Consider the following 144,179-nt stretch of genomic DNA (forward strand, 5'->3'; position numbering starts at 1 on the left):
CGGAAACAGGGTGGTGCCTTTAGGAGCTAATTGTCAGGGCCAGATTCTCCATTAGGCAGAATCGACACCCGTCCTTGGTCTCACAGTTCTTTTAAGGGTGTATGAAAATATTTATATATCCTTTAAAATAAAAATAAAGCAAGATATAATAATAATAATATACAATGGAAACAGTCAGGAATATAGTCATCTTTTTACAAACACAGCCATAAAATATCATTTAGATATAAATTGAAGGGTCCACGAAGACAAAGGGGCCTAGGTCCTACGCAAGTCATAATGCCACTCTGACTATTATAATCCACTGAAAATCAGAGGCTTATAGAAAGGGTGGGGCCATCTGCTTCCAAAAAGATCTCCAGTCTCTCTCAGAAAACCCTAAGTAGAATCACTACGAGTGAAATTCACTAGATGACAGTGGGCCTTTTTTTCTATGTGGGTTATTGGGAACTTGATATTGGGACAGGTATTATGATGAGAGGCCTAAATGAAACTAGATTGAGGTTAGAAAAAAATGCTTGTCAATGTGTGTAGTTGTAGGTACTGAAGGCTGAGGCCTCTTCCACTTCAGAAGGCCGGAAATGTAGGTCATACAAGTAAAAACCATTACCTGCAGCTGACTAGGATGCTCTCAAGTGGATTTCCCTTAATCTTTTGGAAGCAGAATACCACACTGAACTGGTGGGTTCAAATCACTGACATGACATTTTGGTTTCACATCTTTAACCATTGCACCACCAAGGACCCTTCCCTTAACCTAATCTTTTTCTTTTTAATCATTTTATTTTTTTTAATAATTTTATTGGGGCTCGTACAATTCCCATCACAATCCATCCATCCATCCATTGTGTCAAGCACATATGTACATTTGCTGCCATCATCATTCTCAAAACACTTGCCTTCCACCTGAGCCCTTGTTTTATGTGTCTTAATTATGATGGTTCTAATGTGGTTTTGCAGATAACACACACTACTATATTTAAAGTTTATGGAACATTCTAGTGGCAATCAACTGTCCAGTAGTTCAGGAATAAAAAGTGTCTTTGTGTGATACTTTCAACTTGTTACACAGAAGTTTGAAATTTGTTTCCAAAAGCACACTGTTTTCAGAACTATTACCCCGAGATACCCTTTGAACCCAAAGTATGACATGAGGTCATCTTCTAGCTAAATAACAGGCTGGTTCATAAGAATAAACTAAATCAACCATGGGTATTGTGCTCTTGTAAAAAATTACCCAAGTTAGGCCAAACAGACAATTTACTTAAAAACAAAGGCAACGTGGCAAGAGGTCAGAGAAGCTTAAAAACAAATGTAAGATGGCAAGAGGTCACAGAGGCAATGAGGAAGGTGACACAATGGGCTGTGTAAAATATGAACAATGCCACTGAGCAAATCATTTAGAAATGGCTCCGTAGGATTGTAAATTGCTGTGCAGATATTCACTAAAAACACAATAGTAACCTCAGAAAAACACACTGAGATTATCCACCTGCTCAGTTGTTATAACTCAACCATAAGACACTAAATTAGTTTTTAAAACCAACTACTCCTTTGCATATGATATTTTAACTTAAGGATCAAACCCAAAGCAAACCCATTGCTCTGGATTTGATGACAATCCCTAGAAATCCTAGAGGGTTTCCAAAGCAAGACTCTTTGTGGAGGCAGTGTGCCATCTTTTCCACGAGCCCACCGGTGGGTTAAAGCTGTACACCTTTGGGTTAGCAGCCAACCCCTTTGACCACAGCACCACAGGGATCCATTAGCTTCATGATGCTATTCTCTAAATCACATTCATTTCCCCCCTAGTTAATTCACATTTTAACTCTATTTATTATTATATAAAACATTTAGATCGATTGGAAATTAGCTGCCCTATTTTTGAATAGGGAAAAGTAGATATGTGTGATGGGGATAGGTACATGGGCGGGAAAAGGGTGGCTTGAGTTGATTCCAATTCATGTAGACCCCAGGAGTCTCAAAGAATAGCCATGCCCTTAGGGTTTTCAATGGCTGCTTTTTTAGAGTACCAGGACTTTTGGATGAGGTATGTCTGGGTAGACTCAAGCCTCCAACCTTGGGCTTAGCAAGTGAGCATTTCGACCCATTGCATCAGCCAGGGGGTCAAGTAAAGGAGAAGGAACAGGTAAAACAAAGATACCTTACTCAAGAAATAACAATTAGAACATGCTGTATAGAGAGTGTGTTCCCACTAATGATCAGATAATTCTTATCTGTCAATCTGTCATACTGCTGTGGCTTTTGTGTTGCTGTGAGGCTGAAAACTGTCACTGGCATTTTAAATGCCAGCAGGGTCACCGAAAGTGAACAGGTTTCAGCAGAGCGTCCTGACTAAGAACAGAAAACTATGACAGTCTCAGCTGCCACTGCAGAGGAAGTAGCCACTGAAACCCTTATGCGTAGCTTGAAAGCACTGTCTGATACTGAAGACCTTGTGAACAGGAGCAGGGCATTATTGGAGACAGTACCAGAGGACGGGTCCCTTGAATCAGAAGGAACTCGAAATGTGACTGTGGGGGACCTGTCTTCTCAAGGAAGAGCCCACCATGGAATGCGAATGGAGTAGCCTGTGAAAGTGGAGCATTTGGGATATTCATTAGCTGATGGGGCACAAGCAAGGTAAGAACAAAGAGCTGCAAAAATCTGCTAACAACGGGAACTTGGAATATACAAAGTATGAATCTTGTGAAACCAGATGTCAGAAATGAAATGGAATACATACATATTGATAGCCTATGCATCTCTGAACTGAAATGGATGAGTTTGGGCCATTTGGAACCAGAAAATTATATAGTTTACTATGCCAGGAATGCCAAATCAATAGGAATGGTGCTACACTCTTGATCAGAAAGGTCATTTCAAAATCTGTCTTGGAGGAAGCACAATGCTGTTTATAATAGGATGATATCTACCCACCTTCACGGAAATCCCATCAATACAACTATTATTCAAATGTGTGCATCAAAGGTAGTGAAGAACAATTTAAAGAATGCTATCATCTTCTTCAAACTGAAACATGCAACCAGGATGCATTGATCATTATTGGCAATTCGATTGAAAAGAAACAAAGAGGAAGGAACAGGAAACAGTAGTTGGAAAATACGGTCTTGGTGATGGAAAGGAAGATGCTGTAGGCAACTGGACACCTCCTTACAGAAGGGTCTTGGGAAGGAGAGGAGCCAGTCAGGGTGCATTGTAGCAACTATGAAATATACAACTTTCCTCTAGTTCCTACATGCTTCCACCCACCCCCAATATCATGATCCCAAGTCTACCTTACAAATCCAGCTAGACCGGAGAATATACACTGGTACAGATAGGAGCTGGAAACACAGGGAATCCAGGACAGATGATCCCTTCAGGACCAGTGGTGAGAGTGGCGATACCAGGAGGGTGGAGGGAAGGTGGGGTTTGAGAACATCTCAAAATCAGATTTGATGTACTGTACACCAATGACAGAAGACCCGATGAGCTGTGGGATGACAACAAGGACATCATTCATGAAGAAAGCAAAAGGTTATTTAAAAGACAGGAACAAAAGAAAAGATCGAAGTGGATGTTGAAGAGACTCTGAAACTTGCTCTTATTTGTAGGGTATTTACTGCAAATGGAAGAAATGACTAAGTCAAAGAGCAGAATAAAAAAAAAAATTCAAAGGGAAGCTCAAGAAGACCAAGGCAAATATTATAATAAAATGTGCAAAGATTTATAGTTGGAACAAAAAAAAAGAAGATCTATTCTGTATATCTTAAAAAGAAATGATACAAGAAAAAAATCAAGGCTCAAGTTGAAACATTGAAAGATTCTGTGAGAAAAAAATATTGAATGATGTAGGAAGCATCAAATGAAGATGGAAAGAGTATACAGAGAAGCTATACCAAAAAGAATTATTGGCATTCCACCATTTCAGGAGATAGCATATGAGCCAGAGCCAATGGAGCTGACGGAAGAACTTCAATCTGAACTGAAATCATTAGCCAAAAGCAAGGCTCCAGGAATTGATGGAATAATCTTTTCAATCTTTCAACAGGCTGCTGAAACACAGGAAGGAAGCACTTATTAATCTCTGCCAGAAAATTGGGAAGACAACCTCTTTGCCAATTAAGTAGAAGATATTTATATTTGTGCTCATTCCAAAGAAAGGTGACTTAATAGAATGCTCAAATTATCTCATATCTCATTGATTTTGTATACAAGCAAATTCTTGCTGAAGAGTTTCCAACAATGGTTGAAGCATTACATAGACAAGAAGTCAGAGGTTCAGACTGGATTCAAAAGAGTACTTGGAACCAGGGATATCATTGCTGATGTCAGATGGATCTTGACTCAAGCCAGAACATATCATAATGATGTTTACTTGTGTTTTATTGTCTATGCCAAGGCATTCGACTGTGTGCATCATAAACTATGAGTAGCCTTGAGAAGATGGGGAATTCCAGAGCACTTCCCGTGCTCAAGGGGAACCTGTCCAACGATCAAGAGGCAGGGTGTGAACAGAACAAGGGAATACTGCATGGTTTAAAAACTAGGAAAAGGGTGCACCAGGGTTGTATCCTCCCACCATACTTACTCCATCTGTATGCTGACCACATGCATAGAGAAGCGGGCTAATACGAGAAGCATATGGCATCAGGATTAGAGGAAGGCTTATTAACAACCCAGGGTGTACAAATGGCACAATCTTGGTTGCTGAAAGTAAGGAGGACTTGAAGCACTTGCTGGTGAAGATCAAGGATTGCAGCCTTCAGCATGGATTAGGACCCAATATATACAAGACCAAAATTCCCACAACTAGACCACCAGGTAAGATCACGATAAATGGAGAAAAGAATGAAATTGTCAAGGATTTTATCTTGCTGGGATTCAGAATCAGCGGTCAAGACACGAATGCATGAATTGCATTGGTAAAATATCTTGCACAAGACCCCTTTAAAATATTGAAACGAGCATGTTTCTTTGAGGACTGAGGTATGACAGGCCCAAGCATGGTATTTTCAGTTCCCTCATATGCATACGGCAGTGGACTTCGAAGGAAGCCCAAAGGAGAACCAATGAGCTTGAATTGTGGTGTTAGTGAAAAATATTGAAAATACCGTGGAATGCCCAAGGACAAACAAATCTGTCTTGGGAGAAGTATGGCCTTACTGTTCCTTAGAGGCAGGGATGGTTGTGTATTGTATATGTTGTCAAGAGAGACCTGTCTCAGGAGAAGCACATCAGGCTCAATGTACCAGAGGCGGCGTGAAAAAAGAGCATGGCCCTCGAAGGACCGACCCAGCAGCTGCAACAATGCGCTCACGCGGAGCTGCGAACCAGTGCGAGGACAGCACGGGAGCGGGCAGTGCTGCCCTCCGTTGGCAGAGGGTTGCTATGCGTCAGAACTGACTCAGAGACCTCCACCACAGCAGCATCAATAAAGCTACAATTAAAGGTATGTAGGTAAATTACATATCTTAATATCCATACAATTAATACACTGATATAATTAATATCAAATTAATAAATTCAAGAACAGCCAGGGGCCAACTTAAATTTTGCACAGGAACCATGGAACAGTCCAATTCAGTTGCCCAAAGGATGCTTTAAATGTTTTTCTCTTGGGTAAGCATCTTAACCTGTGTGTCCAGCTAGTTTCCAAGTTCACTCTATTATGAAAGAAGGCTATCTTGAAAAAGTGTTTTTGAAAGGCCTTAGTTACTTTTACTATTCAGCTGCATAATAACCACATAACACTGTTAGCTCCGACGATTGTAGTTATTTTTTTAAAGTCAATTTTTTAGTATAAAGAAAATTTGTTTGTCTCAACTTTTTTCCCCTAATCTGTACATTTGCAATAGTGTCTAAAAACAAGTAAACTAGTGTATGCAGTTGATCCCATGTAATATAAATTTTAATTAACCTTGTAGTGCAATCATATCAGACAATTTCTGATCCCCAATGTAATAATCTGCCTCTATCTGTAAGTCTTGTAAATGTATTCTCTTATGTTGGTTTATTCTTCACACTAATCAAAGTGCTGCACAGTCTCAGCGAGCATGCATGCTTGTTTGCTTTCAGTCACCACAGATTGGCTCTCAAAGACTTTTTGGGGTGCTGGTAAGAAGGAAGTTGGTTTCAGTACTATAATAATTCTACATGGTGAGTGAATTTGTAGGGCAGTCATGCAGGAGCAAGCCCAATCTAATCTTTAGTGACAAATTCACTTGACAACCCACCCAAGTGGGCATTGTTTGGATTCAGAAGTAATTTTCAAAAATTACTTGTCAAAATACAATTATATAAATCCTTGAAAGCAGCTAATAAAACCACTAACAATGACAGCTAATGTGAACAGAGCATTTCAAAAGAAATATCATTCTACTATTAAAACGGTCCCTCTTGCTGGTATAATGAAATGCTTGGAATGTTAAGTAAATCATCCTTAAGACTCCGTAACAATTTTGTACAGATGGAGGGCCAAGTGGGTGAATATCTTGAATGCATGGGGACGAGATCCAGATGACGAGAGTGAAGCAAAGGCCATTTGAAACAAGTTAGAGGAGAACATTGAAAACATCAAACACACTGATCGCAAGCAATGGAAATATATGTCCTGCACTTTAAAACAGGGCAAGGATATAGAGATGTCAGAACCCAAGCTATGCTTGCTTAGTCCTCTCTGGACTAAAATTATTTTATTTTTTGTATATAAGAGATTCACTTATATGGTACATACGGGTATACTCACATACATATTAATAATTAAATGTTTTATATGAGAAGAGTGTCAAAAATTAATGGAAAAATTCCATTACATTTCTATCCAGTTTTCCATGGAGTTTTGAAGTGCACACACACACACACACACACACACACACACACACACAAGAAATTTCATAGAAAAAGAAACGGAAAGGAATGTATGTAAAGAGGATGAGTCAAAAGATGAAAACAAAAAGGATTACCATTTTTGAAACAGACGGGAAAACACCACCATATGGGGAAGTCCCATCCGACTGAGGCTTTGTCTGCACCCATTTCCTTGTTGACTCTACTCTTCCTTAACAAGCTGACCACGTCTGCCTTGCTTATTGAACATCAATATATATTGGTAACATATGTGTCCATACAAGGGTAAAATGCTGTGCCCAAACTACCACTGGACATGTGAAATTATTTTCTATGCATCATACTTTTGTATTAGTTGCCTTATCTTCACTACTGTTAAGCTATGCTCCCCATGACATATAATATGAAAGTATTTAGTATGGACTCTTCATGATACCGTGGAACATGTGTACACATAAATAATTTAAAATAGATATGTTCCTCACTTATTTCCATAAACTAGGATTCGGGGTTTTTTTTCTTGAAATTATAAATTTTAATTTTTAACTGTCATTGGTTTTAAGGATGCCTGGTGGCTCTGCTAGTTAGATGTTGGGCTGCTGAAAGCAAGATTGGGGATTTAAATCCACTGGTCATGGGGCAGGAGACTGTCTGCTCCTGCCAAGTTTTATAGCCTCAGAAACCCAATCTATGTGGCAACTCTGAGTCAGAATCCACTAGATGTGGTGGGTGGGCTATTTGTTTCAGAAAGGTCACTTTTCCTCTTTGACAATGTTAACCTGTATCATGTAAAACGGTGAGGCTTTAAGAAGCTCCTTAGAGAGTTGTGATCATGCTGTTGTTGGCTGTCACTGAGTGGACTGGGACTTGCAGAAGAACTGCCCTATAGGATTGTCTAAATGGAATCTTCACAAAAATAGATCACCAGGTCTTTTCTCCCACAGAGGGAGCTACTGGGTGGGTTCAACTCCTCCCCTTTTCATTAGCAGCCAAACACTTGGCCACACTCACTGTTGATCCAACGGGGCTCCTTGTAGTCACTCTTGATTTCTATTTAGATCTTCCATACCTCATGAGTAACGTCCAAGCCCAGGCAGCCTCTGCACATTTCATGCATGCATTACACGCATGCATAGATTGCACTGGCATTGAGTCAATTCTCACTCACAGGGATGGTTTTTAGGGTTTCTGAGGGATTAAATCTTTGCGGGAGTTGAAACTCTCGTTTTTATCCCAGAAAGCAGCTGGTGAGTGTGAATCACTAAACTTGTAGTTAGCAGTTCGACACATAACCCGCTCTGCCACAAGGTTCCTTACATATATATATACACAGTTTTAAAAGGGTAAAAAAATGCAATCAGATGTCAGAGAAGAAGTGCCGAAGCCTGCATAGAGGCACAGAGGCTAGTGGAAGGTTAGGAGAGAAAGCAGTAATTAGAAATTAAAAGAAAAAACGGTGACCTCTGCAGTCACATGAACTAGAGTTGAACAGCACAAAATATTGTTATGTTGAACCAAATTCCCTGGCTGTTTGGTCCTGAGGTTCCTGATAATGTTAAATGGAGGCAGTAATTTATGTTTGATAACATTGTTACATGTAAGGATATTTGTGAATTTGTTAAATACCTAAAACATAGATGATACTGGTATCTCATTGTTGTTGTCACTTCAATTAATGAACCCTAGTGACTGAGGCTTAGACATTGGTTGCTAAATGCAAGGTTGGTTCTTTCAAATCACTAGCCATTCTCTAGTTGACAGATCAGTAAATCTGCTTCATTAAATATTCATATTCTCAGAAACTCTATGCAGCAGTTCTAGTCTTTTCTATAGGATTGATATGAGTCTGGAGTTGGGGGCATTACTGAAATTAATATTCTCCTTCAAATCAGCATATGTTTAGCTCATTCAAAATTGTCTTGAATTTTGGAAAATCATGTAATACTATTAGAAGTTATATTTATAGAAATAACTCTTGTGCCCGAGTAATTAAATCAATTATCTATGGAGTTTTAAAAAGTACATATGTTTCCTTAAAGTAACTTTAAAAAACAATTCCTTCATTGATCCAATAAATAATATTAAAGGGAGAGAATTCTTGTGTGGAGTCCCACATTGACGTATGCATCACAGATACTCCGCAGATGTTAGCTCCTGTTGTCAGCCCTCTTCTCATCGTCACCTCATACGTGATGGAACTGGGCCATGATGGCCCAGAGTTTCCATTGGCTGACTGGACGGAAGCAGATTGCCAGCCCTTCTTCATAGTCTGTTCTAGTTTTGGTGCTTCCCTGAAACCTATTTAACATCCTAGCCACAGGTAAGCCTCCACCAACAGATGATAGTGACTCCAAATGGAGGGCACTGATTGTGTGTGTTCTTCCTAGCAGGCAATGATTCTACTATTGGATCATTACTACCCCCAATCTAAATATAATCATCAATATTATGTTTATATCTCCACAGGGAAAGAGGGACCAGACTTCAACCCAGTGCACCTAGATGTGAATGCAAGAAGCCGGCATGGAGTAGGGAACCAGTGGAGAGGTCTGAGGGGCTGGCCCCAATCCCAACTATGTGGACACCTCCCTCTTCCCCCTGAAGAATTTATTTCAAAGGATGGCATTTAATCTGCAGCTCTGGGAGAGGGACATATCTGATCGGAGCACACGGGAGCAGATGAAGGGGGAAGAAGAGAGAGTGGAGCACATCCTGGACCACCAGGCCTTGAGGATGATGTTCCTGCTTAGAGCATCCAGGCCATAGAGAGGACCACATGGCCGGACCCACTATGACACACTACGTCCCTCACTGACCCATAGCCCTACAGGGAACAACACTGGAGACACAGTATGGGAATTGTGCCTGATCTGATCCCGCCACACCAAGGCAAAACACTAAAGGGGTGCAACAGAACAGCAAGGGAATGGAGTGGCGAGGTCCCCAGGGAATGCCAAAGGTGGACTTTGGGGCCAGGGCTTGATGCCCCAACAGACTGGACTGGAAAACTCTCCTAAAGGCCAACAAACAGTCCTTGAACTAACTACAAGCTTTTCTTTCTTGTTTTTTTTTGCTTTGTTTGGTTTTTTGTCATTAGTTTGTTGTTTTTTTGTATATTGTTGCTTGGTTTTGCTCTGTCTTGGTTTTGTGCATGTTATTATCTCTGTAGATCTGTCTAAATAAGATAGGCTGAATGAACAATCTGGAGGAGAAAACAATGGGACCGACAGTTCAGCGGGGACATGGGAGAGGGGGAAGTGGGGGAGAAAGGTAGTGGTGTTAACAAACCCAGGGACAAGGGAACAACAAGTGATCCAAATCGGCTTTGAGGAGTGTGTAGGAGGCCTGGTAGGACATGATCAAGGGTAATGTAACCAAGAGGAATTATGAAACCCAAATGAAGACTGAGCATGATAGTGGAGCAAGAGGAAAGTCAAAGGAAAGAGAGGAAAGAGCTAGGAGGCAAAGGGCATTTATAGAGGTCTAAATAAAGGCATGTACATATGCAAATATAATTATATATGAGGATGGGGAGATAAATCTATGTGCATCTGTGTTTAGTATTAAGGTAGCAGAAGGACATTGGCCTCCACTCAAGTACTCCCTCAATGCAAGAATACTTCTATTAAATTGGCATTCTATGATGCTCACCTTCCCGACACAACCACTGAAGACAAAGCGGGCAAATAGGAAAATATGGTGAAGAAAGTTGATGGTGCCCAGCTATCAAAAGATATAACATCTGGAGTCTTAAAGGCTTGAAGATAAACAAGCGACCATCTAGCTCAGAAGCCACAAAGCCCACATGGAAGAAGCACACCAGCCTGTGCATTCACGAGGGATCAGGAATCAGGCATCATCAGAACAAAAAATCATATCATAATGAATGAGGTGGGGAGTGCGGAGTGGAGACCCAAAGTCCATTTGTAGGCCACTGGACATCCCCTTACTGAAGAGTCTCAGGGAAGAGACGAGCCAGTCAGGGTGTGATGTAGCAACAATGAAACATACAACTTTCCTCTAGTTCCTAAATGCTTCCTCCCCCACCCACTATCATGATGCCAATTCTACCTTTCAAATATGACTAGACCAGAGGATGTACACTGGTATAGATAGGAACTAGAAACACAGGGAATCCAGGGCAGATGATCCCTTCAGGACCAGTGATGTGAGTGGAGATACTGGGAGGGTGGGTTGGGAAGGGGGAACTGATTGCAAGGATCTACATGTGACCTCCTACCTGGGGGACAGACAACAGAAAAGTGGGTGAAGGGAGATGTCGGACAGGGAAAGATATGAAAAAATAATAATTTATAAATTATCAAGGGCTCATGAGGGAGGGGGGAGTGGGGAGGGAGGAGAAAAATGAGGAACTGATGCCAGGGGCTTAGGTGGAGAGCAAATATTTTGAGAATGATGAGGGCAATGAATGTACAAATGTGCTTTACACAATTGATGTATGTATAGATTGTGATGAGTTGTATGAACCCCTAATAAAATGATTAAAAAAATAACTTGTAATAAATATTACTGATTTTATATTTAGAGAGAGACTATTGAAAGTTATGGATGACTGGGTGTGGCAAATTAATACTCTTATATGCAAACTAAAAGGTTGGAAGTTCAAATCTACCAAAAGGTGCCGTAGAAGAAAAGCCTGGTGGTCTATTCCTAAAAAATCAGCCATTTAAAGTTCTAAAGAGCACAATTCTACTCTGACATACACACGTGGATTTACCATGAGTCAGAATAGATTTAATGACAACCCCAGTGGCACAAAGTTATACAACACAATAATAAAAATCTGCAAGTTAAATTAGAGGAAATCTATTGCTCTGAGGGTTATTCTTAATGCAACACACACACACACACACACACAGTCTGCTGCACAAAACCTCTTTAGAGAATTAAAAAGCAAGGATCTTACTTTGAGGACTAAGCTGCACCTGAGCCAACCATGGTGTTTTCAATTACATCATATGCATGTGAAAGTTGGACATTGAATAAGGAAGACCAAAGAAGAATCAATGCATTTGAATTGTGGTGCTGGGGACGAATATTGAAAGCATTATGAATTGCTTAAAGGAGTATCTGTCTGGGAAGAACCACATCCAGAGTGCTTCTTAGAAACATGGACAGTAAGGCTTCATCTTACATGCTTTGGACATGTTGTCAGGTCTGGCAGTTATATAATCTCTTGTCAACTTGAGCAAAAGGTGGAGTCTAGCCTGTGAATCAGATTACAGCCGGATTGATCCCTCCTTGTGGATCTCATGGGGATCCTGGGAGTTTTCCTCTCTTCCTCCCTGAAGGTGGAACACACTCTCTCTGCTTCACATTCCTGTTGACAAGCCACATGGAGCTACACTAATGACAGCCAAAGTCCCTGGAGCTGGAGGAGCCATGTGGAGACACACACCAAGACTGAGATGCTTCCACCACCACTGGACCCACCACTGGCCTGTGATCTTCCTGCATTCGGCCACATAGCATGTGTTCAGTGAGTCTGAAGAGGAATTTATAGTCTGGTATCAGACATATGGGCTAACATCAGATTTATGAACTTGATCTGGACTGGCTTGGGATGTTTTCTCAATATACAATTGCTCTTTGATATAAAGCTCTCTCATATATATATATTTATTTATATATATATATGGGATGTTTTCTCAATATACAATTGCTCTTTGATATAAAGCTTATATATATATATATATATATATATATATATAAAATCTGGATTTATTTCTCTATATAGATAGATAGATAGATAGATAGATAGATAGATAGATAGATATCTGGATTTATTTTTCTAGTCAACCCGGCCTAAGACAGCAGAAAGAAACAGTCCCTGGAGACAGCCATCATGCTTGGTAAAGTGGAGGAGCAACAAAAGAGAGGAAGGCCCTTAAAAAGATGGATTGACACAGCGGCTGCCACAATGAACTCAAGCAGAAGAACAGTTGTGAGGATGGTGCAGGACAGGGCAGGGTTTTCTTCTATTGTTCCTGGGGTCGCTTTGGGTCAGAATCGGCTCTGTGGCACCTGATAGAAATTGCCCTGATGTCAGTAACTGTCCCTATTTCAATGGCTTTCTTTCGCATCGATTGCACCACACCCCAAGATATCACCTGCCATCAAAGTCTTACTAATTTGTGAAATGTTATTTCATTATATTCTTTAAAAATATTACATTTTATTAATCAAATTAATATGGCTATCACTTTAGAACATTTATGGAGTGCACAATGTGTAGTCCCTAAATCAATATATGACTGCAAACAAGCAATATATAGTGCCTATTTTCAGCCTTATAGGATCTTTGGTGGCTCTGTGGTTAAGTGCGTGAAAGTCAGCCATTTCAAGTATTCAGCCATGCCGCAGGAAAAAGTCCTGGTGATCTTTGCCATAAAGAATACATCCCTCCTGGGACCCCCATGGATGAGGCAGTTCTCTGATATCCTGTATGGTTATTATGAGTCAGAATTGACTCAGTGGCAGACAACGACAAATCCTAATCCCATTATTGGATGAATATAAGAATTTTACCAAGATGAGAAACACTTAAGATGATAAAAAAGTATTAATTTTTCTACGTATATCTACTAAGATATTCTATGCATATCTAAAAAGATCTTGAATTTGTAGGAAGAATAATTCTATGCATAATTTATATATCTTGACCAAGATGTCCAAAAGGAAAAAAAAGCTGATTAAATATTACTGGGGGTAGAATGTTGAACATATGGTGTTCAGTATCTGACAAGCTATTTTGCAGAGGCTGAAATAAACCACATCATTAAATTACATGTGAAACTATGTATTTTTGCTTGGCTACATCTGTAAGCAAAAATGTAAACATTTGAGACATAAAGGTGACATTCTTGAGAGAGAAAACATATTTTTCTGAAAACAGAAATATTCTAAAGTTAACACTGAGATGTCTTTGATTGCTACCAGACCACGGTGAATGAGAAAGGTTGTTAAGCCAAGTCTTTTTTTGTTTACAGAACATAATATAATTACCTATAGATCTGGGTGGGAAAACCCAACCGCGTCCAACTTGACATCCTTGTGCTTTCAATGTTTCAGACACTAGTCTGTGATGAGTCTTACAGTCACATGACCAGAAACGTCTTTGCCTATGTGCACAGAAACCAAGCTCCCATTCCTACTCGAATATATACAGAATTAAAATTCCCTACTTCCTATTTGGTTCATTAACACACAGTTATTACGTAGGTGAGCCTCTGCATACAAGTGCAGTCTTGGCACCAGGAAAATCTCTCAGTGCCAATGTGGAGATTAAGTACACCATACTTACTTTATATATCAATTCCAGCATTTAATAAAGTTCCTGTCTACTTTCAGAATGTTTTTGTAGGGAGCCAGGAGACTAACTTAACATCATGAAGTGCCATTATCAGGGAAAACACTAAAGGCATGGCTCTAAGGTTCAACATTTGTTTGGAGTTTCCAACAATATTGTTTTCATTATGGCAAGCTTAAATAAGCATTAGCAGCCTTTCTATCAAAGAAATTAGTTCTTATGTGAATGGCCTATAAATAAATTGTTATACAGTGGAATAATAGAAGCATATAATGAAACTTGATTTCCAGCCAAACAAACATATGGACATTAGGAATAAGAAAGGAAAATGTGCACTGTATGGGCCGCAAGGGAATGGACTGAAGTCATCCACTGGCATGTGTGTCTGGATTATATCCATTTAGGAGCACAAGATTCTCTCAGGCAGGGGATGGCCCTCACTCTCTAGGGGTACGGGATGTGAGAAGATGTGGCTTCCTGTTAAAGGGGAGAAAAGGGTGAGGAGAAGTTTTCAGCAGTTACCACGTTTGTTCAACACATCTTATTGGGTAGTGTGATACTAAGCTTCATGACATAGGTAGTATTGGTAATTACAACATTTACTATTATCACAGAGCAAATCATAAAGTCTCCATTTTGTATGAAGTGCTATGATACAAATGTCTGCATGGATTCAATTGTCTGCACCAGGCCTCATGTTGACTTCATTTATATTATCAGGCATTCATATCCCCAAACATTTATTAACTATCAGTAAGCTATTTGTCTAATGAGCAAAACAAAGAGTAGCACTTTATCGACCCACCAAAACAATGCATGTAATCACAGAAACTTAGAAATAATATTTCTCATATACCTCGCTGCTTCCTTTGTCTTCTGTGATAGTGAGAAGTGTATAAAATTATAAACTGAATTATTAGCTGAATAACTAACTTGATTTTTTATGATTTTAAAATCAATAGAAAAATGATTGAATATATGAATATGTGTTTATTGAATATAAATTGAATATAAATATGTATTTATTATAAATAAACTATAAGATAAATCACTTTTAAGTTTTTGAAAATTGTATGGATTTTCCTTAGAAAATGCTCAGTAGAACGTAAGCCTTTTAAATGGAAAAACTCTTTTAATAGTAGAAAATTAATCATTTAAAGCAACGTAAAATGCCAGGCAAGCAAAAAATGAATTTGCACACTTACTGGAAATTCTTTACTATGTATTTGAGGTGAAAAGTGACCAATTGAGACACTACTAAGTGAGTTGATGGGTGATTAATTTTGCTAAATAAATATCAGAGAAATAAAATATAAGTTAATATAAGCTTGCATTTTGCTTTTTAAAACATTTTATACTTTATTTTCAATACAAGATGAAACTATATTTTTCCCAAGTATCACCATTTGAGAGATTATATTAAACAATCTATAACTCTTAGCAAAGGCTCAGACCTCATTCATGGTATGAAATAATAGAAGGGGGAAATTTTAAGATTTGTTGTGTTTGTGTAAATGTGAATTTTTGGAATATGATACTGAGTTTAACAATGTAGGCAATATTAATCATTGCAACCTGACATTTTCTCAGAACAAGTACTCAGGTCTGAATTTTTATAAATTGTTATCTTAATTACCTTGTTGCTGGGTTTAATTTGATTTTGAAATTTTCAGAACTCTCATCTTTATCTTTTTGTCCCCTTTCACCTTTTTTATTATTAGTGTTTTTTCAGATCTCACCTTGGGCAGTCCTTGCTCTAGAAGGTTTCTGGGCCATTCAAGATAAGGTTAGTGTCTCCTGCATTTTCTCATACTGCCCTGCAATTTTTCGCTTTATCATACTATTTTGCATTCCGTATTGAGTATGTTTTCCACCACCACAGCGTCCTCCAGCCTAATGTAATACTCCCTTAAACCATATTACCATTGAGTTTATCCGATTTATAGCAGCTCGATCCCATTGACCATTTGATTTCAGTTCAATCCTTAGCACATGAAGTTGACAAAAATATATTTACTGAATGAAATGATGAGTGAAAGATAATGTATGCATAAGTAAAGCAACTGGGAATCTATAGATCTTTCTTCTAGATGCTGCATTGAATGTTGGTATATCTTTTGACAAGTCTCATATCACATCTCTCTGCCTTAGTTTTCTCACATGAAAAATAAATGATGTGGATAATATGGTTTTAAAATCTTTAGAGTATAGTTTTGTGAAGAGCTCTTCAGAATAATTCTTCTTTCAGTGTGAGATTTCTTTTGTCTGGGAAATATTTTTGGGGGGACTTCATATGCCATGCTAAGTGAGAATTGTTTCCAGAAGCAAAGCAGTAGCTAATAATCCAGATGTAAAGTATTTGCTTAACTTATGAGTTCAGGGCTTAAGTACTAAAGTTTTTGTATATACTATCTGCTCTACGATGTTGAAGCAATCACAGAAAAACAAATGATAGATAATAAACTGAAAACAACAGCAACCCCCAAACCAAATCCACTGCCTTAGACTCCGACTCTGCGCTCATATTGACAAAGAAAAATAACAATGCATGTAACTCATCTCCTCCATCATTAGCTGTTTTAAAAATAAGCTTAATGCAAAAGAAGATATGTATTATTATTATTAATTAAAGATTTTTAAAAATATTGTTCATGTGACTTCAAGCTAAAATTAAGTGGAGAAAAGAAGATAGTTTTAAAGAGAATAATATAGTAATTGGCACTTGGAGAAAAACTAAATAAAGTTCAAAGGTGTCTATATAATGCACTGAGGGTGCGTGTCCTATGAACATTGCACCTTAGGAACATTGTTTTAATTACACTTTTACTTGTCTGCTGTAACCTCCTTTATTGACTCTGCCTGAGCCATGGAGATTGTCAGATCATTCTAGCTAGCATTTATTTAGAGTTGGCATTGTGTCAGACACTGTCATGTTGAGTGGGCCACTGTGCCAGGAACTGTATCGTTATTTCAATTTCCAGATTAGGAAATTCTAAAATAAATGGGAGAATTACTGTGCATGCTACCTCTGCCTCCTGCTTGATCTTAATTGTATTCCCAGCATCCAGCGCTGCTCCTGGTATGGAGCAGGTGTACATTTTATGTTTGTAGAATTGATGAGTACGTTGATGAGGAGGTAGTTGAGAAATCAAGTTTCAGAAGAAGATGGGGAAAAAAACAACAACAAAAAATCAAACTCACTGCCATCAAATTAATGCCAACTCATAGGGTCCTATAGGACAGGGTAGAACTGCCCCTGTGGGTTTCCAAGACTGTAACTGCTTATGGGAGGACACCAAAAATATAAAGACAGATTCGAGTATAGGTAACTGTACTTGATGGCAGTGTACTTCCCTTATAATAGGAGGACTATCCTGGGGTATATAGAAAACAAATCATATAAAGGTGTATATGACTTGTACTCTGTGTGTGTGTGCATGTGTGTGCATATTTTCAAATTACCAAAGAAAGCAAACCCCCACCATCTCCTGGATCCCAACTGATAGTGACCCTATCAGGCAGAGCAGAACAATACTTGGATTCCAAGGCTGTAAATCTTTATGTAAGCAGAGTACATGTTGCTTCTGCAAACAAACTGGTAGGTTTAAATCACCAACCTTGGCTAGCCATCAAGCATATTCACTACGATGACACTGGTGTTCCCTGTTCCCCTGTTAGCACCTATGAGACTAAAACTGATCAGGTCCAAACTTAAAAGTGACATGTAGCACCGTGTTACAATTCATAGCCAAACTAAAAGTGACAGAATATAAACCCTTGACACAGAAGCATTGTAATGGAAGTCTTGGCAGGTCCTCTAGTGTGCTGTTAGAATACATCACAATCACATCTCCACTCTTTCCATATTTAGGCATAGACTAGAGTTAAATGATAGCATTTGCCCTTCAGGTCTTTAATTCAATAGTTACATGCTAATTTTTGCATCCAAGTGATTCTTGCATTTTTCTTTACTCATCAAACAGGAATCAATGGATTTGTAAAAGAGCCATTATGATAAAATATTTTACTTGAGATAAAAACCTGGGAAGATGGCACCGGGATAGTGTACCCTGCCTAAAATCCCCCTTGCATGGCACAGAGATGACAAATGAGGAGGCCAATTCTGGGAATTTAGATGAGGGATCTGGATTCTCAGCACTGCAGGAATATTTTAGACCCCCCTCTCTGATTTTTACCCCAGAGAGTGCATGGGAGCTTGCTGTGGTCTCACCCCTTCCCTGGGTCAGTTAGATCAGCTGGGAGGTAAGTGCCAACCTCCTCCCTTCTCCTCTAGCTCTGAAACACACCAAGCAGGGGAATATCCCATGCCAGACACCCCCATGCCCCCACAAGTGGACTCTAGGCCCCATGCCCTCATGGACCACTGGGAGACCTGGAGGCTAGAGCTCACAGTGGTCTGCAGAATAGTACCTGATATGCTCTGTTCCTCCTCCTTGCAAGAGCTCAGCGCTAATGGCCACCAGACAGAAACTCACAGCTAACTCAACCAGGAAGCCCGTCCCACAGTAAGCCAGGAATACAACTTGAACTCTTTGTGGACTTCAAGAGGATCCTGGATTTTTTTCATATTTTCTTTGAAGAAATAGAACCAGAAAACTCTTTTTCCTGGCAGAGGAATCAGAACTCGGTATTCCAGTGTTTCTTGGTGTTTTCCCCTCCCTTACTACCTAGGCCTCTGTTTGACACTAGGACTTACCGTCCTTTGCAGGACCTCCTCCTGATTGGAAGTCCCCTCTCATCTCCACCAATAGTGGGTCTCCACTCCAATAGCCTGTTTCCACCCTGTGAAGGGCAGACAGTACTAAGCGGTGGAGAAACAAAATGCTGCTCCACAAAAAAAGCCCAGTAAGCGTTCAATGGGAAGCAGATGCCACCTTCAATAAATGGTGCTGGAAAACCTGAATATGCATCTGCAGAAGAACGAAACAAGACCCATCTCTCACCCCATGCACAAAATCTCAAGATGGATCAAAGACCTGAATAGAAAACTGAAGGAAATCAGGATCAGAAATGAGAAACAAATCTAAGGCCCTTAGTGCAGGAAACACATGGGCACCAGATATGCTGAAGGAAGCACTCTCTGTGGAAGACGAAATAGATGAGTGGGACATATAAAAAATAAAACACGTGTGTACATTGAAAGATTTCATCAAAAGAGTGGAAAGAGAGTCCACAGATTGGGAAAAGATATTTAGTAACTGTGGGGGACCAGCATCCACATCTGAATGAGCCCTCGGGGGCAATTGTGTAAATTTAATGAACAACAGACAAGACATACACGTGCTCTCCTCTCGCATGGTGACTGGAACCAGAGTAAAGGACAAATGTATTCTGTCACAAACTGATGTAATCTCAGGCATGCAAACCATATCCACACATACGTAACAGGGAGGGGTTATATTAGAGGCATACATGTAACAGGAAGGGGACAAGCTAAGGATATACACATAATAGGAAGGGGAGCAACTAGAGGCATCCATGTGACAGGAAGGCACATACATAACAAGATGGGTGGGTTCTAGAGTTAAGACAGCAGCCTAACCTTGGTTGTCTCTGGACTGGATTGACCTTAAGTGTCCCTTAGCTTTAATCCTGCAGAACAATCTATGATCCTTATTAGAAGGGAGTGAGTGGGTCATACTTAGGTGGGGATAGACAATAGGGTCTGCTTGCACTCAGACAACCTTCTGCTTGGCAGACAACCTTCAGGCAGATAGCCTTCAAGAAGTTAAACTTCAAGAGTATATAGTAGCAACCATGTACTTGCAAGCAGCACCTTAAGAATGGCATTCTTACGGGGCACATTGTGGGAAACAACTTTACTTAGGAGAATGTGTCTGGGATGCATCTCCAACCCATGAGCATGAAGGCCTCCCTCCACAAGATGCTCAGCCTCCCAGACTCCTTAAAATATGAGTATCGAGCAATTGTCTGCATGAACTCTCTTCCCAGTTCTCAGTTTCCCACAACTTAACAGTATAATGGAAAAAGATTTAATTGTTAAAATGTACAGTATACCACAAGCCTACAAACAACAACAACAACAACAACAACAAATAACCATCTAAGAAGGTGAGCAAAGGACCTGAAGAGATGATTCACAAAGGAGGACATCCAAATGGCTAATAAGCACATGAGGAAATGCTCTTGCTCACCAGCCATCTGGGAGTTGCAAGTCAAAAGAACCACGCGATATCATCTAAAACCCATAATCATAGCTACATATTTTTAGCCAATTTTTAGAAATTGCGAACAACAAATGCTAGAGAAGAAGTTAAACCACTGTGAAAAATGATATGGTGATTCCTAAAACAGATGGCAATTAAAATACCATATGACCTAACAAGCCCATGTTGGGCTTATACCCCAAAGAAATAAGAATATATTGTGAACAGGCATATGCTCCCCCATGCTCATTGCAGCACAGTTTACAATAACAAGAAGTTGAAAACAGCCTAAATTCTCATCAGTAGAAGACTGGATAAAATAACTCTGGCATCTACACACAATGGAATACTACACATCCCTTAAAAACAGCGATGGAACTTGAACCAGCTCAGGACATGAAGGAATCTGGAAGACATGCTGAGTGAAGTCAGTCAATCACAAAAGGACAAACACTGTGTGAGTCCACTGCTGTAGGAATGAGCAACAAGATGAGCACAAGCTACGGCTTTTAGGGCATCCAGTTTGCTGGCTAGGGTGGCCAGACCGCCTGGTAGAGGGCCTGACTGGTGCCAGTGAACCATCCAAGGTCCACTCTTGGTAAATACCTTGCAGGTTACTTTGCCGGAGGGAGCCTCACATCAGCTGGAATTAAATAGTTCAGAGGATCTGGACTACTGAGTAGCTGCCATGCAAACCTGTGACGAGGTCCCCCAGACAGGTCAAGAGCTCTATCCGAGGGATGAGGGATACTGATGGGAAAGTCATGCCCGGAGGGGACAGGAAGCAAACACATCTGGGAAAGTACAAATGCATGATTGTTGGTAGGGGAAACAGGAGACTGGCCTCCGGGTTAGGGGAAGAATGATGGAAAATTCTTTTGGGAACTCTAGGGGGGTAGTGTCTTTGGTGGAATATGCCAAATGGGCCACATTGGCTAGGGCTTCTGGGCATATCATGGACCCAGGTCAGGTGCCGTGGAATGCGGGGGCATTGAATCCTGGATCTTCAGGGTGCACAGAGGCTTGACCAGTAAGATCCAATGTGGAAAATCCCCCGGGGAAACTGGACTCTACCTAAGACACTGGCAACCTGAGGCTTAAGACTAAAAATGCATTGTGTCTGGGGAAGTGAGGACAGTTGTACTGGGATTGTTGAACTATTGGTAAGAAGACAATTATGGTCTTGCTACCTCAATGCCCTATATTCTGTATTAAGATACATATTAATGGCAACATGTACAAATGTACATGATACAATTGATGTATGGATTGTTATAAGAGCTATAAGAACTGTAAGAGCCTCCAATAAAATCATTTTTAAAAGTTATGCATTATTTCAGCAACCTGCGACTGATATTCTCAGTAAATATTATTATAAATTTTCCTTGAAAACCAGCTCCCATTTTTTATGTAAATAGCATCCAGCCAGGAAAGGATTGGTTCTGTACAAGTGAATAATTTAAGTGTTGTGATATGTAGTTAGACTACATTTGCCCAATAATCCTCTCTCAATAGGGCTTAAAAAAAGAGCATAGTACCAGGGCTAATCAAAGATAACATTAACAGATGATCATCATATCCCAGGTGGATGATCAATAAGACTCTCTACCATAAATTAACATGGGAGTTTTGAAAGGGAGCCAAAGGCAGATTAAAATAAACAAACATAGATCCTGGAATGGGGTTGGAGCTCTCACTAAATCCTAGCTCCAACTTCAGAACAATTAGTTCTTACATCATGGCCCTGTTTCACACTCATCCTCAGGAAGGGAATACAGAAGATATGGATGCTATAGCAAAATGTGATGAAGAAAAAAATCTTACCATAATGAATGATGGGGGGAGTGCGGGGTGGAGACCCAAATCCCATTTGTAGGCCACTGGAGATCCCCTTGCAGAGGGGTCTCAGGGAGGAGATGAGCCAGTCAGGGTGCGATGTAACAACGATGAAAAATACAACTTTCCTCTGGTTCCTAAATGCTTCCTCCCCGCCCCCACTATCATGATCCGAATTCTACCTTACAAGTCTGGCTAGACCAGAGGATGTACATTGGTACAGATAGGAACTGGAAACACAGGGAATCCAGGGCAGATGACCCCTTCAGGACCAGTGGTGTGAATGGCAATACTGGGAGGGGAGGATGGGTTGGAAAGAGGGAACTGATTACAAGGATCTATATGTGACCTCCTCCCTGGGGGACGAACAACAGAAAAGTGGGTGGAGGGAGACATCGGACAGGGCAAGATATGACAAAATAATCATTTATAAATTATCAAGGGCTCATGAGGGAGGGGGGAGTGGGGAAGGAGGGGAAAAATGAGGACCTAATGCCAGGGGCTTAAGTGGAGAGCAAAAGTTTTGAGAATGACGAGGGCAATGAATGTACAAATGTGCTTTACACAATTGATGTATGTATGGGTTGTGATAAGAGTTGTATGAGCCCCTAATAAAATGATTTAAAAAAAATAAATTAGATGGTGCCACGCTATCAGATAGCATAGCATCTTAGGTCTTTAAATATTGTTTCCAAAACAGCCATCATCTAAGAGAGATGTCAACTAAGTTCACACGGAAGAAGCACACCAACATCAGTCATTAAGGATTGTAAATCATATCATCCAAAGTCAAAGGAGAGCGTAGTATCATACACTAAATGGTGAGAATCTGGTTTTCAGGAGGTTATGAATGACAGTGGGAGCCCAAGATGTTAGGTCTGATGTGGTTTTCAACATGTTCTGTGTTTTTCTTTGGTTTTGTTTGTTCATATTGGCATTTATCTCAGATGTGTTTTGTCATTGGGGTTGACCCTCTTGCATTTCTGTTACATGTTTTTCTGTTTTTCAGTATATGAAACCCAGGATTGATCAACGTGTAAGGAAATCCAGTAGAATGTGGGATTCTGGGTGGTACAGTGCTGTATGGGGGTGTAGGGAAGTAAAAAGGAGCTGATGTCAAGGAGTTTAAGAAGGGAAAGAATATTCTGAAACTGATTGTGGTGGCAATTTGATAGTACTGCTTGATGTGACTGAACTATGGAATTATATGGTATCTGTATTAACTGTCAATCAATGATTTAGATAAGTAAATAAATGAGATAGGGATAGTTGTTTGATTCTCCTGAAAAAGGCTGAAAAAATATTTTTATGGGGGCAAACAAGAATGGCTGGCTCCAATATGAGACACGACGTCCCTCACTGACCCATAGCCCTACAGGGGACAACACTAGAGACACAGTGTGGGAATTGCGCCCGATCCGATCCTGCCACACCGAGGCAAAACACTAAGGGGATGCAACAGCAAGGGAACGGAGTGGCGCGTTTCCCAGGGAATGTAGAAGGCGGACTTTGGGGCCAAGGCTTGGTGCCCCAATAGACTGGACTAGAAAACTCTGCTGAAGGCCAACAAACAGTCCTTGAACTAACGACAAGCTTTTCTTTCTTGTTGTGTTTTGTTCTGTTTTTTGTCATTGGTTTGTTATTTTTTTGTTGTATATTGTTGCTTGGTTTTGCTCTGTCTTGTTTTTGTGCATGTTATTATCACCACAGGTCTGTCTAAATAAGATAGGCTGGATGAACAATCTGGAGGAGAAAACAACAGGACCAACAGTTCACAGGGGACATGGGAGAGGGGAAGGTGGGGAGAAAGGTAGTGATGCTAACAAACCCAGGGACAAGGGAACAACAAGTGACCCAAATCTGTGGTGAGGAGGGTGTAGGAGGCCTGGTAGGGCAAGAGAAAGGGTAACAAAACCAAGAGGAATTATGAAACCAAATGAAGACTGAGCAAGATAGTGGGACAAGAGGAAAGTCAAAGGAAAGAGAGCAAAGAGCTAGGAGGCAAAGGGCATTTATAGAGGTCTAAATAAAGGCATTTACACATGTAAATATATTTATATATGAGGATGGGGAAATAGATGTATGTGCATATATTTATAGGTTTAGTATTAAGGTAGCAGAAGGACAATGGGCCTCCACTGAAGTACTCCCTCAATGCAAGAATACTTTCTTCTATTAAATTGGAATTCTATGGTGCTCACCTTCCCGACACAACCGCTGAAGACAAAGCGGGCGAATAGGAAAATATGGTGAAGAAAGCTGATGGTGCCCAGCTATCAAAAGATATAACATCTGGGGTCTTAAAGGCTTGAAGGCAAATAAGCGGCCATCTAGCTCAGAAGCCACAAAGTCCACATGGAAGAAGCATACCAGCCTGTGTGTTCACGAGGTGTCGAAGGGATCAGGAATCAGGCATCATCAGAACAAAAAAATCATATCATAGTGAATGAGTGGAGGAGTGTGGAGTGGAGATCCAAAGCCCATTTGTAGGCCACTGGACATCCCCTTACAGAAGGGTCTCAGGGAGGATATGAGCCAGTCAGGGTGTGATGTAGCAATGATAAAAGATACAACTTTCCTCTGGTTCCTAAATGCTTCCTCCTCTCCCACTATCATGATCCCAGTTCTACCTTACAAATATGGCTAGACCAGAGGATGTACACTGGAACAGATAGGAACTGGAAACACAGGGCATCCAGGGCAGATGATCCCTTCAGGACCAGTGGTGTGAGCGGTGGTGTTGGGATGGTGGAGGGAGGGTGAATTGGAAAGGGGTAACTGATTACAATGATCTACATGTGACCTCCTCCCTGGGGGACGGACAACAGAAAAATGGGTGAAGGGAGATGCCAGACAGGGCATGATATAACAAAATAATGATTTAGAAATTATCAAGGGTATATGAGGGAGAGGGGTGCCGGTAGGGAGGGGGAAAATGAGGAACTGATGCCAGGAGCTTAGACGGAGAGCAAATGTTTTAAGAATGATGAGGGCAATGAATGTACAAATGTGCTTTACTCAATTGATGTTTGTATGGATTGTGATAAGAGTTGTATGAGCCCCTAATAAAATGATTCAAAAAAAGAATTTCACATAGGAAAAGACAAAATAATTCCGTCTCAAGATTTGAAGACCTAGTTTTAAGCTATCTGGAGGAATGTAGCCTTGATTTCAAAGGACACTACAAAACAGTCGTGCTTCTTAGTGTGTTGGAAGCAAATATGCTCCTGGAAGACTTTATTAAAACTGCTGCAAGACCTTGACAACACTAGTTCTGTGTGCATCTTTCTAGATGATGGGAGTCAATGAGAGGCTTTCAGCATAGAAAAAGCCTAGAGAAATAATCGCACATGTTTAAAACACACCGTTTAACTAAGAATGGGAAAAACGTTAGATTGATGAAGGTTTGGACTCTTTAATGAAGCTGTCCCTGACATAAGGAGAAGTCTAGGATTTTATGCAATGTTAAAATGTTTTCTGTAAAATGTAATGGAGTAAAATTCTATAGGGGTACAACCATATCCCAATGCCCACCATCAGACCCTGGCAGACTCAGAGTTATTTGCATATAGACGGATTATCTCTTTCCACTTTGTATTATTTGAAATATCATTAAAATGTAAGCAGAACAAGAATGTTAAAAGAAAAATTAAATAAAACATTTTCCTCCCTGTGCTTTTAAATTCTGAAAGTTAAATACCCCAAACTGAGTATTTTAGAAAGAAATTGTGTGCACACTGGTTAAGCAATAGCTGTCAGCTGAAAGGTTGATGGGTCACCGACTGCAGCCACTTTGCAGGAGAATGATGTGGCAGTCTGCTTTCTTAAAGGTTTACACCGGGGCCCTTCTATTCTGTCTTACCGAGTCATTTTGAATACACTTGACATCTGTGAATTTTGGTTTGGAACTTCCTGTAAGTTTCATTGTTTTTCAATGAAATGGTTTACAATTAGCTCGAGTAATATTGCCAGTTACATAAAAGGATGAACTGACCTAAAACAATGTACGCAGGATATGGGATCGTTTTTTGTGGTGGTTCTGTTGCTAACCTAAAGATTGGCTCTTTGAGTCCACAGGCAGGGGGAGCAAGATGAGACTGTCGGCTCCTGTTATGATTTACAGTCTCAAAAGTGCTATATAGGGTTACAATGCATTAGAATCCACTCGATGGCAGTGGATTTGATTTGATTTGGGTTTGTGGTAGTGGCTGCCTAAATTTATGTAATTCTGTATCTTTTTGTGTATACAGGAAGACTCTATGCTAATCTCTTCAAGGAAATGAGGGGAAAACATTCTGCACATTTCTAGTTGCAGTCCTTAAAATCCCATGAAATCTTGCATAATCTTCCCCCTACCACTGATTGAAGCTTATGTGTGGCACGGAGTCCCCTGTGAGAAAGATTGGGCATCTCACATTCATCACAAGGAGAATGGCCAAGGCAAAGCCGCCCGACTTATAGAAACATTTAAGATAAGTGGTAGTGGATATTTTTATTAAATAAGCCATTGAGATTTGGGGGGGTGATTTGTTAAGAGTACTTTGTTTTAATAACTAAACCATATACAAGCAAACTTGTGTTAAGTGAGGTTGACGGTGAAACAAAATCTTAAATTATATGGCATTGACCTATCCATTGCGCATGAGTTTTGTGGACGTTCAAGAGGCTAGATACCAACGACTAAAAAATGGTACTTCAGAGCCATCCTGGCTCAGTAAAACATCTTCATTTAATACATTGAATGAGTGCTGTCAAAGGAAGAATTCACCACTCAGAAGTAAAACAAAAGAGACCGAATGTATTGCTTATTAGGAAAGGGAGAAGAGTGATTGTGAAATACTTTGTGAGAAAAGGAGAGAAGTTACTTTATATAGGGCTTTGGGGGAAACATGAAATTCAAAAAGTGGTAGATTTTCAGAAACGGATGTTGAAAATTGATTTTTAGCTTTAAAATAAGTAAAGCTGTGTTGACTGGCCGGCTTTCAGAAGACTATTCTGTGAAGTGAAAGAAATGTCAATTGCCGGTGTGCCTTTCAAAGCATAGCTTCAAATTTCATATTACCTTTCAATAAGATGGATATAAAATGAGTTCAATTTTTTCTTCTTGCTATCATCAGAAAACTATCCATCCTCCCATAGGGGACTAAAGACTATTTTCAGGTCGAAAACTTAATTACAGCTATAGTTATCCCACACAAGGGTTCCAGGTTGCTCTAAAACTTCCTTTATTAAGAAAAGCATGGGAGTGAAACACATGCCAAGACAAGATCTGAGGAAACCCTAAACATTCAACTTTGCGTGGTCTCCAGGCCCAAAGTCGGTCTGGCTAAGTGTTCATGAGGTGCCCCAGAGCACAGCTTATCTGTAAACAGCAAGAGGCATTGTTTTTATTAGTTAGTCTCCTTTCCATTGTTTCTTTTGTTGACTTGTTCTCTTTTCAACTCTTGAAATTGATAAAAATAATTGTCAGAAAAATGGCCAAATACAGAACAGAGGAGAAAAGACTTCAATGAAACTACCAACCAAGTTACCCAGTCTTCGCAAAAATAGTCTGGATACCATCTAAATCAGTGGACTACTACAGTTTTAAAACATAAATAACCTGGATAACATTACCCGGAGTGAATCTGGTCAATCACACAGGGACAAATATGGTATGAAACACCACTATAAGAAGAAAGAAAGAAACAAGTAAAAAACCAAGACAAACACTTGCATATCATGATCACAACAATGTATTCTAGAATTCTCTCTTACTCTCAAGGGGATATTATTATGGTCCACACAGTCAAATTACTCTGCATAGTCAATGAAACACAAATACCCAGCCTTCTGGCAGCCTCTGCTTTGAGCCATTATCAGCAATTGAACACTTTTTAAGAAAAATATCAAAATGTGAAGCTATTGTCCCTCCATATATCCTCTGCTTAGGTCTCTACATCTCTGAAACCTTTCCCTGATAAATTATATGCTTGTCAGTTATTGTGCTCAGGATCAAGAAGCAGCTGTGAGAAGAGAGCAAGGGAATGCCCTATGATTTAAAATCAGGAACGGTGTGCATCATGGTGGAATCCTCTTACCATCCGTGTTCAGTCTGTACACTGAGAAAGTGATCAGAGAAGTTAGAGTACATGAAGATGAATGTGGCATCAGGACTGGAGGAAGGCTTGTTAACAACCTGTGATGTGAAGATGGCACCGCCCTGCTTGCTGAAAGTGAGGCCTTGAAGCCCTGGCTGATGAAGACCAGGGTCTGTAGCCTTCAGCATGGGTTACAATTCAGTGTAAGGATGACCAAAATCATCACAACTGGATCAATAGGCAGCTTCAAGATAAATGGAGAAAAGTTGAAGTTGTCAAGGATTCTGTCTTGCTTGGATCCACAATGCTTATGGAAGCAGTAATCAAGAGATCAAAAGACTGATGCATAAGCAAATGTGGTGAAGAAAATAGATAGTGCCTGACTATCAAAAGATTTAGCATCTGGGGTCTTAAAGACTTGAAGTTAAGCAAGCAGCCATCTAGCAGGGAAGCAAATAGCCCACATGGAAGAAGCCCATCAGCCTGTGTGATTATGAGGTGTCAATAGATCAGGTTTCAAAAGATCCAAAACAAACAATTATATCAATGTGAAAGAGGGCTTTGTAGTGGAGACCCAAAGCTCATCTGTAAACTATTGAACATTCCCTCACAGAAGGGTTATAAGGAAGGCATGATTCAACCAGGGTGCAGTATAGCACCAACAAAACACACATCATTCTTCTAGCTCCTGAATGGCCCCCCAACCCCCACTACCATGACCCAGTTCTACATTAAAATTCTGGCTAGTCCAGAGTACACACATTGGTACAGATAAGAGCTCTCGACACATGGAATTCAGGACAGATAAAACCCTCAGGAACAGTAGTGGGAGTAGTGATGCCATGAGGGTAGGGGCATAGTGGTGGGAGGGGGGGATGGGGAGAAAGAGGAAACCCATCACAAAGTTGGATCTTTAGCCCACCACAGGGGGTTGAATAACAGAAATGTGGGTGAAGGGAAACAACAGAGAGTGTAAGGCACAAAATAGCAATAATAATATATAATTGATCAAGGATTCACAAGGGTGGGGGACAGGGAGGGAAGGGAACAGAGAACAGCTGATAACCAGGGCTCAAGTAGAAAGATGTTTTTGAAATGTTGATGGCAATATATGTACAAGTAAGCTTGATACAATTGAATGGTGGATTGTTATAAGATTTGTAAGAGCCCCAAATAAAATGATTAACTTTAAAAAGAGAGAGACCAAAAGACATGCTGCACTGGGTAAATCTGCTGCACAAGACCTCTTTAGAGTATTGAAGAGCAAGGATGCTACTTTGGGAACTAAGATTCGCTTTCCAAGCCATGGTGTTTTTCTTGTCTCATACGCATGTGAAGATTGGACACTAATTAAGAAAGAGCCTATAAGGATCGATGCTTTTGAACTGTGATGCTGAAGAAAAGTTTTGAAAGTACCATGGACTGCTAAAAAGACAAACTAATGTCTTGGAAGAAGTAAAGCAAGAGTGCTCCTTAGAGGCAAGGATGGTAAGTTTCATCTGACATATTTTGGATATATTGCCAAGAAAGACCAGTCTCTGGTGAAGGATATCATGCTTGTTAAAGTGGAGGGGCAGTGGAGGATGGAAAATCTTCAATGAGATGAATGGACGCAATGGCTACATCAATGGGTTCAGGCATAGGAGCATTGTGAGGATAGCACAGGACAGGGCAGTGTTTTGCTCAATTGTGCATAGGCTTGCTGTGGGTCAGAGCTGAATTGATGACACAGCAATAACATGATTGTGTAGCAGTCCTTTTTACTCACTCCTCATGTTTGAAGGAATAATAGCTGTAAACTTCCCAAATTTGGTTTTAAAATTAATCTATATGTACAGAATGCTCAACAAATTCTAAGTAGTATAAACTCAAAGAGATTTATATTGATACATCTTATAATCAATTTCTCAAAAACCAAAAATAGAGAATGTTTGAGCACAAGAGGGAAGTCAATCATTATATACAAGAGATCCCCAATGAGATTAAGTGCTGATTTATCCTCAGAAATCTAGGAGGCCAGAAATCAGGACGTTATATATTAAAGTGCCAACTGTTAATAAATACTGTCAAGCAAGAATTCTGTTCTGTATCCAGAAAAACTGCCTTTCAAAATTGAGGCTGAAATTAAGGCATCCCAGATAAACGAATGCACGCTGAGGTAATCTGTGACCACCAGAGCCGCTCTACTAGACATGCCCCAAATTGTCCTTAAGGTTGAGGTCCAATGGCACTAGAGAGTAACTTAAAGCTGTATGAAGAAAGATAGATAATTCATGGAGAAGTGTAAAAGCCAATTTTAGTATATTGTGGCTAATAATACTGTACAGTACACATCCTAGACAATGTTAGAGAAAAATCCATGAACATAATTATAAATCTATGCTATTGAGCATGCAGTGTATAAAGATATAACTTGTGACAGTACTATGAATTGGGTGGAGCTGTTTAGGAATGGAATCTGTTTGGGATACAAAGCATTTCATTATGGTTATTGACCAGTTCCATGGATATGGAAACAAATAGGTCAGAGTCTACCAAGTTTTTAAAGGAATTACATCCCCCCAGAAACCATGAACCTTGAATAAACAACTATACCAAGCACAGGCTTTTGATTTTACAAGACTAGGAGACTGGCTTTGAGGCTGGTTTACTCCCTAGCATCTACCTTTAGCGGGTCCAAGGAGAGAAACAGGCAAAGAAGAACCTACTTGAGCAGAGCCAGATGCATAGAAGATAATGGATGAGGTAGTCCTTCCCAAAGGGCAGAATCAAAACCCATTCAGAGAACTTTTACTTTCTCACAGTAGGGACCACATCAGGGCCTGCCTTACTGGATTTAAGCACTGCTATGTGGCAAAAGAGCAAACTGGGTATATAGTAGTTAAGCATTGGGCTGTGATCCACAAGGTTAGCATTTCCAAACTACCCACCACTCTGAGGAAGACAGGTGGGGCTGTCTACTCACATGAGTAATTATATTCTAGGAAACTTACAGGAGAAGCTGACCTATAGCATCACAATGAGGAGGCATGGACTCAATGGCAGTGAGTTTGGGTTTTGTTTTTATGTGGCGCAGTAAGAAGGCCTGGTGACTCTTTAGATAACCTTTTGATTGCTAATCACATGGTTGTCAGTTCAAACCCACAAGTCACTTTGAGGATGTTGACTCCCATGACAATTTACAGCATTGGGAGCATTATAGATGGTCAGTATGATTCAGATTAAACCAAACAGCACTATTTTCTTTTGGAGGAAAGTTATGTGGCATGCTAGGTTATGTGATTGGTGGATAATGACAAAGCCGGTGGTTGAAATCCATCCACTGCTCCATGGGAGAAAGACAAGACTGTGCTTCCGTCGAGTTTCACAGGGTCAGAAACCCTATGGAGCAGGTCTTCTATATCCTATAAGGGCGCTTTGAGGTGGACCTTAAAGGCTGTCGGCTTTATGGGCCAGGAACGGTATGTGTTTTCCCTTTATTCTGTTTTATAGGATATCTTATGTACAGATATCCTGTCCCTCTTTCATCACTATATATGGTTTGAGAGCATGTATTACACACAAAATTGACAACGAGTTCCTCTATGGGAATTATAAATGTACTCCAGAAAACGATTATCCCAGAAGAACAAGGACCCCAAATAAATGTCAAGAAAATAAACTATCAAAACAAGCATAGTTCTAAAAATAAATCAATATAACTCCAGGACTACAATCACAGATTATCTTCACAAGATGTTTAGCAGTAGGTAAGTTGTAGTAAAAATTAAGCTAGAGTTTGGCAGGGTACCTTTTTACTGGAGGGGTGCATTTTCTCAGTCTGGTCTGCAAATTGGTACTTTGAACTATAGAACATTTAAGTCCTCTGTGGAATAAGAAGCAAGAGAGTGTGTCTGACTAAGCATCTGCAGGCTGTACTACATCAACTTTCTCATATTTTAATCTTTATAACTAGTCAGGGAATCCTGGTGATGCAATAGTTAAAGCACGTGAATGTTAACCAAAAATGTCATTAGTTTGAAATACACCAGCCACTCTGAAAGAAAAGGTGTGACAGTCCGCTTCCACAAAGATTTAGACTCTAGGTTATCTAGTGGAATAGTTCTATTCTGCCCTGTACAGTCAATATGGTTGGATAGCACTGGTTTTGTTTTTGTTGCTTGTTTTGTATAAGTGCAGTAATGGACGAGAGAGAGAATGAGGGATGTTAAACGCTTAGTTTCATATATATGTGTATGTATATATTTGTTTGTTTGTTTATAGACAAGTTAAAATAAATGCAAATCCTATTTTTAGAACCAAATTAGAAAAACAGTACAATTAAATGTTAGCAAACTCAAAGGCAAAGAAGAAAATTATAAGGCCTCTATCTGATATACTATTTGTATGACTCAATTTTGACCAGAAAATAAAAGTTTCAAGTGGTTTAACATCTTCATTATTCTCAGAAGGAAGCAAAATGAAAACAAGTAAATGGAGGTTTTATGTCAAACTGACTGTGCCAGTGTTTTTATAGTTTGGCCATAATACACCGGGATGTGGTCTAACACAATGAAATCAACTCCATGATGGGATCTAACCTAATGTAATCAGCACATTGCAGCTAGCAGTTGCCATTGAGTATAGCCCCACTGATCAGGTCACAGACTGGATATAATTGGAAGAAAGAATCCTTGGGTGTCTCACCTGTTCCTTTTTAAGTCAATGCTGCGAGAAAGCTTTTCAGTTTTGGTGAGTCTGTATCCTGCATCAGAAGCTCATAGGCCTCCAGCCACATTACCTGCGAATACCAGCAGACACCCAACTTGGATTGCTTTGACTTTTCATCCACCAGGCTGTGTTCTCCCTGGTTTATCTCCCTATTTTCTGGTTCATCAGCCCCTACAGTTACATGAGCCAGGAGAAGCCTCTAGCTTACCATCTGATCCACAGGGTTGAACCAAATGGAATTTACCCCTTCTACAACCCTGCGAGTCATTTCTTGGTATAAATGTCTTTACACACACAAGTGCCTCTGGTTTTGCTTCTCCAGAGAGTCCAGTGTAACACAGAAGGCAAGTTGATGAAGCTAAAGAAAAAAAAGTTACCTAGAAGAAATGTTCAAATATAGAGATGTTAGGCAGAATAAACAGATAGGGTGGGGAAAATTAACTCAGAAAATAAATTAAGTTTTGGAAAGAGAAAAGAGATACATTCCAGGTTTAGACAGTAGCATCTTTTGAGGGATGCAGAGTACATTCCTTGACACTTTCTGAGGGGGTGACATGACATTGACATTTCAACCTGTGGTAGCACAAAGAATGGCAGATGGACTGTTAGCACAGGGTGAAGCCATTATATAGTACAGTCATGCATCACCCAGGACAGTGCCTACTACCCTTCTACCACCACCACCTCTACCACTATCACCGTTCACCGTCACCCCTCCCATCACCCGGTGCTGCCACTTATCATCCTCCATCCTCATCCTCTGTCAGTAGAGGGTAGGCCAGCAGCCTTGATACCTGCCATTGGCTGCTTGCTCCTCTCATGGCAGGGGTGACACCATGGGTAAACACACTGGGTGACAATAGTGGTGTTATTGAGTTTATCTTTTAAAAAAAATGAAATGGGGAGAAAAGAAAAGTTTTTGTTTGTTTTGCTTTTGCTTTCTAATTAATAACAAATAAAAAATAATTGTGTTTTATTAGTAACAAATCAGCAAGTTCTCAGAGAGCAGACTAAAACTCATCTTTCCAGAAGGGCATCTCTATGGATTCTTTAAAAGTCATTGGTAAAGTCCATAAACACAATTGAAAAACCAACCCTTGAAAATCGCAGCTTATTAGGAGACCTATATTGTGACATAAGTTTTGTAGACAATCTTCAAAACTCACTGTGATCTAGTCGACTGACGCATAGAGACCATATCGGACAGTCTATCTGCTTCTGTGTGCTTCACAGACTGCACACGGATACAATTGTTGACTCTGGCTAGGAGGAACATGGCCAATAAGAATGAAAAGGAAGGTACCAAGAAATTGAAAATACTAATAAACATCAGTCAGAGAAGTGGCTGACAAGTCTCGATTAGATAGTGGTCCAATGGAAAGACTCCTCATCTGAAGAATTACTCAACCTCTGCTCTTGAAAAAGGAAGTGTTATAAAAGACATGGAATGTTCCAAAATGGAGGAGGAATTTTAGTTTGGGCACCCAACACCAAATAGGTGTTTGCGTCCTATTTCTAATAGGAAGATACACAACTCTGAACCTTCAGCAAATATTTCAGTGAGGAGTTGTAGAAGAGAGAGGAGTTCCTAGCTAGTACACATGTGAAGACTTAAGAGTGGGGTTTAATGGTTCTTAAATTCCCCTACTAGAGACCAAGACTACAACCATACTATAGGTTGGAAGAGGCATATTTGTCATGGATTTTTTTTCAGTTTAATAAGTCTCTGACCTCACAGTCAATATCTGCTTCATGGCAATCCCATGCACAATGGAGTAAATGGCTGCCCAGTCAGGAATCACACTTGAATCATCTACATGGAAAGGTGAGAATTCTACCACTGAACCAACAATGCCTCCTATTACAACTCTAGAAAGAGCTCAGCATCTTCAGTAGCACATTGGCATTTCAGAAATATAGAGCAAGGGGCGAAATAATGTTATAAGTTAGAAGCAACTGAATGCAATGGTAAGAAAAATAAACCACCTCTGCTTAATGTCTGGAGTCCTAAAGGAATGTCGTTCATTCCCAACTACAGTTAATGAAGAAATTTCAACACCTTTTAGGCATTGGGTTGGGATTGAAAAATCAGTGCATGAGTTGAACTGTGACCTCAAAGTATTATGATCATGTCCTAACTTCCAACACCTGTGAATGTGACCTTGTTTGGAAAGGAGGTCTTTGTAGATGCAATCAAGTTAAGGTGAGTTTGAGCCCTAAATACAATGCCTGGTGTCTTTATCAGAGAAAAGAGAGGGAACTGTGTACATATAAGCAGAAAGAAGGTCGTGTGAACACAGACCGAAATTGGAGTTGTGAAGCGACCAACCAAGGGCTGTCAAGGATTACTAGGGTGTCCAGAAGCTAGAAAGAGACAAAGGAAGATTCTTCTCTAGAGCCTGCAAGAGGAGGTTGGCCCTCCAAATCATTGCTTGTAGACTTTTTGCCTGCAGTGCTCTGACAGCATAAATTCCTGTTATTTTGAGCCATCAAAGTTGTCATGTCTTGTTATGAGTAATTGTGATCTTATGATTTCTTGGATTCTAACTTCTAAAGGAACCCTGGTGCTGCAGTAGTTAAACCCAAGAGTCTGGGGATCTTCGTGTTAATGATTTCCTTCCAAATATTACTACTAATAAATGTTAGTCCTTTTTAATCCAGTCTTTGTTAAAAAATACTTACTAGAATCCAAAATAAAAATAGGTTTGTTTTATATTTAAATAAGAGTATAGTCCAGAACTGAGCTGTTTAGCTATATTTATCAAACTGCTAACCACAAATTCAGCAGTCAAAACCGCCAGCTGTTCTGTGAGAAAAAGATGAAAGTTTCTACCCTCAGATATCTTTATAGCCCCAGAATCCCACAGGGGCAGTTCTACTCTGTCATAGAGGGTCACAATTCACCATTCAAATTGAGTCAATGTCAGTGAGTTTTATAAGGATAACTATAAAACTCTGATGAAATTAATAAAAGAAAATTTAACTAAAGGGGTATGTTCTATGTTCATAATAGGATGTGTTAAGACATTAGCTCTCCCCAACTTAGTACAGATTCAATGAAATCTCAATCAAAATCCGAGCAAGTTATTTGGCGGGTATGAAAACGTTGTCCTAAAGTAGCTATGGAAAGTCAAAAGCCTAAAATCGTTAACACAAAACTAAAAAAGAACAAAGTACCCAAATTTAAGACTTACTATAAAATGACAGTGATTGAAACAGTGTGGTTTGGGGACGAGAACAGACACATGGTGGGACAGAACAAAGGGCCTAGAACTACAGCGAGACATCAAAAGGTCACTGGAGAATGGAAGAGAAGAGAATGGTATTTTTTCCATGAACTTTTTGAAGTTCCCTTTTCGGACCACAGATATATTATCAACTCATCTTTGCCAAAATAACACAGACAATCCAATGATAAGGATACCTGCTGCCAATAAATCAATTCCAATTCATATGACCCTTTATAGGGCTTACGAGAGTGTAAAATGTATGGGAGCAAACAGCTTTGTCTTTGTCCCTTGGAGCTGCTGTGAATTTGAACCTACAACCTTTTGATTAACGTTCCAATGTGTAATGCATAGCGCCACCAAGGTTCCTTACGGTATCAATAGTCTTTTCAATAAATGTTGCTAGAACAATTGAATGTCCCCATGCTAAACAAACAAGCAAACAACACAAAACGCACTAAATCCTGCAGAGAATGAGTTTATACTGATCACGAAAATTAGCTCAAAATGGATTGTAAGCCTACAAATAAAACTCAAAATTATATTTCTAGGAGATAAGATAGAAAATGTAGGTATCAAGAATGAGATTTTGCTACAATACCAGAAAACACAGCTCTTCTAAGAAAACATTGGTTAAGATAGAATTCATTAAAATGAAAACTTATTCTCCACAAAATATAGTAATTAGAGACTGAACCAATTACAAGGATCTATATATAACCTCCTCCCTTGGGATGGAAAAGAGAAAGTGGGTAAAGGAAAACAGCGGACAGTGTAAGATATGGCAAAATATTAATAATTTATAAATTATCAAGGCTTCATGAGGCAGGGGGGAGTGGGGAGGGAGGGGGAAATGAGGAGCTGATACCACAGGCTCAAGTAGAAAGCAAATGTTTTGAGAACAATGAGAACAACAAATGTATAAATGTGCTTGACACATGGATGGATGGATTGTGAGAAGAATTTTATGAGCCACCGATAAAATGATTTAAATAAATAAATAAAGAGACTGAAAAGAAAAGGCACAAATAGGGAAGAAAATATATTGCGAAACATATAGCTCATAAAGGGCTTATATCAAAAATAGAAAAAGAACTCTTAAAACCCAATAAGGAGAAAACCCAATTACAAAATGACAAAATATCTCAACTACTAATTGACCAAAGGAAGCACATAGATGGCTGGCTAATAAGTTTATGACATGTTTGGTGAAACATCATCACTGTATACACTTTAGGCTAAAAATATCTAAACCATTGACAGCATCAAATGCAGATAAGAATGTGTAGCAAGTCAAATTATCATTGCTAGTGGAAGTGCAAAGTGGTACAACCATTTGGGAAGACAGCCTGGTGGCTCTTACCAACTATTGCAGCCTCAGTATACCATGAAGCCATCATGCTCCAGCAAACCATGCGTGTGCTCATGGCTAAAGGAGTTGAAAACATTTATCCACATAGAAACCTGTAAATGGAGAGTTACACTGGCTTTATTAATAATTGCCCAAAAAAGAAAAAAAATTTCAAGTAACCAAGCTGTTTTTCATCAATGAGATAGACAAACTATAATATGTCCATATGATAATTATTCAATGAAACAATTAATGAGCTATAAAGTCACAGAAGACTCATGGAGGTATCTTGAGGGTATGTTTCTAAGTGAAAGAGGCCAGTCAGAAAGGCTATATAGAGGATAATCCCAAATATATGACTTTCTAGAAATACAAAGACAGTAAAAGATGAAAATAAAAGCAGCCATTGCCAGAAATCCAAGGGGCAGGGAAAAGGGGTAGAATGGTATAGCTTTTTCTGTCAGACCTGAAATGGTAGGTGCATGACATGGTGCATTATCAAAGCCGAATGAATTTTAGTAATGATAATCTGGAACCCTGGTGGTGCCCTGGGTGAAGCACTGAGCCACTAACCCAAAGTCAATGATTACAACAACTTCCCTGAAGATTTATTGCCTCAGAACCCCTGTGGGGGCAAGTCTACTCAGCTTTACAGCATCACTGATTCACCAGGCAACAATGAGCTTAATAATAATTATGTATCAATATCAGTTCATGAATTTTTAAAATGGAATATTATAATAGTGCAAGATATTAGTAACAGAAGAAACTGTATGCAAAGAGAAGAGCTAATATATATGGGAATTTACTGTATTTCCTGCACTTTTTTTCCTTCTAAACCTAAAGGTGCTCTAAAAATAAAATAATGTCTATTTTAAGATATGTGGGGCAAAATTTTAGAAAGAAAGATCAGTTGAGTGGAATCCATAAGTCTTTACTCGTGAAAGTGTGAGCTTGTGCTGCACTATTTATGGTGTAGATGTAAGATCACGGGTGGGCCAGCTGTTCCTCCCGTGGACCAGGAGTCCTGGGCCTTGCACGTGTCTTAAACTCAAAAGCCATCGCTCTTTCTCCTCTGATCCAGTTCAAGAGGTAATTAGAGGTAGCTGAAACAAAAGTCAAATATGGCCACAAACCAGAACAATGCTTTTCTTTCCCCCGTTTCCATGCTTTCTGTGGTTTATAATGTGATTTGGTACCTAGAAAAACTCATTATAACCAACTCATTGTGTCTCCGTTGAAATATATACAAAGGCAGAAACATTGGCACTCACCTCATATTAAGGGAGGCACCATGTTTATTTAAGAATATGGCATGATAGTAATGCAACTACTGGCAAGTAATTTCTTTCTTAAGCCACCCCCCCAAAACATAACATATCAGAGGTCTTTAATTGAAGCTCCATGAATGTGCTGCTTATTTGACATTTCCAAGAAATCAAGGAGAAATACAGGTACGTAAAATAGGGAAAAGGAGGTAGTTAAACACAAATGAAAACTCATGTGAATAAGTAATCAACTTGAAGATTATTAGTATTAGCTTTAATCCTGTAAAGGACCAAATGATAGTCTCTCTATAAAGAAAACTATACAATTTCTCAGAGTATTTCTTAATGTACATCTAAAGTTTCATTGTTAAAGAGTCAAATTTTCCAAATCAGAGAAAAGTATTACTTCATGGTTCCCTAGTTTCCAATCACTTACCATGTGAAACTCTGAAGTTCAGAGTCAAAGTCTCCAAGGGAAAGGCGTCTGTTTGATGTCCAGGCGGTCTCGGACACATTCCCTTTCAGGGCTAAAGGACTCTTTGTGCCGCTCTTTGAAAATATATTGCTTTAGAATAAATCTTTAGGCTCTGACACACTCGGTGATGAGGTTTGCTTTATAGACTGATGCAAGAGGGTATGTTTGCCACACCTGGCTCACTGGGAGATGAGAGTGGCAGATTTTTAAATCTAAATGCACATCGATCTCAAGTTTAGCAGCTGAGCAAGCTGCCGTGGTTTTCTTCACAGTCAGGAATTCTCAGAAGAATAAACTCTCCTTTCTTCTCTGCTTCTGGAGAAGATGGCACATTATCAAGCAGGCAAGAAAGCAAAGCTGTTAAAATACAAATTATGAAGGCTGCTAAGGTGGGAGTAGCATTCGTGGATGGGAGATACAATTATTTCAGCCATTGGGGTAGCTGGTTGATTTGCATAGAGAATGCATTCAGGATACAATGATCAGTTTTGTAGTTGTTTCAGGGCATGAAGACTATATAGTGAAAATAAAAGTATAAAAAAAGAGGACAACATGAGGTCTTCCTATTTTGAGAGTGAATTAGATGCTTAGATATAACACACTTCTTTAAGAAGCGTGTTTTTGCATTATCGGTTCACTCAAGAACCTTTGGGATCCTAGTGTCTTAATGGGTTACTCATTAAGATGCCAAGCTCAATGTTAATGGTATGAATCCACCAGCCCCTTGGTGGGAGAAAGATGAAGCTTTCTGCTCCCATAAAGATTTACAGCCTTAGAAATCCAAAGAGGCAGCTTGGCTCTGTCCTACAGAGCTGGGATGAGTCAGAATCCACTAGATAGCAGTGAGCAATTGAACTTATAGGGGACCCTGGTGGCTCAGAGCTTAAGAGCTTGGCTACTAACCAGAAAGTTGGTGATTCAAACCCACCACCTGCTGGACTGGAGAAAGACAAGGCAGCCTGCTTCCTCAAAACATTCATAGCCTTGGGAACTTTATGGGTAGTTGTACTCTGTCCTCTAAAGCGTGATTCAGAATAGATGGCAGTGAGTTTTATAGACACCCTGCCTAGCACAGATATGTACTATGGAAACAAATACCCCCACATAGAGATCACCATGGGAACCCAGGGGAAGGCTTGCCTTTCATGCAGGAGCCCTAGGATTGAGTCCTGGGCAGCTATTTGTTCTGCGGGGGGCTAACTCAGCAGCATCTAAGAACAGGGATCGCCCTCTTAGGGCACATTACTTCTTTTGCTCATACAAATGCACACACATGAAGGTTTGCACATGTCTTTAAAAATATATTAACATAAATTCCCTCAGGCTTCTCAACTACTTTATCCTCTTTCCTACTTATTTAGGGAAATGAGTATCCCCGGGCTTCTGTCTACAATTTGCCTCCTTTATTAAAATAGGTTTTCACACGCTCCATGGAATATTTTCCTTGGTATTTGGACTTAATTAAAAGGAATGTCCCACCTACAAACCAGAGACCTGCTCCAGGGAGCCGAGCACCCACCGGTAGAATCTGAGGAGCCAGAGGACACTCACTGGAGCCTAAGTTGATACAGTCCTAGGGTGGAAACACACTCTGTAGAAGTTAAATCAAAAGAGATGTATTGAAAATGCAAAGAAAACCTACACTCGGAATATGACCAAGTCACGGAGGGAAGAAGGTAGCTCCACAATAAAGAAGCAAGTATTCGTATACAGGAGAAGGAAGTAGGAGGCAGGAAAGCTCAGAAATCACAGTAGGCTGAAAGACAATAAAGGAAGTTGAAGGCTGGCTGGTGGGTGGTATATAAGACGGATTCCCTGATTGGTTAAAGGTTGCAGTGTATATGCTTTTCAGTTAATTGCTGAATGGTCACAGAACAATGGCAGGGCCGACTTTTCTGGGATGATACTTTTGAAATTGCTTTCTCAAGCATGCCTTTTCTTAGGGATCCAATGTGAAGTCCACTTATAGATAATATTGGCTGTAAGACCCTTGGGGATAAGTTATCACAGGCTTCATCTATCTGACCAGATGCCATAGAGGAAAGACTCACTGGTGGTAACGTCTTGAATCTACTCCATCACAAAGAAGACATATTTCATTAGGGTATATAGTTGAGTCAGCACAACACAGGATTAACGACAAACCACTGCTTAGAAAGGGCAGCTTCAAAATTCAACAGCAAAACAAATTTTTTAATTGACGGTTGTTACAACCTCCACTTAACTTCTGGCAGTGGGAGGAGAATCAGCATCAGCAGCGCAAGGCGAATTCCTATGTGATACAACATACAAATATCCTCCATATTCTCCAACTTCTGAACATGTGTCCTTCCATGCCTTGTTCTGTCCTGATTAACTAGATCGTTCCTTGTAACAGCCACACAGTACTCACCAACGATACCACAATATGAGGTCATCAGGACCCTTGGTGTTGTAGTGGTTACCCTTTAGGCTGTGATCCACAGGGAGGGCAGTTTGAAACCACCAGCAGCTCCGCAGGAGAAAGACTGGGCTTTCTACTCCTGTAAACCGTTACAGCCCCAGAAACCCGCAGGAAGTCGCTGTGAGTCACCTTGGCACGATAGCAGTGAGAATTAGTGAGATGGCATTCATTAGAGAAGTTATCAGGTTACAGTTTATGGCCAGGAATGACTCAGGATATACTTCTTTAACCAGTACAGCCTCCTTTCAGTAAAGCTTTCTGGCCGTGGCCCCTCAGTTCCTCAGTGCCTCGGTTTGGGCTCTCCCTTGCTCAGACACGTGTTACACAGTCCTTTAACAAGTGCCCAGAGGAGCAGTACCTTCCAGTAAACCTGGGCCTTAAGGCATTCAGGACACTCTACCTGGTCAGCAAGCCTACCTCCTAGCTCCTTCCAGGGAATGTCCAGAGGCACCCCCCTCCTCCACTGAGCCTCCTTCTGGAAGGCAGTCTTGCTCAGTAGGTCAGCACTCCCACTGTAACTGCCTTGTTCCATGGACCAGAGCCCATTGAGTCATCTTGTGCCATTGGCCTGGTTCCGCTGCTGCCCTGTTTCTGCCTCTGCTCCTCACCATCTTGCATCACTGCTTGTGTAACCACTCCCTCTCCACATCCCGGTTCTAGCAGGTCCAAAGAATGTATTCTCCAATTTCAGTCCCTAGGTGCCCAGAGTACCTTGATTTTTTAATCCCAGCCAATCATTGGGTGGGAGTCACAGGACCATGACTGAAAAGCCACATAACATCCATCCATTACATCAAAGAGATCACCTAGTTTATGATCTTTTTTAGCTACTCAATATTATTTATATTTTTAATATTCATATTGTCGAGTCTAGTTCACGCTGAAGTCAATTCTACGGTGCTAAAATGTCCACTCTGCACTAAATGGGCACTGGAGTTGTTGGAGAATATGTTTTCATGTTTTGTTCCCTTGAGCTACTGACATGAGTGGTGTTGTGCATACCACCTGACGCATACCAGAATATGCAGCATTAAAAATGAAAATGCTGGGTAAAAGAATGTGCAAATATTTTGCTATTTCAAAAGGGAGCTTTACTAATTTTCACTACTACCTGAATTACATGAAAGTATCATTTGCTCCATATCGTTATTTTTATTTCTTTAACTTTTAATTATGAATTAGGTTAAGGTTTACAGAACAGGTGAGAGTTTTATATGCAAACATTCATACATATTGTGATTATCCATTGCAATCACCTCAATGCACTATGCTTATTCTACTTCATCGCTGTTTCCTTCTTGTCATCCTTCTTTTCTAGCCCTTTGAATTCTGTACTCAAGTAAATGCTGCCAGGTTTTCTTAAATGGTTTATTATGCTTATGCAGAAAAAGAGTTCAGGCGCACAACTGAACAGTGAGGGCAATAGTCTTGTATGTCCCATCAGTCTGTATACAACCAGCAAGCCTCATCTCTTGTATGCTTTTGAGTTCTGTCCCATATTTTTCTTCCACGCTGTCTGGGACTTAGTAATGTGATCTTTTCAAAACAATTGGTAGTGGGAGGTTACACCATCTAATTTCTTTGATCTCAGCGTGGTAGAGATTAACGTTTTGTGGTGTCTTAGTTCATTGGACTCACAGTTTCCATGTAGCTTTGATTTTCATCATTCTTCTTTCCTCCGACTCTGAAAGACCAACAGGTGCACCTTAGATGGCTACCCACGAGCTATTTAAGGTCCCAAGCTGCTCACCAAAGTGGTAGGTAAAACAGTGGCTTTGTGTACTACCTTATGCCAATTGTACTTAAAGTCCCCCAACAATAAGGCCTTCCTTCCCCAGACACGGAGACTCAGTCCCTCAAGGCAACCGGATATATCTAAGATGTCTTCATAGTGTTGTCCTTGCATTCTCCGCCACACTCATGCATAAATATCCTCTTTCAAAGATCTCTATATCTATTTTTGTGTGTCTATATGTACATATAGAGATACACTTCTAATCTCCCCCTTCATTTATTTAGCTTGTTTGTTTATCCAATCATCTACCCACAAAGTCCCAGTGCAGTAGGAGCGTCTCTATGACTACATTTGTCTCTGTTACCTCTAAATCTCGCACAGGTCTCAGTGTCTTTCCCTTGACACCATCACGTGTTCTTAACCTCCTTCTTTCTGTGTGCTGCCTCTCTTTCGCTTACATGATCACGTTGGAGCTTCATATTTTCTAAGTTTTTCTTTGCCTTGTGCTTTTGAGGGTGTGGCATTGTGCATTTCCATGAAGGCTAGTGATGTTGAGGACCTCCCCATCTGTTTTTCAGAAACTAGCATACATCCTTTTGCGAAGTGCCTGCTCATGTTTTTTTTCCATTTTGTCGCCGACCTTTTTCTTTCACTCATTAATGATAGGCATTTTTACAAAGGAAGAACATATTCTGAGTTTGTTTTTGAATAAACCGGTGCCAAATATGTTTTCCTATTATAGCTCCTGAATTTTCACTTTCATGTTGTTGTCTTCTTATAAACATCAATCTCATCCATTGTGCTAGTTTGAACTTTGAGAGAAACAGCATTTGGCTTTGTTGATCTTTTATTGATCCTTCTAATTACACATGCATTTTCTGTTTAATTAAAATTAAAATTAAAATTTAATTAAAATTAAAAATATATATATTTTAAAAATATATATATTCAGTTATTGATTTTAGCTATTAGCTATTCTTTTTTGCAATGCATATGTTTCGGGTTATATAATTTCCTCAATGTGTAGCATGGGCTGCATTCTATAAGTTATGATATGTTATATTTTAAATAACATTTCATTCAAATTATGCTGTAATTTATATCTGTACTTTATTACTTTGCATTTCCAAATATCCAATTATAGAGATACAACATGCTTTCATTATCCCTCATGGGGTGGTGGATGTTTGATTTGTTTCTACTTTTTGGTCTTGGTTCATAAGGCTGATATAAACATTCATGTCCAAATTTTCATATGTACAGAAATTTTTATCTATATTAAGTATATATCGAGGAGGAGGGGTAATAACTAGCTCATATGGTTAGCATCATAGGGTACCCTAGTGGTGCAATGATTAAGTGCTAGTTATTAACTGCCAGATTGACAATTAGAATGCACCAATGGCTCTATGATCGAGATGTGATATTCAGCTTTTGTTAATATAGCAGACTAGGAAACTCAATCTGTGGGAAATGAACATGCTAGCATTTCTGAAGCTGAAGAACTGAACATTCAATCTGGATGTTGTTGTTGCTGTTGTTAGGTGCCAACAAGTGGGCTCCGACCCGTAGGGCCCCGATGGACAAAAGAGTGAAAAACTGGGCAGTGCCTGCCATCCTCACAATTGACCCTGTGCTGGAACCCAGAGATGAAACCACTGGGTTCATCTATTTTGTTGAGAGTCTCCCCCTCCCTTTTTGCCCCTCCACTTTACAACCATGATGTCCTCTCTAGGGACTGGTCTCTCCTGACAATATATCCAAGGTATGTAAGAAGAAGTCTTGCCATCCTTGCCTTCTTATAATACAGGTCGAGCAGTTTGTCCTTTTATCAGTCCACGGTGCTATCAATATTCTTCTCTAGTATCACAAAGTGCTTCTATCGTCTTCCTTATTCAGTGTCCAACTTTCAGATGCATATGATGCAATGGAGAGTACCATGGCTTGAGTTAGGTGCACCTTGTCCTCAAAGTAACATCCTTGCTCTTCAATACTCTAAAGAAATCTTGTGCAGTGGATTTGTCAATGCAGCTCATCTTTTGCTCTCTTGATCTCTTGACTACTGATTCACTAGCACTGATTGTGCATTCAGTCAAGATAGCATCCTTAACAACCTCCTTTATTTGATGTTAACTATTGGTCCATTTGTGAGGAATTTGGCCTTTTAATTAAGCTGTAATCCTTACTAAATGATACAAACCTTGATCCTCATCACCAACTGCTTCAAGTCCTCCTCACTTTCAGCAAGTAAGGTTATGTCATCTGCAGACCCCAGGTTGTTAATATGCCTTCTTCCAATTCTAATGCCACATTCTTCTTCATATAATCCAGCATCTTCAGTGATTTGGTCAGCATATAGATTGAACAAGTATGATGAGAGGACACAACCTTGATGCACATCTTTCTTGATATTAAACCATGCAGCATTCCCTTAGTCTGTTCCCACAACTGCCTCTTGATCTATGTACACGTTCCTCATGAGCACAATGAAGTGTTCTGGAATTCCCATTCTTCTCAAGGTTATCCATGTTTATTATAGTCGACACAGTCAAATGCCTTTGCAGTCAATAAAACCCATGTAAAAATATTTTTGGTATTCTATGCTTTGAGCCAAGATCCATCCGACATAAGCAATGATATTTCTTGATCCACATCCTCTTCTGAACGTGCCTTGAACTTCTGGTGGTTCATTTCAATGTGCTGCTACAACCATTGTTAAAAGATCTTAAGCAACCATTGTGTGAGCTATCAATGACATTGTTCTATAATTGGAGTATTCTGTTTGGTCACCTTTCTTTGGAATGGGCACATCTATGAGTCTCTTACACTCAGTTGGAAAAGCAGCTGTCTTTCAAATTTCCAGCAATTGTCTGTCCGTTTGTTGTCCTGTGGTAGCTGTTATGCTGGAGGCTTTGTCACTGGTATTTTAAATGTCAGACAAGGTGAACAGATTTCAGCAGAGCTTCTACACCAGTGGTTCTCAGCCTTCCTAATGCCAAGACCCTTTAATGCAGTTCCTCATGTGTGGTGACCCCCAACCATAAAATTATTTTCATTGCTACTTCATAAATATAATTTTGCTACTGTTATGAATTGTAATGTAAATATCTGTCATGCAGGATGTGTTTGCATTGCTACAAATTGAAGATAATTAAAGCATAATGATTAATCACAAAAACAATGATATGTAGCTCTATATTGTGAAATATTTATTTCTAATTACAAATCAATGAAATTTTGTCTTGAAGCATGGTGCAGCGTGGGTAACAGTCTTCACTCCGGGCACTCATATCTGCATGTGGGCGGACCTGCCTGGAGATGGATAGAGGAGCAGTGTCTCGGTGTCCCAACCACTGGAAACATGTGTTTTCTGGTGGTCTTCAGTGACCCCTGTGAAAGGGTCATTCGACTCCCAAAGGACTCTTGACCCACAGGTTGAGAACCACTGTTCTAGACTAAAAACAGACAGTGAAGAAGTACTTGGCTCCCCACTTTGGAGTACCTATTGAAAATCTTGTGCATAGGTTTGGCACACTTTGAAATACTGAAAGCCTAAACAAAGGAAGCCAAACATTGTTGGAGACTCTACTGGTTGTTGGGCCTCTCAGGTCAGACTGCACTCAAAATGTAACTGAAGAGAAGATGATTTCTTGAAGGGGAGTCAACCACGGTGACATAAGTCTGATAAAGTTTGTGGGAGAGGAGATTTCAGGATCTTCACTTGTCGATGGGGCATGACTCAAAAAAAAAGAAACAGCTGCAAAGATGTTCTAATCAATCTGTACACCGAGCAAATGATCCAGGAATCTGGACTGTGAAGAGCAGTGAAGTGTCAGAATTGGAGGAAGTCCCATTAATAACCTATGATATGCAAAGAGCTCAAACTTGCTTGTGGATAGCTCAGATTTGATATACTTACTGATGACGGTCAAAGACTACAGCCTTCAGTATAAGCTATACCCCAACATAAAACAGAAATCTCAAACTAGAGCAATAAGCAGCATCACAACAAACAGACAATGATTGAAGTTGCCAAGGATTTCATTTTACTAGAAAGAGTTATGAAATGACAAAATCAAATAGTTAACCAATCACAAAAGGACAAACATTGTATGAGACATATGATAAAAGAACAATCAAGATGAAGGTTTTTCATACCCAAACAAACAGATTTTGCTGGTTATCAGAAGTAGAAGGAAAATAGCTGGAGGGGAAGGTATAGGCTAGAGGGTATGAACTAGGTATAGACAGGCGTTAACTGGGATAAAGGAGAAAATAGTATTCTGTAAGAGAAAATGTCAGGGGAAGGGGGTCAGATCATGCTATTAGTAGATGTGATATATTGTTTAAATTACTGAATAAAAAAAAAGATGATCTGAAATGTAAACTGCCCCCTTAATACACAAGGGGAGTTTTTTTTTAAGTGCATATAGTTTGAGAAAGCAAACCAACCAATAAATCAAATGAGATTGCATTGGGAAAAAGAGCTGCTACAAAATGCACGGCCATAGAGTCATGCCGACTCATGGCAACACTACAGGACAGAGTAGAACTGCCCATGTGGGTTTCTGAGAATATAACTCTTAAAGGAATAAAAAAATCTCATCTTTCTCCCACACAGCTGGTGATGGTTCTGAACTGCAGACCTTGCAGCTACCCGCCCAATTTGTAACCACCAATGAGCCCATCTGCCACAAAGACCTTTTTCAAATGTTGGGAAGCAAGTGTCACTTTGATGACTCTGGGGCACCTGCTCCAATCCATGGTATTGTCAATCACCAGGTTGCATATGAACAGTAGACAATTAATAAGGAAGACTGAAGAAGAACTGATGAACTTGAAATATAGTGTCGGTGAAGAATATTGCCTATCCCGTGGCTGCCAGAAGGAAAAACAAATCTGAAGGATTACTGTTTGGTGCCTACTGTGTCTTTCCAATTCTGAATGCACAATAAGACTACTAGTGTTGTTTTTAGAGACCCTCAAATTGGTTCCAACTTCTACTGTCCCCGGGCACACCTGAACAAAACATTGCCCGGCCCTGTGGCACCCTCACAACCATTTCTATGATTGATCCCACTGTTGAATCCACTGTATAGAACCCTCTAGTCGGGGCCTTCCTTCTTTTTCACAACTCGATTATTTATCCCTTCCTGTTGGCATGTCTGTGGTGAAGTGATATTGCCCATCAAATGGCTGGGTATGAGATACAAATAGGGTCAATGGGACTAACACACACAAATAAAATTTGGCTTGAGGTAAGTTAAAAATTACTTCAACAGTACATCTATAGGGAAATGCCAGAAATCCAAGTTGGATTTAGAAGAGGACCTGCAAGGATGTTAGATGCCAGATGGATTCTTGATTGAAAGCCAGAAAGATGTTTACATGTGCTTTACTGACCATGCAAAAAGGCATTCAACTGTGTGGATGATAGCAAATTATAGATAGCGGTATGAGAAATGGAAATTCCAGAACACGGAATTGTGCTCATGCAGAACTGGTGCAGAAGCCAAGACATAGGCTACAGAGCAGTGAATTATTTAATATGACTCTTGTAGCTATGGTCTTTGTAGCTCCCACCAAGTGACTGGGTAGAAACAGGCAAACAAGTTGTATGGAGACCTAGTGAGGGGGCTTCTCAGTTTACCATCCCATTTTAAATGAGCTGACGCAGAAGCAACAACTGGGGTAATTCACTAACATCAGGAAAGAAGATCCAGAAGTCGATCTGTTTTGGGGACCCCAAGATCCCTGGGTTGAGCTCCTCTATCAAGGAGACAGAAGGCTGTTAAGCAGTACAAAGAGCAAAAGACAGAGCAGCAGGGTTTTCGGCCTGAAAAAGTCAAGGTCCTTCCGAGAGGAGGGTCCCTGACGTAGTGAAGTTTCTGCACATCATTGAAGAAGAGCTAAGTTTGCTGGTCCAGAGAGCTAGAGGGCCTTCAGGTTGTGGTTTATGGCTGAGTGATGTCCTTTCAGTATTTGTCAGCTAAAAGAGCTTCCTAACACTTTCCAGAGCAGCGTAGAAACCACGGGGGTCACATGAATGAGGGGCAGGGGACAGAAAGACGCATGCCTGTAAGCATGGCTGAGGAGAGGTGCCTGTCTAGAGAATGGCTATAGCCCAAGGATTTCTGAGCCTGAATTGGAACTTATTAACTTCCTTAATAAACCTCATATTTGTGAGCCTTGTCTGTGAGCAGCTATTGCAATGGAATACAAATTCATCAGAGATATGGAGAATGTCTTAGGAGGGATGGCTGCTGTTAGAATTAGTATAAAAGGATGAAAAACAGAGGCACAGCTAACCTCCACTTCATAGCCTTCAGCTGCGGTGGCACTAGATTCTCCTTTCTGCTGCTGAAGTCACAGGAAGTGAGACACTGCCCTCATGCCCCACTGCAGTCTTTAGAACAGACCAGGAGATACTGCACACCATAAAAGGTGTGTGCCAGGGCTGTGTCCTGTCACCATACTCATTCAATCTGTCTGCTGTGCAAATAGCCCAGGAAGATGGATTATATAAAAAAAGAACACCGCATTCATTACCTGTAATATGCAGACAGCGTGACTCTCCTTGCTGAAAGTGAGGAGGACAAGAAGCCCTGGCTGATGAAGAAAACAGGAAAGTGCTAACATACGATGCTCGCAGGAGAAGAGGGAGTGGGACAGCCACCAGAAACCTATTTCTGAGCTTTGCATAAGAGGGAGCTTTAAAGTTTTTATACTCTTTACAAGCTGTAAGCACTTAATTTATCAGTCATATTTATGCCATTCTCTTTAGATTTCCTATATTCCATTTGTAAAGTGAAAAGTAGCATTGATGTCTGAGGTAATTAGTTTATTGTGCCAACGTGGCCAATAAACACACGTGGGTGTAATTGAAGGGCGGAGGGATAAATGGCTCAGTGAACCTCGCCTTTCGAGTTCTAGGGTCTCTTGCTTTCTAATGGTTAGACCAGGGTGCAGCTGCCTTAGTCAGTTCCCTGCTTTAGCTTGCAAGGCTCATTTCCTGCAAGACATCCCTGAGGAGAAGCCACATGGACCTACCTCGATGAAGCCCTGGGTGCGCTGAGATATTTACACACTTCACTGATTTCGCTTTCCTCCTGCAGTCAGCATCATTGTGTCTGTTTTGTGAGCTGGAGGAGGACTTCGTGGAATGGTGTTGGATATACGGGTTAATGGGTTAATGTTGGACTTGTGGGCTTGGGCAGCACTGGGTTGGGATGTTTTCCTGATGCACACTTAACCTTTATATAAAACTCTCCCTTATACATGAGTTTCTGTGGATTTGTTTCTCTAAAGTATATCCAGACTAACACAATGTCTATCTGCTGCTTTATTACAATGAGTTCAATCTCCCTCTCACCTTTCTTTTCTTTTAATTACATGTATACGTATCTCCAAGAGAAGAGTTTACCAAGAGCAAGTTTGTATCACATGGAATCTATAAAATAGCTGTAGTTTTATTGTTGACAAGAGCATCAGAGAGAGAAAACAAGAGGATTTTGAGACCACCGCATTCACTCACTGGAATGCGTCAGTGCTGATTCACAGTGACAGATCGCACAGAGTAGTAAGGAATCCTGTGGGTAGCCGAGGCTGTAAATCTTCACAGGAGTGGAGAGCCTCCTTCTCCCATGGAGGAGCTGGTGGGTTCAAACTGCCAAACGTGCGGTGAGCAGCCCATGTATAACCCACGATGCCACTCACTAGTATTCCTGAACGACTAGTTATGGATATATAAAGCGCAAACTCAAGCCTGCTATATAAACCACAGACACTTTATAGAGTAGAACTGAGCTCCATTGGGCTATAACTTTTTCAGAAGCAGACCTTCAGGCCTGTCCTGCGCTGTGCTGCAGAAGGAGTTTGAGCTGCAAATCTTTCCCTGAATAATTGAGTGCAAACTGCAGCACCAGCAACATCGATGAATATCAGGATGCAGATACATCATTGCCTCGCTTTGGGCATATCTGGCAGTTTCCAAACAGTGGAAAGTACTTTTTCCTCCCTGGTAAAAATCATTTATGAACAGTTAGAAAGGGTTTGTGTTAATTAGCCCATTTACCAAATGTAGATTTGCACTATACAAGCCAAATATTAGTATGTCTCCTAAATTGGGTCAAGCAACTCCACAGACACTCTGAAGTAGACTTCATCTTCACCTGATGGTTTTAATTCCATAATCCAGACTGATCTCATTGTTTTGGGGTTTCCCTATGACTTGAGGAGACAAATGTCTTGGTAGATAGTGGGCAATGTGGTGGGCAGGTGGGATCCTGGACTAGCCCAAGCTGTTAGTTGCTCTTTCCTCTTGTTTGGTTTTTAAAAGGTCAGTGTGTGAGCCACTTCAATGACTCCCACTGTTTTCCTTTGCTTTTTATAATGCCTTCATGAGCCCTGGGAGGGAGCATATTTATTGTGCGTGCCATTCAATTTAGATTCTACTAGAGCAAATGATTACAACAACTCAGAGGGAAAAATGTGGAAAATAAGTCCCTGGGGTAAAACTGGTCACAGGGCCAAAACAGTAGTGCCAATTATTATTTCAGTACCTTATACATACTTCTTTGGCAACAGCTTTTTACAAAACGCATAATATCAATTATTGGTTTATGGAGGCATATTATAGATTTTTTTTTCTTGAAGGCAATTGTCTTTGTATTTAAAGCCATATTGAAAGTTTTGATTCACTGTTGCTAAGTTTGCTTTTTGTTATTCTTAAAGGAGGATTATTAATGGCAGTAAGCAGAGTGGAGGAGAAAAGATACCAGAAAGGCAAGCTTAGCATGGGTGTGGCCCTGAGGTATATATAGCACTTTCTATAGTTTCCCAGCTAATGTTCCTTTGCTTGGCTACAGGGATTAAAAGTGGCATGTTGTTATATCTGGCAAACCAGTCACTCAAACAATAAAGATTTATTACATTCTTCTTATATTGAAGTCAGGACTCCAGGTTTCATGAAAGCCATAATGAAATAAAGAGTGCACTATCTGCTCCTATAGCGAGCAATTTTGGAAAAGATACATTATAAACAATAAATGTTAGATCATGATACAAGAGATCTACAATGGTCCAGCATACACTGGCAAACATTTTGCAAAGCAGTTTTTGATTGTCCTATAAACATCATGCACAAGTATTAAAGTGTAATTGAATGATCTTCAAAGACAAATAATTGTGTATGGATGGTCCCTGTTAGTGACTGCACAAGAGTTGTATCCAAGTTAATTCATAGATTAATTAATTGGTGCTTCAAAACTTCTCACAACTGGATGAATAGATAACACCATGATAAGTGGAGAAAAGACTGGTGTTGTCAAGCATTTCATTGCACGTGGACCCACAATCATGGCTCATGGGAACTGCAGGCAAGATCCAATGAGGCAGTGCCCTGAGTCAATCTGCTGCACAGGGCTCTGTTAAGTTCTGAAGAGCAGGGATGTTGCTTTGAGGACTCAGGTGTGCCTACCACATGCCATAGTATTTTCTCCTTTCTTTTTTCAAACCCATTTTATAGGGAGCTAATCCAGATATCTTATTATTCAATCACATCAAGTATTGAACAATTGCTTCCAAAATCAGTTTCAAACCATTCTTTTTCTTCCTGAACTCTTGACATCAGCACCCTTTACCCCTGCCCCCCCCCACCACTATTGTTCCCCCCAGAATCCCTTGTTCTACTTGCTTTCCCTACAGGTTCATCCATCCTGTGTTTCATACCCTGAAAAATAGAAAAAAATGTAACAAAAGTTCAAGAGGGTGACTCCTAATGACAGAACACATTGGAGATAAACACCAATATGAACAAACAAAAAACATCAGAAAATGTTGAAAAGCAGATCAGGCCTTACATGCATCAGCAGGGCAAGGTTTTAACTATTCTAGTCAAGTTTATCCTTTTGATCTTGTGTAGCAATCTCTTCAGTTCACTCTGCTTAGTAACCACTTTCTTCCTAGCCCTCTAGTACAGATAGAGCCATAGTATTTTCCATCATTTCATATGCTTGGGAAAGTTGGATATCGAATAAGTAAGACCGAAGAAGAACTGATGCATTTAGATTATGGCGTTGGCAAAGAATCTTGCAAGTACCACGGACTTCCAAAGAATAAGCAAATTTGTCTTGGAAGTAATATGGGCAGATGCGTCTTAGAAGTAATGGTGGTGAGGCTTTGGCTCCTGTACTTTGAGCATGTCATCCAGAGAGACTGGTCCCTGGACAAGGACATTGTGCGTGGTAAACTAGAAGGGGAGCCAAAGAGAGAAATGCCCTTGATGATATGAGTTGACACAGCGCCTGAACCAATGGGCGCAAACAGGGAGGTTTTGTTTGGCTATACAGAGGGCAGCTAGGAGTGGGTACCTACTAGACAACACCAAATAACCACATCACATAAATTTGAAACATTTTCCCAAAGAGCGAAAGATATGTAAATACTGGCCAAAGTCACTAACAACAACAAATAATCTGCCAGCCTCGGCCTACCCCTCTCTACTCCAAGCAGAATTAAACAGTTCACAACTGGCTGAAACTCCAGTAGACTGAGTCTCAGCCAAATAAAGAGAGCAATGGAAATGGGCTATACCTGTGCTTCTTGGTTCAATACAACCATGACTAGTAAAAACAAGGAAATTAGCATTTCTGAAATGGGTTCTAGGTTCCAGGGCCTGTGAGAGCTCATTTATGCAATATCACTTTAAGGCCCTCGGATCCATTTATCCATTCACTCTTATAGATAAGGAAAAAAGGTTTTCAAACCAAAATATTAATGCTCGCCGTGGAGCCCATTGTGACTCGTAGGGGCCCATAGAGGCCAGAGTAGAACTGCCCCCGTGGGTTCCCAAGCTTGCAAATATTTTTTTAGATTAATTAATTAATTTATTCATTTTTAATCATATCATTAGGGGCTCATATGACTCTTATCACAATCCATACATACATCAGTTGTGTAAAGCACATTTATACATTCATTGCCCTCATCATTCTGAAAACATTTGCTCTCCACTTAAGCCCCTGGAATCATGCCCTCATTTCCCCCTACAATCCCCGTTGCCCCCTCTCCCATGAGAATTTATAAATTGTTTAGCTTGTAAATCCTAAGACAGTAGAAAGCCTTATCTTCCTCCCTTCGTGTGGCTGCTGGTTTCAATGCTCCTAGCAGCCCGGCAAGTAACCATCATGTCCCCTTCAATATTTGTTCTCATTTAACTGAGAAGGAAACAGGTTCTTCGGTGATAAGTAGTTTGCCCAAATTCAAAAGAGCAGTGAGAAAACAGCTTGGTGAGGCCCCTGCCTGACGCCCTCAGCAGGTGCTCCTGAGACAAGCAGGGAGGGCAATCCAACTTCACATATGCCAACGAACAAGTCCTGCAAGGCGGAAATCAGACATGCTTCCGCCCTTCATACTTCTTTATCCTATTCTGACACGAAATGTCCCTCCCAAAACACTCTTTCCCTGCTGGGTGGAATAATTTGTTGCACAGCTGCGCAGAACCCATAGACAGTCCTCACAATTTGGGAAGTTTATTGAGAAAGTGAACCAGTTACCTTAGATCATTATAAAGACACAGTCCTTTGGTCCTTAGCAGGGACTCTTAACCATGCCCAACAGACACATATCTCTTTGGAAGCCGACCCTAGACTACTGGTTCAGGATATTCTGGTGTGACAGAATGCTGAAGCCCAGGAATCCTTGTTAACATGGGTTCTGTGTGATTTTGATGTGTAGCCAGGTTTGGGAACAACTAAACACACCATGCTAGTTTTCCATCTCCTAACACAGGAACGAGGCCAAAGCACTTATTCAACAAATAATTATTCATTTCACAAATATTTATCAAGCAATTACTATATGCCAAGCACTGTTATAGACAAGGCAATGAATCAAACAAACAAAAACCCCTGCCTCATGGAGCTTGCATTCTACTGTGGAGGTGGAAGTCGATGATCATCCTGATGGGCAAAAATATAAGTTATACATTATTCTTAGAGGTGATACGTGCTAAGGGAGTAATTAAAGAAAGGGCAGGGGATCAGGAAGGTCTTTGTGAGAGGAGGATTTAAGGGATGTCAGATTAATCTTCCCTGGAGAATGTGACATTTGAAACAAGCCATGTGTGTATCTGGGCAAAAGTAACCAGGGAGATGGGACGACTAGTGAAGAGTCCCTGAAGCACAGATATGCTGGGGACATCCAAAGAAGCAGGCGTGGGTTGAGGAAGTGAGCAAAAACAAGAATGAGCATGAGATAAAGAGAAGATTAAAATCTAGTTAGAAAAATAAGAAGCGTTTCATGAACTTATGTGGGGTATTGTAGGCTATTGTAGGCATTTTTGCTATTGCTTTGAGTAAAATGAAAAACAAACGTTAGATTTTGAGTTGAAAAAAAAGATATAGAGTTTGATTTTTTTTCCACATGGACTAGAAAGACTAGAGTCCAGAATCCCCATGTATGTAAAGGTTAGCTGTGTTTCTACATCATTCTAGGAGGGCTTCTGTAATTTCACATGAAATAATGCGTCACTATTCTTGCACCATCTATCGATTTAATTCCATTGTTCATGAACCAAATATTTATAACCCCGCAGACTATTCTGTATTAGACTGTATGCTAACTGCAAAGGTTCTAATAGGACTTATGTCTTGGATCCCCAAGTACTCATGGGCCTCAGTAGCAATTATGTGGCCCACGTCCACAACAGAGACATTGCTTATTTCCCACCTAATTACGTCCATTGGGATTAAACTCCATTTGGGGGAGGGGTGTTGGTAGTCAAACGGATGACAGTTTATCAAGGTGTCTATTTGCCCCAGATCTGTGACACACTACAGCTTAGGGTTCTATTCTGAAGTTTCGTCGGGCGGAATAAAAAGTGTCGTATACATCACCAACTTATCTGAATGGAGAGAGTCAAAGGCTATTGGCAGAGAGGATAAGACATTGAAAAATCAGAATCATCAAAAGCTGAGAAATCCTTGTTTTTCCGAGAGGTGGTGAAGGAAAGGGGAAAAGTGCTGTCTAGAAATTTGAGGGTGTAGAAGGAGGCTACAAGAGTCAAAGCTGTTTGCTTTTAGTATGTAATCATTCTTTTCTCACTTATTTTTATTGTCATTTAATAGGAAAATGCATTAGAGCAATAGCAAAACATGCAATGGTGATGTGCCAAAAGAAAAATCCTAACATAGTGACTAATTTGTTTTAAATGATTCTGTGGGCAGACTTCACAAGTAGTGGAAATAGTGTGGTAATGCACCACACAGCCGAATCACGCTCCCCAGTTTTCTTATTCAGGAAGTCAATAGGCAGGGAACTAAAATAGGATTGATATCTTAACTATGCTTTAATGCAAAGATATTTTAGTGACTATGTTTAAAAGATTGTTCATAGTGTCCTTTCTCCAGGCTTCATTATGGGGACAAGAAGGAAAATATACACTCAATAGAAAATATTGAAAGATTGCTTCTTCTCTCCTGTGGTTGCAGTCTTTGCTGGGTTGAGTAGAATATTAGAGACTAGCTACAGAGAGCCTACAAATGAGACAGTTGTGGAAGAAATTGATCAATGTTCCACATATATCTGGCTGTCTGGAAGTCTACTTGATCACAGAGTGAAGGCCCAAGGGGACAAAATCCCCAGTAATTCAGCAACAACAACAAATTTCAGGAGGAAAAATAAAATAGAAAACAATAATAAAAGTTGCTAAAAGCATATTATCTTAAATATCTACTTTTCCATAAAATTTATGAGACATACCAAAAAAAAGACAAGTAATGAGATTTATATTCCAGAGTTAAAGAAAACAGTCCATTCAACTAGCTTCTGAGAGGTCCAATAATTTGGACTTAAAAGATGAAGATTTCAAAGCATGTATTATTCAAATGTGTATGTTCCATGAACATATTCAAGAACCAACAGGGAATATGATAAGAATTATTCAACAAATAGAGAGTAGTAATAAAGAAACCAAATTTACTCAGAAGTACCAAATGGAAATTCTAGAAAATTAAAAAACAGTAATAAAACATAGTAACCAAAATTTTAAAAACCACTAGATGTGCTCAATGACAGGTGTGAGATAGAAGAAGAAAGAATCAGTGAAGTTGTAAATGGACCAATAGAATTTATCTGATTTAAAAATTGGAGAAACCCAAAACTGAAGACAAATGAACAAAGCTTCAGAGGCTTCAGGAGCACTAATGAGTATACCGACCTATAATATGTAGTTGGGAGTGCCAAGCAGGGCGGAGGGTAAAAGGAATGGACAAAATAGATATTTGAAGAAAGAATAGTTGTAAACTTCTGAAACCTTATGAGACACATTTATAGCATTGATACCGTATAGGTTAAATGAATCCTGAATAGTATAAACACACAGGGACACATTCAGACATATATAACTAATAGTCAATACTGAGATCCAAAGAGTAAGAGAACACCTTGAAAATAGCAAGAGGAAAGGTACTCTGGTGTCAGTTTAGTTGGGTACCTAGAAGATTCGCCATTGGTCAAGGAGGCTGCAATGAATCTTGTTACAGAAATGTGTTTTGTACTAGGCTTTGCACTAAATGTAAATGAAGACTTGTCATCACTTAATTCATCTTGAGGCTTTAATGCACATCACTGAGTAAAAGGTTGTGAAATCTACGAGATCAAATGCACTATAAAAGGGACAAGATGGGAAAACCCCAACTTTATCACTAACTGCATGACAAGGATCACCATGAATCTCATTCCCAGCTGGCAATGAACCCGGAACTTAATTCTCGTTCTGGCTTTAACAATTCAGAATTAGATCAGATCTCATTTCTACCTCTCCTAAGTCAATTCAAAATACTTTTGGTCACCTGAGGCCAGCTCACCAGGAAAAGCCATAGGCTCAGGTATCTGCACAACTCCCCACAGTTCAGAGCTGACTTCTGTCTCTGTCTCTTTGTATCAATCCCCTGGGACTGGGCCATACATTATAAGGATGCTATTCTTCATCAACTGTCCACGGAAATTTTCTCTCTCACTCAGTCACTCAGGTGTCTACACAAATTGACTGAACTACTGAATACCATTATCCCTATGAGTTTGCTAATGCTCTAGAATGAATGACTCAGAAAACTCACCGAAACAATTAGTATACTTACAGTGATCCATTTATGCTAAACAAAAGTATACAAGCAAATAGACACCAGGCAAAATCTGAGAGAGGTTTGAATTGGCTCTATGGCCGTGGGTTCAAGATTTGGTTAAGCAGTGAGAACAGTGCAGCCATTTTTCCCACTTTGCTAGAGTTTACTGAGTCTACCTTTTGGACATTTGCACTTAGTAAGTTAGAAGTATACAGTTGGTTGCAAATAAAAAGAGGAGATTTTGCAATGAACAAAATACTTAAAGCCAGATCTGTACCTACCCATTCAATATTAACAACAACAAAACAGCCTGCTGATGTTTAATACCATGTGTTCAGATTACTTACTATATTTTGCTCTCCACATGAGATCACTTTGGGGATAATTGAAAAGTTAAGTAATTGCCTGGAAAGGTAAATAATTTTTAAAGTCCTTAAGAGGAGGCTTAACGTACTTGATATAACTGCAATAAAATAGTAGCTTGCATCAACATACAATCCTTCTTATATCTATCATATGATGTCATGTGGAACTGGCAACACACATTTTTTGAGGTACTTAAACACCATTCATAATCAGTACCCTTCATGAGTCACTCGCTCCCCCTCAAATCCTTCAAAAATTAAGCAAAAGTGTGTTGACTTTGATATATCTGTGTTTCCTGAGGCACTGATGACAACATCTTGGGAAGATGTGATTTTGACTGTGGAGTTGGGGCATTTTCAATTCTAACCTCTCTCTTCTGCTTCTGCTTCTTCTTCTTCTTCCTCTTCCCTTTTCAGTTCTGGTACTCCTTTTTCCATGTGATTTTTCATATGACCCTGACACAGCCACCTTCAAGAATCTTGCATGGTCTCCTGCCAGCCTTGCACACTTTCCAAAGATGGTGTGTACTACCTGAGACTGTATTACCGGAAACTTCCCTTTCCTTCATAAAAGTTTCTTGGATTATAAAAATAACAAATAAAAAGCTAGTGATTCATAAATTGAAGAATTCTGCTAATTATTTAAGTTAGAAATTGATCAAATATGAAATCAAGATGCATTCATAGTTATTGGTGAATGGAAAACAAAAGTTGGAAACAATGAGAAAAGAACAATAGTTGGAAAATATGGATTTGTTCATAGAAATAATCCTAGAGATCACATGATAACATTTTGCAAAACCAATGACTTGTTCATAACAAATATCTTTTTCCAACAACACAAAAGAAAACTACACACATGGACTTCCCCATATGGAATACACAGAAATCAAATTAACTATGTCTGTGGGATGACACAATGGAGAAACTCAATATCAGCAGCTAAAATCAGATCATGGGTTGTCTGTGGAATAGATCATCAATTACTCATTTGTAGATTCAGGATAAAACTAAAGAAAATTAAAACAAGTCCACAGGAGCCAAAATATAACCTGGATTTTGTTCCACTTGAAATCAAGAATATCTCAAGAACAGATTTGATGCACTGAACACTAATGACAGAAGAACTTGTGAGCTGTGGAAGGACACCTAGATCATCATTGATGAAGAAAGGCAGGAAAGAAAGAAAAGATCATTGTATAGTAGCTAAAGCAAGTGGAAGAAAGAATGAAACCAAGGAGCTAAATAGAAAATGTCAAAGGGAAGCTCAATAAGACAAAACCAAATGTTAGAACAAAACATAGTGGTGTACATATGTAAATACACTAATCCACAAAAATAGAGGTATTGGCTCATGTACATACATTTATATAGCAATACACTGAGGTAGGGGATGGACTTTGGGTCTCTGCTCATACCCTCCCTCAATACAAGAACACTTTGTTCTAACCAATCGGCAGTCTGAGATGTTCACCCTCCCGACACAATCGCTGAAGAGGTGAAGAGGGTGGATGGTGCCCAGCTATTAAAAGATATAGCATCTGGGGTCTTAAAGGCTTGACGTTACACAAGCCACCATTCAGCAGCAAAGCAACAAGTCCACATGGAAGAAGCACACTGCTGGTGCAATCATGAGGAATCATAGGGACCAGGTATCAGGAGACACATAGCAAACAAAAACATATTGTCTAGAACAAGTGGATCAGAGATCCAAAGCCCATCTGTAGATAGTGGAACAATCTCCCCATAATAAACTGTTGATAACCTTGAGAAGTATGGTAATTCCAGAACACTTCATTGTGATCATGAGGAACTTATACATGGATCAAGAGGGCCCACAGGGAGACGATGAGTCAACAGGGTGCAGTAAAGCATTGATGAAACACATTATATTCCTCTGGTTCTTTGAGGATTCCTCACCCCCAAATACCATGACCCCAGTGCTGCTTCCCAGTTCAGACTAGACCAGAACATGTACACAGGTATAGAAAGGGATGGGAGCTCACAACACACAGAATCCAGGAGTGGGAATGGTGATGCCAGAGGGTAGGGGGAAGAGGGGGAGAAGAAGGGAGAAAGGGGGAACCGATCACAATGATTGACACATAACCATACACCCCTCTACAGGGGGGAAAATAACAGAAAACATGGGGGAAGGGAGACAGCGGTCGGTGTGAGAGATGCAAATAATAACAATGTACAATCTATCAGGGGGCTACGGAGGGTAGGGAGTGGGGAGGGAAAAAAAGAGCTGGTACCGATGTCTAGAAGAGAATGAGGGCAACATATGTACAAACATGCCTGATTCAATTGATGTATGGATTGTGATAAGAGTTGTACCAGCCCCCTATAAAATGATTTAAAAATATAAAAACTTTTAAAAAAATTTTAAAAAGAACTAGAAAAAAAACTGAAAGGGAAGAACACTCAGCACATCTGACACTGAAAGAACTCAAGAAAAAATCAAGCTTCAGGTTATAATTTTGAAAGATTCTATAGGGAAAATATTGAATAATGAAAACAGCATCCCAAGAAGATGGATAGAATACACAAAGACACTGTATCAAAAAGAACAAGTTGACGGCCCATCATTTCAGGAGGTAACATATGAGCAAGAACTAATGGTGCAGAAGAAGTTCAAGCTACTCTGGATGCATTAGCCCAAAACAAGGTGACAGGAATTGATGAAATATCCATTGAAATATTTCATAAAGCTGAAGAACCACTGGAAACACTTACTCACCTATGCCAGGATATTTGGAAGAGAGTTACTTGGAATTGACAATTGATGGAAGAGATCTATTTGTGCTCATTCCAAAGAAAAGTGACCCAACAGAATTCTCAAAGTATACACTGATTATCATTGATGTTGTACACAAGGACAATTTTACTTAAGATCAACCAACAACAATTACAAACGCACATTGACAGGGAACTTCCAGAAGTTCAGGGCAGATTCATAAGAGGATGGGGAACAAGGAATATCATTGCTGATGTCAGAGCTTGGCTGAAAGCAGAGAATATAATACAGATGTTTACTGTCTTTTTATTGTTTTATATCTCTCACTTCCACTCAGCAAGTAGATACAGGTGGTCACGTAGCAAGCACTTCAGCTTGCCCACAGCGTCCCTTTAACAGTTCAGTCCTAGAAAGGAGAGTTTCTTCAGGGCTCCAGATTTTTTCCAGCTTCTGACAAAAACCACTAGCTCAAGATTCAAAAAACCAAAAAGTTATCAACAGCCCTGTAGGCAAGTCTCTTGGAATACAAATGTCCTGAGTACTCCAAAACACTGGGTGGGGCTTATCTTTTCAGAGCCTTCTTTGCAGACCTGTCCTAAACCCATTTAAAGATCAAATTTTAATGACTAGGCAAGTGGCCTTACAAGCTCTCTATTTCATACTTCCCTATAGTCATTTCTGTCAATCATTATATCAACAATAATAAGCAGAAGAAATCAATATAAACAAAGTAGAATCAGATTCTTAGAACAGTCAAGTTCAATCTTTATTTAGCTTATCTAAATCCTTATCTAAACTATCCTGTTGATACAAAATATGGCCTTTGGCCTCTGACAGCATAAATCCAGAGCCAGGCTTTCTGTCAGCTGTTTTGACCTTCTGTGAGCCATTTTGACTAAGCAGCTCTGAGAAATTCAAGGGTGATTTCTATCCTTGAGCTCAAAATATATATCAATAACATTCATTTTCACCATTTCAAACAGAAATAATCAAATACTACAACCAATGAAACTAACGAAAACTTTAACTTCCCATATTCTTTCCAGAAAACAAACCAGTAAACTGCATGGACATATCTGACCTCTGGTTAGCCAAAGAAGAAAGACGATCATGATACAGAAGTCAAATAAACATCCACTCTCCACCTTTATGATTTGTGTCCCCAGTACCCCACTCCCTAGGTACCATATTTGGAAACACTTCTTTTTGTTTCTGGATCCAGTGTTGCAAGCTCAATAAATACTACATTTCCTCTGTCATTTCTGTTTTTCTTTCAATATTATAAAAATCTTTACATAAACCTAAAGCAAAATAATTATATTTTCAAAGGTGGTTTTCAGCATATTCTTTATTCTTCTCTCCTTTTCTTCTATACAGGTGGGCCTCAAACACTCTTCCTTCTTTTATTTTGGAAAATTTCTTAACAATTGCATGACTTTCGTGACTAATCTTACCCCAAACCAAGCTTTGCTTCATTTAGAATATCCTCTATTCCAAAGTAACTCACCACGCTGTCTTCTGCTTTCATCATGAGCTCTCTGGTACTCATTCTCCCACCACTTACGAGACATCCCTCCAGCCATCCCATAAGTAAGGACTGTGTCCTTTACCCCTTCCTTACGCATATACAATGTAATATTTGTATGGGTTAGACATATTGATTGAGGAGATGTCAAACAAGGGAAAATATTGAGAATTTTCCACAGATTCAGACATATGGACGATATTGTATTGACACTAATCTTTTTTCTCATCAAATTTTAAGGAGATTTTCCATTATGACCAAATGGAAACATTTCCTGCAGTTCAGTGAACGTTTTCTTCTAAAAGCAAAGTGAAGATGTATCATAAGTCTTAAGGAGATTTGCACAGAGTAGGTAAAAACTATGTTGGTAGTTAAGGTGAGCTGTTCATGGGGATGCCGTGGGGCTGGGCAGCATTTTATTGTGTTGGGCACAGTGTCAATGAGTTGGGAATCAACTTGATGGCAGCTAACAATAGGGAAGATAAACTCGTGGGGATTTTTCTTCCATTTTTTTTAATAGATTGGCTTTACAGCTCAGCATTCTTGGCTCTAACATTACTCTTTGCCCTCAAGGAGGCAAACCAACTTTAGCTGAGCAGATTGTTGTACCCTTGAACCTCATCTCTCGAAGGCTAGTTCTCGCTAGTTTTGAAAAACTAACACAATATATAAATATCTTCTTCCAGAGATTTGGAGAGAGCAAAATCAAAGATACTGTCTCTGATCTTTCACCTAGACTAGCAGAAGGGGGTAATTATAACACTGAAACATTTATGATACGGAAGGTATACAATAGTTTTTACAGCACCTCTCCCATCCCCCACCACCAAGCTGTTAGCCTCTCGCTCAGTCCGTTTGTCTTTCAGCTGAGCCCTCTTGAAGAAACAAAACATTACTTGGACTTGTTGTTTTATCTTGGACACTTTAGGTGACAATTTTCTATGATGGGGGAAAAGGAATTGCTAATTCATTATTTTAGGAAATGAAAGCCTATTAGCCTCACGTCTGGTAAATTACGGCCTTCCTGCTCCTGGGACAGCAACAGTACACACAGCATTGTTTGGAATTAAGAAAAAGCAGGGGAAGAAATCAATTTTTACATTTACAGTGGACTCTGAAGAAAAAAAAATTACAAGCCAAGAACATTTTTGTTATAAAAGCATCCATTGTCCAAGACAGAATCAAGTCTGTCAGAGGATAAATTGAGCAAAAACCTTTCCAGTATCTTAATGGAAACTCTGAGAGGTCACTGTACTGTTAGATCATGTGGCATATATTATTGTCCCTTGGGGGTAGGTCTATGTGTAAATTACCATACTTGTGAAAATGTAATGATACAGGCTTTAGGCTTTTGGGGGAAATGACATATAAAGATATATTTTACTTTGAGTGGGGATAATGTTGCCTATAAAATAGCAAATTCATTTCAACTACACTTTGGCATGACACCTTTGCAAAAAAAGAGTAAAAAGTGAAGATTTAGGGGGAGAAATTCCCCCAAAGGGCACATACGGGAGATGACAGCCTTCATTGAGATACTGACAATAGTTCAACTATTAAAACTGATTCCCAACTTATTACTGTCCACGTTAATGTGCTTGGTGGTAAATGGCTATTATCAAAATCAATATGAGTACCAAGTTGCACTATAGATATGGGAAGTCTGAATGATGATCATTCTGAATGGTGATCAATTCCAACCCTATTTATGAAGTATGTTGACCAAAGGGGCACACTGGAAGAACACAGTGGTGGAAGGTGTAGTGAAAATAAACTCAGCATCGGAGAAGGTCCTTGGAGGTAAGGGATCTTTCCCTGCTGGCACAGCAGTGACCATGGCAGTCACAGCGTAGGACTCACTCTCACCTAACACTCTGTAGTCCCTCATTGGGACATGCCAGGGGTCATGCTCCCTGTCTCTGGCATTTCTATGGAGAGTTTTATGATGTGTATATATGTCCATTGTGATGCATTTTGATGGCTCCTTTCACTGGAACAGAGGAAATTCATTGATTTTGGTCAGGGATTTCCGTGTTGTAAATGGAGTGTAACTGAAGTGCTTATTTGATGAAAGGTCACAGAAAACAGCATGTGTTTAGGAAAAGAGAGATAGGCTGTGGATTTGGAACTTGTCTGCTTGCCTAAACCTAGACCTTGCTCAGTGCAGATGACACAGAATTAAGGTTAGGACCCTAGTAAGTCCCAGTTCCTTTGTCAAGTTAAGATCAGCAAATTCCAGTGAGAACTAGGAGGTGCAGGATTTTAGGGTCAGAGGTTGAAAAACAAAAGGCAGTTACAGAATGAGGACCTTAACACCCTTGTTATGTCAGAAACCATCTCTTAGTCTGGTCTACATACCAAAATGATCTTTTTCCAGATGTCTGCTCTCCTGAAGATACTTAACAAATTTATTTAAATAATTGACATATTTTATCTAACCTCTCCCATGTCTTACAACCAGAAAATGATCCATGTGAATTTTAAATAATATCTTAACAAGAGGCTAAAAGTTAATTTAATGCCCAGGAACCAATGCAAGGACTTCAAATAAGCTATACTTTTCTCATTACAGTTTTCAAGGATGTGGATATATGCATATATTTCAATAGAATTTATGTTATATATTTCATAAACTCATGGAAAAATATCATTACCATTTTCCATGAAATTTTTGAAACCCCTTAAAATGTATGTGTGTACATGTGGGGGCTTCAAAAATTCATGAAAAATTAATTAAATGATATTGGAATTCTTACACATTTTGAAGTCCTCTTATATATGTTCAAGTTTTGGCAACAATGTGTAAAATACAACATAAATTTCAATCATGAAAGTTCAAATCAGTGATACTATTTTGAATTGTTTTCAATTTATTATTTCATTTTAATTTCTCAGAGAACTTATATTTTGCATATCAGATCATCTGAGATGTGTGATCCAACTAACTAAGGCATCTTTCAAAGTCAGAACTAGAATGCAACACTGCAATATTTTCTTTAAACTGCATTACCACCATGTCTCCCTTTTGTGTGTGTGTTGGGGGGTGGGGAGGAGGGTAAGAGCTCTAGGTATCTTAAGGAAGAAAGAGGAAAGAGAAAGAACTTAAACACTGCTTACTTGTACCAGACCAGAGTCTCTGCATGGTACAGTGCTTGATAGTGGTCTAAGGTTTCAGTTTATTTAGAGGTGCCTCCAAAGAAAGGTCTTGTCATCCACTTCCTCAAAACCATCCACTGTAAACTCCATGGAGCACAGTAAGACTCTGACATGCAGAGGTCTGTCATGAGTTAGAGATGGCTCAACTGCAACTGATTGATGGGCTAAACATGCTCAGATCACCTTATATGTAACAATTGATTTCATCATCACAGCAAGCTTCTAATGTAAGCATTATTGTAGTCTCATTTTACAGATGAGATGATGATGCCCAAAGAGGCATCTTACTCAAGTTTCATTGCTCCTGACCGAGCTAGGCCTTGAAGTGGGGAAGTTTGACTCCCGGGTTAGTGCTCTTACCTACCACATGACATTCTTTTTCTAAATCCAGTGAGATTCCTTTGTGTCTCCCTTGATATTGAGCACAATATTGGACAAATAAAAGCACTTAACAATTATCTTATGAACCAAGAAAGAAGAGATGATGCCTTGTTCAATTGGTTTCCTTGCTGCTAGGCCAGGGCAGTTTTTCAGCAATAGTGACAGCATTGACCTTTTGGACAGGAGAGTTCTATGTTATATGGACTTCTCAGCGCCTTCTAAAATATTAAGTGCCTTATGAGATACCCCTGGCCTCTCTGTATTAGATGCTGTAGTGACTATAACAGGAGTGACAACCAAAAATATCTCCCAATTTTGGCAAATATCGTCTGGAAGTGGGGAAACAAAGTCATCACAAATCTTGTTGAGAATTCCTAGTGTATAATAAGAAGAGAGGGTACAATTACAAGGGGGCATAGCTGGTACTGCCTTCCCAAGAATCCATTGTCAAGAATTCTCCCATCTGACTGTATTTTTCCATAAACAAGATGGAGTGACAGCTGCGTATCTTTGTCTCACCTCTTGGTAGCTTTGAGATGGTACTTGTTGGGATGACTCCATAACATTTAGATATTTGGCTCTTGTGAGTCTAATCCACTTGTCGTCTATCAAGTTTTGGAGGTTTGAAATTTTGGAGAAGGGAGAGTGTGAGGTGTGAGCTTCATGAGTAGGAGAAGATTGCTTCCAAGGCACTGAAGGTCCCAGAAAACTTTATGTTTTATGGCCTCACATTTGGCACATTCCTGAAGAGGAAAGAAAGGGGTGAGGCTCAACAGATAAAAGGTAAGAAAGGCAATTCCCCCTAGTCAGTGGACCTCGAGAGGAGGTTGCCTTGATATGTAGCTGCAAGGGATACTAGATGGAGAAAATCCAGAACCTGTTTATCTTTCAGCCTGGGACACTTGTGCGTTTTCTGAGTCATCTGACACACAGGGTGTAGGACTTTTCTGATGGATTAAGGAAACCTAATGTACTTCTTTATTATAACAATGAGGTCATTCGCAAACTCATAAAACTCAAGTTTGCTATCCAAGTTAAGATCTAGTTTACTATTCAGATAATGGTTCCAAGCACTTTTAACTAGCCAGTTTTAACAAGTTGAATTTCTTTATAGGATGTTTGTTTAATTGTAACACAGCCATCTTATCATAACAGTATTTTCAACTGAGTAGAGAAAACTAGAGTCAAAGGGATTTTTCCCAGTGAGCTTCATACTTAATTCAAATCATGGCTTTATGAGTCAGATTTTCAACAGTGATATAAGAAAAGACTCTAAAATTTCCATTTGAATCACTTTTTTGTTTAATAAGTGGTGGTAGTGCAGGGAGAAATTACCTATAGATTTGGTCTATTAAGAGGACTCAAGCTACGAAAGATCTAATTACAAATATAACAGATTTAACGTATTTCTTTGAAGTGAATTGGCAGAATCAAGACAGATGAATCCCATGAGAAATCACAAACAATTTCATCACACCTTTTTTCATCTTGGAGTTTGTGACCTTTAAAGTCATCAAGACTCCAGTCCAAATCCTTTCTCAGTCTTCACTGAGCCTCATAACTTCCCTAAGCCCCATTTCTACCTATAAACATGCAGATACCGTATATTGCATTAGATCTTTTGTTTGTAAGAATATAATATTTTCAACATTTAACATAAAAAATAGAGCTGGGCAAAAAATGTATGATTTCCGTGAACGATACCATTAGTTAAGCATGTGACTGTTGAAAGACAAGAGGTTAAATCCCACCCAAATATCTCCTTGATGGAGATCACCGTACTGGGGTCACATGTTCATAAACAATGCCCTGAGTGTCTCAGGAAAGGCCCTGGATCAATATTATAAGTTCCTCTCTAAAGCAAGTGCCCCAATCATGGCCTAATGCCACCCTGGGAATACCATCATTAACTATGTTATATTAGTCTGCTGCCAACCATGTTTATGTGACAGTCTTTTTTTGATTCCTATGTCCTTTCCAAAGCTATGTGTCTATCCCAGCAAACCATGGACAGACACCATTATGACCTTAGACTAATGATCTTCTTCATCTGGATGCTATATCTCTGTAGTTGTCTTGCACTTGTCCCATTTAAGACAATAAATATTCTCTTTATTATTAAAGAAGAAGATGATGAAGAAGAAAGAAAACAAAATTAAATGAATACATCCAGAAGTACCTCTGGAGAAAGGCCTGACATGATCACAATATTGAAAACTTCATGGATCACAGCTCTGCTCTACACAGGGGGCCACCATACAGTGGAATCAGTTCAACAGTAACAAGCATTATTGTACTATTATTAGCCCTGCTATCTTTATGACCGCTCATTTAGTAGATAAATGAATGCCTACAGTTCTAGGACTTGTAGCCCCATTTTATTCTTTATGTTTAACTGCAACTTGGCCTATTTTACAAAGATGAACATCGATGGAACAAAGAGGAAAGATGAAGGGAAGATGATATTTTCACAGTTGCTGTACTCATATAAGCAAGTCGTACTCTAAAAAGCAAGCTGCTTATTACTGTATTAAGAATTTTGAACAATGCACATGTGTACTCTAGGAAATCAACATGAGTTGATTTCCATACTCATCAAGCCATAAATAATTACTGAACATACTCTCTCAAATACACAATCTTTTGCCAACTTAAAAACAAAATACAAAAAAAATCCCCATTATTCCAGGAAGATTGGCACTAGATAGAGTCCCCTGCCTTGACCTCCCTTGTGTGACCCAGAGATTGACAAATGAGGAGTCCAATTCTGGGAATTAAGACACAGAACCTGATTCTCAGCACTCCCGGAATATTTTAGAACCCCCTTTCTGATGTTCATGCTTAGAGAATGCAGCTGAGCTCACTGCAGTAACCTCTACCCCCTAGATCAGTGGGTCAGCAGGGCAGTGAGTACCAGCATTCTCCCTTCTCCTCTAATTCTGTGACCCACCAGAGTAGGGGAATATCCCAAGCCACACCTACCCCCAAGTTGAGACCCCAGCCCCATGCCCTTGCAAACCACTAGGATCCCTGGAGGCTGGAGCTCACAGAGACCAGTGGAATAGAAGCTTCAGAGTTTCACTACCATGATGGGAATCCCTTCTCCCACACTCCTTACAAAGGTACAACTTTAATGGCCACCAGATCAATACTCCCAACTAACTGGAATGGGATCCTGCACTGGTAAGACAAGAACACAACTTAAACTTTTGGGGGGCTTCAAGAGAATATTAGATTTTTCCCCTCTATTTTTGTTACAGGAAGAAAACCACAAAACTCTTTTTTCCTGCCAGAGGAACCTTAATCCAGCATTACAGCGGTTCTTGGTGGCTCCCCCTGCCCTATCTAGACTTCTGTCTGACACCAAGACTTACTGCCCTTAGCAGCATCTCCTCCTGATTGGAAGCCCCCCCTCACCCACCTTGGGCCCCCACTTCTATAACCTATGTCCCTTCTATAACCTTGGGCCCCCACTTCTATAACCTATGTCCCGCCTGGGATCATGTCTAAAGGACAGATAGTACTGAGTGGTGTAGAAACCCAATACTGACCCACAAGACAATTTGGTACTTTCCTTCCTTGAGAACAGGGAAACAGTGTGCTGCCTAAATAAGGGCTATTCTGCTATGAACACAATAACAGATGAGCTGTACTCTCCCTATATAATAAACAGAGTCAACAAGTAACTCTGGTACATTTCTTAATATACCTTTCACACCAACCACCATTACCTCAAGATTCCACATCCTCTACCCCAATAACCCACATTCTCTCATAATCTACCAAGTAACAACACATCTCTTACCATCCTATTGTCTAACTCATCAAAACTTACTATATTTAACTGGAAGGCTTCCTATGATTAATACCACCACTTAAAACCTACTCTCAAGCACCGATCTCTCATTCCTCCCACCCACTCAACAATCACTTCCTCCTCCTTTCCACACAATACCATTCCCAGCTCCTATCTGATCCTCCTCTAATTGAAAGAGCCAACCCCTCCCTGCCTACACAACCTAGAAGTCTGTGCATCATGTACAGCTGGACCACCATGCAACACAAATAGTCATCGGCAGCTACCACAAAAAAATCAAGAAAAACAAAAATCAACAACTGAATAGTACCCAAACCCAGTGGAATACACAGAAGAAGAAGCCCTTGAATGTCTAGAAAGGGATTACAAGAGAATGGTCTTGAGGGCAATGGAAGAGATTTGGGGATCAATCCATAAAAAAAGAAGAAAAAGAAGAAATAGAGATACTGAAAACCTCACACCCAAAGGAACTTCAGAAACTAAGTAACAATGTAGCAGAAATAAAAAACAAAATACAACATCTGTCCAATTGAATGGATGAAATGGAAAATCAAATCAGTTAACTCAAAGATAACCAAGTGGACTTCAGCAAAATCAAAATAATCTGAAAAAAGGCTGATGATGAGGTCGTATACCATAAAATGAAATAATCTTCAAATTTTTGGTGTCTCTGTGCATTAAGAAACAAATAAATTCACAGTTAATATATAAAGGGATTTCTTGGAAGAAATTTTCCCTTTACCAATGGAGATGACAAGCTAGTCAGGGTGCAGTGCATTGTAGCAACGATGAAACATACAATTTTCTTCTAGTTCCCAAATGCTTCCTTCCCACCCCACTATCATGATCCCAATTCTACCTTAAAAATCTGGCTAGACCAGAGGATGGACACTGGTACAGATAGGAACTGGAAACACAGGGAATCCGGGATGGATGATCCCTTTAGGACCAATGGTGAGAGAAGTGATACCAGAAGTGTGGAGGGACAGTGGGGTAGAAAGGGGAACCAACCCCAGGGATCTACATATAACCTCCTCCCTTGGGGACAGACAACAGAAAAGTGGGTGAAGGGAGACATCAGACAGTGTAAGATATGACAAAATAATAATTTATAAATTGTCAAGAGTTCAAGAGGGAGAGCGAGCAGGGAGGGAGGGGGATGCCAGTGGCATAAGTGGAGAGGGGCATAAGCTGATGCCAGGGGCCTAAGTGGAGAGCAAATGTTTTGAGAATGATGAGGGTAACGAAAGTACAAATATGCTTTACACAATTGATGTATGTATGGATTGTGATAAGATTTGTATGAGCCCCCAATAAAATGATTTTAAAAAAAGAAAGAAAATTTCCCCAATATCACAAAGGAGGAGACAATAACCACCCAGGAAGCTGAGAACACCAAATAATCAAAAGCAAAAAAATACGCATTCTTCTTCAACACACAGGGCTTGTATTCTAGAATAGACCACATGCTGGGACATATAGCAAGCCTAAGAAAATTCAAACACATAAAGATCATTCAAACCACCTTTTCTGACCACAGTGCCATACACTGGAAATCAATAGTAGTAAGTATTAAAAAACAAACACACATACTTGAAGACTCAACCACACACTACTCAAAAAATATTGGGTACTAACTCAAATAAGAGATGATATTAGGAAGTTCCTAGAAATGATAATGAGAACACAATATATCAAAACCTATGAGATGCAGCAAAAGCAATTATTAGAGGTCACTAGAAAAAAATAGAGAATTGTGTTCAACACCTTAACACAACACCTCCAACAACTGGAAGAGAGTCAACAGCACAAACCTTCCAACAGCAAAAGAAAGCATAAAACTTAGAACAGAAATAAATGAGTTGGAAAAAAGTCAATAAAGCAAAAATGTGGTTTTTTGAAAGGATAGACAAACAGCTAGCAAACTTAAAGGAAAAGAAAGAGCAGAGAACAATATTATCTAGCATTAGGGATGAAACAGGTGGGGTCACAACAGATCTAAATGAAATAAAGAGATTAATAATGCAGTATTATGAAAGACTGTATTACAAAATATTAGACAATCTGGATGACATAGACAAATACCTAAAAATACACTCTCCTCCCCATAACAAAATAAATAGATAAGTTCATCAAGAAACTCCCAACTTAAAAAAAAAGCCCAGGTCCAGATTGCTTTGCAGGAAAACTCTACAAATATTTAGAGAAGAGCTGACACCAATCCTCCATAATCCCTTCCAGAATATAAAAAGTAACAGCAATTTCCCAAATTCCTCTTATGAAGCCAGCATAACCCCGATACCCAAAGCAGGCAAAGACCCCATAACGATAGAAAACTAGGCTGACATAGCTCATGAATATAGATGCAAAAATTCTCAACAAACATTTTGGCAAATAGAATGCAGCAACATATCAAATAGATGTATATCAATCATGACCTAGTGGGATTCATACCAGGGATGCAGGGATGGTTCGACCAATTAACGTAATCCACCACATTAACAAGAAAAAGGATAAGAATCATATGATCATATCAATTGATGCCAAAAAAAAGCTTTGACATCTCCAACACCCATCCTAATAAAAACTCTCAAGAAAAAAAGATTAGAAGGGAAAACCCTCAACACAATAATGACGGTATATGAAAAATTAGCAGCCAAATTTGAACTCAATGGAGAAAAGTTGAAAACATTCCCGCTGAATACAGGAACCCAACAGCGATGCCCCTTATCTCCGTTCTTATTCAACATTGCGCTGGAAATCCTAGCCAGTACCATAAGACGACAACATTTCAAGGGCTTCCAAGAGAACATAGAAAAAGCGAAACTTTTGCTGTTTTCAGATGGTATAATTGTATATTTTGAGAACCCTAAGGTGTCCACAATAGGATTATTGCAAACAATTGAGGAGTTTAGTAGAGTAGCAGGATACAAGAGTAACAAGCAGAAATCAATCGGATTCCTATATACCAGTGACAAGAATACTGAAAAGACACCAAGAAAACAATATCATGCACAATAGCCATAGTAAAGCTGAAAAACCTAGGAGTAAACCTAGTGCACACACACACACACACACACACACACATACACACACACAAAGACGTGTACAAAGTAAACTGTAGAACATTATTACAGGAAACCAAAAGGAACCTACACAAATGGAAGAATACTCAGTGTTCAAGGATTAGAAAACTCAATTTTGTGAAAAAGTCAATACTACATAAAGTGATCTATAAATTCAATGCCATCCCAATCTAAATTCCAACATCAATCTTTAAAGAAATGGGAAAAGTAATTACCAACTTTATATGGAGAAGGAAGAAACCCAGAAAGGCAAAGAACACTTTAAAAAGACGAACAAACTAGATAGTCTTGCACCATCTGACCTCAAAATCTACTATGTTAGTCTGGATTGACTAGAGAAACAAATTCAGAGACACACATACGTGTATAAGAAATAGGTTTACGTAAAACAGCAATTTTATATTAAGAATACATCCCAGCCCAGTCCTGATCAAGTCCATAAATTCGATACTAGCCCATATGTCCAACACCAGTCTATAAATTCCTCTGCAGAATCATGCAACACATGAATAATACCAAATGCAGGAAGGTCATAGGCCAGTGGGTGGAAAACCTTGCGGATCCTGTGGCAGTGGAAGCATCTCAGCACTAGCTTGGATCTCCACTTAGCTTCTCCAACTCCAGGGCTCTAGTCTAGCTCCATCAGCATAGCTCCATGTACCTTGTCAGTAGGAAGACAAAGCAGAGAGAGAGTTGGTCTGGTCTCCAGGGAGCCATTTATCTCCTTAGCACCTCCAAATGAGGTCATCAAGCTGTGACCTGATGGACACGCCAAACTTCAGCCCTTCATTCTTAATATTCTCAAGTTGACACCAGATTATGTAACACCACAGTTTTCAAAACAGCCTGGTACTGGTACAGTACCAATGGACCAAGACAGAAAACCCGAAAATATAAACAAGGAATACACGGGCTACCAGAGTTAGCAAAGGAAGCACGCTCCTTGGAAGACAAAATAGAGGACTGGAACCTATTAAAAGTAAAACACTTGTGTACATTGAAAGAGTTAACTTTAAAAAGTAAAAGGAGAGTCCACAGTCTGGGAAAAGATATTTAGCAACAACATAACAAAGGACTAATTACTAAAATCTACAATATTTGACAAGGCTACAACAAGGAAAAAAAACTAACAATCCTCTGAGAAGGTGGGAAAAGGACCTGAACAGACCATTTACAAAGGATGACAACCAAACGGCTAATAAACACATGAGGAAATACTCTTCTTCATTAGACACCCGGAAAATGCAAGTCAAAGTAACCGTGAGATACAATCTAACACCCATAACCATAGCCCAATTAAAAAGAAAATTGAGGACAACAAATGCTGGAGAGGGTGTGGAAAGATTGAAACTCTTATTCACTCCTGATGGGCTTGTAAATATGTACAGCCACTGTGAAAAGTGATATAGCAATTCCTAAAACAGATGGCAATCGAAATATCAAATGACCCAGCAATAAATACCTTTCCTTTTCGGAGTACATACTCCAAAGAAATAAGAAACAGATCACAAACCGACATATGCTTCCCCATGTTCGTTTCAGCACAGTTTACAACATCAAGAAGTTGCGAACAGCCTAAATTCCCATCAGTAGAAAACTGGATTAAAAAAATCTGGTATATACACAGATTCAATAGTTGCAGCCCTAAAAAACAGCAATAAAACCGTGAAACACCTCAAGACATGGAGGTCTCTGGAAGACATTATACCGAGTGGAATTGGTCAAGCACAAAAGAACAAATGCTGCCTGAGTCCACGACTGTAGGAACAAGCTGCAGGATGAACAGCTGCGGCTTGTAGGGCATCCAGTCTGCTGGCCAGGGGGACCGACAGCCTGGTAGAGAGCCTGACTGGCACCAAGGAACCACACACTCTCCTCTCTGGGTGTATACTTTGAAGGTCACTTTGCAGGAGGGTGTGTCTTATCAGTTTGAATCAAATGGCTGAAGGAGGGGAAGGGGATGTCTCCTGAGTGGCTGACATGCAAAGCTATGATGAGATTCCCCCAGACAGGTGAATAACCCTATCAGAGGGATGAAGGATACTTATGGGAAAATCTAGTTAGGAGAGGGGAAAGGGATTAAACACATCTGGGCAAACACATGCATGACTGTTGGTTGGAAAAGCGTGAGGGCCAACCTCCAGTTGGCAGGGGTTGGAGTGAGCGGGAGGGAATTGACTAAACATGCTTTGCGGGACCCTAGGGAAAAGAGTGTTCCTGGTGGTATACACTGAATAGGCCATAATGTCCCAGGCTTGTGAGTGCATCGTGGGGACCCAGGCTGGGTGCTATGGAACGCTGGGGCACTGAGTCCTGGATACTCAAAGCACAAGGTGTGCACCAGGGCCTGCATAGGTGAGACCCGATGCAGAAAATCCACAGGGTGCCCTGGACTTTACCTGTCACACTTGTAAACTGAGGACTTAAGATGGAAAATTCATGGTGTCTGGGGACACGGAAGGCAGCTTTACCAGGATTGTTGAACTATTGGTAAGCAGACAAACGTGGTCTTGCTACATCATTGCCGGTATGCTGTATTAAGATATGTATTATTCCGGCAAACCTGTGACTGATGTGTAAATTGTATCCGGCCCAAAAGGTATGATTCTGTTCAAGAGAATAATTAAGGTATTGCAATATGGAGTTAGAAGCATTAACCAATATCCCTCTCTCAATAGGGCTTTAAAAACATTGTACCAGAGGCTAATCTATGACAAGATTAATGGATGTCGTTATGCCCGGGGTGACGCTCTATAAGACTCTCTACCATAAATTAACCAACAAATTTTGAGAGGGAACCAAAGGCAATTAATAACAAATCAAAACAAAGATCCAACAATGGGTTTTGGACTTTCACAAAATCCTCATTGCAACTTGAGAACAATTAGTTCTTACACCATGGCCCTGCTCTATACTTGTCCTCAGGGAGCAAACATAGAAGACATGGTTGCTATAGAAAAATGTGGTAAAGAAATTACGGCTATCAGATAAAATAATATCTGGGGTCTTAAATGTTTGTTTCCAAGCAAGCCGTCATCTAAGTGAGATGTCAACTAAGTCCACATGGAAGAAGCACACCAACATCAGTGACCAAAGGATTGTGAATCATATCATCTGAAGCTGAAGGTGGACATAGTATCAGAGCCTAAATTGTAAGAATCCTCTTGGCAGAAGGCTATGAATGATAGTGGGAGGCCAAGCTATATTTGTGGGAACTACATAGGAAATAAGTCTCCAGTGATCTCCCTCCATCCATCATTGAGGATGGGAGGAAGTGGTGACTCAACACAGTGCATTGCACAGATGATTATAGAAGATGAAAAGGATAAACCTGATTTGAACAGGTCAAACCTTGTTAGTTGACCCCACCTCTCATGCACATTAGGCTGGATCTGGTTTTCCACATTTTTTGTATTTTTCTGTTTGTTCATATTGGGGTTTATCTCAGATGTGTTATGTTATTGAAGGTCACCATATTGAATTTTTGTTATGTGTTTTTCTGTTTTTCAGTATGTGAAACACAGGATTGATGAACCCATAGGGAAAGCACATAGAATAAGGGTTTCTGGGTGGCAAGTGGGGGGGAGGGGTACATTGGTGGTGGTAATAGGGGGGAGGGGGATAAAGTAGAGATAGTGTCAAGGAGTTAAGGAAGGAAAAGAATGTTTTGAATCTGTGGTAGTAATTGTACAATACAGCTTGACATGATTGAATTATGGAATGACATGGCATTTGTAATAACTGGTTTTTAAAAAGAAAATGCAAATAGTGAAGCATTGAATGAGACCTCAGTGTTTCCTTTCAGAGAACTCTTAAGGGTACATATTGTCTTAGGCTGAGTTCTCTCAAGGACCAATATCCAGGAAGCATATACATAAATGTAAGAAGGGGCTTAAATATATAGTAAATTCCATTGGGTTTTTATTCAATTTGTCCACAAACATTTTGAAGTCTCCTCATATATGAGAGAAATTTACTTTTAAAAATTGGCTTATGCGATTGTATAAATGGCGAGCCAAATCTGTACATTAGATAGCAGACTGGCATCTGCAGGCTTCTCCCAACTCATGTGGTTACAGAGGCTGATTGTGTTAGTGTGTTAGACAAGGTTCTCTAGAGAAACAAAACCGGAATGCTAATAATTTTATATATATTTATATAGATAGATAACATAAGAAATAAACAATTAATTAAATTATAAAACAGTACAAATGGCTCAGCGCAACTCACTCCCGTGAGACAGTAGTGAGACACTAGCAGCCCTTCAAGTCTTGAGGGCTGCCGGGTAGTCTTCTGTAGAGCAATTCAGGCTATCCAGGCACAGGCAGCAAACAGCAAGGCAGGTCACCAACAGTCAGCCAGCTGACAGGGTCCGACAGTCCCCATCTCAAGGGATGTAAATTCCAATGGTGTGGCAAAGCAGGTCTTGAAGGAACCTCAAATTACAGCAACACAGTTCATGGAATAGGTGTCCCACAGGTAGTGTAGCTTGCAAATTGAGGCACAGAACAAGCAAGGCAGCCACACACAGGTCAGATGATAAAAGAGCAAGAGACAGGAAAGGTGAGGCTCACCAAGCCATTTATCTCTCTGCCCTTCAGTTATTTCCCCATGTGTTTATCAGCCAGGTTGACACAATAAACTAACTACCTCAATCCACCCCTTGTCAACTTGGCACCTTACACAATTCTTTAGTCATATATAATTTCTGGACATTAATGAAATCACACTTATACTTATTATCAAACATCTATCATACATATAAATGAAAATACATTGAGTCCAAATGTATCCGATATATCATACATGAACAAAGGAAAGAGATTCAATAAGCACATATAAAGAAAATAAACTGACAATCACAAACCTCGCTTTTGCAATTGATCACATGGCCTAATTGATAGGTAGAACTACCTTCTAATACCCATTCTGTATTACCTTTGTCTTTGGTAAACAGCTCAACTGGCTGTGGGTTTTTTGCCTGGTCAGGTGACCAAGACCGTCACTCCTGAGAGGTCTGGGTCATTAGATGTCCTGTCGGGATTAGGTTGCTGTAACTCACCATTTACTTTAATCATAGGGCATGGTAACAATAAAAGTCTGCCTATGGGATTTCCTGGATTCCAGGCATATTCTTCTTTACCTTCATTATGTGCCACCAGTCCAATTTCTCCTTGGTAATCAGGATCAATCACACTACTCAGTACAGTGACACCCTTCCTGACCTGTTGATCCAAAGGCAAGGGAAGCCCAAAAGGCCAGGGGGCATTCTCAGCTGCCAGTTCAGTGGAATCTGTGCTGTTTCCAGGTGGGAGAGTTCCTTCTTTTGGGACCAGGACCTCCAGGCCTGAAGCACATAGGGTTGCTGCTACAGGAAGCAAAAATGCTGCAAGTGGATCACTAGAAGTAATAGTGAGTGGTGTCACTCCAGCTTATTGAGGTAGTTAGTTTATTGTGCCAACCTGGCTGATAAACACATGTGGGGTTAATTGAAGGGTGGAATATAAATGGCTCAGCAAACTGAGCCTTTCTAGTTCTCGGGTCTCTGGCTTTGTGTTGGTCGGACCAGGGTACAACTGCCTTACCCAGTTCCCTGCTTCAGCTGGCAAGGCTCACTTCATGCAAGACATTCCTGAGGAGAAGCCACATGGACCTACCCTGGTGCAGCCCTGGGTGCTGGAGCAGCCATGTGGAGACCCCTACCAGCGCTGAGATGCTTACACATTCACTGATTCGTCTTTCCTGCTGCAGATGGCATCATAGTGTGTGTTCTGTGAGATGGAGGAGGACTTTGTGGATTGGTGTTGAACATATGGGTTGATGTTGGACTTGTGGGCTTGGGCAGCACTGGGGTGGGAGGTTTTCTTGATGTGCACTTAACCTTTGTATAAAACTCTCTCTTATACATATGAGTTTCTCTGGATTTGTTTCTCTAAAGTACCCAGAAACTCAGATGTATATAAGAAAGGCTTTTTTATAAAGAGTAACTGTAGATTAAGAAAACATCCCAGCCCAGTCCAGATCAAGTCCATGAGTCTGATATTAGCCCATATGTCCAATAACAGTCTATAATTTCCACTTCAAACTCACGTAACACGTGAAATGATGCCAAATGCTGGAAGATCACAGGCCAGTGGCTGGGAAGGTCTTGTGGATCCAGTGGAGATGGAAGTATCTCAGCACTGATATGGGATTCCATGTGTCTCCTCCAGCTCCAGGTCTCTGGTTCCATCAGTGTGTCTCCTTGTGACTTGTCTCCCAGGGAGAGTGTTCCACCTCCAGTGAGCTATTTATGTTCTAAGTGCCTCCAAATGAGGTCATCAAGCTGTGACCTGATTGATAGGCTAAACTCCACCCATTCACTCTTAATAGTCTCAAGTTGACAACAGATTATGTAACCACCGCACTGATGAAACTAAAATCTTCATTCAGACCAGGTGGCAGGCTTCTGGTTAAAGTCCCACAGTCTTGAAGTCAGAAAATGAAGAGATAGATGCAGTATTAAGAGAAAATGAGCTTGGCAAGACATCAATATATGTGGTGTGTGTGTGTGTGTGTGTGTGTGTGTGTGTGTGTGTGTATACAACAGATATATGATGCAGACCTTCACCCCAGTGTAACTCTCCTTTCACCTGTGCACATAATTCTGTAATTTGAGCAGGGCTTGGTAGTGTTGACTGGGACAGTTAAGCTGGGTTCTAAGTGTACCCAGCATCTTCCTTCAGGCATCTTGTGTATGAGCTGACATGACTAAATAGCTGGAGCTTCTCACTCCATGTAGTTTTTCATCTTGTGTCCTCGGGCTTCAATCGGGTAGACAGACGGCTTATTTAATGTCTTTGGATTCACCGAGGAGGAAAAGTAAAATCTACCAAGCCTTCTTAAGGCACAGAGAGAATTGGGAGTATCACCTTTGCTGTGTTGTGTTGGTCAAAACCCAACACTCTATCAAGAAATTGAGTTCCAACGTGACTTCTGAAAAAAAGTTTTACTTTAACACCCAGCCAACTTTTAGTTCCAGGAAAGCAGCTAATAGTCTCTTGCTCCATAAAGCTTTGCCTAACCTTATCTGTGTGATGACAGCGCTGGGTAGATTCTCGTGACCCATCACTTCTGTCTTTTCACATCTTTCTATAGTAGTTTTCTTCCCTTTAGCGTCATTTGCCTTATTTCTTTTTTATTGAATAAATTTGTAATAGAATTGAGGGTGAGGGATGATGAGGGATTAGGACAGACAAAGAGAAAAAACACACTCTCATCTTTCCAGCTGAATAGCAAATGTACTAACAATAACATTTACTGTATATATTTGGTAGGGTGGGTTAGTTTATCATTTTGGTCTTAAGATACAAATTTTGGTTTTCTTAACACAGTATCTGTATAAAGGTGATATTAGTCTCATTTTTTTGTTCCCCTGAGACTATAATGTTCCTCTCTTTCTTGTGAATGCAGGAACAGAGATTAGGAAGAATCTCAAGAACTTGCTTTCCCAAACCACAGTGTCCTATATGTAAATACATTAACAGTATATTTAAAAGAAACCTAGCTCATTCATTTTGTTATTTTCAGAATTATTTCCATTTCTACCTTGTGTTATCCATGACATAGAGATTTAAGAATCTATTTCCATCCCCCTTAAATAGGTTTTAAAAATCATATTCACTGCAGTAGACTTGAAGAATTAAATCAGTGTCTGCCTCTAAAAGAATGAGTCTGCCTTAAATATCACTAAACATTCTTTGAATTAAATAATTTTGCTTGAATTTGGTGAGAAAAGGTTAACATCTTAAAGAATCTAAATGATAAGCTTAGGTTGTTTTCCTTCTAGGAAGGAAGTAGTGACATGTGTTATCTCTTGGTTTTCTTTGGCTGCTGAAGCCATCTTTTAAGACCTCAGGGTGTGTAACTGAGATGTATTCCTGAGGGTACAAGGTTAGTGAGAAGAAGGAGGTAGCAAAGAAAAGTTTGATAAGTATCAACAGCACATGTTCAATGTTGAAACCTGATCATTACTTAGTCTTTCCCCAGCCCAATCGAGGTGATCTGAGAATGAAGAAAGTCCTTTAGAGGCCACAAAGATCACATGAAGCAATGCAAATGAAATTATTTTGTAAATTATAAAATGCCATCTAGCTTATTTGTATGCTCATCCAAAATGCAGCACTCTGGAGAATCTTTATTAGATACTATGGGAAGAGAGAATTCCCAGCGTGGTGCAATTCTTGATACACTTGGCTGCTAACCAAAAAGTTGAAAGTGCAGACCCACCCAGAAACACCGCCTAAGAAAGGTCTGGTGATATACTTCCAAACCTAACCATTAAAAACCCAAAAAAGCATAGTTATACTCTGCCCTGCATGGGTCATCCTGAGTTGAACTGACTTGATAGCAACTGGTAAATTGGTATGGAAATAGAATGTAACATTAAGAATTTGTTGCCCTGTATTTAAGTATTTTATAGATCAGGAGTTGCAGTGGAGTTACATTGCTTAGTATGGCTCATCTATAATATAGTCTGTATATATAAGGTGTAGGAAACTCTAACTCCGGGATTGGCCAATTTTGCCATGCTGCTGAGTATAATTGTCAATCATCTCAGAAGCAGAGGTAGAGAACTCCAACAATCATGAAGAGTGAAGAGCCACTCATAGAGCACATGATTCAAGCGACAGAAGTAAGAGGGGCAACTTGGGCCACCACACTGAGACCATGAGACAGAGCATAGGAGTCATTCAGAGTCGACAAGGCAAAATGAATGGGCTTCCTTGCCCACAGAACAATAAAAGCTAGTTGCTTTGGGGCACAAGGCTGACTAGCCGAGTGGGAAGCCCTTTAAACATTCTACAGAATTAAAGAACATTTGACCAAGAAGGGTAGAGGCAAGGGACCACGTTAATGAGAGGCCTAGGACCAGGGAGACATGTCTGTTAGAGAAGAGATGCTCTAAACAAAGTAATTATATCCTTAGCATTTTATACACTGTTAGCTTCCCTAGTAAACTCCATAAGTATGAGTATTGTGAGTTCTTCCAATACTAGATGATAGAGAGAAAACAAGCAAGTTATTTTGATACTCTGCTAAGACTCATTTGAATGCTCAGCTGTGGTGTCTTGGTTCTCATGCTACAAGAAATAAAGTAGCATAGGGGACATTTTTGTGACTCTAATGTGCACTGAACTTATAGATATACTGTATTTTGATTTTCTTCTAAAATGAGTATATACTTTTGAAGGCCTAAAACTTACCTGTGACCCTTACTTTGCTACCCAGTCTATTGTATTCCCCATTAGGAGCAGGAAGGAATTGCTAGTTCCTGCCCAGAGGTAGTTAGGAAAAACAAAACTCCAACGCTTTCTGTGTCCACTCAACTCATTTTATTTTATTTTATTTGGGGGACATTGGGACAACCATTGCCACCTGGTGGAACTGAAAGTGGGTTTATAGTTCTATAACCCCTTACAGTTATACAATCAAGCCTGTCTTCTGTAGCACCTCAACTCTTCTAGCTGCTTCTTATTTCTAATTGCAGTTAAGTCAACTTCAAACTCCCCACAACTTTACATATTTCAGAACAGAACCTTGCCCAATCTTGCACTATCTTCACAACCATAGAAATGCTTGAGTCCATGATTGTAGCCAGTGGATCAATCGATCACATTGAGGGTTCCTCTCGCCTTTGCTCACCCTCCACCTTACCAATCATGTGTCCTTCTCCAATCACCAGCCCTTCCTAATAACAGGCCCAAATTGAGTCTAAGACACAGAAAATATTCTGGTGATCTCTATGGTTTTCATTGGTTGACTTTTGAGAGTAGGTTACTAGTATGTTTGCTTTTTCTAGTATGTTTTCATATGGAGGTTCTATTGAGGCCTCTTCACCAAGGGCAATACTACTGGGATTGGAATGCCTGTGGCATTGCATCTATCATAACAGCAACAGCTATAGAGCTTAAATTGTGAACACCAGGTTTCTGGAAGGCTATCGTTTATAGTTGGAGCCTTAAATCCATTTTTAAATCTCCAAATAGATTTCGCCTCCAACTGAGTTCCTCTGGAGACCATTGACCAGCACTGTGAAAGGTTTTGGTCCTCAGATAGAGTGTGTTTGAAAGTGGATTATTACCATCACCAAACCAGTCCAGGGAGGGATAGCCTTGCCCTCAGGCGCTTGTCTAGGTAGGCCCTTGATGGAAATTGGAGTTCTAGGGTCACCTAACTATGTGCTGATGCCTTGATCGGAAACAATATTACAACCTTTCTTATCTGCAATAGTGTATGCATCCAATCACGATCCCTTTCCTGGTTTTGTAGTCACTTCCTCAAATGTGCTAAATCGACCTGTTGCTAGTTGTGATTTTCACCATAGTTTCCTTTGTACTCAGTGTTAACTAAGAATTGGTTCTCATGGCCTATCTTAATTGGCCGTGCTTTCAAAAATCCTTGGATACCACTATGATCTCATGCTGGTGGTCTCCCTCATCCAAATGATTTGTCTTTTTTAGTCTTTGTCTTGCTAAAGAATTAGGAAATGTGTCTCTACAAGCTATATTTCAATTTGGAGACTCCTTTCCCCTCGAGCATGCATAAGCTACAGCAGTGCTGATGGGTGACTGAGTTGCACGTAACTAACTTCAAAACTGCTTCCAAAACTGCTTCCATCTTTAGGATATCATTCAACACTTCAGAAATAGGGTCTACCAGAATTCAAGCTCACTAGATGCTCTATGGGAAAAAGATGAGGCTGTCTGCTTTATAAAGGTTTACAAGCTTGGAAACCCTGCATAGGATTGTTATAAGTCAGAATCAACTTGATGAGAGTGAGTTCAATTATATATTTGGGATGGCTACAACACTGAAGAAAGGCTATCTAGCCTCTCTGCCTAACATACTTGGGGGAGGATGGAGACCACATAGGGAAGTTACAAAAACTAAGTGATTTGTAGCTAGTGTGTTGATAGAGGCGCTCTGGTGGTGTAGTAGTTATAAGTTGGTCTGTGATCTGCAAGGTCAGCAGTTCAAAACCACCAGCCTCTCTGAGGGAGAAAGGCAGTGCTTTCCAGTCCCATAAAGAATTGCAGTTACAGTAACACAGTGGCAGTACTACCTTGTCCTAAAGGGGTGCCATCAGTTAGTATCAATGGCAGTAAGTGGTGAGGTGAGTTGAGGTGAGGCGTTGAGAGAGAGGCAGGGCTCATGTGCATCTATAGAAGGACTATTTATTCAGCATGGCAGGTGCAGGTTCAGGGAAGGCTGCCTGGAATAGGAGATTCCCAATGTCCTTGTTAATATTATCAGTGAACTCTGACTCCACCCCTAAGACCTAGAGTATAAATGCCCTACTTATCTCCTAATGGGTCTGGAGACTTCTAGAAAGCTTTGCCATGTTGAAATTGTGATTCCAAATTCATTTCTATATGATGGATGTCGTGAACTTGAAAGTGTAAGTCTTTTGCTTCTGGCATTGGTCATTCTCAGATTACGAAATAATTCTCTTAGCTTCCATCTGGGCAAAGCAGGTCACAGGAGACAAGCTCCTTGAGGGGATCCTGAATTTTCTTCCGGCAGAGCAGCTGGAAATGGGAACAGCCATTCTCCACAGAGCTTGACATTCTTGGGTCCAGCAAACTGTACAAAGGCTAAAAGAGAAAAGAGAGAGAGCAGATGGGAGAACAAGACAATCAAATGAAAAGAGCTGTAGAACAATTTTTCCAAACAATGGGTTGCTTGTTAGATTGGAAAAGAATGGAATAAAGAACCTTGTTGCCCAAACTCACAGTTGTAATTACTGTACCTCTGGCTCAGAGTTGCAAGTATAGTTCCTCTTGCCTCGACATTCTTCCCTCCCCCAATTTGGCATTTTAGTGAAATCATATCATTGGAGTCATTGTTTTTCCCATCTGTGACATTTTATGTTATTTATTTAAATGTGGAATCAGGAAGTTCACATTGAAATAAAAATTCTTGTTTCCTGTGACTGAAAGTCAGGGAGAATTTTTCTTTGGAAGTCTGATTACAAAACAGTGTTTTTTGTATAATGTCTTTCCTGCTTGATTTCACCACGTGATTAGGAACTGGTTATGATGGAGCCACCAAAAATGTGCAGATACAGAAACAAATAACATAGGGATGCTGGTACAAAATATGTCCGGACTAAAATGAATATCTATTGAAGCAACTTGAACTTCAAATATGGGGTCTGAGGTTAATAAGAAGCAAAAACTTAAAGGAGAAGGAAGATGCCCTGGGATTTGGGGGTGAAACTTGCTTTCCTTTTCAGGAGCAGGATTTTTCTCTCTGTTCCCAAGCCCAGTTCATCTACATATAGCCTACCTAGCATAGAGCTATGCTCTCTCTCTGGTACTGATTTCTGGGAAAATGTCCAAGTGCTTATCAGAATACGAGTTCAAATATTGCCTCATATTGTTACCTCTTAAGGCCATCACTGAAATGGTCAAATTTAGACAACCTCTTAGGAAAGAGCAGTTTTGAGGAACCAATTGTTAGGACAGAGATAATCTCAAACTAAACAATTTATATCTATATAAACTCAACTAATAAGTTGTCCCAAAGAAGGTAAATAGGCAACATTTCCCTGGAATAGCACCTGCCTTTCTCCCTTTTGTCTGATGAGAAACGTTCTAGTCTCAATGATTGCCAATTTTCCCTGATAGGAGTCCTGATGGTTCTGTGGTTACATGTTGGGCTGTAATCTGAAACATCAGCAGTTCGAAACCGCCAGCCCTCAGAAGGAGAAAGATAGGGCTTTCTACTTTCATAAATATTTACAGTATCTGAAACACAGACAGTCCTACCCTGTCCTATAGGGTTTCTATGAATCAGTGTTGGCTTGAGGCAGTATTATTATTGTTGTTGTTGTTTCCCTTATTTAGTTAATCAAGACTGAGGTTTTTGTTTTTTTTTTAAATGATTGTTTATCATGATTGTACTTAGGGATGGTCTAGCCAATAGGGACCCCATGTCCAACAAAACAAAACTCTGCCCAGTCCTGCACCGCCCTCACAACTATTGCTGCGTTTGAGTCCAAAATTGTACCCACTGTATCAGTTTATCTCTCTGAGGGTCACTGGTCTCCCTTGATAAACTGTCCAAAACACCTTAGACCAAGTCTTACCATGCTTACTTTCTGGGAACGTTGAACATTCTTCTTCCAAGATAGATGGCAGCCTACTGTCAGTTCCTGATATATTCAACATTTGTTGTCAGCACCATAATTCAAATGCATCAAATTTTCTTCAGTATTTCATATTCATTGTCCAGTTTTTGCATGCATATGAAGTGACTGAAATGGCTTGGGGTGAGGCACACTTCAATTCTTCAAATGATATCTTGACTTTTTCATTCTTTAAAAGAGTGATCTTTTGCAGTAGATTTTCCAAGTAAAATGCATTGCTAGATTTCTTGTCTGTTGCTTCCACAGGGTGTTGATTGTGAATGTCAGTAAAATGAAATCCATAGAAACTTTAGTATTTTCACCATGTATTATAATGTGGCTTCTTGGTATAATTGTGTGGATTTTTGCTTTCTTTATATTGATTTGTAATCCATACTAAAGGCTACAGTCCTTGATCTTCAACACCAAGTGCTTTGCATTCTCTTCCCTTTAGGTAAATTAGATTGTGAAATCTGTATATTACAGGCTTTTCATGAGTCTTCCTCCAATAGCAATGCTATAGTCTTGATGTAGTCTAGCTTCTCAGATTACTTGCTCAGCATACAGATTGAATACGGGTGCCACCCCCTCAGGCACACTTCTGATTTTAAAACACCTAGTATCACTTCTTCTGATCAATCAATTTGCATCTTGGTTTATGTATAAACTCCACATATGCACAATTAAATGCTCAAGAACTTATATTCTTTGCAATGTTATCCATAGTTTGCTATGATCCTCATAGTCAAATGCTTTGTATAATGAATAAAACATATTTTTGGCATTCTCATCTTTTATTCATGATCAGAAATCATTAATGGTATCCCTGTTTCAGATCTGTTTTTGAATATGACTTGAATCTGGCAATTACCTGTTGATGTACTGCTGGATCTATTTTTGAATTATTCTCAGCAAAACTTTACTTGCATGTGATTTTAGTAATGTTGTTCAATTAATTTTGTACTCTGCTGGATCACCTTTCTTCGGAATGGGCACAACTATGGATATATGTCAGTTGGTTGACTGGGAGCTACTTTCCAAGTTTCCTGGTCTAGGTGAGGAAGCTCTTCCACCATTGCGTCAGTTGATTAAAACATCCAATTGGTATTTCATAAATTCTGGGAGCCTTGTTTATTTTGCCAGTGCTTTTAGTACAATTTGGACTTCTTCCTCTAATGCCATTAGTTCTTGATTATATGCTACCTTTTGAAATGCCTGAAAGTCAATATTTTTTGTTTTGTTTTGTTTCTACTGTTACTGCGTCTTATGGTGTATTCTTTTCCTTTTATTTTGATTCTTGCTATGTTGTTCAATACTTTCCCATAAAATCATTTAATTTAAAACTCGAAGCTTGAAGTTATTTTCAATTCTTTTATCTTGAGAAATGGCAATCATGTTCTTCATTTTTGATTTCCTAATTTCAGATGTTTTCATATGTCATTATAATACTTTATTTTCTTGATCTTCCCTTGGGAATCTTCTGTTTGACTATTGCATGTCATTATCTATTTCATTTGCTTTAGCTATTCTACATTCAAGAATAACTTCTAGAGTCTCTTCTAAATTCCATTTTGAGCTGGTCTTTCTTTCTTGTCTTTTCAATGGCCTTTTGCTTACTCATGTATGATGTCCTTGATGGCATTTCACAGATCACCTGCTCTGCAGCCATTAACGCTCAGTTTGTCACATTTACCCTTGAGGTAGTATCTAAATGTAGATGGGCTATAGTCAAAGTCATAATTTTGCTCTCATAAATTGTTTAAATGTTCTTCAGCTTCAACTTAAGTTTGCATAATAGCAATCGATGATCAGTTCCTCAATCAGCTCCTGGTCTTATTCAAACAGATGACATTGAGCTTCTTCAGCATCACTTTCTACAGATGCAATCAATTTAATTCCTGTGCATTCCATCAGTCATGGAGCCTATGTGTGACCACAGCTTACGTTGCTGCATGAAAACATTCTCAATGAATAAGTCATTTTTCTTGAAAAATTCTATCAAACAACCACTGGTATCCTTATTATCACCAACGCCATATATTCCAACTATTTATCCTTCTTTATTTCCAATTTTCTCATGCAAGTCATTAGTAATTATCAAAATACCTTGATTGTACGCTCAATCAGTTTCAAACAGTAGAAGTTGGTAAAAATATTCAACTTATTCATCGTTGGCATTAGTTGTTGAATACATTTGAATAGTCACATTAATTGTTCCTCTTTATATGTATATGTATATTATCCTATCACTTTATGATATATTTTGAAATGTTTTTCTTTTTACCTTCCTCTTCAATTGGTCATTTCTGGCATAGTCCAGTTTAAAATGACCCAAACAGGTAGTGCATAGGTTATCCATCTTTACAAATATAATGAAATACTTGTAAATTCAATTTTTATGTGTACAGTTTAGTGGTAACTCATCCTGTTGTGTTTTTAATATTTTCCCCTTCACTTCTCTTTGTTTTTCCCCCTTACCTTTTTTTTCTTTATCCCTGAAGATTATGTGAAATCATTCTTGCAAAACAGGGCTCAAAGCAAAGAGTTAAAGAAAGCTAGCATTACAATACATATCACCGCAACTAGGATCTCTAACTGTCTTCTGGTGCCTTGAATTGTCATTTTAAATTTTTACTTATGGCTCACCTCACAATTGTTCACCACACATCACTGTTGTCAACCATTAAAGTAATCTTTAATTCATATAATGGCTGAGTTTTCATCTTTCCTCCATACATACACACAAAGCTTTCATCACTCTCACGGTTCTTGATTTGACATGATCCGAATTTAGCTTTGAAGTCATGCATCAATGAAGAAAGATACAAAGCAAATCCTCCTGCCATAGTGACAAGCCCAGCATTTAAAGGACATCGACAGCCCAGCTCTGATATGTTGCAGTGTCAGTAGCATTCACTTCTAGAAGATGTGTCTCTTCTAATAGAGTTCTATCAAGACATAGTGCTGTTATATTTCCTTTATGTTCCCTAAAATGTCCCTTTCTCTTAAACTCCATGACCACTGTCTAACTCAAGGCCTTTGGATTGGCACCGTCTTCCCCTTGACTTCCTGGCCATCATATGTACCTCACTCTAGTTACCCTCTAAACTGTTGCCAATGTTATTTCACATCACAAATCTGATCATGCACTTCCTTTGTCATTTTTTGCTTTGCTGGTGATTTCAGTTCAATTCAATGTGACCCTGTAGGACAAGGTTAAGTTGCCTTATAGGGTTTCCAAGGTTTAACCGTGGCAGGTCTTTCTTGGTGTAGTTAGTGGGTTCAAACCACCAGTTTTTCTGTTAGCACCAATGCTCTTAACCACTGCGTTACTATGGCTCCTTCATGAGCACATGTTATTGCTAAGTGCTCTTAAATCATTTTGAACTCAGAGGAAATCTATGTACAACAAAACAAAATACTATGTGGTCCCAAGCCATCCTCAAAATTGTTATGTTAGAGCCCATTGCTGAAGCTATTATACATCTAATTGAGGGTCTTCATCTTTGTACTCACCCCCTATTGTACCAAGCACAACATTCTTCTCCAGGAACTGTTCCTTCCTGATAACACATCCAAAGTACATGACATGAAGTCTCACCATCCTTGCTTCTAAGATACAATCTGGCTGACTTCTTCAAGACAGATTCATTTGTTCTTCCGGTGGTCTGGGACATATTCAATATTTCTCAACAACACCATAATTTAAATGCATCAATTGTTCTTGGTTCTTCTTTACTTATTGTCTAGGATTCCCATGCATATGAGGAAATAAGAAAATACCATGTCTTTAGTCAGACACACTTTAGTTCTCAAAGTGACATCTTTGCTTTTTAACTTTTTAAAGAGGTTTATTTTCTTATTTTTTGCAGCAGATTTACACAATGCAATAACTATATTTGATTTGATAGTTTGACTGCTGCCATCATGAGTGTTCATTATGGGTCCAGGTAAAATGAAACCCTAGTAATTTCAATTTTTTCCCTCTGTTTACCATCATATAATTTTTGGTTTGGTTGCAAGGATTTTTGTTTTCTTTACATTGAGGTGCACTCCATATTGAACACCCTAGTTTTTGATCTTCATAAGTAAGTGCTTCAATAGCTCTTGTTTTCAGAAAGCACATAGCCAAACAAACAAACTTACTGTCATTGAGTGAATGCGAATTCATAGCAATCCAATATGGAGTTTCTGAGGCTTTATTGATCTTTATGGGAGCAGACAGACTCATCTTTATCCCTCAGAGCAGTTAGTGGGTTTGAACCATTGACCCTGTGGTTACTAGTCCAATGCTTACTCGGCAGTAACTCCAGGGCTTCTTTCAGAAAGCTCATACAACTAAAGGAACAATAAAAAATGAGCTCATTACCATCCACTTGATTCCAAATCACTACAACTTGTAAATCTTTATGGGAATAGAAAGCCAATGATTCAACACATAACTTCCTATGCCATCAGATCTCCTAGAAAGTATATACTGTCATTGGATTGATTCCAACGCAATGTTAGTGTTAAATCAATATCTGATAGATAAATAAATAAATAGAAAAAAATACAAGGTTGTTTATATTCTAAGTTCTAACGTGCCTCTGTGTCCATGGAATAAATATAAGAAAGTCAGCATGTGAAAATATATGAATAAATAGACAAAGAACTTGTACAGAAATAATAGCTGCTGAAAACACAGCCCATACAAACAGCTGTTTCCAGATGGACTAAATTTTTGCAGGCTGGACCAGGAAGATGCTATTTATAGTTAGGCCATATGCTAGCTTCTGGTGTTTGTCGAAGGCAAGCCTCTGTGCAGAATCTCTGATCTCTATAGCAGGGGAGATAGCTCCCTCTTTAATCCTAGTGAAGTTGGGCATTCAGTCGGCATTTATATGTAAGGCAAAGAGTGAGGCAGGTGAATTGCTTGGTGTATAGTGTTTACATTCTTTTTAAATTTAACCAAAGGGGGTGTTTAGGTTCTTTGAGGCACCTGAGAGGAGATTATCCATCAAGCAAGCACTTAAATGGAGTGGGCAAGCTCATGAAAGAAAAATCTCCTTCTGAGGATTGGTAGTGTGAGGGAAAACGAGAGAAGCAAACCAAACACCCTTCCTTTATGAATCACTTTTTTAAGGTCTTGCTTAAATTTTTTTTTTTTAATTATGATTTAAAGGTTCAAATAGCCTAGGGTAGTAAATCCATGCATACTTCCAACATTAGTTAAGATTTACTAAGAATCATAGGTTACAACAAATTAAACATTTTGGCTCTCTTGCTGAGCTTTTCTGGCCAACCATGTTAGTGGTTGTTCCTACAGATAGTTTATAACTCTTTTTCTTTTTCTTTTTTTGTTTACCCCTTTAGAGCAAATAAAGAGAAAACAATAGGGAGACTCTGGGTTTGTGTGATTCTTAAGCCTGTGTCTTTGGAAAATGGATTTGAGGTTGGGGAGTGAATCAGTGTGAACAGGCAGACACTAGACGTGGCCACTAAAAACTGGGAAAAATGAGTTAGATTTCTCCTTGTTTGAGATGGAATTCCTTCTTATAAACCTGGGCACCCTCAGAGAAAAATGTTGTATCGTCCAAAGTGATGTTTATTTTGGACCCAATTTCTCTTTAAGCTTTCAGTTTGACCTTAGGAATGAGCTCACAATTGGAAGCAAATCTGTCTTCTGTTTCTACTGTTAAAGAATTACCTACCCAGTGAAAACCACATAGGATTAACAATGGCATTGTCCCAAATGCACACTTCTTGGATTGGTATGAATAATGTACATGATACTAGCAGATTTTGTTCAACTGCTGAACAGTTTCAATAAGAAGATTGAGCCCTTTGTGAACAGAATGCTTCCACTGCTCAGTTTTGCTTTATGGAATGCCCAAAGTTTGGTGGGCTTGATCTATCACACAAATCTGAGCTGGGAGAAGAGGCAGACTGTTTGATTTTGCTGATATTTTGTTGACAGTGTCTCAGGTTGAGAACTTGTGAGTAAGAAATGGTTAGCAGATATTACTCTGAGACCCCTCGGGAAACAGGCAAGTCTTCCGACTGATTGCTCCTAGTAAACCTGCTGCCATCAGGCTCTTCTGACTCAAAGCCACCTCATGGCATATGGCTCCTCTAAGCTCCACAAAAGCTAGGTCAAATCATGGGCTGTGTCACTAGAGCAGGAACCTCGGTGGCACAGTAGTTAAAGAACTCTGCTGCAAACTGAAAAGATAAACCTACCAGCAGCCCCATGGGGGAGGAAGAAGAGACCTTCTGCTTCCATGAAGATTTGCACACTTGGAAACCCTAAGGGGGAGTTTCTACTCTGTTCAGTAGGGTTGCTATGAGTCAGAATTGACTTTACTGCTGTTGGTTTTGCTGTTCTTTTTGTTGTCTATTTGGTTTTGTGGACTTAATAGAATTAATTCAAAATTACTTGGCAAATTCCATTAGAAATTTAGTTATGTAGATGTATCTGTCAGAATCTGACCCAGCCATGAGTTGTACTAATTAGATGCTTTGGATATGCTTCATCATCTCTAATGTTACATTTAAAAAAATTCAGAATCACTGAAAACAGGGATAGCACTTTTTTACTTAATTGATGGGATCTTTAAACAGAATCCATTCACATAAGAATTGACAAGCTCTTAATTCTCTAAATGGAATAAAGGGACTAGACAGAATTAACATTTATTTACTCATTTGATTTTATCAGTCAATGTTAATTGGTACTAGCCAAAACACTGAGTGGAGAGATTCACACCTAACATCTACTTGGTACTTCCTAATACGTTTATGAAAATATCACTATCCAACCCATTTTGTAGATAGGAAAACTGAGGCTTAGAGGGATTAAGTGACTTGGAAATGAAGAAGCTGGAGATATTCAATTCTATATTCAATAGATTTCGCACCTTCTATGAAAACAATGAAACTCATACACAGTATCAACAGTCAGTGGAGGCTTATGTACTACTCTGATGCTAAACTGTCTTCAGCAGCACTTTCAGACTAAGATAGACTAGGAAGAAAGACCTGGTGATCTACTTCCAAATATAAGCCTATGAAAATTCTATGATTCCCAATGTTCCAACCTGAAACTGATCAGAAGCATGGTTTAGGATTGGGTGGCATTTCTTTTCTCTGTGTGTGCTATCACTATGAGTCTGGCCAATTCAAAGGCAGCTAAGAGCAATAACAATAAAGTGAAGGAACTGTCAAATAGAGACCAGATCAGAAGTTTAAGTCTAGGTAAGTCTTATAATTACAAATAGCTAAGACTTTTCCATTAAACATGCTCCCTCGTGAAAACACAAACCCAGTTAAAGGAGAAGTGCAAGGTGTGATTTGGGAGCAATCAACCTCCCTAGTCATTAAGGGAATGAGAATATATTGCTGTATTATGAAAAACACCTTTCTGCTCTTAGTCTCATTGAAGAACCTTTCTCTCTCGAGTATTTTCTCTTGCCCTTCTTTTGTCCACCCCACTAGAAGTGTCACAAACTCCCACAGCAGGCATATTGGGGAGCATCATTCTGAAATTTCTTTTTAAGCCTGCCTCTGTTCTGCTTTAAATAACCTACCAACATTTCAAAAGAGGGGACTGAAAGGGAGTTTTCAAAAGAATCAGACCTGGAGTTCCACAGAGGCAGTAAAGACATCTTTGAGGTAATCTTTTGTGTGTGTGTTTTTTTTTTTTCTATACTGATGTATTCTCTCCCGAGTGATAATAATCTTTTTTGAAATGCAGGTCTAAGACGGAAGGAATTTTTATCTGGAAGAGTAATATAAATGAGCTTTGACTGCCAGTTCCCACTGATTATTACTTTCCAGGCGGAATTCCTACAAATTCTTGAGGCATGACCTCTAATGAAAAAATAAAACCCCTTTAAAAACTTGTTGAGAAATTCCAGATAACTTTCACAAGAGATTTAATTTTAGAGCATTAACACAATCTTGGTTGGGAAGATAAAACTACAATGTAGTTATTTGGTAAAAGTCATGACTTCCCAGTGAAGTCATTGCAGATTATTTTACTGTGCTTATCTGTCTCTCCTCCCCCTGTTTTGACTTTTTTTTTCTTTTAAGCTTGATTCTTTTCCCCCAAAACTAATTTTATTATGCATTACTCACTGCACTCTAGATTCACCCTTATAAAAAGGATAAAGTGTTTCGACAGATAGCCAATTGGAGGCAGCCAACTTGAGAATCAACCTAGCAGAGTGAGCAAATGCTGTAATAGATTATTATATCTTAGAGATATGCACTGTGCATTATCATGCCCATTTGGTTTTGAAGACCAGCATAAGGTAGGAAAATAAAGGCACCATGTGAATAAATAATAGACTCCAGGAGATTTCTGTGGACTTTTGAAAGAGAATTAGGTGTGAGAAAGTGAGGCCATGCATTCTAGTATTTGTTTTCATTGTTCCTAGCTGTCTTCAAGTGGATTCTGGCTCATGATAACCCATGTACATCAGAGTAAAGGTATGCTACATAGGGTTTTCAAGGATGTAACCTTTTGGAAGCACATCTCCAGGCCAACTAGCACCGACTGAGGGCCTGATGGAACTCACCCAGCAGTGCTACAAAAGAAAGTCCTGGTGATATGCATCCACAGTGATTACTGCCATGGAACCCCACTGAAGCAGAGGTCTACTCTGACACACACGGTATTGCCATGAGTTAAAACCAACATGATGGCAGCCAGCATGTTTTTGGTTTGTTTGCTTTGTTTTGTTTTGAATAATAAGGAGTGGGGTGATCTTATTTCCAATGGCCAGATGGGACTACTGGGAATCAGAAAGATGAAGTGATTTGTCCAAGGACTCATGACTTCTAAATAATGAAGCAGAAGCTATTCAAATCCAGGAATGTCTGACTGTGAAGTTGATTCTCTTCCCACTGCAGAGTGCTGCCCTTTCTCGGGCTGGCTGAATCTTAAATGGGAAAACATGAAGACTGTGGCCACATGTGCAAAACATAGCAATAGTTCAGCGTGGTTAAAGGGAAAAATTCATCACTACCCACTTTTTTTCCTCTGAAATTTTCACTTGAAGTGGACAATTAGTATTATTATTTTATCCAAAGCTGATTTTTTCTTTATTGCAACTATTTTTCCATAACCATAAGTAAGAATGGGGCTGAATGATTCTTATAGTTTGGGGCATTTATATGAAAGAATATAGCTATCACGTGAATTTGTTGTCTTTGATGTAAAATTTCCCTTTTGTATAAAAAAATAAAATTATTACTTATCTTATGAACAAGGAGGACAGAGATTTTTAAAGAGAAGAGAGAAGGGGGTTTTGTGAACCTATGAGAATTTCCATTCTAAATTTTTCAGTTTTTCCTGAATGCCTGGAATAAGCCAGTGGTGGAAATTATCTTTTAGACATTTAAATATTTTTCCCTTTCCAACCATATTTATATTTTACTATCAGCCATTGAGTTGATTCCAACTCATAACTAACTGCTCTATAGAGAAAAATAGAGTTTTGTGACAGTATATCTTTATGGGAGCCTAGAGCTTTATCTTTCTCCTCTGCAGGGGTTGGTGGCTTGGAACCATCAACCCTAGCCCACTGCACCACCAGAAGTTCTTAAATGGGTTATTTTCCAAGAATAATTCAACAATCCATCACATTATAAATATGTATTTATATTAAGCTCATTGATGGAGCACCTTCTTTGTGTCAGGTACTGTTCAAGGCACTAGTGCTATAACAATTAAATAAGACCTCTGTTCCAAGGCATCGAACATAGTCCAGAAGAACCGCTACATGCCAAGGAAGGGTAGTAGGACATAATGCGCTCAAGGATAAGCAGTCACATTTAAATATGTATTTATTAATTCAGTAAATATTTAATAAGCACCTATGCAGGTCACGAAAGAGAAAGCTCAGGCTTTCACTCCCGTAAAGAATGACAGTTGTGGATGTAACCGCCACGGCGACAGGTTTACTCTCTTCCATAGGGTCCTTATCGGTTGGCATGAACTCAATAGCAGTGAGTTTGGTTTTTCTACTTTTAGTGGCAAGCCAGTCACTAGCATTGGCACTAGAAATGGAAGAAGTTGGGGTGGTTCAACTCAAGAGAAGCTCTTTTCTCACAGACCTGCTACACGCGCACACACGAAAAGCCCCAGGTAATGCAGTTTGAAATTTGGTTTGTGTGTGTGTTTTTTCTTTGAAGAAACATTTCAAAAACTAATACTTGGGAATGACAAGGTATTCTGCATTCCCACATTCTCAGAAATGAGAATTATATTGAATAGTAATTGTCTAACAGAGTATAGGGAAAGTGTGACTGGAGAATGTGAGGATTGCTATAAGTTCCTTTTAAATTCATTCTAACCAAGTACCTTTCTGTAAAATATCTGTCAATAAATCTTTCTTCCAAAAAAATCTAAGGCAATTTTACATGCAGTATGCTATTAAATCTTATATAGTTACAGATGTGGGAAGAGAGTATTATGATTTCTAATTTAGAGATGAAGGTCTAGTATAGCTTCAGTTACTCTCTAATGGTGATCACATACCCAGTCTAGTAAAATCTCTTAAGGAAAATTTCTTTGGTACATCTATCTTTCTTTTAAGAAAAAGAAAAGAAATTAAGTTTCTTATTTTTAATATTTTCCATCTTTTGTTTCAGTCTACATTTTATCGATTACAAAAAGAGGTCAGTAACTAATTTTCTTTCTTCTTAATTTCAAAGTCGAAACCCCAAACCAAACTCACTCCTATGGAATCAATACTGACTCTTAGCAATTGCCTGTGGTTTTCTGAAACTAATTATTTGAGAGTAGAAAGCCCAGTCTTTCTCCTGAGGAGAGCTCATCACAGCGTCGTGTATTTTGGAAAGAAAAAAAAAACACCTGCAAAATATCCATAAGTAAAAGAAAAGACAAGGACCCACAGAGAGAGAAGAGTGGCAATCAGCAAAAGCCACCACAGGAATGAACAGAGGAGAATGGCCATAAGTAGGGCTAAAATGTCGAATTTTTAGATACATCTTGCTTTCCCTCTGCAAGGAAGATCCAAGAAACTAAGTGAGACGGACAGAAATGATTATCCTGGAATGTTGTACTTAAAACAAAAGGTTAAAGGTGTAAGTCAAACACCGATTGAAAGAAGAAACTGAACAAAAGCAATAAATAAAAAGAAATAGGAAGTGGGGTATATTCCCAGCCAACCCAGCCTAGCATAACTATTTTGAGTGATGGAAAGAAAATGCAGTTAAATCCCAAAAAATACAGAGACCCTGCATCACTTTTTCCATCTTGCTTTCTTTTTTATTTTTGCTTCTCTTTTCCTCACACCCCATTTTTGACACTATCTGATTAAAGATAGTGATTGCATCCACAATATCTAGTCACACCTGCTAGATCTGCTACCCAATCGCTGAATGAGTGCCACCACTCACTCTACCACCATTGGATTGATGACAACCCACACCCATCCATCATTCCCTCAGTTACTTTACATGATCGGCAGATGGAGACCCACATCCACTCTCCCACCAGCTACCAAACACACTTGGATACAGGGGGTGAGTGTCCCAGCCCTGTCAAACTAATGGCCAGAGTAGCACACCACCCATTCACAGAAATATATCAAAACAAAACAAAACAAGCATATAATCATATTTTAGTTTGCCTAGAGAAGCAGAATTAGATAGATTAAACAAATGTTCAAAATACAGGATCCCAAACGATAATGAAGAAGAAGTAGTCATGGAAGCACCAGATAAGAATTTCAAAGAATTCTATTTATGACCCAACAATAGATTAAAGAAGAGAACAAGAAAGCATAGACAAAATCAATAAAGAGTCAGAAAAGAATTCCAAAGTAATTTAAAAGACTAATACAATAAAAATGAACAAATTAAATGATTACAAGCTATATGTGATGACAGGTACATATATTTATAGGTTTAGTTTTAAGGTACATATATTTATAGGTTTAGTTTTAAGGTAGCAGATGGACTTTGGACCTCTACTCAAGTACTCCCTCAATACAAGAACACTTTGTTCCATTAATCTGGCATTCCATGATTGCTGAAGACAAAGCAGGTGCATAAGCAAATGTGTTGAAGAAAGCTGATGGTGCTCGGCTAACAAAAGATATAGCATCTGGGGTCTTAAAGGCTTGCAGATAAACAAGAGGTCCTCTAGCTGAGAGGCAATAAAGCCCACATGGAAGAAGCACACCAGCCTGTGTTATCATGAGTGTCAAAGAGATTAGGTATCAGGCATCAAAAACCCAGAACAAAAAATCATGTCAACCTGAATGGGGGAAAGAGGTGGGGGGCATAGAGTGGAGATCCAAAGCCCATCTGTAAACAATTGGACATTCCCTCAAAGAAGGTTAACAAGGAAGAGACGAGTCAGTTAGAGTGCAGTATAGCACCGATGAAACATACTAGTTCTTTAATGCTTCCTCCTCGCCATTATCATGACCCCAATTCTAACTTACAAGTCTGGATAGACCAGACCATGTACACAGGTAAAGATAAGAGCTGGAAACACAGGTAATCCAGGACAGATAAACCCCTCAGGAGCAATTTTGAGAATAGCCATACCAGGAGCATAAAGGGAAAGTTGGGGGAGTAAGGGGGGACCAATCACAATCAAGGGTTCATGAGGGAAGGAGGATGGGAGAAGGAGGGGAAAAAGTGAGAAGCTGATACCAAGGGCTCAAGTAGAAAGAAAATGTTTTGCAAATGATGATGGCAACAAACGTACAAAGTGTTTGACACGCTGGATGGATGGATGGATTGTGATAACAGCTGTTCAAGCACCCAATAACATGATTTTTAAAAAGTGAATAGAAATTCAGAAGATTATCAGGACATTTTTAGAAATAAATAGCACATTAGAGAGAAAAAAAGAGAAGAATTTAACATATAGAAAATAAAATCAGAGAAATTAAAGACAAATCATTTAATACTAAATTTTTAGAGATATAATCAGAAAAAATAATCAAGATGAATGAAGAACGTATAAGCATTTTGTGGAACAACATTAGGAAGAATTAAAAATGAAACATAAAAAGGGCAAAGAGAAAATGGTATCTGTTGGTAGAAAATATCCCTAATATCATAAAAGATGAGATGTCACATATTCAAATTGCTAAACAAAATCAAAATATGATAAGCCACAAAAGAATATCACCAAGAAATATTGTAATCAAACTTTCCAAAACCAGACAAAGAAAGAATTCTGATAGCAGCTATAGAAAAACAAAACTTATCTACAAAGGAAACCTAGAAACCTAATTAAACAAAGCTGTTTTCTCAGAAGAAGTTATAGAGGCAAGAGACAATGGGAATGACACACACAAAACTTGAAAAGAAAGAAAAAATAAAAATTTATATAACCAGCAAAATTATCCTTCCTATGTTAGTGAAATTAGTTCATTTCCAGATAAATCAAAATTAAATGAACTTGTAAGAGCTAGAACAACCTTAAAGGAAATGCTCAAGAGAGTGCTTTACACATTAATACACATGACAATAAAAGCTGAAAACCAGTCCAGATAAATAATTTTCAAAAATAGGCCCATGGGTCTAAATATAGGCAGCTACAGATGTCAATTTTTAAATGACAGCAATTATAAATAGAAAAGGAAAAGATGTTATACGTCTAGAAATTTCAGATGGAGAAAAAAAATGAAGATGATATAAAGATAGTACATATTTTAAAACTTAAAAATGTAATTTTAAAATTACAGGGCACAAAGAGAGTTAGTGAGATCCCTAGCATAAAAAGAGAAAAGAACCTTAAAAGACTCATTAAGTAAAAAATCAACAGAAACAAAAACATTAAAATAAAATCTGTAAACAAAATGAACTGACACAGGAAAATATATAGGACAAAGCAATCATTGGCAACAGACACACACACACACACACACACACACACACACACACACACACACACACCGCTCAACAAAACATGACCCAATATGCTATCTACAAAGGACACACAAAAGAAAACCAGTTAAAAATCAAAGTGTAGAACAAAAGATATCAAGCAAATGGCAACCAAAAAAGGAGCAGTCATAGCAATATTTTTTGAATAAAATAAACTTTAAGGCAAAAACTAGCATAAGGGATAAGAAAGGACGTTATCTAATGATTAAAGGATCAATCCAACAAAAAGACACAACAATAACAAATATCTACGAACAACATAATGTGCACAAAATATATGAATCAAATTCGAGCAGAAGTGGCAAAAGAAACAGCCCTCCATCAGAAGAGTTGTTGCTGCTGTTGTTAGGTGCCACTGAGACAGTTTGGGCTCAGAGCAACCCTGTGTTTTATGAGAAAAGTGAATCACTTTATATGGAAAGGAAGGAGTCATGGGATAAGCGAAGCACTCCTAAAGAACAAAGGGGAAGCCTCACACTTCCTGATCTCAAAACTTCCTGTACACAAGGATGGCTGAGTGGGGAAGGGGTGGAGGGGGAAAAAGAGGAGCTCTAATACCAAGGGCTCCAGTAGAAACACATTGTTTTGGAAATGTTGATGGGAACATATGTACAAGTGTGCTTTAAAATTATTAACTGGTGGATTGTTATAAGATTTGTAAGAGTCCCCCAATAAAATGATTAATATAAACAAAACAAAACACTTCCTATACAAACGCAGCCACTGCTGTAAAAAAAAAAAAAGTCAGGTATGGGTACCATGATAGAACAACAGAACAGATGGACCAGAATTCAGAACCCAGAAACAAACTCATCCGTTTCTGAAGAGCTGATCTTTGATAAAGAATTAAGTCATCAAATGGGGGAGAGATAGCCTCTTTAATAACAGGGCTCATAAAACTGAGTGTCTCATTGCAGGACAATGAAACAATCTATTCCTCACCTGATATAGAAAAATTAACTCATCATAAACTAAAATTAAGATGTATGAAAACCTAAATGTAAGAAAAAATAGGGGCAAACTCAGGAGATGTATTAACATCATTAATAGACTTTCAATTCTAACAAAAATGTACAAACAGTAGACGATATGCTAGACAAGGGGTTACACACTGTGCCAAGTGAACCATATGTGGCTCCTTCAGAACATACATGTAGCTCTTTTTTTTTTAACATTTACTATAATACAATATGACTCCTTTATTTAGTGTTAATCTCTTGCATACATTAAAATTAATGAGTTACATTTCTGCATGCCTTGATCATTTTAGACCTTGCTTTGCATTTCATTTTTTTAAAAAAATTATTTTATTGAGGGCTCATTCAATTCTTATCACAGTCCATCCATCCATCCATTGCGTCAAGCACATACATACATGTAACTCTTAAGTAAAACTGAAAGTTAAAATGAAACTATCGTAGTTCCATTTTCCAATATGGTGGTTTCATTTGTTTGTAAAAGTATATTTATGGCTCTAGAATAATTTTTAAATTGTTGTGAAGGATAGGGTTGGCTCTTCGGTCTCATAAGTGTGCTGAACCTTGTGCTAGATCATCGAAACTGCCAAAAATTGAAGCATGCCTGTGCCTTGAAAGACTTTCCCCAAAACACAACAAGACTGAGAAAACATATTTTCAACAGGATATCTGACCATGGACAAAACTCTAAAATTTCAAGACCTCAACAAAAAAGGAAACAATTTAATTTAAAAATGAGCAAAAGACATGAGCAGATATTTTACCTATGTAGACATAAAGGGTTCCAAAAGCACATAAGGAAAGTTGGCAACCATTAACCACTAAATAACCAGACTCACTACCATGGAGTCAATTCTTGGCAGAGTAGAGTACCCCTTCGGGTTTCTGAGACTTTAAATATGTACATGAGCAGAAGCCTCATCTGTCTCCTGAGGAGCGGCTGGTGAATTCAAACCCCTCAACGTGTAACCCAATATGCTACCAGGGCTCCTTTCCAAAGGGCCTGCCATTAAGTTGAGTCTGCCTCATAGCAACTCTATAGGGCAGGATAGAACTACCCCTGTGGGTTTCCAAGACTATAAATCTTTACAGGAGTAGAAAGCCTCATTTTTTCCCCTGTGGAATGACGGATGGTTTCAAACTGCTGACCTTATGGTTAGCAGCCCTGAACATACCCACTATGCCACTAGGGATACTTTGCTTCCTCCCCGCCCCCATTATCATGATATGAATTCTACCTTGTAAGTCTGGCTAGACCAGAGGATGTACACTGGTACAGATAGGAACTGGAAACACAGAATCCAGGGCGGATGAGCCCTACAGGACCAGTGGTATGAGTGGCGATACTGGGAGGGTAGAGGGAGAGTGGGTTGGAAAGAGGGAACAGATTACAAGGAACTATATGTGACCTCCTCCCTGGGGGACGGACAACAGAAAAGTGGGTGAAGGGAGATATCGGACAAGGCAAGATATGACAAAATAATAATTTATAAATTATCAAGGGCTCACGAGGGAGGGGGGAGCAGGGAGAGAGGGGAAAAATGAGGACCTAATGCCTGGGGCTTAAGTGGAGAGGAAATGCTTTGAGAATGATGAGGGCAATGAATATATAAATGCACTTTACACAATGGATGGATGTATGGATTGTGATAAGAGTTGTATGAGCCCCTAATAAAATGATTAAAAAATAATAATTAAAAAAAGATTACTCCCCCCCAAATAAATAAATAATCTGTGTTGAAGCACCGCATAACACTTTTGGTAGTCAGTAACTCTGGTGCCATCCTCTCTGGCATTCTCATCATATGCGTTCCATCCTGTGCCACTGTTCCAGGGCTGGAAATAAAAAATGAGATGTGATCTTACCCCAGCAGTAATAGTGAAATTTGAACCCAAAACAAACCCAAAAAATCCCCCAGAAAATAACAAATGCTAGTTAGGTTGTAGAGACATTGAAACACTCTTATACTAATAGTGGAACGTTAAAATAACACTAGATGTGAACAATTGAGTTCTTGCTTAAAAAACTGGAAATAGAAATATGATCCAATAATCTTAGCGACAGAGAGGTGATAGACCTTAGAGAAATGGAAGTAATGGCATGAATAGATGTACGCATACCCATGTTCTCCCACCATTACTCACAAGACAAACTTCATCATGGAATGAGTGAACACACTGTGGTATATACACCCGGTGGAGTATTGTGCACCATTAAAGAATAGTGAATAATCCATGAACACCTCACTGGATGGACAGATCTTATGCTGAATGAAATAAGTCAATTACATAAGGACATTTTCTATGAAACCATTATAATAAAAAGTCAGGAAAAGATTTACATATGAAAAGAAAAAAGTCTTCAAAGATTTTCCATGGTGGGAGGGAAGGGCTGTGGTTAGGTGCCATGGCATAGGTTCTGTCACATGGAAACTACAGAAGCGCACCCTGCCTGATGCTCTACCATCCTCACAACTGTTCATAGGTGAGAGCCCATGGTTGCATTCAATGTGCCAAAAGATCCTGTTGAAAGTCTTCCTCTTTTTCACGAACTTCTACTTTCCCAAGCACGATGTTCTTTTCCAGGGACTGGTCTCTCTTGACAACATGTGCAAAGTTCAACAGATGAAGTCTGACCGTCCTCATTCCCAAGGAGGACCGGCTGTCCTTCTTCCAAGACTGACTTGCTTGTTTTTTCTAGAATTTCAGATTGCTTTCAATAGCCTTCACCAGCAATAATCCCAATACTCCATTCTTTCACATGTGTATGATGCACTCTGGTCAGGTGAGCCTTAGGTAATGTACAATAAAGGAGAGTTCAGCACAGTACGATCAAAGCAAGAAGACACTGAGAGGTACACAAGAGTGAAAGACAACAAAGATAACTGTTATTACATACCCAATCCAGCAGCAATAGTAATTAGATCTCTGAGTAGATACATGTACATAGGTAGACATGTAAGCTTTTAAACACATATGGCAAGATGAATGGGCATATACTCCCATGCCCATATAGATTTGGCAGACTGTGCATCTACACATGGGAAGAAAAATGGGGTTTTCTACTTCTTTGAAGATTGACAGTCTAGAAATCCACCTGGACATGTCTACTCATGTCAACTTAACAGTAGTGAATTTCTTTGTTTGTTTGTTTTAACCTCTACATATGTGTTTGTGCAAGTAGGCTTCGAAATGGCCATGGAAAAATGACAATGAAAAATAATGGTATTTGAAGCCCCCTAGTAGTAATATATCTGCAGTGATATAGTTTAGACATGCAGGGAATGAGGCCCTGAGTCATAACCAAATACCATGAGGAAATGAATCACTGGGTTTTAATATTTAGGACAGTCTTAAGGGTCAACTTATTTTATATTCAAAATAGCTTCTAGCTGTTTCTCCAGGTCAAACCAATTATAGAATAAAGATTTACAGCCATTAAGTTTCCAGAGTACTTAATAGCTGTAAATTACCTCCCCCTCTTTCTTATCCCCCATAATCCTTTCTGCCCCTTCATGATGTTTGACATCTTTTACCTTTTATCATCATTATTTATACCCTTTTCTTCTAACTAAGCAGCGATCACTTCTTAATACTCTTTGTGGCATCAACTTAAAACAAAATCTCTTCTTATTTTAGGTGCTACATAATCAAAAAGAAACCAAATCCACTGTCATGGATTTGATTTTGACTCCTAGTGACCCTATAGCTGCTACATTCCAGGTATGAAGTAAATGGCATAAGTCTCAGAGATTGAGTTAACTTCGAACAGAAACAGGTGTTGAAAACTATTGTGAGCACTGATAGCATCATTGGTGTCTATGGGTAGTCTCATCGCATGGCTGCCTTGCCAAGGAAAGCATTCATTTGAATGTGTAAGTTCTGGTATGTCATCAAAAGCAACTAGCATAAATTTATCATTATAGTACCTTTTTCATATGTGGCTTTTAGGGTTATTCAGTAAAGTGTACTGGATGCTCTGAAGGGAAGATTAAGATGAAGCATAAGATACTCCCATATATTAAATTAGCAGTTAACAGTTTAATATAGCAAATTAGCAGTTTAAAGTGGGAAACAAGAATGTCAAATTTTAAGATACTATATAAGGAAATTCTATACGTTTACTGAAAGTAACTGAGGTGGAAACACCAATCACGAGTGTGAAGCTCAGAGCAGTTACCAGAGCCTTGATTTCCATGAAAGCACCAAGCACTGTGTGGTGGTGCCAAGCCCTCTACACAGACCTGTACAGAAATGAGCGTCTCGTCAGCACAAGGTCACAACACAATGAACCAGTCAGGAATGACCAGCAAACTTGGTTTTTACTTTTCCTATCTGGGAAAGGACTTGGCCTGACACAGAGCTGCAGGTTTTAGAAATTCCAGTGTCAGATGTTGTTCCTAAAGAAGGAATATTCTGAGAACTTGTGAGAATGCAAAATTGTCCTTGAACAGGAGGAAGTCAGCCAAAGAGTTCCCAGACATTACTCACTAGTTCGGTATATCCCACAACCTACAAGGCTGGCTGTGCCATGCCAGAGGGGACTGCGGGCGATTCTTACAAGGACTCTGACTCTATAAAACAGGAATGGGAAGAGACAGAACTTCTAATATGAAGATAGGAGGTACAGGTCCTATACATAGAGATCAAGAAGAAAAATGCTAGAGGATCATAGAATGATGAGATTTGATCTAACTCATGGGGGAAAGTGTCTCTTAGAAGCTCTAGCCCCCTCTCTCAGGATGCAAAGTGCTCTTTAATCGGCATAAAATCATTTGTCATCAAGTGAATTCTGACTCATGGCTCCTTTCTCAGAGTAGAACTATGTCCAATAGAGTTTACAGTGGCCAATTTTGCACAAATGGATGGCCGTTTTCTGGAAGCTCCTCAAATATCCTACTTTTCAGTGAACAGTGAAGCTTGTTAACCTTTCAAACTACCCAGGAGCCCCTTTACTTGAGACTCATAAGCATATGTGACCTTTTAGCCTGGGGCACAAAGTTATGCACAAAGTTAGAGAATAGATATACTGATGAAAAGTGACAACTACAGATATCCCCCCACCTAAGCTTCACCATTTGTCTAGAAACGTTTTTGTTTGGGTAAAAAATTAGATGATAGTGCCAGGGACTTCCCAACATTTTCCAACATTGTGTAAACCCTAACTACTGAAGTAAAACCCCAAATTAGTGAGAAGCCATTGAGTCACCTCCGACTCACAGCAACCCTGTGTATAACACGGCGAAACACTGCCCAGTCCTGGGTTGTCCTCAACAGCTGTTGCTGTATTCGAGCCCTTGTGGCAGCCGCTGTGTCAATGCCTCTTTTTGAGGTTCTACATCTTTTTCACTGACCCTTTATGATACTAGATGGTTTACAAGTCAGCAAAACATAATCATAATTATGCACATGATAAGCTTGATATTATTGTGTAGAATAATGGCACTGTGGAAGAACGCAATGTCTAAAGATTATACAGAGAAAAGTTTTGACTACTTCTATGAGGAGAAGCCTGCTTGTGAGGGGGGTGAGTGTTGGCCTGTGAACTGGAAGGTCTTGGTTGGAACCCAACAGCCACTCCTCAGGAGAAGGATGAGGCTGTCCGATCTAAAGATTCACAGGCTCAGAAGCCCCCCCTCCCCCCATTTATCTAAAACTGCTAAATTTATGGAGCTGTTTTCCTCTGTTGTATTTAGAATTGGTATGAGTTAGAATCAACTTGATGGCAATGGGACTTTTGCTTAGGTTGTTTTACTATTTATTGGTCTGCACTTGGTTCTGCAGAATATAAGAAAGTAGAGAATACATAATTAGAGTAAAAATTAGACCTTCATCCAACAGCACTATGATCACCATTGCCAATTCTGCTATCTTTATCATCACTGGATTATTGTAATCCTGCGTTGCTTATACAGCATTTTCTCATTCAATCCAGAGTTGTTTAAGATACACTGTACTCATTCCCAGATCAAAGATATTACAGTGGGTCAAATTATCATCATTCAATAAAAGTAATTTATCTCTATATACTCTGATAGTCACAGCCTTTATTGATGAGTTTAGAAGACAGATTGACACATATAACTCAATCCATAGCAGTCATAGAGACATAAATACATTCACATGAATATCAACAATTTTGACAAATCTCTTTTAAAATGTTTTCAGCAAATGCATGGCCATCTTTGGATTCTTCAATGCTGGTAAATATTTATTTTGCATATAAGTGGTCACAATTGTTGGGAGCCAAGCTCATTGAATACATTGGTGGATAACCAATGCTTCACCCCACCCCCTGAGAAAAGAAAAATCTACAAAAATGCTCTTACTTTTCTTATAAAATCATAAATTGGCTTTAGAACTAAGCTCAAAATAGGAATTCCAAATCGGTCTTGGAGTAAGGACAGTATGTGCCCAAACCACCTGAAAATCACCAAATTCATTTCTTCCTCTGCTTGCAAATATGCCTCAACCACATTTCCTAATTGCCCTGGCATGTGACCCAATCCTGGTTGAGACCACCTTCAGTCATGGCACATAACAACTTCCCACACAAGATTGTTCATGCTCTTTCCCATTCAGTGACAAGTTGTGTGCTAAAGATGGTAAGCCATGGGATGGAAGGAAACTAAGTTCTCTTATCAACTAGAGAGGAGTTGATTTCAGGATACCCATTTTCATTTTATATGACTGAGAAATCAACAGTTAGGGTATGTCATTGAGATTTGGGGACTGTGACTGTACTCTAGCTTGTCAAACCAAAACAAAATAAAATTTGCCATCAGGTCAGTTCACAGAAACTCTAGCTAGGGTTTTGGAGGCTGTACATCTTTGTAAGAGCAGATAACTTCATCTTTCTACCTCAGAGCAGTTGCTGGATGTGAGACACTCATTGGGTGTCAACAGCCCAATTGCCTGAAAAAGGACCCCAACGCACGGTCCCTCCAAACAATGCTGCCAGGGCCTGCCCCATCTCCATTGCCACTTGCAGATTGGACTCTTGTGACTCTTAGAGTGTTCAGGGGTTGTATTCTGGAAGTAGACCACCAGGCCTTTCTTCTGAATCTGTCTTAAATCAATAAAACACAACATTATTAGAATAATAGCATAAGTAAGAATTCTAATGGTTCATAATTTTCTGATGTGTTTGTTTAAAATATTTATCCCAAGACATACAAACTTCATGTTAACTTGTTTAAATCCAGCTAGTCTCACTTGTTGATTTTCCCATAGAAAATAATTAAGAATAGATAGCAACAATGATAAGGAATGATATCAAACTTGATTTGGATTCATGATTGTGCATTCAATCTACTTTAGTTTTCTTCCTAACATTAAATTTCTGCCTAGGAACCCAAGAGATGGCAATGACCTGTAAACCTCAATTCATAAGGACCCGTGTATTCTCCTAGGGCAGCTGTTCTCAACTTGTGGGTCGCGACCCTTTCACAGGGATCACCTAAGACCATAATCTAAGAGTGAACCATAACCTAATCTAACATAACCATAACCTAACATAACATAACCATAACCTAACCTAAGAATGAACCATCACCATAACCTAAGAATGGCCCTTTCACAGGGGCCTAAGACCCTAAGAAAACACCTCTTTCCGATGGTCTTAGGAATGGAGGCACTGCTCCTCTCTCCGTGCCCCCCATGCAGATGCACCCACATACGAGTACCCGGAGTGAAGACTGTTGCCCGTGCTGCACCATGCTTCAAGACACAGTTTCATTGATTTGTAATTAGAAATAAATATTTCACAATGTATAATTACATATTGTTTTTGTGATTCATCACTATGCTTTAATTATGCTCAATTTATAACAATGAAAATACACCCTGCATATCAGATATTTATATTATGATTCATAACAGGGGCAAAATTACAGTTATGAAGTAGCAACGAAAATAATTTTATGATTGGGGCTCACCCCAGTACGAGGAACTGTATAGAAGGGTGGCAGCATGAGGAAGGTGGTGAACCACTGTGCTAGGGGTGTGAGCAGAAGACTGGAATTGCAACACTTGCTGCAGACAAGCACTCCACCGTCCAGAAGCGAAATCAAAGAGAGCAAAGACCAAGGACTATGGGAAAAGCTCATTGGATGGGGATACTTTTAGGAGAATGAAGATTTCCACGGTCTCATTTTGTCCAGACCTGGAATTTCAGCACGTTTGTGAGTTGGATCAACAAAATGACTGACATCAAAGACCAATCTACAAACTACAGAGTAAGGAAAGTAAATAATGGAAACATCTTGAGGAAAACTGAAATGAACTAAGGTTCATCTTTCTATCATTTTCATATTTAATGTGTACTTCTCTTGCCTCTACAGGGAACTGTGATGACAATAGATTTTGGTGTCAGAAAATTCTGAGTGTCTCAGCTCAGCCACCTCTACTCTGTTCCTTTTTTAAATATAATTATCTTTGTTACTACCTCTTCCAAAACCCAGGCTATTCCGACTCATAGTGACCATATGTGAGGTTTCTGAGATTGTAAATCTTATGGGTGTGGGTAGTCTGACCTTTCTCTCTTAGAGCTTCTGGTGGGCTTGAACCACTAAGTTTTTTGGTTAGCAGACCATTGACTAACCCATAGTAGCACCATGACTCATGATTTTCAGTAGTCTCCATTTCTGCATCAAAGGGAAAGTAACAAGTTGTGTTTTAGAATTGCAGAGAAGTAATTTAAAAAATGTGGATTTCTAGCACAACTCCTAGCATAATGTGAGGGATATTTTGGGTTTATCCTTGAATGTATTTTGTTATATCCAATATATATTATGCACCCTGTATAGATTTGTTCTTATCATAAACTCAAAGGCAAAAAGAGAATACCTCATCTTTAGTTGTCTTTTAATCCCAATCCAGGCTTTTTCCTGACTCTCCACCTGCCCCGCCCCCAAGGTATGAGCATGGGACAGGGACACATTCTCTTGTGCCTAGCCACAATATTTCTCTCCCGGTCAGAGAGTGAAGGAAAGAAAGCGGGAAGAGCAATATAGTTCCTTGAATTAGAAAACAAAATCTGTGAGAGGCAAATGATCACTGAAAGATGATGAATTGTGAACTAGCGTGGACTCTCTTTTATGCTATAATTTAAAGCCCCCATATTACTATGAGTTTATTGACCATCAATAAATATTTCTGAAAGTACTTGTATAAATAGAATCGATGTTCTAATTTGGAACGAGGTTGGTGGTACATTTTACATTGCCACAATATAACACTTTTACCTTCAATTCCACAGCAGTCCAATACTTTGGTATCATTTACATCTGGTGTTGCCTTTCCTTCTATGTCATCATTTCCATGAAGGGTAGGCACCATGTCTCCCCTCCCCTGTTGTTCTATCAGGCTCCTTCTCTCATAAGGAGTGTTTGCTGTCTAGTCAATTCTGAGTCATGGTGACCGCATGTACAACAAAGCAAAACACTTTCAGTTTTATGGATTGAATTGTGTCCCAAAAAATATGCATTATAAATCCAACTCTTTAAACCTGTGGCACTGTCAGGTGAGAGAATACTAATCACAAGGTGGGTGGTTCAAACACATCGACAGCCCCACAGGCTAAGAAGATGAGGCTATTTGCTCCCACAAAGATGTTAAGCCTCAGCAACCCTATATAGGCTTACCATGGCAGGATATGGTGTGACTTAAGTCCATCTTTTTTTGAGAGAGAAAAGAGTAAGATTAGGCAAGCAGAAAGGGGAGCAGAGATACAGGAAGATAGATGTCAAGCCACATGGAGATCACCCAGGAACGAAAGACCGACAGAGCTTCCACCAGAGCTGACAGAAAGAGAAAGCTTAGTGTAGAGCCAGTGCCTTGAACTCAGACTGCTAGCCTCCTAAACTGTCAAGGAATACATTTCAATTAAAGTTATCCATTTATGGTACGTTTATTATAGTAGCACTAATTAACTAAGACAACCAGTCTTGCAGCATTTTTCTGATTTTTGGCGTGTTTAAGCCCAGAGGTGCATCTCTTATGCCTATCCATCTCACCACAGGTCTAGCTTGCCCTTCATGGATCTTTACTTCACCAAGCATGAGGTTTCCCTCCAGTGGTTGATCACTCTGATAATGCGTCCAAAGCAGGACAATCATTTGTTCTGTCATGATCCACAAGGTTTTCATTGGCTAATTGTCAGAAGTAGATCACTCAGCCTTTTTCCTGCGCCTGTCCCAGTCTGGAAGCTCCTACAGAACCTAGTTCACTCGGGGGACGCTGTTGGTATTTGCACTACTGATAACAGTTTCCAGCGTCACAGCAAACCACCACGATACAACAATTAACAACTGGGTAGTGAGATGGGACATGGTCTTGTTCACTGTCCTTGACTTGGCTCTGACTCCTAGGGATCCCATGTACAACAAAAGAGAATGTTGCCTCTACGCACCATCTTCACAATGATTCCTGTGTTTGAGCCTATCGGGGCAGTCACTGTGTCCGTCCATCTTGTTCTCCTAGGGATCCCATGTACAACAAAAGAGAATGTTGCCTCTACGCACCATCTTCACAATGATTCCTGTGTTTGAGCCTATCGGGGCAGTCACTGTGTCCGTCCATCTTGTTCGGGGCCTTCCTCTTTCCCTCTACCCTCTACATGATGCTTTTCTCCAGGAACTGGTCCTTTCAAATAATATGTTCCAGATACGTGGCATAAATCTTACCATCTTTCTGTTAAGGAGCATTCTGACTGTACTTCTTCCAAAATAGACTTTCTTAGTCTTCTGGGTCCATGGTATATTTAATATTCTTTGTCAACACTATAATTCAGAGGCATAAATTATCATTCAATTTTATTTTATGTATTATCTAGCTTTCATGTGCATATGAGGTGATTAAAAATATGATTTGGCAGAGGTACACCTTAGTATCCAAAGTGACATTGCTGTGATCAATTCAAAGAGGCGTTTTGCAGCAGATTTTCCAAATGCAGTATGATGCTTTGATTTCCTGACTACTCTTCCCAAGGGTGTTGACTGTGGATTCAAGTAAACTTGAAAATTTAATAACTTCAATCTTTTAAAAAATTATTGCAATATTAATTGTTGGCCCAGTTGTGATCATTTTTATTTTCTCTAAATTGAAGTGTAATCTGTATTGAAGGCTGTAGTCTTTGCTATTCAACAATGAGTGGTTTGGGCTAATTTTACAATTGAAGAGATAGACTGGGGTGGGAAGGAAGTAATTATTCTCCTGGTTGACATGTGTAGCTTCCAGAGTTCCAGAGGGGGAGCACTAAAGTGGCAACTTACTAATGAGAAATCTAATCTAAGCATGGTGACTACGAGAATGATCCTTGGTTATGCATGGAAATGTGCCCCCACCCATTCACAAATCAAAGAATATAGCATTTGGACCTATGGAAATGAGTTCATGCTCTGTTTCAACAACTAAACACCGATTCTTTGAGAGAAAACCACTTCCCTTCTGTGTATCACTTAGGATTGCGCGGATTGTCTTTCAGTCATATAAAAAATAATTGTATAAGCATCACCACAATCAATCTTCAAACTTTTCATTCTTTCTTGTACTTGATATTAGCTCTACATTTCCCACCAACCTGCTATGTCCTCAAGAAACTATTCAACTCATTGCTATTGTTAGAGCTTTACTTACTCTGGATTAGTATATACAAAAAAACAAAAAACAAAACATAAAAGATAAAGCAAACAAAAACCCAACAACAATAACAAAATAAAACTGAGACAAACTTCAATCGCAAAGAAAGCAGAAGACATTAAAAATTAGAACAAATTTTAAATGAATTGAAAGGGAGATCACAAAATTAGGCGTTAAATTTTAACTTAACTGTATCTGCAATAATCTACTCTTAAAATATGGCTTTGGATCACATGTTGATCGTCTTGGGGGTCACAAGAAGGCTGCCTCCCGCAAGCAGCACATCCATGGTCAATGTCAGAAGGACGCAGGTAAAGTGAAAAAGGATGGGGCTCTTAACTTTCCCAGAAGCACTGCACAGCGCTTCTTAAATTCATCAGAGCAGCCAGAATTGAGTCATCCAACCACACAGACGAATGAGGAAGTTTAGTTATAACTATTTTAGTGGTTTGATCACAAATTCAGAGAAAATCTGTTTTCCGTTAATCAAAAAGAATGAGAGAGAAAAATGAATCTGCAGCTAATTATTGTGCCACACTCTTTCCTCATTTGTGAAATGTGTACACATAAAATTTTTACATATATCATTTCATTTTGTGATACAGTGTCAGCCTCAAACGACCATGTCTTTATTGATGCCACTAAGCAGAAATTTTAGTTCAGTAGACTGTCAAGAGGCCTAGGGATCTTCATTTTAGCATTAAGAATTTACATAGTTCTGATCCATGTGCCCGACTGAAAGCTGTTTGGAAACTAGTGTCTTAAAAGCAGCATCGGATAGTAGCCAAAATATTTATCACATTTATAATATCTGTGAATTTCCTTAACTTTTGATTTGAAGACAGATGTATCCTATGGATTACACTGTTGGTTACATAAGCAAATATAGTATAAATGAAAACTGTCATGAACGTTTTAATATTATTGACAAGAAATGTAGATTAAAATAGGTATAGGATTGCCTATTTAAAAAGCATGATATTGCTATATAAAAGTACCTTCCAGATATAGTTTAAATGAATTACAAAATAAAAGAAATATTGCTATTAACATCACCAGTATTCATATAAATTAAGCCAAAATTGTGTATGAAATTCAGGCTTTGGGGCCGATTAGTCCGTTTGCAGCTGGAAAACAGCGCACTTGAGTCAGCCTTCACCTAGCAACGTCGACTTCCTGTTTCTAAGGGGAAAGGAAGAAAGAAAAAGTACTCCTCTTTAAAAATCTCATTAAATAACTCCCAAGGCTTTTTGCACATCAAATAGCTCTTACTGAACCGAATTTAGATGAGGTAAGTGTAAGGAATTCAGAAACATATGGATTAAATTTCCCTTAAAATAGACATCATTTTAAATTGGGGGGAAAAAGTCTTGGTAAAATATGAAAATATGTTTTGGTTATCCTTGCACCCCAAACACAATTTGAAAAATAGTTCAAGATGTTCACCAAACCCCAATACATCTGGCTTCACCCAATCCCAGTTCTACAATTTGAACTATTGGGAGTTGTAATATTAAAGCTATTAACAAATATTGGGAAAATATCAGAGAGAAAAGAATAAAGATTTAGAAATAAAAAAATTCAAGATTAGGCTTATTACCAATTGTTTAGGGAGGGGAAATTTAAAGTTCTTTTATCTGATGAAATAAGTTAAATTCTTAATTATAATTCAGAAGAAATTATTTAATAATAATACAGATAGATAAATATTTCAAGAAAACTTCTGATAACAATAAAATGAACAATGAAACAATAACACTATTGTACTTTGATAAGAAGCTACAAGCATCCACTGATCAAAATTATCATGAAGATCCAATAAGACCATTCTGTGGAGGCAGATGCTCTTACAAATTTTAATCATGACCAGTTAGCTTAGTTGATGAAAGTACTACTAATAAATGAAAGCCATGGTCTAATGTATTGTTTAAAATCTTTAAAATTGTACTACTAAACAAGTTGCCCTCCTCAATCAGTTCTTTCCCAATGCTTGAGTTATCTTTATACATGAAAATATTTCATGTCACTTCCCATAAATCTTTCATTGATCCTCCAAGTCCAGACTAATCCGCATGGCACCAAGCTTCTTTCTATGTATTTATGTTGTTGTTCACGGTTATCGAGTCAGTTTCTACTCATAGTAACCTTCTTACAAAATAGAACAAGATGACGCCTGATCTTGTGCCTTATTCAAGATTGTTGACATGCTCAGGTCCAAACTCATAGGCATGAAGTAGATTCCCACTAATGGTTACCCTATAGAGAGTTTCCAAGTCCGTAAATCTGTAAGGAAGCAGATAACCTCAACTTCGTCCCACAGAGTGATGAATGGGTATCAGCCATGCACCTTCTGGTGAGAAGTTCAATGCTTACCTGACAGTATCACCAGGGCTCATTGTGTTTAGATCCAGTAGGACAATATTCATTGGAGAAAGGGTCAATAGCAACCAGCAATATGCACAATATTTCTTGCTAGAAGGAGAAGGCCTCATGTATATGACAGACTACCACTTTAATACGGATTACACATCATTGTAAACAAAACAAAAATACTAACAACTAGACAATATTTTGATAAATGAAGAAAGAGACAAGATTGAAGTTGTCAAATATTCCACTTTAGTTGTACCCATAATCAACACTCATGGAAGGAGCAGTCAATGAAAATTGTGCAAAATATTTTTTTAAAATGCTAGAGAGCAAAGGTACCACGTGGAGCACCAAAGTATGCCTGACGCAAGTCATGGTATTTTCAGCTGCATCATATGCATGCAAAAGCTGGATACTGAATACAGAAGACCACGGAAGAATGAATGCCTTTGAAGGTGTTAACAAATAATATTGAATATACCATGGAAGAAGTAGCGCTCGATCGATCCTTAGAAGTGAGGATGGCAAGACTTCAGTGTATGTACTTTTCACTAGTCATTGAGGAAGGGACACCATTCTTGGAACAGTAAAGGGTCAGCATAAAAGAGAAAGATCTTCTGGGATAGGGATTGACACAATGGCTGCAGCAATGTGATCAAACATTACACTATGTTTAAAGATAGCAAAGAACCAGATAGTACTTTGTTTTGTTTACATAAGTCACTATGAATTAAACCGGAGTCATTGGCACCTAACAATAGTAAAAGGCTCTCTTCTGAATGGGGGAGTTTTATTGGTTAATATTTAGAAATTGATTGTCAGGCCAGACGTTTTTGCCTAGTCTACTATAGTCTAGAAACTCCACTTACCTGTCTGTCACGAGTGACCCCACTGATATTTGAAATAGTAATAGCATAACTTCCAACATCATAGTGATATGCAAGACACTACAGTATGACCAACTGACAGAAGAGTTGTGCTGGGTGCCTATGAAGTCTCATTTTTATTTTTCAGTGTTTACCATGCTCACATAATAACTATATTTGCATAAACTACAAGTTTCCTGTGGTGGCATATCATACTGAAGATTTAACTTGAATTATTACTATTTTCTGTTTTTCTCTATTGAAAAATGTGATGGCAAGTTATTTATGTCTTCTTTAGAAGGATAAATAATCTTTAGGCAATAAATGTAGTGCTCCCAATCCAAAGAGAAGTTCATACACAGACATGAAGATAAGTTGACCATGAAGAAATACGTAGTTAGCCTAAATGTTATACAAATAATTTATTTCCATGAATGTTAAACAAAACCTGCCTAGCCTGTGGTAGTATGGACTATAAGAAAGAAAGAGGAATAAGAAATTTTAGTTCTGCATAGCATAAACTATGTGGCTAAATCCTGGCATCATGCTGTAACCTGAAGTCTCAGAGAATGACTGTGTGTGGGACCAGAGACCCTCGTGCAGCTGAGCTTGGTTTTGAGGAACTGTGTAAGTCTAGTTGTCAACAGTGTCACCAAGTGGCAGCAAGAAGCAAGATCAGCGACAGATTGGTCAGACCCCAGCCTCATCACTTCTAGAATTTTAGAAAAGTGAATAAAGCTGCAAGATGGACATATACGGGGCCACTGGCTGTGCATGGCCTTGAGCTACTTTCCTTTTGGGTGAAACACAAACCAAAAACACAGTAAGTAGACCTCTCCTCGTTTTGCCCAATTAACACTTGTCATACTTCGTTAACTTCCCATTTTCATACTTCATGGACTCTGCTAGGGAGTCTTCCCTGCCTTGCTGAGACCGATGTTGGCACATCATGAAGATATCAATGTTCTTGTCTTTCCCCCTCCAAACAGTGGTCCCGTCTTAACCCCACTCGATGAGATTGCACAACAGAATTGTATGTGAAGGGATATATTGGACTGTGTACTATAGGGCAAAAACACACACCCTATTTTAGGTAAAAAAGGGGGGCTCCGGGGGTGTATGTTGGGAGAGGGAGGGCATAAAGGGGAGCTGATACCAAGGAGTTCAAGAAGAAATAAAATGTTTTGAAACTGATTGTGGTAGCAATTGTACAATACTGCTTGATATGATTGAACCATGAAATGTTATGATATCTGTAATAGTTCCCAATAAAATGATTATTTTTTTAAAAAACCAGAGCTTGTTCAATTAAAATGTCATTTGCTCACTTGTCTCCCATCATAGTTGTGAGGTTACTAAGAACAAAGACTGCATGTTTGCACTGAAATGCTTCCCCTGCTCAGCATTTCCATCGTTTGCCAGTGATGAGAAAGGCAAGGTCTCTGAGTGTGGTTGTAGGGTGTGGTCCAGTCAGGTCTGACTTACAGACAACAGAACAAAACACTGACCAGTCCTGCACCATCCAGACAATTGGTCTTATGTTTGAGCCCATTTTTGCAACCACCGTCCAATCCATTTTGTCCCTGGCCTTCCTTTTGTTTGCTAACCCTCTACTTTTCTACGTATGATGGCCCTAGCCAGGCACCTGTCTCTCCTGACAACATGTCCAAAATCTCTGACTAGAAAAGATAAATGCCAGGTATTAGGCTCAACACAATTGTTACAACATTGCTAGTTTTGCTCGAATGAATTTAAAAACTTAAAATTTGATAAAGGTCATTGGGGAATTCTGTGCTCAGAGAAAGTCAAAACGAATGAATGTGATCCTGGAATTGCTCATTCCCTCATGAAATAACCATGTCTTCAGACACTCACCAAGAGGAAGTGAAGACTCACCAATGCCATCCTGGGAAAATAAACTAGGGAACGTTTCCAGAGGGCAGACTTGGAAGTTGGCAGGCAGACGGTCGAAAGAACTCACTACACTGCCTGGAATGGGAGCCCTATTTCGTTTGAGAAGAACATGGGTGCACTTTTAGGTAGGGACATTTATGAGTTGCTTCCCATTATATCCATTTACAAATTCATGATTATGTAGCAGTTCAAAATATGGACCTCAGATGAAACTAGTCAATCAAAAAGGACAATTACTATAGGAGACCACTACCATCATGATGAGGAGAGAAAACGACAAAGCCTTTTACAGCAAAGGGAACAGACTTTGGAGGATACGAAGGGATGGAGAGCAAAGAAGGGAAGATGAAACAATAGACTAGGGCAGCGGTTCACCACCTTCCTCAGGCCACGACCCTTTCATACAGTTCCTCAGGTTGTGGTGACCCCCAACCATAACATTATTTTCATTGCTACTTCATCACTGTAATTTTGCCACTGTTATGAATTGTAATAGAAATATGTGATCTGCAGGATGCATCAGGAGACCCCTTGTGATAGGGTCATTTGACACCCAAAGGGGTCGCAACGCACAGGTTGAGAACAGCTGGACTAGAGGGTTGACAGTTATTAACTTGGTTGAAGAGTCAGATAGTAATCCACAGGAGAGAAAAGGTCCACTGAAAGAGCGGGGGTAGGGTAAACTAGAGAGGGCTCGATATTAGTTTAAGCTGTTGAGTACAAAATTGATGATCTGAAATATAACCCCCCACCTAATTCACTAACAGAATTGTGAAAATACATATATTTTGGGAGGGGCGGGTTCCAAGCAGGAGAAAAGAAATGACCTTTTAACAGAAATGATATAATAAAGAGAATTGGTTAAGTAGGTGTTGAAGAACTAAAGGCAAAAGGCTAACACTGAGGTAATGCAGAGACAGTAGCTTTGGGAAATGAGGCCTGAGAGAATCAATCAAGAGACAGGGTACTACAACCAGGCTTCAGAAAAGATCTCAATGGAGGTAGACTCAGACTTCTGAGGGGGTGGATTGGGTAAATCCTCCAGGAATTCAGAGGAAGGACCTAACTGGGCTCTGAGCCCTGTGGAGGGAGTACCACTTACATGGTGCTTGTGAAGCTGAGAGTCATACTGTGGGAAAGAGTCTTCCAGGCTACACCAGGACTGCTAAGAGAACACGTGACTGGCCTTTGAGTGCTAAAAGAAGCCAAGATTGGAACCAACTGTGCCGCCCAGCATGCAAGAAGGGTCAATTCTGGGGTGATGCCGCAGCAATAGAAAGAAGCCAATTTCCTTCCCAAATCCTGCCTCCCAGACAAGTACTCCTGAATGTCAGAAATCAGTCAGCACTTTGCAGAATTTCAGTCCCAGAATCACAGAGCAAAACTGAGAAAGGAGAATTTGGAGCACATTTCATTGTATGTTTGAACTTTAATAAAGCGGTAACATTTTAAAAAATAATTTGTGAGAATCCATGAATGTTCAAATGCTTAAGTATTGCAGCAATTGGAAAGAACATCTGAAATTAGCCTCATTTTTAGACATTAATCCTACCTTCTAAAATGCTACCCTGTTTCCATGAAAATAAGACGGTGTCTTATATTAATTTTTACTCCCAAAGATGTGCTAGGTCTTAGTTTCAGGGGATGTCTTATTTTTCCATGAAGAAGAATACGGTACTCATTTATTGTTTTATTAAAAGAGACCTCGCACTTTCTATCTGCTCCGGCTGTGCTACGGCCAACAATGAGCCACACAGCAGCGCCCACCACTATGGTCCAAAGTCCAGAGGTACAGTAATTTTGGGGGGCCCTATTTTGGGGGAGGTCTTATTTTCAGGGGGATGCCTTATATTTCAGTGAGAGGCAAAACTGTAAGTAGGTCTTATTTTCGGGGGTGTCTTACTTTTGGGGAAACAGGGTAGTTTGTTTTGTCATGAGCTTTTCCTTTGTTCTGAGGTGCTAAGTAGGAAAGTTTTGCTTGAAATTGACTTCCTGGTGTGAAATATAAGGCTTGAACTTCAAAGATACCTGTGTATTTCAGACTGGGTCTTATTCATTAATTCCTGTAAGCAAGCACAATGAATTCGTTTCAGAATCCAATACTTAGTTTTACTCTTTAATGCACAAATAGAAAGATGGCCACAGGAACTGGCTTATTGTCCATTCTTGAGATCCAGCAATATTTGAGACAGATCACAATGTAAAAGTCTAATTGCTGCCGGTGAAAATAGATTGATTGGGTCAATCATGAGGCATTTTCTAGGGGAAATAAAACAAATACAATATGCAGTAAAACAAAAACAGAAACTAGGACAGGTGGTTTTGTGGAAAAGAAGGAAAAAATTGAATGGGCCTCGGGCTCAAGTTCAGGTTAGCTGAGGAACAACCCTACTCTTTCAAGGAAGCTCTATTCTCATAGGTAGCCTTGAAAAGGAGGAGGTAGAGACTATGCCAAATCGGCAAACTATAGAACAATCCTTATCTAATCTTTGTAATTGACAAAGATTTACAATTGTTAAAATGGACAGAAGCTTGTGTGGTGGAATGAAAAAAAATTTAATATGGCTCTTCTACCCAAGTCTGTGTAACTCCCACCAAATGATTTGGTAGGACTATATAAACAGGGTGTGTGTAACACGAAGAGAGGAGATTGGTCATTTTCCCTGACCATCCCCTCATTATAAGGTAGTGTTGAGCCATCTTGCATGGATCATCTTTGTAGCAGCAGTAAAGGCGAGGAATCCTGAGGATCTTAGAAGAGCATGTTCAAGTTCTCTGTCTCAAATGGAAGTGCTGGCTGAAACCGGATGCATCAAGTGTGGCACAGAGACTAAGGGAAGCCACAACAAGACAATAGGGTACCTTCTTCTAACTGACCCAAGACTATGAAACTGTAGGACAGAGTGCCAGGTGAGCTGGCTTGCTGGCCCATGGAGGCAATGGCTATGGGAACATTTGGTTGAGAGAATGAGGGAGAGACCTGGCTGCTGATTGAAGAGATTAATGACGGTATCCTTACTGTTTGCTGATCCCAACTTATGGTAATTTATTGACTTCCCTAATAAGCCCCCTTCATTGTGAGTTCTGTGCAGCCATTGCCCAAAATGTTCAAACCCAGCATAGAAGTAGAGTGGCATGGGAGGAGTAGTTGGTGTCAAAATAGATAGTAGAATGGGGAGGCGTGTCTGACCCCTGGCTCATGACAATGGGGAAACCATACGAGGTTGGAAATATCCGCCTTCAATGCTGTTTCTTGCAACCTGCTCTTCACACAGTCATAAGCAGTGAAACAAGATCACTTTACACGCACCTTCCCTCTGAGCTCGCCACCTTTTCTATGGCCTCTGTTACTACTGGCCCATACAAAATATGGACATAAATGACCTGTGGATGAGAATGGTGGCTCCGATGGGGAAGCATCCATCAATCAATATATAGTATGAGGTTGAATAATAACTGAGACAATTTTCAAAGAATGAGAGAAAAAAATGAAAATAATAATCATAACAACCTTGGATTAAAGTACACTGAATTTTTCCACCATATAACCATATTTTGGGAAATCTATTTTCAACACAAATGCACACACACATACATTCACACAGCAATACATAATAAACAATGATTTTTTTTTAAGGTTTTGACTTAAACCTCCTCAGCTTTCTGAGATCTACCATTCTTTGGCATGTCCACAGGTGTCCAAGGGAAGAGAAATAACTAGGCAATGAGACTGTGCTCTCTGTTACCAGCTGTAGAAGTAAGTTTTTGTTGGTTGCTTCAGGGAATTAATGAAGAATATTTGAATTAAATATACCATGGACTTCCAGAAGAACAAATAAATGTGTCTGGGAGGAAGACACGAATGTTCCTTAGAAGCAAGGATGAAAACTTTGGAAATGTCTTCCAAAAGGACCACTGGTTTTCTAGAAAAAAGATCACGCTTGGTAAAGTAGAGACTCAGTAAGAAAGACAACGACCCTCAAGGAGATGGAGAGACGCAATGGCTATCACAATAGGTTCAAATATGGCAATGAGTGTGAGAATACCATAGGACCATGTAACATTTCATTCTCTTATTCAGAAGGTCCCTATGAGTTGGTGTTGACTCAAGGGTACCTAACAACCACTCCTTTAAGGGGCACCTGTTGGCATATCAGTCATGCCTTTCTTTTTTACAAATCCAGATCTCTTCTCTCTTGGAGTATACTTTGATTACTTATCATGCAACAGAACAGAATGTGGCCACACATTTACAAGAAATAATTTTCCAGGAATGAAAGTAGATTTTAGAGCCTAGTTCTTACCTCTTACTCTGTGGTTTACTATTCCATGGCTTCTCCTTTGTTGCTAAGATGAGTCTGTCGATCTCTGATAGATTATCCTGAGGTGACAAGCCGAACTGAGGGAACCACCAACCAAACCTCTTACTCTTTCATTTTGTAGAAACCAGCTCTTAGCTTAATAATTCCACATCTACCCAAATTAAACTAGCAAATGTTTGGGATTCCTGCCCTTTCTGATCATATTTTCCCTTTCCCAGTCTTATTCCCTGTATTTAATAAAGACAGGAGCTAAAATATAATGGCTTTGGGAAACCAGAAAGTTATTTCCTGGAGTGACACAGCAGATTTTAGATTGTAGAGCTAAGAGTGAAAAAGGTGCCAGGCTGGAATGTGCCTCTTGCTGCCTGTGTTAGACAGGGTTCTCTTAGAGAGATAAAACCAAATTCCTGATAATATAATATATTTATTTATAAAGATAATTAGATATATAATGAGAAATGAACTGTTAAATCATATACAGATAAATATATAATACAAGAAATAAACAGTTAAATTACAAAGCACTACAAATGGCTCAGTGCAACTCGCATCTGTGAGAGAAAGTTGAGAGACTAGTAGTCCTTCAAGTCTAGTCTGATGCCAGATCTTCCTCTATTTGTAGAGATAGCTAGGCTATGTCAGCACAGCAGGCAATCACAGGGCAGGTTACCAACAGCCAGTCCCCAGCTCCAGAGAAGTCTTAAAGGGACCTCAATTTACAGCGACACAGTCCACAGGCTAGGCATCCCACAGGTAGTGTAGCCTTTAAATTGAGGCACAGAACAAGCAAGGCAGCCGCACACTGGTCCAATGATCAAAGAGCGAGAGACAAGAAAGGCAAGACTCACCAAGCCATTTATCTCTCTGCCCTTCAGTTAATCCCACTTGTCTTTATCAGCCAGGCTGGCACAAAAACTATCTCACTGCCCCAATTTTCTTTAACATCAGAATGATATAGATGTTGACTGAACATACAGGATGAGTCCAAGATATGTGTGTGTGTGTTTGTGTGTTTTAAAGTAAGGTGAATAGTTGCTGAGCAAAATGGCAGTATCATTTTTATTATAGTAGTCAAAGTATTGGTTTAGGCGATGTTTTACTGAATTGTTTCAATACATACATGATAGCATTCTTATTGTGGTAGTTACATAATCTGGTGTCAGTTTGGAATTTGAGAGGATTAAGAGTGTAGGGTGGAGTCTAGTCTGTCAATCCGGTCATGCCAATGAGGCCTCTGTGTGAGCATGGCCTTCCCCTGAGAATCCTGGAAACTCTGGTATTTCTTGCTTAGAGGAAGGAGACAGGCTCTCTCTCGGTTCACTCCTTGGGAAACATTGCAGCTGACAAGACATGTGGAACTATGCTAGTGCCCTGAGCTGGAGAAGCCACATCGATGTACCCTGATGCAGCCAGAACCCTGGACCTGGAGAAGCCACGTGGAGACCCCTGCCAGCGCTGAAATGCTTACGCCACCAGATCCAAAGACTTTCTACCCCCTGGTCTGTGATCATCCTATATTCAGCATTATTGCATGTATTTCACAAGTCTGAAGAGGACTCTACAGATTGGTATTGTACATATGTGCTAATATTGGACTTATGGGCTTGGACTGGACTGGGTTGAGAAGCTGTCTTAATGTACAATTACCCTTTATATAAAACTCTTTCTTATACATATATGAGTCTTCCTGGATGCGTTTCTCTAGTCTACCCGGACTAACACACTTATTATGTAAGAGATAACTCACTGCAGCAAAAGTAATTATAGAAAAGCTCCATGGCTTTTGTCAAACAAGGTGCTTTAGAGATGGCATGTTGTTCCTTGGGTTTGTTGGGCACACAGGAGACCTGTTTCCAAACACACCAACCTTATTAACCACTTCTGGACGCAAACTAATTCCTATGGGGAACACAAGTTTTGTTTTTTTTCCAACAGAACATATGGGCCAAATTAGAATGTAAATAAATGAATACTTCTCCAAATTTCATGATAACACTTGCTGAGCAGTGGGTCAGGCCAGAAATAATCTAAAATCTTTCTGCTGCGTGTAAATGATTATGTCATAGCATTTGTCTTTAATTACTTACCTCTTTCCAAAGGCTTGACTCATAATGTGTTTCTTGGTTAACCACAAACACTTGTACTACAAGATTTGTCATATAGATTCATCCCCTTACCCCCTCATGTCCACTACTCATTTTTTTACCCTTTACTATGACATTGTTAAATCTTTAACTCTTGGGGTGAGGGGAAACAATAAATAAATTAAAACTATTGAGACATTGTGTTATGTAGTATAAAGGTTGGGGGGAAGGGGTCAGCCCCCACTGCTACTACTACCCACTGGTTCAGTAAGCACAATTCTATGGTTGAGGTATGTAAGTATTATATTAAAGTCATCGAGAGCATGAGCGATAGAAGAGATATTACATTAATGCAGTCAGACACATTACATGGTAGGTAGCATTGCTCACCTCAGCCCCACTTGGTGGCCCACGTGGAGAGAGGGGGAAGGGAAGGAGGATGGGAAAGGGAACAAGGGAGAGAGGATGGGAGTGGAGAGAGGGAAGGGAGGCCAGGGACAGAGAGACCAGTGAGAGACCAGCGAGAGAGAGCCCTCTGTTGCTGATCCAGGCCTATATACCTTTTGGGGCATACAAGCCCACTAATTACAGGTAAAGACATAGGTCACAGGAAGGGGTTGCACTATAGGTTATACAGCAATGAGGGGGTGGTCTAGGGACATACACACAATAGGAAGAGGAGGGATTGGGGGTACACATGTGACAAGATGGGCAGATCCTAGATTTAGGATGGCAGCTTAACTTTGACCTGTTCTCTGGGTCTCCATAGGAACCATTATCAGTAGGGTGTAAACCCCACCTACAGGAACCAAGCTAATGGTCCCAAGCCTTAGCTCATTGTCCCCAGCAGCAGGGAGCAGGCCCACCCCTTGGTCTGGTGACTGACTGTCTTCATAGGGGGAATGCCTGCGCATATGACCTCCCCCCACAATGTTAGTCTGGATTGACTAGAGAAACAAATCCAGGGAAACACTCTATATGTAGAAGAAAGAGCTTTATATGCAAGGAAAATTTAATGTGGAGAAAACATCCCAGCCCAGTCCAGATCAAGTCCATAAGTCCAATATTAGTCCATATGTACAATACCAATCTACAAATTCCTCTTCAGACTCACAAAAAACATGCAATGACACCAAATGCAGGAAGATCACTGGCCATTGGGTGGAAAGTCTTGTGGATCCAGTGGTGGTAGAAGCGGGTCTCCACGTGGCTCCCTAAGCTCTAGGCTCTAGCATGGCTCCATGTGGCTTGTCTATAGGATTGTCTCCCAGGGATTGAGTGTGTGTCCTGCCTCCAGCAAGGTATTTTTCTCCTTAGTGCCTCTAAATGAGGTCATCAAGCTGCAGCCTGATTGACAGGCTAAACTCCATCCCTTCACTCTTAAGAGTCTCAAATTGACAACAGATTGTGTAACTACCACAGACATTATCTAAACTACCCCTCCTTGATATTTTGAAGGTTTCCATGCAAAGATAATTCAGTCTTCTCTTGACTCCAGAAGATCATTAAAGCCGTCATAATGACAATGCAAATAGCAATAGCAGCCCCGTTTTTCACTTACATAATCTGGCTTTCGTGAAGTTGAACATATAAAAAAATCAAGAGAATAGGTTTAGCTTGTAAATGATTACAAATCAATTAACCAACCACATACATACTGTTCCTTCCCAACCTCACTTCCCATCTCACCTTCCCCTATGAGAACCAGAATAAATTCTGAATGAATTAAGTCAGCAATCCCCTTGACCCATTGAGAACATACTGCTTATCCACTCAGTTTTAGATGACGTGTTGGCTCCTGGTGGTGATGGTTGCCATCTCTTCAGGCTAATCCTGGGTATAGTATAGGATTTCAGGATGGGGAAAATGTGGGAAGTGATGCAATCCTAAAGGTATTTCCATGCAGGCTTAATTTTATGTGCAGATAAAATAAGGAGCACCTACATGATGCCATTGTAAGTGCTAAAAGCTTTGTGAGTTCCAAATCTTAGTTTACTGACCTGAAATCCCCATTCTGTTAGTTTTGTGTGTATAGGTTTTATTTTGTTTCTTAGACCATGTTCACGTTTTGGGGAGAGACAAAAGTAAGGTAAAATAAAAGGCCTCCATTGAAGACAGACATATTCATGTGAATTTTTATTTGGATTACTATAAGCAATCTATTGAAATCATTAACACGGAGAAGGATTGTTAAAGGAGCCCTGGTAGCATTGACTTGATGGCAATGAGTTTGGTTTGGGTGTGGTGGTGTGGTAGGTCACATGTGTTTGAAACACCTGCTGCTCCAAGGGAGAAAGAAGAGGTCTTCCACTCGTTATCGAAATTTACACACTCAAAGCTCCAGGGACCGTTCTATTCTGCCTTAGAGGGTGGCTTTGAGTCAGGATTGACTAGAGAGCAGTAATTTCCTGAGGGATTGATAACCTATTTGTTGTGTCTCCAAGAAGGAGGTAGAGAGGTGGATGGGACCTTGAATCTTCTAATAAATTATCAATTACTTATTGTAATTCCAATTGAAGTTATTGCCATAGAATTGTCCCAGAACCCTATGGGGGATTCTTGTCAGGTCAGCTGCAAAGGTACTGTGCTGACAGAATTCCTCATGCCTTTTAAATTCAAGGCAAATCAGGTAGCATACTTGACCCTTTTCATTAGTCTGGTCACACATAATTTAGACCATGAGTGTCTTATCCCTCATCACTATGTGAAGAAGTAAAAAAAAAATTCCAAGGGGTAGGAGAATCCTTTGCCCGTCTCCTGAGCATTTCACTACAAGTCTGCTTTCTTCTGACTCTCATGGGGTTTCCTCAGTCTCAGGAGGAAGAAGATAACAACTTTAGAATAAGCACAAAACCCATGTTCAAAAGGTGAAAATGTCAAATCTCCAGACAAGAGAGTATTATTGCAAACACCATAAACTTTTCACAATCTAACACCTTCGAATTGCTGTGCTGCCCATTAGCTTACCTTGACCTTTGCCACAGCTGAGTGGGAAAGGATCATTCCTATTCCAGACATTGGAGAGTGCAAATGATACCACCATAAACCAAAACTTTTGAGTGGATGCCGTTCATCGTGAACCTATAGGAAAGGGTAGGACTGCCCTTATGAGTTTCTAAGATTGTAATTCTTTAAAGAATTAGAAAGTTCCATCGCAAGGAGCAAAGTGGTTTTGAACTGCTGACCTTGTGTTTAGCAGCCCAATGTATGACCACTATGCCACCAAGGTAACTGATTGATACTACACACCTATTTGCATAATCAATTTATGCTACTGGCCATGCAATCAGCAGTGCCACTAATCAGTTGAGGAAAGAAAGAGACAAGGACAAGTGGGGGAAATTGAAATACATAGGCAATTGAGGCCCTAAAAATATTGGCACATGCAAGTGAGGGATAAGCTCAAATCATTGGAGATCTTATGGTAGCATGGATTCTTAGGCATAGGTGGAATTATCTGATTCACAATTTCTGATTCGTGATCTGCTCTGTAAACCATCACATAAATCACAATAAAAGCCGATCTTGTTTTTTAAAGTACTGATATATTCATTCTATTTTTTATCCTACTTGGTCTATCTGCAGTTAGGTACCTCACAGAAACAGTGACAACAACAAAAAGTTTGCTTACTTCTGTCCCTACATCTTCTATTCAGATAAGACTTGGGCCCTTATTGTATAGTTCCCCTTCCACTAAGGAAACGAAGTCCTTGTTCTTGACTCCTTTGTAAACTCAACTTCCAGCAGTCTGGGTTGTCAATTATTCTGGTTTCTCATTCTCAGGTATCTCTGGTCTACCCAAAAAGCCCCAATATTTTTAACATACTTTAAATAGTTTATCTAAGCCATTTTCTACTTGCTAGAAATTCTACTCTGTCCTGTAAGGGTGGCTTTGAGTCAGAATGAAGTTGATGGCAGTGAGTTTAAGAGTTTGGAAACTGAGCTAAACTCCAGTGAAAACTTTTTTTTCTAACTGATGATATCTCTTCTACATGAAACTGGTTCTCTTCCAATGTGATTATGAGCTTCAATAACTTTTATCTTTATACTTTCCATTATCCCTATCCCATATTACTACACGGTGGTAGAATTATCATTTCTCCTCTTTCTGGTTTCTTCTTTCTCTTGTCTGATTAATTCTGTACATTCTGAGTACAAATGGTTTTTTATTTTATATTTGGTAAGAATTAAGTTATGAAATACCTAGTAACTGTAAAAGGTTTAAATTGAAGCACAATGTGCCTATTGGAAATAATCCACATTAAGAAACTTCAATCAAAATGGTACCCCATATACACTGCTCATCATTTGCCATAAACAAAATTATTTAGGTGTTTTTTTCTTTCCCCCACCCCAAATTTGAGTCCCTAGAATGATCTGAAATTGTAAAACTATATTGGTATTTTACCCCTTTGTTTATCAACAAGAATCTTTTTTATTTACATTTTATTTCTATTCTTATTCGAATAAATAGATTTTACATGTTGTATCATACAGAGTTTCATATAGTATCATAAGTTTTGGTCTAGGGTCAAGAAAGAAATTATTTGGTAAAGTCCCTAATGTAAAATTCCTTTACTCTTCCTTCTTGTGTTTCTTCCTTCCTTTATATGGTTCAACTCTTCCTTAACAGTCTTTATTTCTTGATCAGCATAACCCATAATTGAAATTAAAGGCCTATATTTTGATCCCAGTTCCACACTTCTTAGCTGTAACTCCAGAAAGTTATTTAGCTCTACTTACTTAAATGAGGACTGTGCTTAAGATGAGGACGATGTAACAAATAAATAAAACTATGATGTTCATGTGTGTACACTTTGAATAATCAATCATTTTGGGGCCCTGAGGGCAGCGTTTACCCGGCATTTACCAAAAATTGAGAAGGATTAGAAAAAGGAGAAAGAGAGACAGGAAAACGAGGAGATGTGATGGGTGATGTTACATTGAGGGGACTGTAAAAAAAGGAAATGGGTGAATGAAATGAAGCAGAACATATATGAATTATTGAATGTAAAATTGATGATCAGATGATCCATTATGTAAACCTTCACCCAATTTAAGTTAAAAAAACATGAATATGGCAGGGGTCAATATAACCCTTGATCCATACTATATTCTCAGTATTCATGATATTGATTTGTGAATTATAAACTATAATTGTTATAATTATGACCTAATTTTTGTCAAGCATTTGTTTTTGTTGTTAGTTGTAATCCTGTCAATTCCAAAATCATGGTGACCCCATATTTGCAGAGGTTTCCTCATAGTTGGCTTGAACTGACAGCCTTTTGGCTACTAACCGAGCCCATAATTGTGCTACCCATAGATTCTTTGTCTAGCATTAAGACAATGGCAATTCTTGCCTTACAGAGTAGGATTTCTGGAAAAATTTTTCCCTTTGGCTTAAAAATTTCCCAGGGTCCCAAGTATCAAATAATTAATCAAATAGGTATGTGGAAAATTTTAGATAAAGACAAATGCTGACTTAAACTTCTTTTCTTCTTGGGTAGATGAAGCCCTTTCAGCAGCTCTCTATTTTGACTTTTTGTTATGGATTTCCCTGAAGGCATGTCTTGCTTTCCTCCGGATTGCTCAATGAATCTTCATTCCTGAAGCTAACATGCCACCCATTTTCCCTCATCCAACTCTGATAACACGATGAGAGTGGGAAGAAGAAATTGGTATCAAGGGGATATTTGACATCCAATGTTCTCCTCTCGGTCAACTGCGAGAGCACATAACAAGAACTTGATCTTCAAAGGTTTTGAGTGCCGCAGGAAGCCATAGAACCTGTGGTGCTCAAGTGGGTAGCCGTCTCCCTCAGAAGCATTCTGGCAATCTCCTTTCTGCCCCTACTGCCTTTGATTTATTACTGTGTCTTTTGACCTTTTTTCTCTCAATAAAAAACATTATGTTGCAATTTATATAGCAAAGACCAGTAGATAACTGTTGAAATTGAATGTAGTATTCCACTGTAGTATTAACAAACCTCTCAGACACAAAATGTCACAAAAACATGTGGGTTTGATATCACTCAGTTGTGTGAGGAGAAATAATAAAAGGACCAAATCCTAGGAGAAAAATTAACTTTCGATAGACAGAACATAGCTGCATTTTAAGTAACCACTAAAAAGGCATGACTGCTGTTTTGGCAAAAATGAGTACATAAGCCTCACAAAATTCATTTTATGTTTCATTGACATTGCTTTCTGGAATTTCATGTTGACATAACCCTTAGAGTAAGGGTGAAGTACTGAAGACAATGCATTTAATGCTGTAACACCAACAAAAATATTTTAAATCAGAATCGAGACTAGATTTGTAAAATAATTAGAATGTAAGAAAAAGAATAAAACTCCAATGTTTATATCAACTGCTTAAATGTTAATCACTTCTAATGTGAATGTGCAAATCAAACTGTGAGCTCTTTTCATTGTCTCTCCTATATTGAACCTAAAGTATATCTCCACCAATTTTTAATGTTGTTTTCCATATTGATAATGATGCTTACATATGACTGAGATGTTATAAATATCCATTAATGAGTGGTTAAATTGTACACTAAAGCAATGGGCATCTATGAACACACACACTTCTAAACACAATCAATGAATAGATACAAAACAAACTATTTTCATTTGCTCATCATTTCACGGAGAAGAGATGGTTGGCTTTGGCCACTGACATATCTGTGTGTGTCCTAACAGCTGAATGTCCCCAATCTTTGCATTCAATTTTTTAATCATGGAAGACACCATGGGTCATGTGCTGAAAAGATGACTTTATGACTAAACTTCTGTTTGGGTTTGAGTGAACATGCATTGCTTTTATAATACTGTTATCTATTTTTTAATCACTTTATTGGGGGCTCATACAGCTCTTATCATAATCCATACATCCATTGTGTCAAGCACATTTGTACATTTCTTGTCATCATCATTCTCAAAACATTTGCTTTCTACTTGAGTTCTTGGTCTCAGTTCCTCGTACATTTTTCAATTTCTGACTCTTCGCTTTCCAGGCTGCTCAAAGATGAATATATTAGGACTTGACGAGAAATCAGACTGGCATCGCTACTGTTGTAAAGATTTCTCAGTTAAAGACATATCCACCTATTAAAGGCTGTTTCCATTCATCCTCCCTGGCTTGTGATTGTACCCTTTCAAATATAATAGAAAGGCAATTTTTCAGTACTTCTCCTCCAGACTGTTCATCCAGCCTATCTTATCTAGATAGACCTGCAGAGATAATAATATGCACCAAAAAACAAGACAGAGCAAGACAAAGCAACAAAAGAAAACAAAACAACGACAACAACCAAAAAACCAATGACAAAAAAAGAAAACCTATAAACAGCTCAAGGTTTGTTTGTGGACCTTCAGGAGTGTTTTCTGGTTGAATCTTATGGGGTGCCATGCCCTGACCCCAAAGTCCATTTTTGGTACTCCCTCGGGACTTCCTTGCTCTGCTCCCCTTGCTGTTCTGTTGCATGTCCTTAGTGTTTTGCTTCGGTGTAGTGGCGTCAGATTGGGTGCATTTTTCACACTGTGTCTCCAGTGTGTCCCCTGTAGGGCTGTGGGTCAGTGAGGGATGTCATGTCTCATAGTAGGGCTGGCCATATGGTACTCTCTGTGCATTGGCTGCTCTGAGTGGGGTTATAATCCTCAAGGCTTGGTGGGCCAGGATGTGCTCCAATCTCTCTTCCTCTCCCTTCATTTGCTCCCATGTTCTCTGATCAGACATGTTCCTCTCCCAGAGCTGTAGCTTCAGTGCCATCCTCTGAAGTAAATTCTTCTGGGGGGAGGGGTGGCTGGCCATGTAGTTGGGATTGAGGCTGTCCCCTAAGACCTCTCTACTAGGTCCCTACTCCATGCCGGCATGTTGCATTCACATCTTGGAGCACCGGGTTGAAGTCTGGTTCCTCTTTCCATGTGGAGATATAAACAATACTCTCCCCTTGGGTGAGATAGTGCCCTATTCCCCTGCTACCCATTTCTCTCTCTCTTTTTTTCCTTTCACCCCCTCCTTTTTAGTTGGCTACTGTATGTACCCCTGGATTTGGTCTGGTCCTGAGCCTCACCTTTCTTGTCTCTTGCTCTTTGATTATCTGACCAGTATGTGGCTGCCTTACCTTGTTCTCTTCCTCAATTTGCAAGTTACACTCCCTGTGGGACACCTAACCCATGGACTATGTCACTGTAGTTTGAGGTTCTTCAAAACCTACTTCCCCACGCTACTAGAGTATACATCGTGCGAGCTGGGGTCTATTGGATTCTGTCATCTGGGTGACTGTTAGTGACCTACCTTGGTATTTGCTGCCCGTTTGTTTATTTCTTATGTTATATATCTATATAAATATATATAAAATCATTAGTGTCCTGGTTTTGTTTCTCTAGAGAACGTAATTGGTACCAGGAGTGGTTCTAAAAAAAAAATAAAATCATAAATATGGGCTTCTTAAATTGACTCTCCAGCTTGATTAGGCTCAACAGTACTGTTAATGTTATTTATACACCTAAATAAATACATGAATAAGTTTTCCACTCTTACTAATCCTTGGTATGAAGTAGCAAAACTAATATCTACAGTATCACCACCAATAGATGAAGTGCTTGTTAAAGGAGAGGCTCTGGGTGATCGTATGTTTGACATTTTCCAGCAATTTTGTCAGGATGACAAGTATAGGAAGACTGGTTGGCTGGTCCTCCTTATAATGGAAACTGTGATTAAGGAGAGGGATGGTCTCAGAACCTCAGAAGCACACCTCAAGTGCTGAATAACAGATTTAAACACTTCCATCTGTACTACAAAGGCGAACCTTCTCTCTTCTAGTAACAGAGCTGACATTTCTGAGAACCAGGTCCAGAGTCTCATCATGTGCATGGCTAAATTACAGCATCAACTGAATTGCGGATCTAGAGCAGTGTGTGATACTAAAGTGAAGGCAATGATAGGACAAATTGGGACCCTGAAACATGGGCTGGGAACATATGGACTGATGATCCAGAAGAGGAGGATATTGAGGCCCTAGAAATAAATGAGCCACCCCAGTCAATAGATCCACCCCTCCCAGCTGAAGGGATTAATCCACTATCAATAAAACAACCCACACCTGAGCAGATTAACCAAACTGTCCAAGCTGAAATGCCAGGTGGGGTTGTATCTCTAGCATTGCCTGAGGGAGATACCTTACAAGATATTGCTGAGAGCACCTGCGAAACAGCCTCACTACCCATTATTATCTCTAGACCTCTAACTAAAATTAAGACTCAGAAAGGTCTTAAAGGTGAGGTTGAGATGATTACCCAAGAAGAAGTACAGTATACTCACAAAGATCTGCTCAAGTTTTCTAATACATACAAGCAGAAGCCTGGGGAATATCCCTAGGAATAATTCTAAGGGTGTGAGATACTTGTGCAAGACATGTAACATTAGACTGGTCTGAGTTTCTGGATATGGGACCCCTAAGCACAGACTCTTCTTTCAGTGTCTCAGTGAGAGAGGCTAAGAGAGCATCTAATTCTTTATTTGGTTGGTTCACTGAAGCATGGACTGACAGATGGCCTAGATTAGACCAACTTGAGGTGTCTGACCTACCTTGTACACTGTAGAAGAAGGAATCCAAAAGCTTAGGGAAATTGGTATGTTGGAATGGATAGATCAGGATTCCCATAGACACAAAAAGAGGGTGTCCTGAGGACATACCCTTCACCACAACTGTAAGGAACAAGATTGTGACGTGGGCCCCCGCATCAATGAACACTCCTGTAATTGCTATTTTATGTGCACCAGGATTAACAGTGGGAACTGCCCTAAGCAAACTCCGACATTTTCCTACAATGGGACTGATTGGTGCCCTTGATGGTAGAGGGCAGGTTGATTCAGCACTGAATCAATAGAGACAGGGTGGGCATGGTTATAATAGACAGCAAGGTTTCATAGCAATCAAAGTAACCTGTCTCATGTGGAATTATGGCATTGGCTACTTAGCCACGGTGTCCCTAGGAGTGAAATACTGGGAAATCTACTAAATATTTACATGATCTATACAGGTGGAAGAATAGTAGATCAGGTGAACAGCAGAATAGACAGTCACGATTACTCAATCAAAATTCCCTGACCTGAGCCAGTATACAGACCCACAACCCCTTGAATTAGGAGAAGGCCCGGTCCCTTTGAAGAAGGACCCTGCTACATTACTGAAGGTTAGCACTGCTAATCTTTCTTCTAGCCTTCCCCAAAGGGACCTGTGGCCTTTCACAAGAGTGACTGTTCATTGGGGGAAAGGAAATAATCAAACTTTTCAGGGATTACTGGACACTGGCTCAGAAATGACACTAATTCCAGGAGACCCAAAGTATTTTGAAGACCCACTAGTCAGAGTGGGGGTTTATGGCGGTCAAGTTATCAATGGAGTTTTAGCTCAGGTACACTTCACTGTGGGTCCAGTGGGCCCCCGCACCCATCCTATGATTATTTCCCCAGTTCCAAAATGCATCATTGGAATAGACATACTTAGTAACTGGCAGAATCCCCATATTGGATTGTGGAATAAGGGTATTCATGGTAGGAAAGGCCAAGTGGACACCATTAGAACTCCCGTTGCCTAGGAAAATAGTAAACCAAAAGTTATACTGCATTCCTGGAGCGATTACAGAGATCAGTGCCACCATCAAAGACATGAAGGATGCAGGGGTGGTGATTCCTACACATCCCCTTTTAACTCACCTATTTGGCCTGTAAAGAAAACAGATGGATCCAGGAAGATGACAATGGATTATCGTAAACTTAACCAAGTGGTGACTCTAATTGAAGCTGCTGTTCCAGATGGGATTTCATTGCTTGAACAAATTAATACTTCTCCTGGTACTTGGTATGCAGCTATTGATCTGGCCAATGCCTTCTTCTCAATACCAGTGGCAAAGGAACACCAGAATCAGTTTGCCTTCAGCTGGCAGGGGCAACAATACACTTTCACAACTCACCCCCAGGAGGACATCAACTCTTCCTTCTGGAGCCATAATTTAATCTGAAGGGAACTTGATCGCCTATCTATTCTACAAAATGTCACACTAGTCCATTTTACTGATGACATGAGGCTGATTGGACCCACTTAAGAGGATGTATCAAAGACTCCAGATTCATTGAATAAAACATCTGCATACAGGAGTTTGGGAGATTAACCCACCAAAGATTCAGGCACCCTCCACCTCAATAAAATTTATAGGGGTCCAGTGGTGTGGGGCATGTTTAGACATTCCTACTAAAGTGAAGAATATGCTATTTCATCTGTCTCCCCTAACAACTAAAGAGGAGGCACAAAACCTAGTGGACATCTTCAGATTTGGGAGGCAACATATCCCTCACTTGGGTGTTCTACTTTGACCTATTTATCAAGTGGCATGAAAGGCCTCCAATTTTGATTGGGGCCCAGAACAAGAAAAAGCTCTTCAACAGGTTCAAGCTGCCATGCAAGCTGCTTTGCCACTGGGACCATATGATCCAGCTGACCCAATGGTGCTAGAAGTGTCAGTTGTAGATAAAGATGCAGTGTGGAGTCTTTGGCAGACCCCTATTGGTGAATCACAGAGTAGAGCATTGGGATTGTGGATTAAAGTCCTGCCATCCTCTGCAGACAACTACTCCCCCTTTGAAAAATAGTTGTTGACCTGTGGAGCCTTGGTGGAAACTGAACACCTCACCTTGGGCCACCAAGTCACCATGGAGCCTGACATACCTATCATGAACTGGGTATTGTCTGACCCATAGAGTCATAAAGTTGGATGTGCACAGCAACATTCTATTGTTAAATGGAAGTGGTATATATGAGACCGGGCCAAAACAGGATCTGAAGGGACAAGTAAGCTGCATGAAGAAGTGGCCCAAATGCCCACAGTCTCCACTCCTGTCATAGTACCTTCTTTCTCCCAGTATGAACTTATGGCCTCCTGGGGAGTTCCTTGCCATACTTTAACTGAAGACCAAAAAAGTCATGCTTGATTTACGGATGGCTCTTCACAATATGCAGGTGCCACTCATAAGTGGACAGCAGCAGCACTAAATCCCCTTTCTAGGATCTCCCTAAAGGACAGTGGTGAAGGGAAATCCTCCCAATGGGCAGAACTTCGAGCAGTGCACCTGGCCATTCAGTTTGCCTGCAAGGAAAAATGGCCAGATGTGAGACTGTATACTGATTCATAGGCTGTGGTTAATTGCTGGATGGTCAGGGAAATGAAAGGAACATGATTGGAAAATTGATGACAAGGAGGTGTGTGGGTAGACCTCTCTGAATGGACCAAGAAAGTAAAGATAATCTTGATTCATGTGAACACTCACCAAAAGATTACCTCTGAAGAGGAGGACTTTAACAATCAAGTGGATAAGATGATACACACTGTGGAGATTCTTTCTCCTCTTTCCTCTGCCACTCCTGTCATTGCCCAATGGGCACAAGAATAAAGTGGACATGGTGGCAGGGATGGAGGTTATGCATGGGCACAGCAACATGGACTTCCACTCACCTATGCTCACTTGGCCATTGCCACTGCTAAGTGCCCCATTTGCCAGCAGCAGGAACCAATATTAAGTCCAAGATATGGGACCATTCTTCAGGGAGATTAACTGGCTACTTGGTGGCAGGTTGATTACATAGGACCACTTCTGTGATTGAGAGGGCAGTGTTCTGTTCTTACTGGAATAGACACCTACAATGGATATGGATTTGCCTTCCCTGCACACAGTACTTCTGCCAAAACTACCATTTGTGAACTTACAGAATGCTCATCCACTGGCATCGCATCCCACATAGCATTGCTTCAGATCAGGGAACTCACTTCACAGCAAATGCAGTACAGCAATGGGCCCATGCCCATAGAATCCACTGGTCATATCATGTTCCTCATCATCCTGAAGCAGCTGGCTTGATAGAACAATGGAATGGGCTCCTAAAAACACAATTACTAGGCGGCAACATCTTGCAGGGTTGGGGCGATGTTCTCCAGGAAGCTGTATATGCTCTAAATCAGCAGCCAATATATGGTGCTGTGTCTCCAATAGCCAGAATTCATGGATACAGGAACTTAGGGTGGAAGCTGGCATGGCCCCATTCACTATGACTCCTAGTGATCCACTTGCAGCATTTTTGCTTCCTGTCCGCAACCCTATGTGCTTCAGCTCTGGGTTCTTGTCCTAGAGGAAGGGACTCTCCCATCTGGAAACACAGCCTGGATTCCATTGAACTGGCAGCTGAGAATGGCCCCTGGCCACTTTGAACTTCTCATGCCGATAGATCAACAGGTCAGGGAGGGTGTCACTCTACTAAGTGGTGTGATTGATCCTGATTACCAAGGAGAAATTGGACTGGTGCTATATAATGGAGGTAAAGAAGAATTTGTCTGAAATCCAGGAGATGCCATAGGCCAACTCTTAGTACTACTATGCTCTGTGATTAAAGTAAATGGTAAGTTACAGCAACCCAATACTGACAGGACTTATAATGACCCAGACCCCTCAGGAATGAAGGTCTTGGTCACCCTACCAGGCAAAAAACCATAGCCAGCTGAGGTGCTTACTGAGGGCAAAGATAACACAGAATGAGTAGTAGAAGAAGGTAGTAGTTCTACCTATCAGTTAGGACCACATGATCAATTGCAAAAGCGAGGTTTGCGATTGTCAGTTTATTTTCTTTGCATGTGCTTATTGAATATCTTTCCTTTGTTCATGTATGATATATAAGATACAATTGCCTCAGTGTATTTTCATTTATATGTATGATAGATGTTTGATGTTAAGTTTAAGTGTGATTTCACTAATATCTGGAAATTATATATGACTAAAGAATTGTGTATAGGTGCCAAGTTGGCAAGGGGTGGATTGTGATAGGAAACTTTATTGTGCCAACATGGCCAAGAAACACATGTGGGATTAATTGAAGGGTGGAGAGATAAATGGCTCAGCGAGTCTTTCCTTTCTTGTGTCTTTCTCTTTGATGATCAGACCAGTGTGTGGCTGCCTTAGCTTGTTCTCTGCCTCAATTTGCAAGTTACACTAGACATCTAACTCATGGACTGTGAGACATCTAACTCATGGACTGCGTTGGTATAATGTGAGGTTCCCTCAAAACCATGCTACTGGAGTGTACATCTCTTGGGCTGGGGGCTGTCGGACCCTGTCATCTGGATGTCTGTTGGTTACCTGCCTTGCTGTTTGCTCTACAGAGGACTACTTGAAGGGACTGCCAGTGTATTAACTGTCTCACAGAAGTGAGTTACACTGAGCCATTTGTACTGTTTTATGGATTGATTAACTGTTTATTCCTTATGTTACATATATCTATATCTATATAAATATATATAAAATCATTAGTGTCCTGATTCTGTTTCTCTAGAGAACCCTGTCTAACATAAGAAGCCAGCAATCCAATTCACTACACTGTCAAGAATTGATTAAGGTGCACAAATCATACTTTAACAATAATTCAAGGCATTATGGCTGGCACATCTGAGAAGAGCAATTCCTTCAAGAATGGCAGTCATATTACAGTCTACCAGTCCAGTGTCTATTATCAGTTATTCGTGTTAGTGAGTGACAATTCAATTTTCACTAAGCAAATCACCATGGATTTTTCCATAGAGCTGCTGGGTAAGTTCAAATCACTAAGCTTTGTATTAAGAGCTGAGCATTTAATCATTTCACCACTAGGGCTTTTTTGAGGAAATGTACAGGGACCCACTGTATTCCAATTTCTAGTAACCCAGTAGGACAGAGTAGAATAGAACTGCCCCCTCAGGTTTCTAAATCTGTAATGATTTATGGAACAAGAAAACTTCATCTTTTTCCCACAGAGCAACCTGTGGTTTCCAATTTTCTCCTGCAAAGCAGTTGGTAGATGCTGACTTTTAGGTTAACAGTTCAATGTATAAACTACCACACCACCAAGGAGCCTTAGGAACTTCATAGTGAGATTCTAATTCTTTGGTAATTAATTTAAGAGTAGATAGACTACTGATGGTCACTGCCAGTGTTATATCTAACTGTAGGTTGACTTATATAGCAAAGGAGAAAATTTTCTAAAAATTCTTAGGCAGAAATAACCTTGTGCCAGATCATAACTAGACTTTAAGAAAACCAGCATCACTTCTTCCTTCTCTCTTAGGGATGCAGGTGGCATGTAGGCAGTCAGGTTACTGGGCTGGAGAAACCACAGGCAAAGGTCAAGTGGACAAGTTATGGGATAAAGAAGAGGTTTGAAACTACACACATACAAGAACCCAGTCAAGAACAGAAATTCAGACCCCATCCGTATCATAGCACATCAGTTGATTTGGTTTAGCCAGTTCAACTGTATGTCATCCAAGCAAATCCACCAGATCTATAAGTGACTCTTGGAAATTCCAGGCTTGTCAAATATTATATGAAGCAGAGGTGAGCCTTTCTTGCTGTGGCTCATCTGAATTTCTGAATCACTGAATTGTTAAAAATGATAGAACTGGTAATAAGTCACTAAGTGTTTTATCAGTAGTTTCTTATGTAAAAAAAGCTAATTAAAACATTGATCTTATGAGAATTACCCCCATAACTATAATTCTTTTTATATTATTATTAAAAGATGATTTTATTGGAGGCTATTGCAGCTCTTACAACAATCCATACATCAATTGTATCAAGTATATTTGTACATATGTTGCCATCATTGTTTTCTAAACATTTGCTTTCTATTTGAGCCCTTAGTTTCAGCTCCTATTTTTCCCCTCCCTGTTCCCTCCCACCCTCGTGACCCCTTGGTAAATGATAAATTATTATTATTTTCGTATCTTATATCGACAGCTCTCTCATTTCCTCCGTGGTTTCTGTTATTCTTCCCCCTGGGGTGAGTGTATAGGTGTGGTAATGTGTCAATCATTGTTCCTTCCTTTCCTTACTTAGGCTTACCAGAGGTCTGTCAGTTCTGTTGATCCTTTTAAAGAACCAGCTTTTTGCTGCATTGATTTTTTGCATTGTTCTCTTGTTTTCCCACTCTTTTGACTCTGCCCTGTTTTTTTTAATTATTATTATTTCTCTCTTTTGCTATTGGAGGGGTTGTTCTGTTGACTCTGTTATAGTTGCTGGAGGTTTTGTGATAGTGTATCAGTCATAAGCCTCTCTTCCTTTTTCATGTATGCATTTATTGCAATCAAGCTTCCTTGAATAATTGCTTTTGCTGTATCACATAGGTTTGAGTACGTTCTATTCTCATTCTCATTAGTTTCTAGAAACTTCGTAATTTCCTCACTATTTGGGCCAGTACCCCCACTCATGTCGCAGAAGATCATTATTCATCCTCCAATAATTTGCCCTTGTTTTTCTGATTGTCCTTTTATTGATCTCCAGCTTTATGTCGTGGAGATCTGAGAGGGACGTCTGAATAATCTCTATGTGTTTGAATTTACTCAGGCTTGACTTGTGTCCTAGCATGTGGTCTATTTTCAAAAGAGAACCATATGCACTTGAAAAGAATGTGATATATATTTGCATTTGAATGGAAAGATCTATAAATATCTATCAGGTCCAGTTTCTTAATTTTAGTGTTTAGCCCTGTGGCCTTCTTGCTGAGCTTCTTTCAGTGTGATCTATCGTTCTTTGATAGCAGTGTATTAAAGTCACTTATTATGATTGTTGAATCTTTTATTTCTTTTTTCATCTTTTGAATAGTTTGTTTGTTGGTTCCTGGACTATTGATACTTTGAACATTATATAGTGCCCCTCCTTGTCTCTTGTTATGATTTGCACCTTCAGGTCAATTTTGTCAGAGATTAGGATTGTAACCCCTGCTTTTTTTTTAAGTTGCCGTTTGTCAGGTATATTTTCTGCCAGCCTTTCTTAGTCTATTTTTGTCTGTCAGCTTATGATGTGTTTCTTGCAGGCAACAGATTGATGGGTTATGTTTTCTGAGCCAGGCTACTACCCTTTGTTTTTGGTTTTTTTTTTTGGGGGGGGCGACTGTTAACAGAGTTATCACAATCTGTTGATGTATTGATATCATCTCGTACTTTTTGTGTTGGCGGTTTTCTATCCCCATTCATGTCATTGTGTTATGCTTATGTGTAAGGCTTCCATCTTGCCTTATTTTCTCTCTGAGTCCATGTTGTCTTGGTAATTTTCTTTGAGTGCATTGACTACTGGATGGGTTTGGCCTATATGGTGGTCTCCTGCTTGTGCTGGGGTTGATGTTGGTCTTCTGACCATAGTGAGTGGGCAAGGATTTTCCACAGGGTTGGATGTCTTATGGTGTATTCTTTCAGTTTTCGCTTGTCCTGGAAGACTCTTACCTTGCAGTCTCTCTTAATAGATAGCTTGGCAGAGTAGAGGATTCTTGGGTTGGAATTTTTCTTACTGATTTTGGAAGATATTACTCTACTCTGTCTTACTCCTCATAGTATCTACTGGTAGGTCTGAGCATATTCTTCCCTGAGTATCATTGCATGTGACCACTTTTTTTTCCTCTTGCTGATCTTAAATTTTTTTTTTTTTTGCTCAAAGTTGGGTAATTCCACTAACATGTGCCTTGGTGAGTTCTTCCTGTGGGTTAGTCTAATTTGTGCCCTATCTGCTTCCTGTAGGAGTATCTGATTCTCATTCATTAAGGTGGGGAAGTTTGCCTCCAGAAATTACCTTGTTAATTTAGCTGTAGACTTCATTGTATCTTGTTCTGGTAGACCAATTATTTTAATATTGTTCTCTTTATAGCATCTGTCATTGATTTCAGGTTTCTTCCCCCTATGATTATCTCCTTTGACTATTCTTTCCTGTTTGTTGAAGTCTGACTGATTGTCTTTGAGATCAATGGTGAGATTCTCCACCTCTTCTTATCTGTTGGTGAGATCCATGATCTTGTGTTTTGCTTCTGTTACCTCATCCATTTGTTCTTGTATTTCCATTTGGTGTGTGTATTCATTCCCTCTTCGTGGACTTCATCTCCTCTCTCATTGCATCCTAATTCTGCATTGCTTCCCTCCTGTCTTATATTACTCCAAGCAGCATTTTAAAGATTTCTTTTTATGGCAGATCCATGCCTGATTCTTCTATGAGCATTGTTAGCTTTACGACTTCCTCTGCCATTGTGTTTTGTTTTTCTTGTTTTCTTGTTGAGGATTTTGAGGTATGTTGCTGTTTTCATGTCATTTTGGAAGAACTGAGCATCATGTGTCTGAGAGACTAAGGGGCTCTGAGCTCCTTCTCTGTGTGACTGATGAGTGTTTTCGAGGACTAGCTGTGGCCTACTATGGTGGTGGATCAGACTGCTATGCAAGCATGGTGCTGTGGTGAGTCAGTTACTGGCAGTCATGGTGGGGCCTCAGAGTCTGGGCTGAGGCATGCAACTGTAGGCATGCCACTGGCTGTTTGGGGTGGGGCTGCATCTTGGGCACATGCCTGGTCTAGACTGTCAGTCCACAAATTTCAGCCTTTTAAAAACTGTGGAGCCCAAAATTCATCAGGCCAGTTTTTGCCTTGGACTGTGCCAATCAGAATCAATTGGCTCTTCCCATTTTGTTATGTTAAAATCCTAGGCTGTGCTCTGGAGATTCGTGTTCTGGACCCTTTGTTATTTTAATGCTGTACTAATGAAATAGTTCTGGATGTTTACATTCAAAATTACACAAAGGGCCACAACCAGGAATTGAAAGTTTTCTTTTAAAAAAGTTTATTTTTTGCTTTTTCTAATGGACTTGTTGGGTGCTCTGGTATCAGGGGGTGCTCTGGTATCAGGGCTGTGCCCCACTGTCCTCCAGGGAAGGGGGGCCAGATTAGGAGAATGTGTTTGCTGCCACCTAGATCTGAATTCCTCCCCAGCTGGACTCCTATGTCACTTCCAGCTTTATGTCATTTCCCCTCTATGACACTCTTGTGTCACTGCCAGCACCGCACCACTGGCTGTGCTTTGGGGAACTGAGTTCTGTAACAGGTAAATATCCCAGCAGCTTTTTGATTGCTGAAAATTATTGCCTAATTATCTCTCATTACCCATGCAGGGAGGCATGGAGTTGGGGAGAGGCAGACAGTGGGTGCCAAGGTAGTTACTCCATTCCTGGCTGGGGAGGGGAGTCCCAAAGCCCTACGCTGCAGGCACAGGGCAGATAGCAGAGAGGGAAACTCTGGTATTAGGTCTTGTGGCTAGTTCTCAGAGGCTCTCTGTAAGCGTAGGGATTATGACCATTTTTAGACAGCAGCCTGGCAAAATAACTGCTCC

The sequence above is a fragment of the Echinops telfairi genome, unplaced genomic scaffold (genome assembly GCF_000313985.2).
Source record: "Echinops telfairi isolate 266 unplaced genomic scaffold, ASM31398v2 ScPeMD7_7424;HRSCAF=8462, whole genome shotgun sequence".
NCBI lineage: Eukaryota > Metazoa > Chordata > Mammalia > Afrosoricida > Tenrecidae > Echinops > Echinops telfairi.